This window comes from Artibeus jamaicensis, unplaced genomic scaffold (genome assembly GCF_021234435.1).
Source record: "Artibeus jamaicensis isolate MK-2021 breed Jamaican fruit bat unplaced genomic scaffold, CSHL_Jam_final contig_465, whole genome shotgun sequence".
NCBI lineage: Eukaryota > Metazoa > Chordata > Mammalia > Chiroptera > Phyllostomidae > Artibeus > Artibeus jamaicensis.
Window position 1 is genome coordinate 21,421,239 of NW_026521843.1, and position 125,544 is coordinate 21,546,782.

Here is a 125,544-nt window from a genome sequence, read left to right on the forward strand (position 1 = left end):
CTGGTGTTGCTTCCGGCAGGGCCGGGGGATATCCATCCCAAGGCTGTTACGGCCCTGGTGATCCTAGCTCCTCAAATTCTCACTCATTTCGTATGAGGGACCAGGAATTGTGGTCATCGAAAGTAGGGGCAGTTCGGGTGCTGTGTGCTCATGGCTGCAGGCCTGTGTGGTGAGCAGGCGGTGTGGGGCAGCCCCCCCGAAGCTGCCCACTAGCTGGCCCGTTGCCTGGCTGTCCCCTTGACAACAACTCCCCTCTGGCTTTGTTTGAGGTTCCCAGGGGCAGTTTCAGAGACAGTGATGTTGGTGTCTGGACGGTCTCCCAGGATTAAGGAAGCAGGAGCTTTGGAATCAGGAGGGGCAGACACGGCAGAGTGCTGTTTCTTCCCAGGAAATGCTTCCCATCAGGAAACGCCAGCAAGTCAAAAAGCAGTTCTGCAGAGGGATGAGTTTTCCTTCCAAAGATGAAATCACAAAAACTATGAGACAGTGTGTGCTCTGTTGAGAAAACCCAGATAAAACTGTTCTGTGGAATGCGTCTGTTTGGTGAGCTCTGCACCGTGTGAGTGTGTCCAGGAAGCAGGAATGACGGGCACAGTGGCAGATGCCAGGCCCAAAAGTGTCTTCTTCTCACTGACATTTCAGCCATGCTGTGAAGACCCACAAAGAACAGCAGCCGTTGGGGGGTCCCTGTGGTGTTTGCGGGGTTCCAGTCACTCCCCTGACTCTGGTAGAAAGGCATTTGGATGAGACTCTGTGACCGCAGGGCCTGAGGGCTGCGGGCCCAGCACTGATGGGAGAGGATGCCCCGCCTGCCCTGCCCGGGGTGTGTGTTTCTTTGTGTGGCTGGACCTGGCTGGGAAGAGGCCCCAGGCCCTCAGTTGTCCCCATGGCTGAGCAGTTCTTCAGCACTGAGCTCAACCCAGAGTAGTGCCCAGGGCCACCTTCAGACATTGTTATTGTCCAGAAGTCAGTCGGCCTTTGTTTTAAATTAATCACTTCCCCACAGCAGCCCAGGGACTGGGCCCTGTTCCCTCCCCCAGGCTGGTAACAGTAGACACTGATTTCCTGCCCAAAGCCTATTACTGCAGTGAAACGAAGTTGTATCTGTAGGAAAATAATATTTTAATCTCACTCAAACCCACCTCCAGCAGGATCAAGCGTTTTATGTTTCTGGTCCTCTTGACAGCTGGAACAACTTTCTACTTCCTCTCTGCCTGTTCCTGTGCCACCACGCCTGTAAGCCAGGTTGTGATGGTCACGAGCCCTGTCCGTGTATGACCTGCACAGCCTCCCTTCATATGAACCACTTCTTCATTAGGAAGAGACAACAGTAGTAACATGGGTGTGTGGGCAGCAGCCCATTTTGCAGATGAATGGTTACAATAAATTTACATAATTCAGCTCTGCTGGGGTCTTTCGATAGCAGTGGAAGAGACAGGAGGGAACCTCAGGCTTTTTTGTCCAAATTCTTTTGACACAAGGACACACAACTGTCCCCTCTCCCTCATTCTGCTGTCCCCTAGAATTGACACCATGTGCAGCTGGAGCCTTGCCTGTCTTGTGCCATGGGACAGCGCCAGCCCTCCTAGTCCCAGGCCCTCCATGGTCCTTGCTGAGAGGAAGGCATGAAGCAATGACTTTGTCATCCATCCACACTGCCTCGGCCCCGATGGTCCCTAGTCTACAGGGGGGTCCTGATAGAGGACGGAGAGAAGAGTCACGTTTGGGTGGGGGACAGGTCCAGAGCAGGGGTGCAGGTAGGGAGGCGGGGGGAGAAGATGCGGTCATCACGGGAGACTGGGGACGGTGACGGTGCTGGACTCTGGGACATGGGCTCCTATGCACTGCCACCATGATGGGGGGCTGGGGCCTCCTCTCCGCGGCCCTCTGACTCCTGGGCATGGAGCCCAATGTGCATGGGACAGAGAAAGCTTGGAGAGGAACATACGATTTTTATGAATTCTACCTCAGTTGTCAGCTGGGTGACCAGTTATCCATCTCCCCGATGGCCTTCCTTAGCTGGCTGCACTCACACGGGTGCCTGTGGAAACCTGTGGTTAGGAAGATGAATCAAGCGTGAGGCACAGAAAAACAGAAGCAGCAACTCCCCAGTATATAAAGGTTTCTCAACAGACCCACAGGCCCTCAGAGGCAGAGACTTCGGTGGCTTGGCGCAGGGTAGTAGCGTGGAGGTGGAGAGAAGACCACACATCTGGGAACAATGGTGGTGGTGGAACCAGAACAGAATGGTTGAATATTGGGGTGAGACGGAAGAGGTTGGAGGGGACACCAGGTTCCTGCTTCAGTGACTCCGTGGGAGGTGGCGACATTGTTAAACTGGGTTGGAAGAGGAACACATGACAGTGCCTCTGAGACATCCAAGTGGAGATTCGGAGGTGACACCTGGGTCAGGGCGTGACTTGGGCATTGTTGGCATGTGTGTGGGGTAAAGGAGGGGTCGTGAGAGAGTTGGCTGCAAGGATGCCTGAACTGAGGGAAAATACAGAAAGTACAGGTGTGCTTTTCTCAGACTTTTGGAGGCCAGAGGAAAGAAGGACCCTGTGGCCCTCAGAGAGGTATTGAGAGAGGACATCGTGCTCCAGGATGCTGTGTCAGAGCAGAATTATGTGGGAGATAGGATCATACGTCCTGGACAAGCAGGCTGCAGTCCTAAGAAAGGCATGCGAGTGTTCAGGAGGAAGTGGAACGCTGGGGCAGCCGGGGAGGGTGTGGCAGATGAGGAGAGCACAGGGCAGCTACACACTCGCCCATTTCCCAGCCTGGGGCAGTTGGTTCATGGGTTACACTTTTTCGAAAAGTGCAATTTTAATGCATGTTGCAAAAATTCTTGGACCCTTTATGCCTGGTTCTCCATTAGGGCCAGAGGGTCCTATGTCAGCAGAATCCCCTTTTTAACCTGAAGAAGAAAAGCAAAGTCAAAGTCACCAAGCAGAGACGGGACATGTTTCCTGAGTTCAAAACTGTCCAGAGTAACATGTTATGTGTGCAGGGTGTAATGCCCTGGGGATTCCCAGACTGAATTAGGGGTTGAACTAATCGTCCAAAGAGATGATGGTGAAAAGTACCCAGCAACTTCGATTCTGTAGATACTGGGAAGCATGGGGAAAGCCTGCTTTTTATTCTTACCAACCTATTCTGTGAGATGCTGAAAATTCAGCTGGCATGAGAACAAAATAGATCAGTTTACTTTTTTTTCCAGTAAACTCTCACAGAGCCCTCTCTGCTATTTTTATGATTTTATGCATATGCTTTGATATTTTTCTATTTCTTTTCCCCATTTTCTCTCAAGAGCTTACTCTTAACTGGGAAGTGTGATGATAGGAAACATACATTTGTTCAAGATAGCATTGAGAAGCGGTTTACATTTTTGCTTCATTTTGCCCAAAGGGGAGTTTTTCTCCCTTTTAAGGTGTTTCCAACTACAATATTAGGGAAAGAGCGAGGCAGACCACCCACAGAGAATTTGAACTCTGGTTGGCTTGAGTTTTCACTTTTAAATTTAGAGCCAGAAAGCCTGAAACCAAAACAAACTGCGATGCATTTGGCTATGTGTGGCAGGAAATGAGCTTTCCAATGCTGAAATCATAAAATAATTTATCATAAGAAATCTTCTTTAATAATTAATAGCCTTTTAAACTCATAAATTCTACTTTATTTTTTCCCCAACACAGATCCTATTTTCCTAACTAGGCAGAATAGCCATTGTCACGGAAAAGGGGCCGCACTCCAAGTGAGGACCACCTGCCCTGACCCTGGCATCAGAAGTCTAGCACTTGGGGTTAGGTCTATCCAGCAAAGTTTTCATTTAGAATGGAAGGACAGATAAAGTGCTTCTCAGATAAGGCCAAATTCAAGGAGTTCATCATCACCAAGCCCTTATTATATGAAATGTTAAAGGGATTTACCTAAGAAAAAGAAGATAAAAAAAGTTGAACAGTGAAAGGACAGCAAACTCACAGTTATCAACAACCACACCTAAAACAAAAGCAAATTAAGAGGACAGCTAGATCAGGAGCAGAACCATAGAAATGAAGATCACATGGAGGGTTAGCAACAGGGGAGTGGGAGAAGGAGAAGGGGGGAGAAGGTACAGAAAATAAGTAGCATAGACAGTAGATAGAAAATAGAGAGGGGGAGGGTAAGACTAGTAGGGGAAATACAGAATCTAAAGAATTTGAGACACGTGTTCATGAACTAAAGGGGGAAATGGTGGGGGAGGGGCATGCAGGGCGGAGGGGAATGGAGGGGGGAATAGAACAACTGTAATGGCATAATCAATAAAAAAGTTAAAAAAAAAAAGAAGTCTAGCACTTGGGGTTAGGGACCCTCACATGCAGAATAGAGGTTACTGGCACATAGAGAAGGGAAAACCCTGAGAACCTAGGAGGGGAGTGATATAGAGAAAAGAGCCTAGGGCTGAATGTTGGAGACACCAACAAATACAGGAAAAGCAAAGGAGGAAGTTCCAGCAAAGAAAATGGAGAGAAGGAGTCAGGGAGGCGGATAAATCCAAGAGGGTGCTGCAGCGCTGAAGGGCTACGATCTGCCCTTGAATATCACATACCTGTGAACCTGTTTGCCAAGTCGACTGACTTCACAGTTCCATCTTGATCTAAGAATTCCAAAAGGACACATTCATACTGTTGCCATTAATGAAAGAGAAGAACTCTACAAAACTGAAATTGTTTTTGAATCTTCAGAATGATTAAACACAAGCCATGGAATTAACTTCAGTATCAGAACAACATGTAGACTGCTGATCAGTTCAGCGAGAGGCAGCCACTCAACGTTCTAAAGAGAAGGAATTCTATTTCGGCATCTTAGAGTTAGTACAGTTGCACATTGAAATGTAAAAGCAGATTCTTTCTATAAACCAGTAGTTTACTGAGATCTTTGAGCTGTTACTGTCAGAGTGAGACAGAGTGCTCAGCAATTGTCTAGTGAATTTTTGAGAAGTTAAACTGTTACCAGAAAATAAATTTCTCTTATTTTTAATAGCAGCTTTGCTTTTTAATTTTTTTACAACAGTCTGATATTTAGTAACCTCAGTTACTACACAAGTGCTCAGACAAAAATATTCACATTATTTATGACTTTGTAAGCTACTAACAGGAATATCAATAATATTATATTTCTATTTCTAAGCATATAATTACTTAACAAACATTGTCAAGTTCTGCCTGTATTCCAGGTTCTGCGCAAGGCCCAGAGGATAGTGAGGAGCAAAACTTAGCTTCTTCAAGTTCACAGATATTCACAAATAATTATAGCAAGTGACTCTTACTCTAAATTGCCTTCAAGGTGCTATGGAAACTCAAAATGGAGAGGATATATATGTAGAGAAAAATGAGCAGGAGCGTGCTGGGTGGAGTCCAGGAGAAAGGACATTCCTGGTTGAAGCGCTGCACCTGCAAAGACAGGAAGGAGTCATACCACACGGCACAAACAAAGCAGACGGCCCCTTCCGGCTGTGCCAGGGCAGGAGGAGAGAGGTGGGAAAGGGGCTGGGTAAGTCAGTGGATGTACCATGGAACAGGTTGCCATGCCCAGGAGTTGAGACTTCCTCCTGCAAGGACTGGGGAGCTACCAAAAGATTATAAACAGGATGTAATCAGATGTCTGCTTACAGATTCCTCTGGAAGCAGCACGGAGAAAGGACTGGAGGTGCTAAGACAAAGAAATTAAAAATGTGCACAACTGTCTAGTCAAAAAATGATGAGCATGGTAGAATATTATTTAACCCTAAAAAGAATTCAAGTACTGGTATATGCTACAACATGATGAACCTCAAAAACACTATGCTAAGTGACAGGAGCCAGTCACACAAGGCCACATATTGCATGTTCCATTCATGTGAAATGTCCAGAACCGGCAAATCTATAGACATAGAAAGTAGATTAGTGGTTGCTGGAGCTGGGAGGAGGAGGGGTTGAGAGAACGGCCAAGGGGTGCTCCTTGTGGGGTCGTGAAAATGTCCTAGAATTGATTGTGATAAAAGATGCACAACTCTGAATATACTAAAAGCCATTGAACTGTATACTTTAAATGGGTGAAATTTATATGTGAATTACATCTCAATAGAATATTTTTTAAAGAAAAACAATGAGACTGGAACAAGAGTAGGGACCATTCTCTGTTTCTGACAGAATCACAACTGAGTGAAGTCAACCCAAATCAGGACAGGAAATTCAGAAAGATGACAAGCCCCGTTCTAAACATTTTTGGACATTTGGTTTGTGACATCTGTGAAGTATCAAGATGATGAGGAATAATAGCTAGAGGAACTCATGAGAGTCCAGAGATAAGGATTCGAAAGAATTCAGCAAATATATTGTATTTAAATCTATGGAAGTGAATTCAACAAACTCAAAGGGCACCTCTAAGGATAGTCATTTTTAAGAAACAGAAAGAAGAGGTGCCCTCCAAGGAAGGTGAAAAGAAGCTGTCAGAAAGCAAAGAGGTAAATAAATACCCTAATCCACTTGCCAAGTTCAGTCAGGTCACTAACTGTCTCACTGTCTCAAAATACTGGTTTGGCCAAAAGTTCATTTAGTTGTTTTCATGCAATGGCTCTAGTAGTGCTCACTTGTCTTTACCTTCATTTGAAGCAATTTTGTTAGATTGTATTGGGACAGCTATCACATCACCATGCATTTAAGAAAACTTATCGAAATTGGTGATTTATTGTGCAGCCATTTTAATATTGAAGATGGAAGAAAATACACATTTTCAGCATACTATGCTGTATTATTTCAAGAATGGTAAAAATGCAACTGAAACACAAAAATATTTATGTAGTGTATGGAGAAGGTGCTGTGACTGATCAAACATGTCAAAAGTTGTTTGCAAAGTTTCTTGGTACTATTGACATTTTGGCCAAATGATTCTTTGCTGTGGGGCTGTCTTACGCATTGGAAGATGTTTAGCAGCACCCCTGGCCTCTACCCACTAGAAGCCAATAGTGGGAGACAGCTGACATACTCAGAATACCCAAATCAATACAATTATAGGTGAAAATAAAAGATGTGCCTTTTATTTTACAGAAAAAAACTAAATGGAGTTTTGGGCCAACCCAGTACTAGGGAGCATCTCTAAATACAGCTGTGCTAGGTTAGGGAACCTGGTGGTCAAGTTTGCTCCTCCTGGACTCTGTAAGATGGCCCTGCCCCATGACTCAGCCCAGCAGCTGATCACTGACCACTAGACTTCGGCACTTTCATGATGCAGAGTGTACATGCCCTTGCTCACCTGGCACCTGCTTGGGAACTTCGTACTCTCCTAACTGTGCTGTTCTCATTTTCCTGTTCTGTTAATGAAGTGGGTATGTTCAGCTGTCATCATAATTAGCATTCATTTAATTCAAGTGTTTTATCATTAATCTTTTATGCTAATTAGTCTCTTTATATGTTAATATATCACAAAATATGTGAAAGCAAACCATTTTCTTATTAGAAAATTAAAAGCCTCTTCAACATAAAAGCAGGGTGGAAGGAAATCTAGCTAGACAGATCAGTCCAATGAAAACTTCCCTTTGCTGGAAAACTGACTCTCCAGTCTGCATGAAACTTTGCATTCAGCAAACTGGAAAAATAACTCACCCAGACCAAATTTTTTCCCATTTTCTTCTCAGTTAGCAAGGCATCCCTTCTCAACTAACTAGTGGTTTCAAATAAAGATTTTTCAGTGCTCATTTTCACAGCTAGGTGGGATTTCTTCATCAGATTTTCAAATGCAGAATTATCAGCAAAGGCAGCCAAGACAGCTACTCCCGATTATGTCACCTTTCCAGCGACAAAGAGGCCTTCAGTGTAAGTCCTAAATTATCATTTTAAGCAGTCTCTTTCATATATTTTTTCTGTCCCGATCCTCACAGCAGCCTCGGGTGGAGACAGCACAGTCAGGTGAGAGACCACTTGGGTTTAAACCCTGGCTCCATTTCTTAGCTATGTGGCCCCAATGGATAACATTCTTATCTGTTGCTTTCTCATTTCTAGAATGAATGATGCTCATTGGGTTGCCTGAAGATTCAATAAATTCATATGTGCAAAGTGCTTAGAACTGTGCCTGATATACAGTAAATGCTCAATAAATATTACTAATACAACATGCCCCCTTTTCCCCCTGGGGATACTTTCCCAGGCACCCAATGGATGACCCTACAGATAGTATCAAACCCTATATGCGCTATGTTTTTTCCTATACATGCATACCTATGAAAAAGTTTAATTGATAAATTAGGTACATTAAGAAATTAACAATAGTAATAAAATAGAACAATTATAACAACGTACTGTAATAGAAGCTATGTGAATGTAGTCTCTCAGCAAACTAATGCAAATTTGTTTTTCTTCTTCACAATTTCATGGATACAAGATTCATTTTTATTGTTAGCAACCTCAGCATATGATACTTTTCTTACTGTGCAGAGAACTTGCACCTTCTCGTTGGAAGGAAGCACTTTACAGCTTGTCCCTGGCATATCCGAATTGCCAGCATCACTGCCCTTGTGCTTTGGGGCCATTACTGAGTGAAACAGGGTTAGCCAAACATGAGCACTGGGATACGTGATGGTAGGTCTGGTAGCTGAGGTGACTATTAAGTGACTAACGGTCCCGGAACACATGTAGCACAGAGACGTTGGACAAAAGCATGATTTTTATGCTGAGGGCACTGCCTCACGAGATTTCATCACACTACTCAGAATGGCACGCAATTTAAACCTCATGAATTGTTTCCTTCTGGAATTTTCCATTTACTATTCTCAGACCATGGTTGACCACGGGTAACTGAAACTGCAGAAAGCTAAACCATGGATAAAGGGGAACTTTTGTAGTATAACAGATACCATTATTAATATTTCCCAAGACCAGAGGCATAGAGAGGCAAAGCCACTCAACACAGCAGAACTTGAACTCCAGGCCCCACCTGTTAGGATTTTGGACACTTTCTCCTCAACCACTATGCTAATAACAACCCAGGCTTTGGGGCACAGCCCTGTGCCTTGGTGAACACCCCAGGAGTACACTGGGTGGTGCTAAATCGTGGAGGGACTCTGAGACCAGAGTGCTGGAAAGACCCCACCCACACCCCTTTTCCCGTGGGAGCCAACTAGCCAGCGGTGTTGCATAAACTATCTGCTTGCAGTCAGACCTCTGTACTAGGAGGTTCCATATCTGCTGATTCAAGCAACAGTTGGTAAAAAAAAATTTTTTAAAGACACATTACACTGTTGCTGCCGTGTATAGTGGGCCAAAGATAGTTGTGTCTCTGCTGAATGTGTAGACTTTTTTTTTCTCATCATCATTCCCTCAACAATACAACAAATAGTCACATGCCATTTACATTGTATTAGGTATTCTCAGTAACCTGGGGATAATCTGGAGTCTATGGGATGATGTGTGCAAGGTTATGTGCAAATTCTATGCCATTTCACACAAGGAACTTGAGCATCTGTGGATTTTTCTAGCCATGGGGGATCTGGAACCAGCTAAAGGATGACATCATTTGTCTTGTGTCTGGGTACAACCAAATGCATCTCTGGTTTTTCTCTGTAGGATACATTTCCAGAAGGCAAGTTATTAGGTCAAAGATTACAAACTGTTTTTGCCAAATCGTTTTCCAAAATTTCACAACAAATTTGTTTGCATCAACTTCTACTGCTCCCTATATATAAGTAGTACCTGAAAATGCTGCTCTCCGTCCTTACTAATGTTAAGTATTTTCTTGAACAAATCTGTGTCAGGTCAACATACTGAAAATAGCATTTCAGTGTCACTTTGATTTGCATTTTTCAAATGTCCAGACAGGTAAATGGTTCTTCCCACACATTTATGCCCATTTGCTGTGTGTGCACATTTGTTTCTATCATTGGTCCGATTTTTCCACCGGTTGGAATTATTTTTTTAGGTTTTCTTATTGACTTTAAGTATTCATATTTTACAAATCTTAAACATTTGTCATATTTATTACAAATACATTATCCCATTTGATCATTTGTCTTTTAATTCCTTCACAATGTATGTATGGATTTAAAAACAAAAACAAAACCATGTCATAGGTTTATTGGTAATAATCCTGTTAAACCTATTGATCTTTTCTTTTGTGATTTTTCCCATGGCTTTTATACCACTTTACTTGGGGCCCATCTCAGACTTTTCCCTGTCAAACAGAAACTCTGTTCTTCATACTTCTGACGGGAACTCACAGGACCACCTTCCTGCAGCGAAACTCCCACCACGCGGCCACCTCCACCCAGAGGCGATCACCTGCACATGCTTTTCCAAATGGTAATCTGCTGTCCTTCTCTACACGAAGACCCAAACATTTTGACAAACACGCTGATCTGTGACCTGGGCTTTGTGCAGGCATCCGTGGGGTCCCTTCCACAGAGAGAGCCAGGCCCCTTTGTTGTGTCATGTAAAGGGCACTCTGAGCACTTCCTTTATGCCCGTGGTGGGAATTGGGTTTATCTCCAGGGGCATCGCCTGGATTGCTCCCTGTCAATGCCCGGCTTCAGCTTCTCATTCACATAGATTTCACGAGCCACCACAGTTGGGTACCATGGAAAAACTGTAAAACTTGCTGTATCCTTCTCCTCCAGAGCAGCTATACAAAGTAAGGAAAGGATCTGATTCCTGAATACTCTGATCTTATCCAGAACAAGGTTATATAATAAGAATCATTAATAATAATTTGTTTAGCAGTTTACAGATAACAGGGTGGTTTATTTGATCAACTTTACTTCATTCAATAGTCAAAATGGTCAGGCAAATTATTTTTCTCATTTTACAAATGAAGCGTCTGAGTGTTCAAATGACTTGTTCCCGACTGAAGAGTCAAAGATATGAAGATAGGTCGCCTGACACAAATATAATGTTATTTGTACTAAAACTTACCTATTTCTAATCCAGTTTTCTATTCACTACATCATTTGCCTTTTTTAAATTTATTTTTTATATTGAAGTGACTTCAGATTTACAAAAAATGCTGTAAAAATAGTATGAAAAAGTTCTGTATACTTTTCACCCAGCTTCCCCAAATACTTACATTTTACATAACTACAACTCATTATCAAGATCGGGAAGTTAACATTGATTCAACATCATTATCTAATCTTTAGACTGCATTTAAATTTCACCAGTGTTCTCATCAACACCTTTTTTTCTGGGCCAAGACTGAACGTAAGCACATATTGCCTTAATGGGAATATCTAGGCTCCTTTAATCTGTTAACAGTTCCTCCGTCTTTGCCTTTCATGACCTTGGCACTTTTGAAAACTATTAGCCTACTACATCTGCAGACTGCTCCTGTTTGGGTTTGTCTGCTGTGCCCTCATAATTACAGTCAGGTGTGAGTTGTTTTAGCGAGGATGCCTCAGAAGTAATACTGTGTTTTTCTCAGTACATCATGTCGGGAGGCACATGATAACAGTTTGTCTAATTACTAATAATGTACGTGGCGATCACTAGACAAAGTGGTATCTTCCAGGTTTCTCCACTGTCCAGATATTATTTCCCCTTATTCCAGGAATAAGTGGCTCCAGGGTAGACACTTTGAGATTACAAAACTAGCCTGTTTTCATCATCTTTTCACTCACTACTGTGTTATTTGCGCAACAGTAATTTTCTATTTCATCATTCTTTTATCATTTGTTAAAATTCTTTTGTAAAGAAAAGCTTTTCCTCTCCCCATTCAGTTATTCAATTATATATTTATATCAGTACAAACCCCAAATTGTATTTTATTATGTTTTAATTGTTAATATCATCATCTGGTTTGTTTGAATTGTCCCAGATTTGGTCACTGAGAGCGCCTTTAAGTTAGCTACTACTGCATCCTCTTCACACCATCATTCTTCTCACTCACTGGCTCCAGATGTTCCAGGCACATAGTCTACTTTCCCATGCCCAACCCTAGAGTCAGGTATTTTTTTAGGATATGCAATTCTATTCACTGAAGAATAACATTTAGAAATCAAGTTTTTGTTCTACATATGCTCACCAAGAGTGGAGTTTCATTGTATCTAGTCATTCCCAGCAAACAAACCTAAGAGATAAATGTATGTACACACACCTATATCAATTTCTCTTTCGGTAAATGGGGATAGCGCTACCTGCTTTTTACTAATTATCTTTTCTTCAATAGATTCCTCAAGTTGAATTGCATCAGCTAACGTCTCCACTGCAATGTGAATGGTAATAGAGACAGTAGGTATCTTTCTGAGTTTCTGCCTCTAGAGTTTCCCCACTAAGATGATAGATATTAGGACAAAGACATGTTTATTTTATTATGATAAAGTATCTATCAATTCTCATTCTCTTGAATACGGTTACCAGCAAGAAGAAACCTGAATTCAGACAGCAGACATGGGGAGAAAGCCATAATGGCAAACATAGACACTGATAAAATATGCCAGATTATGAACCATAAAAACCTTCACTCCTCTTCACTCACACCCTTGCCAGAGCCTCCCTGTGGGTGGAGTCTCATTCCCTGCCCCTGGACTTTGGGCTTAGTCCTAAAACTTGTTTTGGCCAACGGAATGGGCCAGAAAAGACAGCGTGCCAGTCCTAAGACAAAGACTGAAGAGTCCTTAGATGTCTCCTGTTGCCCTGTTGTGACTTTGTCATTGTCCTGAGAAGCTTTTTCCCAGTACAGCTGTTCTCCTGCAGCACAGGCACCAACTAAACACAGGTAGGGTAGACGTTCCTTGGCCAGCCACAGCTCTGCGGCAGTGAGAAGCAGGAGTGCGCAGCTCAGCACAAGTCTCACACCAGCAGAGCCCTGGCTGCCCAGTGTCCAGTGAACCAGTCCTTTATTTTAGACTCCATTTGCTTACCTGGCATAAAAGGGAGACACATAAGGCCTATAATCTCCTGCCAAATACTTTAAGCCCTTGTTTTGAATAAGGTACTTTTGTATTATTCTAATCTGCCAGACCAGCAGCCTTTTTTATTGCTAGGATCTATGTTATAACCTCTAGTTCCCAATATCATCCTCTTGGTCTTTCTATCTTTTTTATGCTATCGCAATCACAGTGATTTATTTGTACTTACTGTTCTGTCAGTTTGGCCTAGAATATCATAGGTGTTGTCTAACATTTGATGAGGTCTGTCTAGAAAGTATCCAGCCATGTAATGTGAAAAATAGAGATATTTATTGAAGGTACAAGATACAAGAAACATTGTACATAGGACAATGAAACCTCAGTCCCCTTCAAAGTAAGCACCTTGGGATCTCACACAGTTCTCCCAGCATCTCTTCCACTGTTCAAAACACTCTGCAAAATCCTTTGCTGGAATCGCCATCAGCTGCTCTGTCGTATTTTCCTGAATCTCATTGACAATATGAAATCTCTTTCTTTCAAAGGTGATTTTAGTTTTGGGAAAAGCCAGAAGTCTAAAGGCACCAAATTTGGGTTGTAGGGGGGCTGAATCACCTGTGGGGTGATTTGATGCTTCACCAAAAGACTCTGCATGAGACATGATGCATGAGCGGGCCTGTTGTCATGGTGAAGCTGCCGGTCACCACTGACCCATCACTGTGGCTGTTTTTATCATATCATATCTCTCAACTGACAAAGAACACTGAGGTAGTACTCATTAACTGTTTGGCCCGGAGGGGCATACTTGTGGTGGACAACAACTTCACAATCAAAAATGGTCTTGATCTTGCTATGACTTGGCTGCGCCTTCTTCAGGCACGGAGAACCAGGCAAGTTCAATTGGGACACCTTCCTCTCCAGATCATAGGCCCATGATTCATCTCTGGGTATGTCCTTCTTCAGAAAATCTAGTTCACTGGTAGTAGTTTGAATAGAGTCATTAGCAACTGCAGCACGATGTTCCTTCTGCTCTGGTAGCAGAAGCTGTGAAACGAATTTTGCCATGACACATTTCAGGCCAAGATCCTGTGGCAAAATCTCAGACTCAGTAGTTTTTGGAATTCCCAGATCAGCTTCTAGTTCTCACACTGTCAGTCGCCAATCTTTGTTTATTGTAGTTCTCACACTGTCAGTCGCCAATCTTTGTTGATTGTAGCCCATACACATTCAACATTCTCAGGTGTTGTGCTTGTTGCAGGCCTTTCAGAATGTGGATCACTTTCAACAGATTCCCAACCATCTTTGAAGCATTTATGCCACACTTTTATTTGTGCTGCACTCATTGCAAAATCCTGAAAGCCTTCTGAATCATCAGAATAATTTCTGCAGAGGAATGTTCAAGCTTCATTGAAAATTTGATGCAGATTCATTGCTCTACTTGCTGGTCATTTTGAATGCAATGGCCACACAGTACACATGCTCGCTCAACAGCATCTACTGCCCCCACTGACTAGTACAGTGAAGTCGTCACTGTTCATGCACGCACATTCCAGTCCACTCTCCTTGGCTGCCAGGTTTCACTGATATCACACAAACTGTTCTCGTTACATTAACACTGTCTGGACTGCTTCCAGACAGACCTCATACAGTGGTTCTATCTCATTTCTTTCAGGGAAGCATTTGGAAATAGTAATATTCCCAATATATATATTTCTTTAATTTTATTTATTTATCTTTAGAGGGGAAGGGAAGGAGAGAGGGAGAGAAACATCAATGTATGGTTGCCTTTTGTGCATCCCCTGCTGGGAAGTGGCCTGCAGGGAACCGGCCTGCAACCCAGGCATGTGCCCTGACTGGGAATCGAACCTCGATTGTCTGGTTCGCAGGCCCGTGCTCAATCCACTGAGCTACACCAGCCAGGGTATTCCAAATATTTTTAATAGCCTGAGGAAAAAGGTGAATTCTATTGGTCCACTATCTCCTTTGTACCACTAAATTTACCTGTCGTAACAACACCTATCAAATTTCTAACTAACTTTTCCCTCTGATATATATTCAAGAAATCTTCTTTATAGCTTTGGAGGCTCTTTTATATTCCTTTGCAGAGTCTCTTTTGGCCCCTATAGTCTACCTACCTGTTTGTAAGCCATTGGTGTGCTCCGTTTGGCTCCATCAAGTTGTTGAAAGATACCCTTTTCTCCCAATAACCTCTTTGCTTCACACAGATAGTGCTAACATAAACTGAACAAAAGTCAATTATGTCAGCAGATTTTTCATTCACCTTGACACTACACAGAAGGTGCATTTTCAGCAGTAACATTCAATGGTGGCCGGGGAACTGCAATGCCACCTGCTTAGTGCAGGAAGCTTCTCCCAAAGTGCGTGGAGAAAAAAGCCTCCAGAGTGTTGTAGAGGAGTTCAAAGCAAATCATATTTCTGTGCAAAAACTGATGTAGCACCAAATACAATATCGCCTCAACATTTCAGTGAGCTTGTGTCATAAAAGGTGTAGCTCTTGTGTTTTAAACCAGCACAAAGTGAATGCATCAGGGGTGTCTGAAAAGGCTACCTCATTATTTAGCCTCTTAAATTGCCATCTTGAATTTTTTAAAAGTCACAGAAAAGAATGGGTTTGTGATATGAAGAGCACATTTACTTCCCTGAGTTCCATCTCTAGAGTCAAAAAAAAAAGATGAGGCACTATTTTAAAGAGCCACCAAGTTCAATGTTTATGAAAATAACAAAAACCTTTAATAGAGAGTATTCTAAAAGAGATTTGAACTTTTGTACTAAACACAGTACAAGACGGTCACACTAAGTTTATATAGTGACAAACAGCTGTTTCAGAAAGAACTGATGTTTTTGAGCAGCCATAAGTGATTTACAAACAAAACAGAACCTCAAGTAGTAATGTAGGAAAACTGAACATCACAGTTTCTCTTCTCCATTAGAAATAATCTAGAAGTTCAGTTCATGCCATGTGACAAGTTCAAGGTCACTTACCAGGAAGCCGTGATTTTGTGTTAGATAAAGAAGTTAGATTTCCCCAAGGCTACCAACTGGACTGTTTTATAGGTAAAATGTTGCTGCCACCGACTTAGGGTATGGAGGGATGAATCAGTTCTCAGCATGACTATCACTGATAGACTCCAGGACTTTTGCTTTAATGTTTTTTATTCTATTTCATCCCAATTCTCTTTCCCCATAGGCAAGTATTCTAATGTACTTGTGATCATTCATTAAGTTAATATTTTTATATGTGCCTATTAGGTGTCTGTTTTGAGGGCCAAGGACACATCAGTGACCAAAACAAATTTTTAAAATCCTTCCTTCCAGGAGTCTACATTCTAGTAGGAATGCATAATAAAAAAAATTAAGTAGCAAATATTATTAAAGGGTAGTAGGTACTATGAGGCAAATAACACGGATAAGAGGGAGAGAAAAATGCTAGGGGGTGTAGGTGCCATTTTAAACAGGGCAGCCAAGAAACGCCCTACTCAGGAGGTGACACATGAGCAAAGGCATGCAGAAGGTGAGCGTGTAAGCCAGGAAGGTGTCTGAGAGAAGCCCTAGAACAGCAAGTGCAGGCTCTGAAGCATGTGGGGTTCATGAGCACTCATTCACTTATGTGTTCCTGCAAAACATACTGTTTTATGTTCATATATTTTTTATAATTGTATTTATAACTATGTGGGTTCTCCAGAGAATCAAAACCAATAGGAGACTAGATAGATGAATGGATGCATAGACAGACAGATTTACTATGAGGAATGACTAGTGTGATGATGGAAGCCTAGAAGTCCAAGGTCTACAGTCAGCAAGCTGGAGCCTCCAGAGGGCTAGTGGTGTGGTTCCCATCCAGAAGCAGGAGAAGAACAATGTCCCAACTGGAAGGGAGGCAGAGAGAATTCTTTCTTCCTCAGGCTTTCATTCTATTCGGGCCTTCAGTGGACTGAGTGAGTCCCACCCACACTGGGGAGGGCAATCTGCTTTACTCTGTCCCCAGATTCCAATGCTAGCCTCATCCAGAAGCACCCTCACAGACGCAGCCAGAAACTGTGTTTATCTAAATACCTAGGTCCTGGTGATATAGCGAAGTTGACACATAAAATTAACCATCCCGATGCTGTACTGTGTTTCTCATCCTGTTTTTTACTTTCCTCCAGAGTAATGTTTTTAAGATCAGTAGTTGTGGTAGGCAGAACTGTAAGCCAACATACATGTTCTTCACCCCTAGGGCAGGATGATGTCATGTTATAGGTCAAAGCAACAATGAGGATGTAATTATAGTTACTAATCAGTTGACACTGAAATAAGATTATCCCATTGGCCTAAGTAATCCCAAGAGCCCTTGCAAAGCAGCATCTCTGGGTTGTTGAAAGAGGAAGTCAGGGAGAATCCAAGCTTGACTAAGAGGCACTATGGGTAGCTGAAAGATGGAGGGAGCCACGTGGCAAGGAGTGGGGTTCCCTCTAGGAGCTGAGAGCCGCCTTTGGCTGGTAGGCAGCAAGAAAATAGGGACCTTAGTTTTATAAAAGCAAGTAACTGAATTCTGCCAACTTAATGAACTTAAGGTAGATTCCTTTCCAGAGCTTCTGGATGGGAACCCAGTTCAACTGCCACTCTGTATTTGGCCCTATAAGACTCTGAGCAGAAACTCTGACCGACAGAATTAAGAGATAATAAATGGGTGCTGTTTTAAGACAGAAATTTTGGTAATTTGTTATGCAGCAAGAAAAAATGAATACAGTAGTATTGATGCACATTTTATTTTAAAAAATCACCTATTTAGCCTTGGTTTGTATAGCTCAGTGGATTGAGTGTGGGCTGTGAACAAAGGGTCACTGGTTCAATTCTCAGTCAGGGCATATGCCTGGGTTGCAGGCCAGGTCCCCAGTGGGGGTCACATGACAGTCAACCACACATTGATATCTCTCTCCCTCCTCTCCTCTCTCTCTAAAAATCAATAAATAAAATCTTATGAGGCAAGACTCTAAGAACTTTATAAGTATTAATTCATTTGTCATAACCTTATGATATACATTTTACTCTTTTTCTCATTTTACAGATGAAAAAAACTACAAAACAGAGATTAGGTTACTTGCCAAATGTCAGGTGTCAAAACCAACAGTCAGACTTAGGTGATCCAGCCTTGGGGTTGATGTTCAAACACCACATCTAGTCTTCTGCATTAGGCTGAGGCAAAATATGTCCTACTTGTATCTCCCTCACTTAACCCATTAATTTTCCAGGGAGGGGTTTCTCAGGGCACGAAGCTGACCAGAGGGTCCTGGGCACACACGGAATGGGACTGGGGACGTCTGGGTGAATCTCTAGAGCAGCCACACTGGTCCACAGCCCTTCTGGGCCACCGCACGTCTGTCAGGGGCACGTTCCAGCTTGTTAACTTTTGCCATTTGAATGAAAATAAAGACATTTCACCACTTCTTAAAAAAGGAATTTGTATTTTTAACTACTTTTTATTGTGGTGTGTGTATGTGTATATATATGTATATATGTGTGTATATATGCTTATGTATGTTTATATGTCTACATGTTTATATACATATATAAACATTTACCACTCTAACCATTTTAATTTATTAGCATTAATTACATTCAGAATGTTGCGCAACCACTGCTATTTATTTCTAAAATTTTACATCATTGCTTTTTCATTTTCATTTCTCTTTGAGCATCTCTTCATATGCTTTTCAATAATGTGCATCTGATTCTACCTTATTCAACATAAGAATACAAGTTAAACTAATAAAAGAAGTTCTAAGTCCTAAAATAGCACCTTGCTGTAAAATGAAATGGCAGTACTGAATCCTCTACATTTTTCTAAGTATTAAATGGGATGATACATGCAGAGGGCTTATCACCACGCCTAGCAAAAGTAGGTATTTGATAAATGGCATTCAGCATTATTATTAATATTGCTATTATATTAATTCTCGGATTGCCATTTCATCTGAACCTTCCCTAACTCAAACAGTGGGACAGGCCCCCTTCTACATGACAGCACCGTCCTTACCACCGAGGGACCTGAGCTCAGGATTTTATAGAAGAAGAAACAGGATAGAGAAATAATTTAAGTGCAGAACAAAATGAAGAAAAAACAAGATCAAATAACATTCGAACTGTAATCTTACAGAAGGAGTGATGGCAGGGCGGACAGATGAGCGTGGGAGGGCTGCCGGCGGGGAGGCGCCAGGGCTGCCGCACGGTGCTGGCTCCCCAGCAGGAGGAGGCCTGGCTCTGCGCTACTGCCCACCCTGCTGGAAGGAAGACGTTGTGACCCAAGGACACACACACTTGAATCTCCAGGAGCACCAGACATACGCTTTTTTCTGGTCGGTTGTTATAATGCTGTGACATGCAAATGCATATTTGGGGTCCGAATCCCTTCAACTTAGTTGGTGTCACTGATACATAAATTACAAAAATCAGCAGATTTCACCTCTGATGTGGGCTCTCCATCATCAGGTTTTCTGAAACATGCATGAGTCAGGTTTTGCTTCCTACTATCATTATCTTGTGTCCGGTCCCTGGCAGCAAAGACTACAGTAAGCTTGCCAAAATGCAGAGGGGACCGAAGCAAACTAAACCAAAACAGAGCTCTGACATGTAGGAAAAGTAAGCATTTTCGCTCCAAAAGTGAGAGGCCAGTAGACTCAGCGAGGTGGTGTTTGTAGTTGTCTTTCTGCAGTTCAATCCAGCTATTCACTAGCATTTGAAAAAGAAAGAAAATTGAATCGCCCTGCTGAAGTTGTCTTTATATTATATATTTTTTCATTTTATCTGGGTGCTTCTCTTCTACTTTTTAGAATTTCTAACTGTAGCATTTGCTTACTGAAAATGTTTGCTTTGGGCTAGAAAAGAATATTTAGAAATCCTTATCCCCCCACTAAAGAAAGCAAGTGGGAGTGGAAATTTGAAAGAGGACCGCCTAATTCAGCACTAAAACCCGTGTGAGAAACCGTGTGTGTGAGTGAGTGTGTGTGTGTGTGTGTGTGTGTGTGTGTGTGTGAGTGTGAAATGTGCTTTTCAAAGTGCTCAGAGGTGGATGGGAATGTTTGATGAGCTCCTCTGAGAAGAAAAGGTGCCTGGACCTCTTGTTGTTTCTTCTTTAGAGTAATTTGGATGGGATTTGTGATGCAGAAAAGCCTAAGGAAAACAGGATATCCATTCTGTGTGGTGGAAAATTCTTGAAAAAAATTGCTTTCTTCAAACAAGGTATGTCTGATGAATTATTAAGCTATGCAGCTAGTTTGCTTTCCATTCCTTATGATGAAACCATTAAAATGTATTTAGTGCTAAGAAACTATAATACATGCTTTGACCAAGTAACCAGCCTGTACAAATTTCAGTCTCAAGAGAACTGCGATGGGAGTGGGTGGTAGTTGACATCCTTTAAACAACTAATATTAGATATGTCAACTATAAATAAATTGTATGAGGTTTTCACTGTATCTTTAAGCCAACTTGATTATAATTAAAGTAGGTTGAAAAGTATGACACTGTGTAGAACTTTAAAGTATTTAAGGCTCTTTTATACCTTGCTTCCTATATGTAATATAACAGCACTGTAACAATTTGCTTATAACAATGTATCAAAAGCAGCATGAGAAATGGGCACATTGGTGCCAAATTAAAAGGGAAATTATTTAATGTGGCTCTCTATCCAGACAGATGTCAGTGGAATGTGGCTAGATGGGCAATTCTCTATCTTGTTTACGCTGGAATCTTAGGCTAAATGCTTTTTCACTGATAAGCCCGGGAAAGAGTTGGCATTGTTAAGTCTACTTTTGTGGCTCAGCTTTGCGCAGGAAAACAGGGTACAAAATCTCTCTTAAGCATGATTAGTGTCAAACCAGTATAAACATGAAATAAATGCCTCAAGTATAGATTAAACAGAGGGTATAAGATTGAATTATTAGACTTGGTGGTTTGCTTCTGAAAAACCCATGGCATCTTTGCCATCTCCAAATCGAGAGTGAATTCAAGATTTTCTTTGGGTTTATTATAAAAATAAAACAAGGCATTCTTGGCCATGGTGGTTATTAAAAAAAAATGCGAGCACTAAGAAAATAGCATTTTACCATTATGTTGTGTTGCAACAAATTCGGAAGTCTTGGTGGTAAAGTTCTAAGGCTGTTTTTCCCTCCGTCTCTTGAAAGATGAAAACACCCCGCAGCCAGGCGAGATCAAATGCGTTTGTTTGTGTATTTTCTCTGTTGTCTGTGTCAGCTGCAAGCGGTAGCTCTGCACTGGTAGGAAGGCTGGAAGTGCCTGGCTTTTGTTTATTGAATTAAAATACCCACTTTTGTAAAAGGGCTTTAGACAAAGAATTGCATGGTTACAAGAGCAGCATTTTAAATTGCAGGATGATGGTTTCCCAGACCAAGCTTCATTTAAATATATCTTACACCTCACCACTGAAAGGAAACATCTTAGGAACATTGCAAATGCTTAATTATCTATCCTGAAATAGTGTTTACTTTATGAATATAGTTTAGGAGATCTAATTATCCTTTTTTCCCAAGTTACTGATCACATGTAGAACAGTTTCTTTCAGAGAAAATACACTGGGTTTGAAAATGGTTTATGCACAGCATCAGAAGAACAGAAACGCTTGTGCTGTTCTCATCTGTAATTCCTGTGAGACATAGGAAAGCAATGTTGTCCAGTGCTCTGTCTCAAGCCAGGAGTCCTAAATTACAGGAACAGCTCCGCCAGTACCTAGCTGTGTTACCTTAGGAAGGTGTGTAACACTTCTTGACGTTTGTTTCCTCATATAGAAAAAAGAAATAGTAATGCCTGCACACACCCTCTCTCAGTGTGGTCGTGTGGCCCAATGATGATTCTTGGTTCCAAGAAGGTTTTGAAATGTGCAAATTCTATAGAAATGTAATCTTTTTCTGCACTTGTTTACAAAAAACATTGTACTGGAAGGAGCCATTGGCCTTCAAAGAGACACTTCCTGGACCCCACAATGCTCCTGTTACCCGTGCCTGCATGGGTGACTTCTCTCCTTGCTCACTGGGAAGTGTGAGCTCGGTATCAACAGCAGGAGGTGCAGGATAAAGCACACTGGCCTCCCTGTCTGTAGAAGGGCACTCTTTGCTGCGTGACCTTGGAGAGGGTACTCGGCATCTCCGTGTCTCCATTTCTTCACATATGAAATGAAGGTGGACAAGATAGTCTCTAAATTTCCCTTCTAATCCTGTGATTCTGTATATTAGGACCTCTCCAATGTGAAGACATGGACGGGCCAACTTCATTGTTGGGACTCTGTATGTTACAAAATGAAGAAATATCAAAATGGAGTTTTAGAACTATAGCATATTTAAAATGTTTATATGCTTACCTAACTAAAGACTTTACCATATACAAAATTGAAATGCGTGTGCCTGTGCATCTCCGTACCGTACTGAGGACAGTGTGGTCCAAATTTTGAGAGATTTCTTTCAGTTCTCTGTTGTACTTCTGTGACTGTCTATAACCCATCATAAGGAAGTAATACCAAATATCTAAATGTAAGGCCTGCCAGGCAAGGCCAAGGCCAAGTGGCCCTCCAGTGGTGCTATGAATCCCATGGGAGTTTGTCAGGCAGGAGGCTCTGCTACTTCTCAAGTGTATTAACTTTTGCAAGTTATTTAAACTTTCTGAGCCTCAGTTTTCTCATCTCTAAAAAGGGTCTATTATTAGTGTCTCTGTCATAGGATTGTGCAAAAAGCCTGGATCAGTGCTTAGCACACTGTCAGCATCCAAACATTACCAAGTCTTTTCTTTATTATAAGTGACTAGAATGGAGAAATCAGATCAGCTGTAAGGCAAAGCAATAATTCTCTTCAAAACTTTAAAATGTTAAGTCTTTGATAAGGGAAGCAAATTGACTTGTGGAATTATGTGATATCAATAGTTATTATAAATGTGTAGCAATATCTTTATTTAGCAGATCTCAGCTAATCCATCAATCAGCAAATGATAAGCAAGAGGCAACTTCTGTGATGTCTATAAAAAGAGAAATCCCAGGGGTCCCCCTCTGGTGGTCTAAAAATGTGTCTCTCTGTGGTTTGAAGAAGGTGGTGGAATTCTTGGCCCCATGAACAGACACAGTGTGGCCAGAGAAAAGTGCGAAGGAAACCTGCTACTCTTTGCAAGTATGAAAGGTCCTCCTTCAAGTGGCAGTGAGCAGCTTCTGTTAGTGCAGAGAACGGGGCAAAAAGGAACAATAGGCTAGGCATCGGCAATGCCTTTTTGATAACTCAGACTGTCAAATTCTAATCAAGCTGCAGCAGTACACCCCAACGGCTGAGGCTTCCACAGCCACTGTTGGCCTGTCTGCGGCTCTGACTCCTGTCACTAGCCTGTACCACGGGCATCACCTGCAGCTAGCCATTCCAGCTGTGCACCTGCACCCCGCTGGCCCAACTCCCAACACATTTCGGAGCTATGCACAGCCTGAGGTGAGACCCTGAAGCCACAGGAGCACACGCTGACAGTTAAGGGCACTGAAGCTGTGAGGGCCCCTGCAGTTAGCCCCGGCCCTCGCTGCTGCTCCTGGCTCTTGCTGCTATATGTGTGTCTGCAATTGGCCCCTGCCACTACAGGACACAGGCATCTACAACTGGCCTCTGCCTCCAAGTGTGTGCATACCATCAGCTCTGGTCCTCACCCCTGCCTGCTCTGGTCCTTACCTACTGAACCCTGAAGCATCACTGAGGACCCCAACAACCCTTCCAGCCACTGCAGACCCTCCACAGTGCTCATCAAGTGCTACGCAGTTGGTGATATGAACCCCAGCAGCCTGAGCTGTCTAGATGGCATGGCTTTCTGGACCTACGGCCACCACAGCCCCCGTATTTGGTGCCCTGCACCACCAAATCCAGGGTCCCAGCACACCCCAGCATGCCTCCACCCACAAGTGAAGGTCTTTCCTACCTGAAGTCAGTCCACAACATCTAGAAGAGGCTACAGGGATCATGAAGAACCGGGGGAAACATGACGCATTGAAGGAGCCCAGTGAGCCTCCAGTACCTGACCCCCAGGAAACAGATGCATGAACCACTGGACAAAGGATTAAAAAAAAAACTGCTCTGAATATGCACAGAGAGCTACAAGAGAACACAGATGAACAACTTAATGAAATTGGGAAAACAATTCAAGAAAAAAAAATGAGTTCAACAAAGAGACAACATAAAGTAGGACCAAATGGAAATCTTGGAACTGAGGAACAAAATTTTAATTAAAAAATACACACACACACACACACAGAAACACAAAGTTTAAGTCAGTCTGAGATTTTCTAAGTGAGTTCCTGTTTACAGTCCAGGAGGTGAAAGACCAAAATCTGAGGAGGTTCCAAGAGCCCAGCGTTCACGATGGAGCAAAGGCTATTTCAGTTCTGTTGACTGCATTTTCCTCCGGTTACCTCATTTATAAAACAAACAGTTGTGGATGCTGGATTCAGAATTTGTTTCTAATCAACTAGAAAACTTTTCTGCTTCAACAGACTGCAAACCTTAAAGAAATCCTTGGAGACTGCCTAACAGAACTGCTAGGGGCTGCAGGGGGAAGTGCACAGAGCAGGCACCAGGGAATGCTGGGAGTTGAGACTTAGGAAAGCTGCATGTCATGTGGCAACCTGCAAAAGGCCAGTCACAGCAGCTGTGCCTCGGCTGAAGTCCATTGCCACATTTCAGGGCTTGTATCCTGGGGGAGAAAGGTGAATTGAGACAATGATGCCAAAATCCTTTCTTGAGTCAAGTCCACAAGCCACGGTCTTGGAACAAAACAAATACATATTAGTTTGGCTTTGATTCAGTTTAGAAAATATTTCGGTGTTTGTATTTTTATTCTGGCTTACAATTTAAAAAATGTTGAGCCCATTTCTGCTTCATATTACTTCACTACATGTTTTTTTTAATTATTATTTTAAAGAATGCTGGATGTCACTTTTCAGCCATTTGATTGGGCCAGTTGTCCTAGAACCATAGAAGATTTTCATGGCAATGGGCCAAAGATCCTTACAAACCTTGGAGCAGAAGGGGAAGGAATAAAACTGTAGAACTGCTGTCTTGCTGGGGTCCTAGAAGAATTTAACCAAGTGGCAGTCACAAACCTGTGTGGTTCCTTCATCAAATAGTCTGAAAATCAAGCATGGCTAACCCTGAGCAGCATCTTGTACAGAGAGATTCCACTGGTGGCTTTACCTCTGTGAAGTCCTCAACTAGAATCTAAATGTCGATGTTTTGCAAAGGATGGTGATGAGAATGATGATGGTGATCGTGATTAATCACCACCCCAACAATAAAAACAGCTAACACACACCTATTCTTATGTGCCAAGCACTGTTCTAAGCCCCTTCCACATATTAATTCACCTAGAATTAAGCAACCATGTGGGGAAGGTTGTTACTGTCCCCAATGTTCAGATGAGAAAACTGAGGCCCTGAGAAATTAAGGAAATGTTCTGAGGTCACACAGCTAGTAAGTGATGGAGCTCAACTTCAAACCCCAGCAGAGTTCCAGAGCTCACACTCTTAACCTATCAGGCAATAACTACACCAGCCTGGTTTTTCCCTCACTGCCCCAAATTAATCTTTGCCATCCTTGAAAACATTGTTTTCAAGCCAAGTCGAATTTCTAAGAAAACTGTTCTTTCTCACAACTATAGACACAGCACTAGTAATGATGGAAAGGACTGAAGGCAAGGAACTCCAGGAGAAGGGCCGCTGGGAAGAGGAGGGGGTAGTTCTGGCATTGTTGGACAGTCTCCCGATTTAAGAATTGCTTCTCAGGTGTGTTGAGAAGACATGATTTTCAGGATGAAAGCCAAGGAGTAGGCATCATGATCAAGGCCTTCGAGTAGCCAGTCTCAGAAAGGCACCCCTCACTGTCCCTCTAGGGTGAAGTTCTCAGCAAGTCACAGAAAGAATCTGACTTCCCTATGACTCAGATTACTTTAAAAGAATCACTTTTTCCTGATAAGGCTCTCTACATTGACAAGACTCCCATAGAAATTTCTCAAATTCTTTCCCTCAATGAGAGAAAGGCAAAAGTTTTGTGTGGACATGTGGTAAAAATTCATGAAAATCACCCTTCAGGCTATAGTGAGATGAAACTCTGTTTCTGCATTCCTTCGTCTCGAAAAGAAAAAAATCGATTCCTTCAGGGAAAACTAATGTACAGTTTCCAAGGGAAGAGGTCGCTGACATCTCAGCACTGGGTGAATTCCCCCCTCTGGGTTCCTTCGTGTCCCAGACAGAGGAAACATGCTTTGGATACAAAGGTGCAAGTCAACTTGCCCAGACTAGCTGCCTTGTATAATTTGGTCAGTAAATCTGTACTCCTAAAGCTAAAAAAAATTTAGGGAAGCAGGGGCAACATTCAATGGCAGCAGCAACAAATATTAAAGGGGCTGCCACCATGTTTCATTCATAATTCTATGTGTTTGGGAAGATGAGTGAACAAAATAAGTTTCCATGCTTTCGGAGCTGGCAATCTGTGGGCACACAATAAATAAATTCACACCCGAGGTCTGGCAGTGATCTGGGCTATGACAAGCTTAACGCAGTAGGATAAGGGGGCTAGACAGAGCAGAGAGGTGTGGGTGATGAATTACACTGCATGGCCAGATAAGTGTCTGCCGAAGGTGTGTGGGAACAGAGAGAGAGATGAAGGAAGCCAGGGAGCAAGCCCTGTGGCTTCTTGGGGAAGAGCATTCCAGGCAGAGGGAAGAGTGGATGCAAAGGTCCTGAGGTTAGACCACACTTGCCAGCATTTCTGGAGCAGGCTGAGAGCAGAGGAAAGGAAGGGAGACCCGGGGAGCACTTTGGACAAGCAGACAGAGTGTGCCTTCTTAATGCTCTTCGATTTCCCCCAGCCACCCGCTCAGTATCTGTGGGCAGTTCTTGCCTCTACCCAGGGTGAAATCTGAGTAGGTCCCTTAACATACAGATCAGAGTTCTTTTTTAAGACCTCGTTCTTATTATATCTCCAAACAATCTTAGTTGTCATTAACATAGATATAATACTTAGGTAATACTTAAAAACTTTAAAATGGCCTTCCCAGTTTAAAGCATCATCCTCCACCTCCAGGCTTGCTTTCTGCAGTGGGAAGGGACGTAGCTGGATTCTCTCCTTCTCTGCCTGTGCCTTTACCCCACGTCTCCTTGGCTGCTGCTGGTCATCACTTCATGTCCAGAGTGGAAGTGGGGGCAGAGAGGAAAAGCCTTCCGAGTTACTACTGTTTTTGGCTGGCTCTCACAGCCATTTCTTGTTCCTACGGGGCACTTCCCACTTGGTGGGGGACCCCTCATCCACATTCTCTGGGTGCTGATACATGAGAGTCTGTTCTGGCTGGGTGTTTGTCCTTCCTCCATCTGCCCCTGAGCAAGGGGTGATCGAACTCCAGCTTCTTTCTGCTGTGGGCTCCTCTGCCCTTCACACACAACTGGTTTAGGAGAGACCTAAAGCAGCTCCAGGCTGACTCTCAGACAAGTCATCTCATCTGCCACAAGCTACTCTGTCTCCTGTAGATGTCTTAATCCTGAGTCAGACACCAGGGCACTATGCCCCAATCCCAAGGAACACCACCACTCAGCAATTTCAAATGGGATGATTGGGCATCCAAGCTGGGCTTCTGAAGGAGGTAACCAAGAACCGTGACCTTCAGCTGACTGCCAGACTCGCCAGAGGTTATAGAAGCCAAGAGGATGGCTGAGAAGACTGGAAAGCAAGAACAGCTTTGGGAAGAGCTGCTGGCATCTCCCCTCCTGCCCCTCCCCACACTCCCACCCACTCCAGGCAAGAGCGAGAAGAGCCTCGGGACCACTCTGGAACGTGGAAGCAGTTGGCACTTCATCCAGCTGAAGCTAAGACAAAGGTTCGTCCCATTTTAACATCCACGACACAGTCAATTACAATACACTCACATGTCTATTTAGATGGGTGTGTTATGCCTGGTTAAGCTTAAAAATATGCCTGATGCATCACTTTACCCTAAATAACATTTGTGTGTGAGAGCGAGAGAGCTGTGAGTTCAGGCCCAGATATAACTCAAGACAATCTCTTGACCTTAGAATTAAGACAACTTTACTATACAATATATATACTTTACAGTGTATGTCTTAACTATGGTCAACAGTGTATTTCAAAAAGCCTAAGATACATGTGTCAAGCAAAAAAAGAAGTGAAACCATCAGCAGGGTGGTCAGGTGGGTTTACCGAGAGGGGTTCAATGTTTGAGGCCTGGGATGGAATTCTGGTTCTTCTACATACTCACTCTATAACCTCAGAGAGCTTACTAAGCTTCTCTAAGCCTCAATTCCTACTCTGAAAAATGGGCATAAGAAGACTTACCTGATAGGATCGCCAAGATAATTAAATGAAGTCACATATGTACAGTGTGTAACATATGGTAAGCATTCAGTAAATGATATTATTGTTGGGGTGGATCTAAACTCCTGAAACTTTCCATGAAGAAGAACAAAGGCACCAATTCCATCCTGTGTAACAGCCCACTAGACAGCTGGGCCAATAAACTGGCCAGAGAGACATGAAAGAGGGTTCAAAGGCTCTGTCCGAGCTGGGCATGGTCCAGAGAGGGCCTCCAGAGCACAAGGCCGTGTGGTTTCCTTCGGAGAGAGAGAAATGACTTTCTGCTGGTCCCTACCAACTTCTGGGACTGTGGTCTGTGGACTAAATGGACTATACCCTCCATTTTCCCAGCAGTTGCTGGGGTTCAAGAATGCAGTTTGACCCACAGCCCCACGCCTGCCTCTCAGCAGCTTGGGGAACAGTTTGAACCTTGTGCTGTCCTGACACAAACCCACTCTTTACCAAGAGGCGGACAGGAAGATACTATGGATTTTACAGACACACCCTCATCCTCCTTCCTACCTCAGCTGGAAGGCTTTGTCGGATGCGAAAAATGTTTTTCTGTGCCTCAGAATTGAAGGCAGACAGAAAAGAACAGAATGTTCAGGCCAGTCAAGCCTCTGGGGACCACAGTTGGACTGAACCAAAGACCCAGCTCCAAATTCACAGCGGACGGCTCCTTGGCAACCACAAACCTCACTGCCCAAGGGAACGAACTCACTGGGAGGAGGCAGGACTACTCCAGTGTCAAACACATTAGGTAAAGGAGCTTGAGATGAGAGAGACTCATCTTCCAAAGCTCCATGAGAAGCTTTGAAACCATGCAGTTTCCAGAGTAACTAAGAGGGGCAGTCATGGCCCACCTCATCTTTTATGAGGCCCTCCCCTTCCCCCAGATTTACTGCTCCTCCTGCCCTCTTCCATTACAGAGGGTAAATAACTCTTGGAAGGAGTTCTTTAGAGCTCATTTGGGGGCATGCCTGCAAACTAGTATTTTTTTCCCACTGGCAATATAAGATCTAAACTACCACTTCAGAAACGTAATTACTGTTTGCAGCCTCACTAGAAATCACTATGGGTTGAAGCCTTGGTGGATGTGGTAAGCATTACCATATGTCAGATTCTTAACGAAGTAAAAATGATGGTCTGAAACACATGCACCAAAACAGGCTTTCCCTTCTTGGCTTGCTGACATGTAGAAACATGCCACATGGATCAGTGAACCTGATGGCATAGGCATATATCTGCCATTGAACACATGTAAGCTCTTTAACCTGCCCGACGGCGGAGGAGTGAATATCTTTGCTTTAGGATATATATATATATATATGGCTATGTATATAGGGCAATTAAAAGTGATCCTAGATAAAGGGATTCTGAGTAGTTCACATTTTAGAGATCAAAAAATCACCTATAATGTTTCTGGAAATTTTGGGACATCAATAAACATAACACTCTTATATACATATATGGTGTACCCCCCAAAACCAGAGTTATCTTCTGTAGGATGGGACCCTTGTAGTACAGGCTTCCCTACTAGGTGAGTGTTCTAGAAACCCACCTGTATCAGTGTACCAGCTGGTGTTGTGTAAGAGGCTGTTTTCAGCTTCAGTGAATTTTTTTTGAAGATTCTTTTGATGAGTTTGCCCATTATGGTTGATTTATAAGTGCACCTGCCCACACCATGCTGAGTGTTCAGCAGTTTTTGACTAAAAATGGCATCACCCTGTGCCCCACCCTCTCTATTCACCTGATTTTGCCCCAAGTGACTTTTTTCTTTGCTTCCTGGATGAAAAAAGTCCTCAAAGGGAAATGTTTTGCCCATGTGGAAAAAGTGAAACAAAAAACGGCAGAAGCACTAAAAGGCATCAAAATCTCCGAGTTCAAAAACTGTTTTGAGCAGGAGAAAAAAATATCTCAATAGGTGTATTGCATCAAATGGAGAGCATTTTGAAGGTGACAGAAGTTTAAACATGTAAGAAAAAAAACACAATTTCTTATAAATAAATTCCAGTTTTTTGGGTCCCACCGTATATATGCCGTGCCAGGTAATTCTTGGTTGTGTGGCCTGTGCTGTTCATTACAGGATATTTAGCAGCATCTCTGGCCTCTGACCACTACACTCCAAGGGCATTGCCCCCAATTTTGACGACCAAAACTGTCTTCAACATTGCCCTTCTGCAGAGAGGGATGGGGAGGCAAAAATCACAGCTGGTAACGAACCCTGACGCCACAGTGACATTCTTACAGCATAGTTTCAAGTTCACACACTCCCCCTTTCCTCCCAGAGCGCCCCAGGTATGCAGGCTGTATTTCTCCTTCTTGGTGGCTGCCGCAGCAGAGTCTTCTCTGCCTGCACTCCGGCCCCAGAGCTGCACACAATTCCTCCAATCCCTGTCTTAATCCTAACCAAAAACCAAGTATCTGTGCCCCTTTCATTTGAAGTGTTTTCATCTTCCTACTAATGGTTTCGGGGAAACAGGAGACAAATACAACAACAAAGATGAAAAGGTTTTAATCAAAGCCTCAAGGAACAGAAACTAACTCAAACTGGCTGGAGTAAGAGGGCCAGAAACATCTATGACATGCATAGGAGACCAAGTCCAGCTGGACTTCCTTCAGCCTGGAAATGGAACCTGGGAAGCGGCCAGAAAATGAGGCATCTGCTCTCTCCGATTTTCCCAGGGACACAAGCTTTCTCTTCTCCATCTCGCTCTGCCCTCATCTTCTACATCTTATTCAGGGCCCCACAGGGCCTTCAGCTTGGCTCCCAAGTTTTCAAGGCTTTCAGTGTTCCTATTCCAAAATCCCGGAGAGAGCTTGATTCACCCAAGTTATCTTTTTTTGCCAGACCATTAAGTGACCAGCTTAGTGACTTAATCTCAGCAAGTGTTATCTCTGCATCTGAGCATAATATTTGAGACCCTTCAGGGGTCTTGTGAGGTTAAAGTTATATGTGTAACCAGGCTTTCAAAAGTGGAAATACTAGCCCTGGCTGGTGTGGCTCCGTGGGATGAGTGCTGGGCTGAGAACCGGAAGGTTGCCGGTTCAAGTCTGGGCTGTTTGACCTTAGGCAAGTGACTTCACTGCTCAGAATAATAGGAATGAAAATGTCCATTCTTCTTCAAGAGGTTTGTAGGTGGTCCAGATAAGAGAACCATTGAGAAGATACTCTGCAGGCTCTGATATAAACCTATCTGCTCTGTAATGACAGGCACTATAAGTTAGTGAGCAGTCAGGAGTCACCTTTCAGCTGCAAGTCCAACTGAAAGGGAAATTGATCATCTCATTTAACAGAGGTAGGCCCAACCTCTAGGCATGAAACAGTCAGAGCTCCAGCTCCATTTATCATGTGGCTCACTTAGTTGCCTGCCTGCTTTTTGTGTTGGCTTTTCCTCACATCGACCTGTCTCATGGTTACAAGATGGCTGCCAGCAGACCTAGAACAATCCTCCCCTTTGTTCATGTCCAACAAAACAAGTAACCTCTCCCTGAAAAACATGGGAGTAAAGTCTCCCCATTCAGTCTGATACAATTCAGGACATGCCCACCCTGAACTAGTCACAGGCTCTTGGAGAAAACCCCGGGCTGAAGTCCTAAAAAAACCATCAGCAAGGAGGAATATGTGTATCTATAATTACCCTACCCTTGGCTCAGCCTTGAATGGACCTGCTTCCTCTGAGTCCTTTGGCTGCATTTATTACCTTTACCAAATCGGGGTTGTGTTAGCAAGGAGGAAGCAGAGAAGTAAGTGCTCTGCTTAGGCAACCCACAGTGTCCAGTCCATACTGCTTAGCTTAACATGCCTCTTCAAGTAGCCCGGTGCATCCTTAGGAGCCAACATTTTGAGGAAAGGCAAAATTTCCCTTGTCTTTCCTGCCTATTCAGCTTGCACTTTGCACTTGGCATTTCTTTAAGATAAAAGAAGAAAGGAACTAGAAAGAGAAGAAAAATAAGGAAAGAAAGAAAACCTACTGTCATCCCTAACTCACACTCCCCTTCACAGAATCCCAGGGGATTATAATAGTGACTTCTGGTATCATAGCAACTGGAAATGCAGTGTTTCAGACCCAGCCCAGAGCAAAATGATTTACGTAAAGGTTTCTATGGAGATTGAGGCCACCTCCACATTGTAAGGCCCCTCTTATCGCCTCTTGGCCCTTTGGCTAAGATCAAGTATAAAGGCCCCTCTTAGTACCAGCCTTCCTTGTTTCATTTTCACCAGATAAACTCACACCCACTGACAAGCAGCTGAGGCTTTACATCAGGCCAAGATGAGGAAAGCAAGACTGCAGATGTGGCCTCTCCCTGTTCAGAGATGTCTGTCCTCAAGGGATTTTTGGCATTTTGGAAATACAATGCAAGCTTCTCATAACTATTAAATGTTTCCAGATGGATAATGGCTCTCTTGGCCTCATGGACAAAGAGTATTGTTAGGTGTTCCCCCACATAGCATCATGGATCAGACAAACACCAGCATTGTATAAACCCTACACGTCCACTAGGACACATTTTCTGCAACTGAGTGGCTCAAGTAAGTCTCTAGGGGGCTTATTAAAAATGATGAACGAGAAAATAATTTTTAGGCCCCCTCTGTCTTCCTATGGCCTAAAGGATCAACTCTACATTCTTTAGGAATGACATTCAAGGCTGACGTGGCCCCTTCTTTGCTCTCTAACAGTCTGGTTCCTCTCCCAGCCTGGCCAAGCAGATCCCAGTTCTTGAAGTTGCTCCGTTCCCCATACCCACATGTCCCTTCTTCACAAATCACTGTTTTCTAACCCGCCAGTTAAATTAATCCAAGCCTCTTGCAACCCCCATGCTCCAGGCCTCTTTGACCATCTACCCTTTTCACCATCTCTGTATACTCTACAGTAGAGGTTCTAATTCTGGCAGCACAGTGGAGTCACTTGGGAGGTTTAAAGCAATATTAGTACCAACTCATACAAATTAAATCAGAATGTAGATGATGGGAGTATCTTGCTTATTATAACACAGTTATGGCAAGTGGTAGAATGCAAACACAGAGCCTCTGGATGCAGGATTCCTGGTCTAAATTCCAGCTTCTCTTCTCTCCAGCCTTGTAGGTAACCTTGGGCAATTTACCTAACCTCTCCATGTCTCCAATTCCTTACCTCTAAAATTAAGGCAAGAAAACCACCTACCTGATCAGGTTGTTGTGAAGATTACAGGAGTTGATATACTCCTGACACTTAGTATGTGCTCAATTGATGTTATTTATGATGAGTGTTCATCAGTCTCCCTCTAAAAGACTCAAAGCAACTTGATGATAGAACCTGCATCTTGTTCCTGTCTGCCTCGCACAGAGAACATGCAAAAATTTTTTTCTGAATGATTAAATAGATATATGAATGAAGATGAATTTTGACTTGAAAAGATCAGGAAGATTTACATAGAAAAGATGGCCTATTAGCTCAACCTTGAAAGATGGATAGGCTATGAGAGGCAGATGGGGAGTGGTAAGGTATTCCAGCTAGAACAATAATAAGAGGATAAGCCAAGGCACTGATTTGCAGGGGGTAGAGAAAAGACCAAAATCTTGGAGTGTGCCGAGGTCAGAGGAAAGGTTTACAAAAGAGAATTACAGTGAGATGACTTGAAAGATACGTTGGACCATTTTGTGAAGAATTTTTAATGCCTCGCTAAGGAATTTGAGTTTTATTCTGAACAGAATGAAGGGACTGTGAGAAAGAATTCTGAGAGGGTAAATGCATGATCAGAAATGTACTTTAGGAAGCTGATTCTTTCCAGCTGGAGAGAAGGGTGACCTGGAGCAAGGAGAGCAAGGAACATGGAGTGGTTTAAGAGATTACTATGGCTCCTCATTTGATATCAATTGTCTGTGTATGGTTAATCTTCCCAAGGGATCATCTTATTAATTTCTGATTTATTAACATATGTGCAGAGAGCAAAGATTTAAATAAAACAAACCTGTAAGACACACTCCCGTCTCTGATCACCACTTACCCAGTTCTCTTTCCCTGAAGCAACAACTGTTACTGAATTAAAAATAATTATAAGAGAGTACTATGAACAATTTTACACCAACACACTGGATAATCTAGATGAAATTAACAAATTCCTAGAAACACAAAACCTACAAAAACTAATTTGTGAAGAAATAAAAAAATCTTCATGGACCCATGCATAATAAGAAGATTGAATTAGTAATCAAAAATCTCCAGAGAAAAGCCCTAGACCTGCTGGCTTCACTGATGAATTCTGTCAAACATTTAAAGAAGAACTGACATCAGCCCTTTTCAAACTTTTCCAAAAATACTAAAGATGGGAACCTTCTTGATTAATCCTGTGAGGCCAGTGTTTCCCAGATACCAAATCAGACAGAGACCCTATGCCAAAACTACCATTTTCCTTATTGATATCATCTCCCTTATGAACACTGATGCGAAAACCCTCAACACAATATTAATAAACTAAATCTAACAGAATATTAAAATAATTATACACCATGACAAAGTGGGATTTATTCCTGGAATGCAAGGATAGTTGAACATATAAAAATCAATTAATGTACTATGCCATGTTAATAGAATGAAAGAGAAAAAATACATACTCATCTTGATGCAAAAAAAGCATTTGTCAAAAGTCAACACTCTCTCATGATAAATAAAAACACCCAACAAACTAGGAATAGAAAGAGACTACCTCAACATAATAAAAGCCATAGTGAAAAACTCACAGCAAACATGATTCTCAATGGTGAAAGGCTGAAAGTTTTTTCTCTGAGGTCAGGAACAAGGTAAAGATGCATACCTGTTTTTACCAGTTGTATTCAACATTGTACTGGAAGTTCTAGCCAGAGAAATTAGGCAAGAAAAAGAAATAAAAGGCAATCAAACTGGAAAGGGAGAACTAAAATTACCCTGTTTAAAAATGATATGATCTTATATACAGAAAATCTTGGGGATTCCATAACAAAATTGTTGGAACTAATAAATAAATTCAGCAATATAGTAGAATATGAGGTTAACAGACAGAGTTCAGTTGCCTTTCTGTACGAATGATTCAAAAAAGAAGTTAAGAAAGAATTCCATTTACATCAAAAAGAATAAAATGCTTAGGAATTAACCTAACCAAGGAGGTACAAGTCTTGTACAATGAAAAATACAAAACATTGCTGAAAGAAGCTAAAGGACACCTAAATAAATGGAAACATATACCATGTTTACAAAGTTGGAAGATGTAATATTGTCAAGATATCAACAGCATTCAAAGCAATCTACAAATTCAGTGCAACACTATCAAAATTCCAATGATGTTTTTTGAAGACATAGAAAAACCCATCCAAATATTTATATGGAATCTCAAAGGACCCCAATAGTCAAAACAACCCTGAAGAAGAGGAGAGCTGAAAGACTGCTCCTGATTTAAAAAACAGACTGCAAAACTGCAGTAATCATAACAGTGTGGTACTGGCATTAAGATACACATATAAACCAATGGAACAGAATAGAGAATCAAGAAACTGACCCTCATGTACATGGTCAAGTAATTTTTGGCAAGGTGCCAAGACCATTCAGTGGGCAAAGGCAGTCTCTTCAACAAATGGTGCTGGGGGAGTGGATATCCACATGGAAAAGAAAAAAGGTGGACCCTTGCCTAACATCATATACAAAAATTAACTCAAATAAATCAAAGATCTAAAAATGAGGCAAAAGAACTATAAAATTCTTAGAAGAAAACACAGGACAAAAGCTTCACAACATTGGATTTGGCACTGATTTCTTGGATATCACACACAAACCAAAGATACACAAAAAATAAATAAATTGGACTTCATGGAAATTTAAAAATTTTTTGGCATCAAAAGATACTATCAACAGAGTGAAAAGACAAGCCATAGAATGGGGAAAACATTTACAAATCATATATTTGATAAGGGATTAATACCCAGAATGTATACATAACAAAAATTCAACAACAAAACAAGATTAAAAACTGGGCAAAGTGCCTGAATTGATGTTTCTCCAGAGAAGATATACAAATGGCCAAGAAGTACATGAAAAGATGCTCAACATCACTAGTCATTAGGGAAACACAAATGAAAACTACACCCATTAGAATGACTACTATCAAAAGAAACAGAAAGTAACGAGTGTTGACGAGAATGTGGAGACGCTGGATCTCTCGTGCAATGTCACCGGGAACATAAAACTGTACAGCCACACTAGAAAACACCATACGGTCTAGCAATTCTCTCTGGGTAAGCACACAAAAGAAAGCGGGGTCTCAAAGAGATATTTGCACGCCCAAGTTCATAGAGCATTATTCACTGTAATTAAAACCTGGGAGAAACTTGAGTGTCCATTGACTGATGAATGATCAACCAATGAATGAATAAAAAAAGGGGGGTTATATACATGCAATGGAATATTATTTAGGAAAGAAATTCTGACCTGTATTACAACATGGGTGAACCCTGAGAATATTATGCTATTAGAAATAGTCAAGTCACAAAAATAAAAATACTTTATCATTCCACTTAAATGAGGTACTTAGAGTAGTTAAAATTGTAGTGACAGAAAACAGACTGTGGTTGCCAGGGCTTGGGGGAACAAGAGAATAGGGAGCTAGTGTTTAATGGCATAGAGCTTGAGTTTTTATAAGACAAAAAGAGTTCTAGAGACGGATAGTGGTAATGATAGCACATTATGAATGTGTTAAATACCACTGACGTGCATGCTTAAAAATGGTTTTTAGACAGTAAATTTTATGTTTGTGTGTTTTACCACAATAAAAAAAAATTAAAAGAAAAATACTGTGAAAAACCACATAAACATAAGGCCATTTTATTGTTTACTACCAACTTGTCCTTTTCTAGCTCTGGGCAACAAGAGATCTAATTAAATTGGCTGGCTACTCTACTTACATTAATATATGTTTTTACTTCACAATCAGGCTTCATTTGCCTCACCAGGACTTCCTGTTCAGCACTCTTTACATTACATCTCACGGCACAATCCATAAATTTATGAATCAGTGACATGTTTCTGGGAAACCCCTGTTGTCCTGTTTCTGTCAGAGCCCTGGTGAGCACAGAGGAACTGAGGCTCCAACGTTACCACTCTGTACCCCACAGCCTTGTGACACGGGTCCACCCATGGGAACCGCATAACAGTGCTGGTGGCTGTCCTCATCCCCAGCCTCTTGAATAGTTGAGAGAGGGCTGGAATTTTTTTCCACACATTTCAAAAGGCACGTTTACATTTTAAGTGTATGAGCAAATGGACTAAGCAAGGAGAGAAACTGGTGCTGTAAGGAGAAAGACTCAAAACACTCTAATTCCAAGAGACCAGAGTGGTTCTGCTCGGGGTCCGTTACCAATGAGTCAGATACCACTGGGGTGGTATCTCCTCCAGGCACATGGTGTGCTTCCTGGAATTCTACTCTTTTTATTCATCCACCAAGGTCAGGTCTATCGTGTCTTCTAAAGCTGTGGGATGGATCTGAGAGCACTGCTCTCTGCAATTTGTCTTCCCTCTTGATTTGTTTGTTGACTATTAATAAATAATACTTACGGAAATGTAACTTACATACCACTAAATACACCTTAGAGAATGTACAATTCAGCAGTTTTCAGTGTATTGACAAGATTGTCTTCCCTTTGTTTTGCTTCCTTTTTTATTTCCTAGGGAAAGGACAGAGTCCTTAGTCATTGACTCAACACGTATTTGATGAGCACATAAAAAATGAAATAAAAATCCCTGACCTCGTGGAGCTTGCATCCCTCACGGAAAACAAAAACAATAAACAAATAGAATAAGCAAACTATGGAGTATGTCAGAGATGACACAGCAGAAAAAATGTCACAGTAACATGGGGGAAAATGGCAGGAAAGGGATACTGGCAGGAGAGGGGTTACCATTTTAAGTTGGGTGGTTAGGGAAAGTCTCAAAAGAAGACAATTAAGTGAAGGTCTGAAAGAACTGAGTAAATTGTGTTTTTATCTGGGGGCAGGCGGTCTAGGCAGAGTATGAACAGTAAGTGCAGAAACCATGAGGTGAAAGGTGTGTTCCAGAAACAGCCAGGAGGTTTGTGTGCCTGGAGCTTAATGAGTGATAGGGGAGAACAGTGGGAAGGAAATAAAGTTTGGGCTGGGGGGTGGGCAGTGACCAAACCATATGGGGTCTTGAGCCACTTGTGAAGACTCTGGCTTTTATTCTGAGTAAAACGGGAACCACTGTGGAGTGTTGACCAGAGGAATACCATGCACTGATTTTCTCTGAACAGGATCATGCTGGCTGCTGTGTAGACTGTAGAGACAGACTAGTAGGAGACTGATTATGATAGTCAAGGAGAGAACAGGAATGGCCTGGACCAGGTGGCAATGGAAAAGATGATGAGAACAGGTCAGATCCTGGATATATTAAGAACATGGGGCCAACAGGCTTGGCTAATGGAAAGAAGTGGGGTGTGGAAGACGGAGAGGTGGAGACTGACCCAGATGAGAGCTGCACTGCTGAAGGGTGACAGCCAGTTGGTGGGGCTGGTTAGGCGGGTCTGGAAGGGCAGCTGGACAAGCTGCATTTTCCCCAAAGGAAAGTTAAATGTTTAGGCCTGAAAACATGTGAGTCATCATTCTAGAGCATCTCATATTAGTAAGGAAAAAAAATTATATTTGTATCACACTATTTTCAAAATATGACCTAGAACTTTAAGCATCAAACTTCCAAACAGATTATGTGTATAATATTTTCTACTTTGAGGTGAAAGACCATTATTTGCCCATTGCTTAACCAGAGGTCAGCTTCCTTAACTGGGAAATTTAACACGTCGCAGCTATTGCTGGAAATTGGCAAAGGATTGGTTCCATTTGGGATTCCTCTTCCTGCCTAATTTAACTGTAATAAAACCTTTCATATATGAAATAGATTAATTTAAGTTAACCACATCGAGTACTTGTATTACTACCGCAACTACCATCTAACAGTTTCTTTTTGTTAAGAAACTCTGCATGGCGCTGTATCTAAATATTGGATATAAGCTTGCACTGAACCCAGCTAGTACCAGGTTGTGTTTCTTTCCTTCCAAACCTCTATTCAGTGACATCACATTGGTGGCTTCGAAAATCAGCCACGGTAGGAGGATTCACACCACAGAAATAGCCAAACACTGCAAGTCAGGGCTCCCACTGCCCCCCTCCCCCTTCTCCAGCAGGTTTACCAGCATGCCACAGAGTTTGGTAGGGTATAGATTGTGAATGCCAGCTTTAGGCCACATGGTGGTGGCACTGGGGGAAGGGAAATGAAAGCCATTTGTCCCAGGAGGGAGGAATTCTTTATCATTGATATTTAGAATTGCTCGTTTGTAAGGATCACCAAAATCAGATTGGCTTTAAGTCTTTAAATTCTCTGGGGGGACAATGCTTATCTTTATTGCCTGGGCGCAGGGCACACCCTTCCCAACCACTCCCACCTCCATTCTTTCTAATCCTCCTCACTGCCTGGTCATCATAGGTATGACATTTTACCTTACAGAGCCTTAGTTTCCTTATCTATTCAATGGGGATCATAAAATCTACTGCCCTGGCTTACTGTGAGGATTTGAGACAACATAGAGTCCATAGTATATGTTCAATTAAAGGTAGTATGAACGAACCTGGGCTGGCTTCCTTATAGCCCTAAGAGAAGGGGGAACCCTTTATTGCTCATCAGCATCTCCATATCCACTGAGCCTCACACTCTCTGAGCATCTGTTGATGCTGTTGCCCCACTTGGGCCACTGCCCTCCCAACCCGTTTCTGTATATTCACACTCTGCTCATCTCTCAAAGTTGACCCAATTGCTACCACCTCTATGAGGCTTTTTCTTATTCCCCTGGCTGACATATCTCCCCTTCCTCTAAAATTCCTTGGCCTCTTGGGGGAATCTCTGGCACTACCCCAGATCCACCAGATTAGAATCTGCATTTTAACTAGATTCCTGTGATTGGTACACACATTAAGGTTTTGTAAGCCTTACTCTACACCACTGGTTCTCAAACTCAGCTGCACATTGCAATAACCTGGGGAGTTTTTTAAAATGCTTAATGCCTGGACTCCATATGCAAGAATTCTGATTCAGTTGGTCTGGGGTGCAGCCTGGGCATCAGAACGCTTTAACACTCCTAGATGATGCTAATACGCAGCAGAGTTTGAGGACCACTGCTGTATAAATTCCCCCTATCATCCTTACAGGGCCGGCACACTCTAATGTGATGATGTTAGATGACTTGTTACCATGTGTGTTTTTCCACTTCTATTAAATTATGTCTTTTAAGAGCAAGAATTCTTTTTAATAGCATTTCTATAATCTCCTACCTAACAATACCTAGCCAAATAACAGGAATTTAATAAATATTTATTAAATGAATAATGAACAACTTATTTATAAACTAAAAATGTTCTCTCAATACCATCAGTGTGACTTTTGTCCTGATTTGGAGACTGGTTGAACATATTCTTGAAATTATCAGGTGATTTCCTCTTTAATTCCAAGACCAAATCTCTGAAGAACAGAAGGCTTGTGGCTAGAATGGGTTTATGTAACATTTTTTAAAACTTGTTCTTATTGATTTGAGAGAGAGAGACATCTATTTGTTGAGTCACTTATTTATGCGTTCATTGGTTGATTCTTGTACGTGGCCTGACCTGGGATCAAACCCACAACCTTGGTGTATCAGGACAATGCTGTAACCAACTGAGCTACCCAGCCAGAGCTAGAATGGGTTTTCTAAATAAGAACAGACTCTCTGGGTACCAGCACACTGGCCACTCCCATCCACATGAGCTCTTATAGGAAGTTGCAGCTTAAATCCTAAGACTCCAGAGGGCCCCGCAACATGAAGCAGCCCCGCCCACATGCCACGCATCCAATCCAGAATTCTTGGCTGCAATATGATGATGTTATTGTTTCTTCCTCTCCAGGGTGCCATTCTGATATTTATGGGGATTATTGTCCTCACTATGAAGGCATCTGTTATTGAAATGTTCCTTGGTAAGTACTGTTATACGTGTGTCTGGATACACTGCTAACATTCTCCTAAGGTCCAAAGAATCCTGCCAAGAAAAGGTTTAAACAGAGTATATAAACAGCACAGAGTATCTTTTGATAATAAACCTTTTGGAGAGACGTTGAAGTGAGAATGTCAAGTACAGATAAAATTCAGGGTATATGCGTATATATATTTTTATATATAGCAGGTACACTCATTACATTGGAGTGTGTGCACATATCACACACACACATATCTGTGTGTATATTCTTTAGCAATTAACAAGTAGTCCAGATAGAACATATTTACAGATTTTGAATTTAGAGATCTGCTTATCTCCTAATCTCTCAAAAATTGTATCACTGACAATGGCTTCATTTGTACCACTGGTAACTCATATCTTCAGAGATGAAACCCTTTACATTTATCCATTATCACCACAGAAAGCAATTCCAGGTAGGCCCTGAAGAATCAGCAGGTCAGCCAGAAGAGGGAAAAGCACTGATGGGTTTAGCAGGAAGCTCGAGGGTAATCTTTTGTTAATCTTGACCCCATTGTGCTGAGGATTTCTCAGGTCAGACTGTTGCCAGGAAAGACGTTCAGACAGACTCTGTACTAGAGTCATAGGGTGGCAATAACACCCAAACTGGGGAGCAGGGGCCTAGAACAAGGGAATTTTATTCTCTCACGACCCTGCAGACCAGAGTACAAAATCAGGGTGTTAGTAAGGCCGGTTTTTTCAGAGGGTAAAGTCTGTTCCATGCCTCTCTTCTAGCTTCTGGTGTTTGCCAGCAATCTTTGGTGCTCCTTGGCATCGGCCCGCCTCTGCCAGCATTTTCACATGGCATTCTTCACCTGTGTGTGTGTTTGTATCTGTGTGTGTGCCCACACTTCCCTCCCCTTTTTATAATGACACCAGTCAGTCATATTGGATTGGGGACCCAACCTACTTCAGTATGACTCTGTCCTAACGTTACTAATTACGTCTGTGATGACTATTCCCAAGTGAGGTCACATTCTGAGGTATTGGGGTATAGGGCTTCAACACATGAATGGGGGGCACAAGTCAACCCATAATACAGTCAGAATGTTCAAGGTCTGTGCAGAGGGAGTATGCAGGGCTGAGTTGGGGATGAGAAAAGAAGAAGGTGACACAGGCTCTGGCATGTGGCATCTGGACTGGGAGTCAGAGGGAGCATGTGGGTCTGGTCCTGTCTCCACCACCCGCTTGCTAAGGAATATCCACCTCGGAAGCACAGGGTCCTGCATTTCTACCTGGCCCTTCTGAGAGGCTGTCTCCCCTCCATGCTGACCTACAGGTTCACAGGTTTTAAGCATAGGGCAGGATAAGGGAGTTGGGAACAGAAAGGATTCAGCTACTACAAACCAAACCACAGAAAGCCTGAGGCTATTTCACAAGCTGCTACGTCCAGGCATCGCAGAACCGGGAAAGGAGCCTTGACTGTCCCTTCTGGTGCCAGCCTCTCCCAGCCTGCCGTTCTGCAAAACTCTTTTCCCCCCAGGGCTGTTCCTTCAGAAAGCAAGAGATCAAAGTAGGAAAGGGAACTCCTATCACAAATTCCCTTCCAACATCTTCACATCTGCCTCCCAGTCATCTCTCACATTTGTCTGCTTGTTCCCACCCCAGGGCCACTCCCTTAAGTTCCCCATCACCTCTCCTTAGCACTGTGACAGCCTTCCTGCCCCTCTAAATTGCTCTCTACTACACTCTGATTAATCTCCCTAAAACCCACTTCTGATCTCTTGCCTTAAATTCCTCAGTGTTTTCCCTTTGTCTTTACAATGAAACCTACATCTAGCTCTCCCTGGTATGGCTGTTACTATCCTCCTGCTCCCTGCCTACCACATGCCCCCCCCTGACTTCTGGGGTTTGGGAAGTACTGATCTTCTCATTCCCCCGAGGGTCACATCATACCTCACCTCCTAGCCTTTGATTCTGCTGTTCCCTTTCCTGGAATGCTTTTCCTCTTACTACCAAGCCCCACAAACTCTGCTGGTCCATGGGAAGTTTCCCTCTTCCCCACACTCTATCAGGCCACCATCCTATGTGATTCTTTGGCACCTGAATTGAACCTCATCATAGCCGTGTGGCATTCACTTCGCCATTGTTCTGGCTCCCCACAAAAGCTCTGTCTTGCTCATTGTTGCATTTGCAGTGCTCAGCACATCACATAGGCATTCACGCAGTGCCTTAAATAAAGAAACTATTTTCCTTAGGAATGCTAGATGTTTAAGGTAACAGAGCCCAGTTCTGCCCCTGTTTTGTTTTGGGTGACAAATTATGATCAGAGACTGAGTTTGTCTTTGCCGGGAATGCACTGAACACAGGTTCACTGCAGGAATTTCACAAGCCAGCCACGTGCAGGATAATGTCTTTCAATGAGCCAATAAAGAAATAGCGTACTCAAAATAATGATGAATTAATTACACTCTCTTGCCAGGCAAGGAGAGAAGAAGTCCAAATTTAGATGAGGTGTATCTTTTTACTGGGTTGGCCAAAAAGTCCACATGTTTTTTTCCCCCATAAAATAAAAGACACATTTTTCATTTCCACTGATAATGTTATTGATTTGGATATTTTGAGCATGTCAGCTTATCATCTGTGTCAAATAACATTGATTGTTCTCAATTAATGTCTCGGTTTGATCACTATCAACTTCAACTGGTTTACCTGCTTTGGAGCATCATACAGAGAGAAATCTCCACCATAAAACTTTGCAAACCACTTTTGACACATTTAATTAGTTATGGCACTTTCTCCACACACTGCACAAATCCTTTTTTGTGTCTTTTGTTGGCATTTTTATCTTTCTTGAAATAATAAAGCATAATATGCTAAAAATGCTGCACATTTTCTTCCATCTTTGATATTAAGATGGATACACGAGACTTCACAAATTTTGATAAGTTTTTTAAAATGCACGTTAATATGACAGTTGTCACAATACAATCTAACAAAATGGTTTCTCATGAAGTTAAAGACAACTAAGTGCTACTAGAGCCATCTTACAGAACAAAACAAACAGACCTTTTGGCCAGCCCAACGTGTGAGTAGGCACTCAAGAGAGTCGGCTTAACCAGCTGGCAGCTGCCCTACAGCTGGGAACGAAAGAACAAAAGTCACTTGTAGTCACAGTGCTTTTCTAGGGAACGACGGCACTGGTGCTGCCAGGCAGCGTGGTCCTCACCAGGTAGACGTGTGGCATTCACCACTGTCTTGGAGAAGTCCTCTTGCCATGACAAGAGCTAATGTCCCACCAGTTTTCCAAGAGTTGTTTAGGTCAGCAAAGTGCCTCCTTGCCCTGGCTGAAAGTCTTGAACAGTCCTCGCAAACCCTCAGTATTTATAGTTTAAATGTCTTCTTGTCACAGTTGTTGCTCCACATGTTCTTGTGGATAAGCCTCGGCAGGGCCTCTCAGAATCTGGGTTGCTAACTGGGTATCAACAACAACAAATGAGATGATGACATCCTGACACACCTGACTTAATTCTCACATCAAAGCAATTTTACTACTAACCAACTTTTTTTGTCTTTCCCATAAACAAATGGGTTAAAACAACTTAAGTCATAAACCAGTGGATTTGAAATCCTGTCAGGTCAATCAATACACAACAGCACCCAATTTCATCGTGGGTTTCTTTTCCCCACACCAAGCGATGCCCCAACACCAGCTGAGTGTCCTACAATTTATCTCAATTCTGACACTACCTACCTGGAAACAGAACCAGGATGCAGGTTAAGGGCTCAGTGCCACTAGATTGGCATCTGCCTTCAAATGCCACTCATAAGTCCAGGTTATTACCCATGCTTCCCCAACCCTTTTTGGATTCAGTTAATTTGCTAGAGTGGCTCACAGAACTCAGGAAATGCATCCACTCACTAGATTACTGATTTATTACAAATAACATTAACAGATGTGATTCCACAGCCAAATGAAGAGATGCTGGGTGAGGTCTAGGGGGAGCTTCAGTCCTCATGGAGTTTAGGGCCTGGCTCGGTAGCACACAGAAACATTCTGGTTTCCTAACCTAGACACTCCCAAACCCCATCTTTTTTTTTTTTTTTTTAATATGAAGACTTCATTAGATAGACATGATTGATTAACTCATTGATCATGGTGACTGATTCAACCTCCAGCCCTTCTCTCCTCTAGGGAAATCAATCAAGGGAAAGTTCCAACCCACTATTCATGCTTGGTTCCCCTGGCAACCAGCTCCTTCATCTTTAGGGGATTCCCAAAAGTCATCTCATTAACATAAACTCCGATGTAGTTGAAAGGGACTTGTTATGAATAACACAACACCCATTTCACCTTTATGACTCTGAAGCAATTGCAGGGACTAAGGACAAGATACCAAATACTATTTTTTTTAAAAGATGCTCCCATTGCTCCTATTGCTCAAGAAATTCTGATGTTATTCGGAGCTATGAGCTAGATTGTGACCGAAACTGTGGCCAGAAGTACAAAATATATATTCATTACACATCACACAATCACACAGTGTCATCCAATGATCCCCCAAAGCCCTCTAAGTTGATTAATCTGTGTCAGAGTCAGCACGTTGGTTCGGACAGGTTTAGATTTATGATGTAGCAGAGTTTTACGCTGCCTGTTGTCACTGGAACACCATGTGTAATCAACGGCTGCTCTTAGAGGAGCAAGTGGAAGCCTCTGCAAAGGCTGTGGCCAGCAGACTTGCATTCAGGTTCCAACTTCACCCCCAAAGAACTACACCTTTAGCCAACATGTACGCCCTGACCTTGGTTTCTTCTCTGTAAAATAAAGAGATGACGTCCAAAGCTCCTCCCAGGTTTAACATTCTATTATTTAAAGCACAGTTTTGTGATTCATATGATTGTAGAGAATGGTGTCCAGCCTTTGCTACAAAGCTCTGATTTACATGATGCTAGATGTTTCATTGAGTACGTAATCCTGAATTGAAGCATGGGGGGAATTTGAACTTTTTAAAAATGATCTGCTTTTTAAACCAGTTTTCAGGAAAATATTGTGGACACTGTTAAAGAGAACCAGAGCTGGACAGTAGTAAAAACAGACTTGAACCAGACACTATTGCAAATGGGGAAAGGAGACCTCAGTATGGAATTGGGCTCAGTTGCAAAGACAATGATGGAAGTGGGGCTGTGCAGCCAAGGGGAGGTTGCAGGGCTCAGGGGATGGAAATTTCTAAGAAGAGACATCAAAGGAAGGGGGATTCTTGCTGAAGCAACTTGGGAGAATTCTTGCTAAAGGCAGACCAGGGTGATCAGACCTCATGGGGGAGGGCTCCCTCTGACCAGGATTCTTGCTAAAACTGGGCAGTGCAGTGCAACAAGGATGGACATTGCAGCCCAAGGTCCAAGCATAGGTGAGGAGAGGGCTTAGAGGAGCCTGACTACAGTTAGGTCAACACCACTTGAGTTATCTTTAGGTCCTAAACAGATCTAACAAGAAGTTTATGGGCTAGAATGAGGCATTTCTTTAAAAGTTCCAGACATATAATAAGTGTGTCATAAGTACTTACTGATTTGATCATTGATTATATGTTCTGGCACTTCATGTCTTTTCTTGAAAGTAAATGGATTCAAATTATAGTTCATTAATGACAGGAAAACCAGAACACAAGTTCCTATGAACTGTGTCAATGATTTTAGAAAGCACTTTTTTAATTATAAGTCCATATGATTTCAATATGGACAATTGTTAAAAAACAGTAATATTGGCTTTTTCTAATTGTAAAAGAAATATATTCTGAATAAAATATAGAATATATATGAGAAATATACTACAAAGTGGGAAAACACAGAAATGTAAACTAGAAATTAGAAATTATAATTTCCTCATTAGCATGCGTTGTGTTTGTTGTTTCTCCCTACATATATTCTTATTTTGTCATAATCATTTAAAAATTGTTATTTTTCAATTACAGTTGTCCCCATTTTTCCCCCATTACTCTTCCCTGCCCTACCCACTCCCACCTCCCACATTCAGTCCTCCTCCCCATCATTTTGTCCATGGGTCTTTTATTAAACATGCTCCTTGACTTGACCCTTCTTCTTTTCCTCCCCCCCACCCCCGTTATCAGCCTTCACTCTCCCCTCTGGTTACTGTCATCTTATTCTTTATTTGCATGTCTCTGGTTCTATTTTGCTCTCTGTTTCATTTTGTTGATTAGGCTCCACTTATAGGTGAGATAATATGGTATTTATCTTTTACTGCCTGGTTTAGTTTACTTAGCATAATGCTCTCCAGCTCCATCCATGTTGTCAGGAAGGGTAGGAGTTCTTGTCAGGACCATTCTTAAGGTTAGAGCTCAGCACGTCCCAGGTCATTTAATCTTCTACGGATCATGTGTAATAAATGCTTAGAAGTCCCATATTGTTGGAACATTTGCAATATTTCATTATTTCCAGATTGCCACTAGAAATGATGCTGTAATGAACATCTTTTACATAAATCTTTGTCTACAGCCTTGATTATAACTTGAGCTATATTCCTAGGGGTATTTATATCTTTTTTCTAATTCTAGGAATTAGAAATATTTTAAGGTCATTGATATGTATTAACAAAGGTTTTCCAGAATGACTACCTTTTTAGACTCTAGCAATAGAATGCCCTGACCCCCAACCCAATCCAATCCAATCCTTAAACACAGGATTAAGTCTAATCTTGTGTTTAATCAACATTTACTGATGTGCTGTGGGGAACCATCTACTCACTTTATTTTAGTTTGCATTTTTAATCATTAATGAGACTGTGTGTAGTTTCAAGCTAATTCATTTGTATTTTCTTGATCTATAAATGATTTAATCGAATTTGAAAACAATCATACCTCAGCTATGATAACTGTACTGATAGCCACACTAGAGAGGAAGAGACAGGAGTGGGGAGAAGTATTTTATTGGGAAAACAATGTCAATATTTCATTTATTTTGAAATGTCTAGTGCTACTAAGAAAGGTAAGAACTTTTCATGCTATTCTAAACCAAAACACTTAATTCTGAAAAACTGAAAGGACTGCTACAGAGTAGGCAAATCATGATTGCCTTGGAACTCTGGCGTCTAGACACAATTTCCTCCAGGCTTCTAGACACTAAGGGCCTCAGTGGCCAGATGACAGCCTACTCCTCCAGGAGGGACTGGCTTTAGCACCTGTGTTTGCTTTGTACTTTGACGTGAGCATCGCCATCTCAGCACTCTGACTGGTTTCCTAAGAAAAGGAACACAAGATGGATTTTTCCCTCATCCAAATTCAACACACAATTCATCATTTGCAATGTGGCAAAAGAAGTCCTGCTGAGGAATAAGGACCTGCTGCAGGGCACAAGCACTTTTGCAGCCATACTGACGAGGCCTCACCTTGAGGAGTAACTTCTGGGGAGCTTTAATTGACAAGTACCAAAGACAAGGGGATGCCTGTGTGCCACTGAAAATTGGGACTTTACTAAGCACAGCTATAATGTAAAACCGAACCCAGCTACACACGTTTTCAGCCTGGCAGGTCTTGGCTGAGCAAATGCGAGTGATGGGTGGTCTTGCTGGAATATTTGCAGTCCTAGCGACACCAAGGCTTATAAACCACTTGCCACAGACACACAGGCTCAGCACAGGACTTGGTTTTTCCACAAAAATGAATACCCAAATTTACCACTACTTTATTTGCTCCATCTACTTACCTTGTGCCATTTTCTTTCTGTATAATATTTAGCACTTGTTTTTTAAAAATATTCAAGGATAATATTTATTTATTTTTGTCTACAAAATGAAAATGTGGTCTTTGCAATGTTAAATGACACAGAGGCTACTATAAAAATGAGACCTCCTAAACCCTCACACAGGTCCAAACCCCAGAAGTAAATAACACCTCAAAGCGTCTGCCTTCATTCTACGGGCTAGACTGCAGGTTCTCGCCAAGTGCTCTTTCTCGTTTCTGTTCTTACAGGACGTGGTATGTCAGCTGTCTCAGCCTCGGCTGATGCTAGCAGTCAAAACCGGGCATAATTCAGAGCCTACACCATGGCACAGATGAGCTAGAGAATCACAAGACAAACAGAAAGTTTTTATACAAACATTTGGTGACACTGCCACTTTTTATTTTAAAGATCGCTGGCAATTCAAGAATTTCTAAGTCCATTTATGCCTAAATCAAGCCTCTGTGTTCTGTTAAAAAAACAAACACATAAACTAAGAAGTAAAATGTCTATTTTGATTATTTATTGCCCCATGTTCACGACCAGAGTCCCAACCCTATGCAGAAAGTAGGTTTCTCAGACAAGTGGCTAACATAGAAGTAAGTGAGGGCAGTACCACCTTTGGGTGGGTAAGGACAAAGGATGCCTGGAGAGGGAAGAAGAAGAATAGAGAATTGACTGGACTAGCCTTTTGAAAGGAAAAACATTGCCTTTCGATCTACTGGTAGAATTAGTATAGGTACAGAGAAGTGAGCATTTTGCCAATAAAAAAACTTCACAATATAAATCAAAATTTAAATGGGCATAGCTTTCAGACAAGAAGTCATATTTAGGGATTTATTTTAAGGAAATGATCATGGATCAGTGCAAAGATGGAGCTATTTACATTAAATTGGAAATTGGCCAAATTATAATATACGCATATAGTGTACATATTTACAGGCAATTAAAATTACAGTAAGAGTAACATTTAATGACAAAAAAGTCTGTGTATATCCTTACATAGAACTAAGTTCTAAAACATTGTAAACAGTATGAGCATGATTATTTGCTTAAAAGTACCCACATGAATACACACATATAGAAAAAATTGAAAATATGCTTTTGTGTTCATCCATATTTTGTGTACTGCTTTTTGTGTTTTTTATATTTTTCTACAAGGAACATACATTATTTTGTTAATAAGAAATATCATTGTTACTTTTTAAAACACAAGACTTGAACTGGTAATGTGACATTGAATTAAAAAGAATAAAGAGGTCCCCTTCTTCCCCTATTGTTCCACTTTCTGCAGAGGAAGCTCAACTACCTGCAGCTGGCCTTTTTTGGGGGGTGGAGGGTGCAGAACCTGGTGCCGCTGAGTGGACCACCTGAGGATGTTCAGGTCACACTTCTGGGGCTTTTTACATGTCCCCTCCCTCTGTCACACTCACATGCACACAACACACATGCACATGCCATTTTCTGGCCATTTGGAAACTCAGTGTGACACAGAAGAAAGTCCACAAGAAAGGCCTGGGTGCTCATCCACCTCTATTGTTCACTCCCAGGACCAAGCAAATCACATTCCCTCTTTTGTAAAACAGAGATGATAGGATTGGTGTGTTGAAATTTAAAGATAGAAAAACAAATGATAGGCATTGAAAGGTATTTCTGAAGAACCTTTCTCAACAGAGGCTAAGTATACAAAAGATATATCTTTTTTCCTAACCCTAATATAAGGGGGAATTAGTTTCACCATGAGAATACTTCAATATGTGATCAACACAAATATCAGGGTCAAAAGAGAGAAAGTGTATAAGTGAAATAACATTGATTAGTTATTTTGTATTTTCTTCATGTAGTTTTGCTGGTGACTGGAATACATTCAAATAAAGAAATGACAAAGAAGATTAAAAGGCCTAAATTCAGTAAGTAAAACTGTAATTCCTCACTGTCATAAGGCTTGTGTCTCCCATGAGGAGAGCTGTTACACTTGTTTTAGATAATTTGGAAGGTTGTTTTGGTTTTTGTTTTTTTCCTTATCTCAATCACTCTGCACTTAGACTAAATAGTTATGACTCTTAGTTATCACCCACTCCATTCCAAAGAGCAACTGAGATAGGAGGCCTGAGTTTGGGGTACAGGTATGCAGCTCCACTACCCTAGGAAGACTCAAAATACACACACAAAGGGCAACACTACGTCCCTGTGGCTAAGCTGTAGCAGGCAGTATTTTCCTGCCAGTGAGATGATGTCTCCAGTCCCCATATGAGAAAGTTCAGTCTGGCTAATGCAAAGGTCGAGCAAACCTGCCCACCTGCCAGCCCGGCCTGGAGTCAGGAGGTAAATTTCCCAGAAAATCCCATGAGGTTTCACATGCAACCCATGGAAAGAGGAGAAATCGGTTTCATTTTGGGGGGTATATCAGTTAAGATTAGATAACAGAAAATCTAACTGTTCTGATTAAGATAGAAGTTTCTTTCTCCTTTAACATAGTCAGTCTGAGTTTCTCAGGAAGCTTCACAATCTTCAAGGACCCAGGCTCCTTTGCCTCGTCGTTGCACTTTTCCCCACATGGCTCCCGACTCATTGGCTGTGATGGCTACCCCAGCTCCATCCATCAGGTTCACATTTTAGTTGGCAGGAAGGGATGAAAAGGGGCACATACCCACTCCCTTTTTTTTTTTTACTAATTTTTTAAAATATATATTTTATTGATTATGCCATTACAGTTCTATTTCCCCCTTCATTCCCCTCCACCTTGCACACACTTCCCCTACCATTCCCCCCCTTTAGTTTATGACCACCTGTCTCAAGTTCTTTAGATTCTATATTTCCCACACTATTCTTGCCCTCCCCCTACCTATTTTCTACCTACCATCTATGCTACTTATTTTCTGTACCTTCTCCCCCCTTCTCCTTCTCCCACTCCCCTGTTGCTAACCCTCCATGTGAGCTTCATCTCTATGGTTCTTCTCCTGATCTAGCTGCCCTCTTAGTTTGCTTTTGTTTTAGGTGTGGTTCTTAATAACTGCTGTCCTTTCACTGTTCATCTTTTTTATCTTCTTTTTCTTAGGTAAGTCCCTTTAACATTTCATATAATAAGGGCTTGGTGATGATGAACTCCTTGAATTTGATCTTATCTGAGAAGCACTTTATCTGCCCTTCCATTCTAAATGAAAGTTTTGCTGGATAGATCAATCTTGGATGTAGGTCTTTGGATTTCATGACTTGGAATACCTCTTTCCAGCCCCCTCTTGCCTGCCGGGTCTCTTTTGAGAAATCCGCTGACAGTCTGATGGGAACTCCTTTGTAGGTGACTGTCCCCTTATCTTTTGCTGCTTCTAGGATTCTCTCCTTCATTTTAATCTTGGCTAATATAATTACGATGTGCCTTGGTGTGTTCCTTCTTGGGTCCAACTTCTTTGGGACTCTGAGCTTCCTGGATTTCCTGGAAGTCTATTTCCTTTGCCAGATTGGGGAAATTCTCCTTTATTATTTGTTCAAATAAGTTTTGCTCTTCCCCTGCTGGTACCCCTATAATTCGGATGTTGGAACATTTAAAGATGTCCTTGAGGTTCCTAAGATTCTCCTCATTTTTTTGAATTCTTGTTTCTTCATCCTTTTCTGTTTGGTCATTTTTTTCCTCTTTCTGGTCCACTCCTTTGATTTGAATCCCAGTTTCCTTTCCATTACTATTGGTTTCCTGTGCATTTCTATTCATTTCAATTAGTTTAGCCTTCATATGTTTCTCTAATTTGTGACTATAATCAACCAGTTCTGTGAGCATCCTGATCACCAGTGTTTTGAACAGTGCATCTGAAAGTTTGGCTATTTCTTCATCGCTTAGATTTATTGGCTCTGGGGCTCTGAGTTGTTCTGGAGCCATGTTTTGATCTGTTCCTGCCTGTTACCTACAAAGAGATGTTCACAGGGCGGGACCACCCAGGTCGCTGGTTTGTGATGCTATATGTGGGGGTGGGTCAGAGAGAGGCCATCCAGGTCGCTGGTTTGTGATGCTGTGTGTGGGGGCGGGGTCAGAGAGGGACAATGGCAGTCCCCTCTGCCACTTTCCCCCACTGGGGCCTGCATGGTCAGTCTCACCGCTTTGATCCTTCACTGGTTTATCTGTGCTTGAATGTGTGACTGTGGTTAGCCATCAATGAGTCCACCACCTGGCGCCCTCAGTGGATCCGCCCACTACTCCATACCTGGGATCCACCTACGGCTGCCGGTGGGCCTGGGTTGCGTGCCCAGGTAAGTCCCGTGGATCTTTTCTGCCTGACCCTGCTCCGCTGCTGGCTCTGCCCCTCTTACCGGTTTGGCTGAAGGGTTTGTTATTGTCAGACTTCCATGTACTTCAATTTTCTGTGGTTTGGCTGCATTTTTGTTGTTAAAACTTTGTTGTTTTTAAACTTGGTTGTGTGAGAAGGCGCAATGCTTCCACCTACCCTCACTCCCTTTAAGAAAAGAGTTTGTTTGTATCTCTCAGAGCAGCTGCAACCTCCGTGGGGTTAAAGAGGAGTTCGGGCAGTCGAATACATGCCATTGGCCCTTGTTGAGGAAGGTGGGAAATGTCTTGATTTCAAGCCTCCACATGGCCAGGACAGAAGGGAGAAGGAATGCCGGGAAATAACCAGCAGGACGGGACGTGGACAGGAAATTGCACACTCAAATGCAGTGAGCACGCTGAGATATCTGAGTCCAGATTTGTAGGCTTGCTGGAGGCTTGTGTAAAGGCATGTGGAGAAAGGACCATAAAAGAGAGGCTTTAGATATAATCAGTGTCCTGTGCTCTCCTGTGTCTTCATAGGCATGGAATCATTTAGGTGTCTTGACATCACCAAATTAATAAGTTGAAATAGAAGAGATTTGCTTCACACACCATTCTCTTTTTTTCCCTGCTCTTTTAAACCCTCCCCATGGGATTTCTTGTTGAAATGAGACCAGAAGGGCAGCCTTCCACAGCCTCCTAGCCTGAAACGCTAAAAAGGAATCAGTTGTTCGTTTATTCCTGTCAGGACTGAGAGCCAAGAGAATAGGCCCAAGGGCAGATGTGTGTTCAAAACAATGATTGGGTTAATATGGAGACAAATGCACACCCAAGTATAAATTCCTTTGAGTTGTTTCCAGTATCTTCATTAGCTCATGTACAGAAATCATGAAAGGTGCCATGACAACAGCTTCAGTGACTGTGAAAATCTGCGCCGAGTGACCCCAGGGCAAACCTCTTTGAGAGATCGCAAATAGATTGAATTTCTGATATGCTAAACTCCACTCTTATTCTTGAAATCTCCCTAGCACATTTGAATCAATAAGTGCATGAGGCCTTTTTCTCTAATTAGAAACTGGCACGATCATTAAACAAAGGGGGAAAAAAGATACAATGAAGGTAATAGGATATTCCCAAAGCATGGCTGATATCTGATTCTTTACCTCAGGAGTATTTCCAAATTATAGTCTATAGCTTGAGGCCAAAGAGATTTTCATTTTTTCTACTCAGTGTGATGAATCTGCCACAGGGGTAAGTGACTGATGGCAAGGGAGCCACATCATTCATTCATTTGACAAGCATTTATTAGGGGCCAGCCAAATGCCAGGTACCATATTTAGATGCCAGATACAATGGCAATGCAGACACAATCTTTGCCCTAGTAGAACTCAAAATCCAGGGAGGAAGAAAGACAAGTCAGCAGGCAATTATAATGTATATACATGTAAGTGCTTGGACTCAGGAGCTAAAGTGACTCCGAGAATATGGAGAAGAAGCTGTGTATCTGGGAGGGCTTCCTGGAAAAAGCAATGCACACACACTGACATCTGAAGGCCAAATAGGAATTGGCCAAGCAATACAGAGAAAAGAGTATTATGAACAGAGAGAAAATATCACACCCAATTCCTAAAGAGTAGAAAGAACTTTTTAAAAGTAGCTAAGTATGGATGAAATATAGAGTAGGAGGTCAGCGTGTTGAGATAAGAGATGGAGGGGTAAGCAGGTGCCAGATCCTGCATATCTTGTTACCATGTCCAGGCATCTGGACTTCATCATGAAGGCAATGGGGAGTTTCTCAGTGCAGGTTATTTTGGATGCAACTAGCAGAAATCCAAAGCCAATTTGCTTAAGCAATAAAGAGGATTACAGCAGGATGTGGGGTAGCTTGCAGAACCCAAGGCAGGGATGACAGCTAGAATTCATTTGGACTGTCCCCCTGTTATAAACACCTCAGGAATCAGCACCTCTGCTTCCCTGTGTGTCTGCCTCACTGTCTCCCGCTCTCTCCGTGCAGACCATATCTCTCATCCAGATGCCAAATTCCTGGCAGGGGATAATCTGCTTGCATCAGCCTGTGCTGTGACAGCGGTTCAGAGAATAGTAAAGTGGATAGAGCTGTGTTAGGGAAATAAAACAATCCTGGCAACAACAACAACAATAAAAAAATCCCTTTGTACCAACATATAAAGACAGAAGAACGAGAACACAACTTATTAATGAATAAGCATTACAGATTTATACCCAAGTACAGATGGGATAAAAGTGTCTACCAAGAATTTCACAATAGTTCTACTCAGAATTTACCATGCAAATTTACAGTGAAGCAGAAAACAGAATAGTTACAACTTCTCTTATCTCCCTAAGAGATGAATGCACACATCTCACAGTTGTCTCTAGTATACCTAGACATCTCTGACTCCTCTGGGGTGTTTATGGATCCTTTTACTCTTAGAGTTGACACCTCAAAATATATCTTCCAAGGAGCTACTGAGGATGTTAAGCAGAAAAGCAAAATCATAAAAGCAGGGCTTTAAACAAATCACTGGCTTCAGTCAGTGGTTCTCAGAGGCTATGCCTAGACCAGCACCATCAGCCCGTCCTGGAATCTTCTGCCCACCCACCCCAGACCCCTAAGTCCAGACCTCCAGGGGGAAGGAGAGGGCAGCAGTTCGTGTCTTAACAAGCTAAGTGATTCCAATGTCCAGTAAAATTCGAAACTGGTGGGCTAGAGAGAGAACCAAAATCAGGGCAGCTTAAGGATAGGAGTGTGAACGTTAGTGTGGGCAGGTCCTCTTCAGTGTCCATTGACCTCTCTTCCAGCCAGCCCGCAATTGCTCCAGGGGCTAAAAAAAGTCAAATTCCATCATTACAGAAAATTTCTCCTTCCCTGTCCCAGTTCCCAGATGCCTCATGCAATCTAGAACATTCAAGGAGGTCCCCTGAGAACATGAAAGCCTGGTTACTTTCTCAGAATACTAATGGGGAAAATACAATAGGAATAAACATAAATTAATGTCTTCATAAATTAACCTGTTGAATAGTCTGTGGAAAAGTTTACCTCACTGCACAAAATGACAGTTTTATCAAGTTTATTTTTACTGGTAACTTTTTCCAGGCTCTTGTTTTCCTGATACATTTTGCAACCATTGACTGGACCTCACCCAGTGGTATCTCAGTGGCAGACTTGCTCAGCACAAACCCACTCAAGCAGTTTCTAACAAATGACCAAAATAGGGCTGCATTTCTCTTGAGTGTTGAAGGCTACAAATAACCCGGGAAGGTTTTAGGTGTGTTCATAACACTCTACTCCTAAAGCAGTCATGACACCTTATGAATTTTAAGAATTAACTTCATTTATGTATAGATTACACGTTCAGAAAATGTCCTACTCCAAGTCAGAAGCCTCTCAGCACATAATGTAATAAACCCCATCAAATGTTTCCACATAAATTATGTCATCCAAGGACTCTAGAAAACCCCCTGCCTGGCAAAGTATCTGTGCTAGAGAAGGAAAAACTGTTAAACTGTAAAATCTCCTCAACAGCTTTTCTACATGTAAGGAAGTCTTGGACAAGGCTCAGAAGCACTGGCCTTAGTCCAAAGCGGGTTCAGATGAGCTGGCATTACACAGGTGAGAGCCGTAATGATTAACTCCGACACGTTACTGTCAGTCCATCCTGAAAGTCTCTGACTTCAGCGAGCATCCAGTCTTGCATAAGATATAATAAATGCACGCGAAGGAAAGTCTTCCTGGACCCAGCTCTCACGGCCAACACACACAATCACACACATAAAACTAGTTTAGTGTGCCACACTTCCTCTAATACACACTTACCATGCATTATTATAATACTGTTTTCTGTACAGCCTATCTTCCCAGCCAAACCAGAAGCAACATGAAGTTATGTTTAGTGCTCATTAGGTATTTGTTGGATGGATGGACAAAGAACAACAACTAACTATTACAAACTACAATGGGATTCATACTGGTTTCGTGAAAAAGCATCCAAAGAAGAACATGAAAAACCAGTAGAATTTTACAGGCATAGGCATGAGGGAGGGCTCCCTAGGTGGACTAAGCCCAGATATCACAGGTAGAAGGTGACCTCAGGAGACAGTGAGTGGTGCTCGTTTTGTTTGAGTGTCGGGAGTCTTGGGAGATGCAGCTGGAAGATGGGTTCAGACCAGATAATGCCAATCTGAGAAGCTTTGTTCTCCATACTTTAGAGGGCGGGGACTCAGAGTTTTCTGAACAAAAAATCTAGATAATGAAGACAACAATCAGCAAGATTTAAAAAAGCAAGATACTCTCCAAAGGCAATGAAGCTGCATTCTGAAATATTTTCATTATATTGAAGTCTGTTGAAACAGTCTTAACCTGGCATGAAATATACAACATTAATTCACATAGTTCTCCCAAACAAGTTAACCTTAATACTTTGTATGGCATGGGAAGACTTTTGCAATCAGCCTTGAAAGAGGATGATTCCCAGAAGTACTGAGGTAGAGGTCATTGTTCTGGACTTATTTTGTGCATTGCACACTGATGAAGAGACATACAGCTCTGTGGTGGTAGAATTTTGGTTTAGCACGCACATGGCTCCCTGAGCAGGTTCACATGTGGCTGGCTGTAGCAACTTGTAAGTAACCCCAAGTGTTGCCTGCTTCTTAGACAACTGGTACCAATACCAGTATGTTCTCCATACAGAGTGGGGTGTGTGCCCCACCCCAGACCATGGGAACAGAAGGAGGATAACTTTCTAGCCTTCTTCTGATGTGCGGATGAGAACAGAGGTGGACTCTCTCAGTGCTGGAGATTTTTAGTTAAGTAAATTCTACCATGGCCATGCTTAGAGATAACAGGAAAACAATGTAAGGAGAATTACACCAGAAGAGTTGCCTTGCAGGTATTCGGTATGAATGCACAGATACACACACACACACTCATACACACAACCTATTTATAAGACATATCTTTCATTCACCCACAGGTGACCTTCGAGTTCAGAAAAGCCTTTGGCATTAGAGTAGGGAAGCAGCAATTTAAGTCCTTCTCTTCAGTTTTGGAAGAGGCAGCCAGGTAGAGCTAGCGAAACTTTGGGTTTAGAGTCAGAGGATGTGAGTTCAGATCCTGCACCTGCCACTTAACTGGCACCTGAGCTGGAGCTCAGGAAAGGCTTCCAGGCCTTTACTGGCTGACATTTAGCTCTCTGGAAAATGAGGACGGTATGCCTCTCAGGATTCTCTAAGGGTCAAGTGAAAAAATGTGTATTTCAGTGTTTTATAAACCAAAAATAAGTTATTTTTAGAGTCACAAACTTCTGAAGCTGTCCAAAAGCTATGATGTTACCGAAAAGTTAACCACAGTTATCCAATAACGCTTCCATGGAGCGTGGATATTTTCTGAAACTGGGAAAAAACATTGCTTAGAAGGACCAATCTTTACAGAATTTCTGAAATGCTTAAAGCTTGAGCTTGGAGTTATCCGCTGAAGCAAATGCCCTTTGCCAGGTTTGTCTTTTTCAGTGATTTCCATCACATCTCTTATGGTTTCCCCAACTCTCTGTATATATATCCTTCTTGAGAAATCTTTAATTACCAAAGGAAAGTATTTCTGTAACCCCACAATGCAGCACATCTTCTTGGCAAAGGCTTGTTGGCTCAGGTGAGAATGCAATGTAGTGTTAGAATCAGATATATAAGGGTTCAAATCCAGCCCCACCATCCACCAAAGCTATAGCTTTATCATCTGATGTCATCTCAAGCTTAGCTTGGCCACCATGGCTCCTCAGATATCAGATTACATCTGTGAAAATACCAATTTTGTAACCTTTCCAAAAGTCTGGAGCTCTCCCCATGATTGCGGGAGAATCTGAAACATTCCTCAGTTTTATCTACCAAGTCTCTCTTCTGTTCCCATGACTTTCCTGTCCTGCTTTGCCCTGTGACTCAGCCACTTTACAAACTCCTCAAAGAAACTTCCTCTCCTTGAACATTTTATCATATCTTGGAGCCTCTACTAGAGATTTGCAAGGATCAAAAGGAGGAGTCAACTCATGGAACACAAAATCTTCCACCAGCACCTCATTCCACGGCCCCTCTCTTCTTTACCATTTCATGCCCAACCCTCTCTCTCCCATATAACAAGCTCATGCAGGCCCTTGGAAGCTCAGCTTCCATCCGAGTAGGCTTATCAAGAAATTCCTACTGGAAAGAATATCATGCAGTCTTGAAAAGTTCTAGCAAAACCAATTGTCAACATTTTGGCCACAGTAGGATTATCAATTTATCTAGTCCCCATGTGATTTGATCCATGCTGACCTCCCAGACCTTACTGTGGACCTCCCTCTCTCACTCACTGTGCTCCACATACACTGGCATCCTTTGTGTTCACTAACCACCAAGCCCATTCCCAATCAGAGTTTTTGTCCTGGCTCTTCCTTCTGCTTGGAAGGCCTTTCTTCCAGGCCTTTGCTGGCTGACATCTTTTCATCATTCAAGTAACAGTATTAGATTAAGTAGAAAGGAATTTAGAGACCAAATCCTTGAAGGCCTCATAGACATCTTAAGGGCTTGGACATTACATTATCCTAAGAGTAATAGAAAGCCAATGAGGGGTTTCAAGCAGGAGAACAATAGAATCAGATTACATTGTTAAGACATCATACTGGCTGTTCAATGAAGAAAGGACTGGGGCAAAGGATGTGTAACATGAAAGGGAGAAGACAAGACAGGAGGTGACTGTGTTAATAGCTGAGAGAGAACATGTCGGTGACTTGGACCAAGGTGGAGGTAGAGAGAAATAGCAGATCTGGAAATAAAACCAACAGACTTGCTAATGGATTGGTTTCATTCATTTATTCAATCATTCAGCAGTTTGTTGAGCAACAAACAAAAATCTCTGCCCTCCTGAAATACATTTTCTAGTAGAAGGATGAAGAAATAAGTGGACCTGGGAGATTGAAAAAGTCGTAACGTTTAAACACATGAAGGGAGAAAGGGTTCCAGGTGTGAGAACGGATACAAACCAAGTCTGCGAGGTAACATTCATTTGAAAACTACCAGTGTTCAAACCCAGCAAGTTCCATGGAGGGGAACGTGGGAAGGCCTTATGGATTCTGGAATTCCTCATCAAGGCAGTAGAAAGCTAAGGATGGTTTTTGACCAAAGATTCAAATTTAATTGAGTCAAATGATCAGTGACTGCCTAAGAAAAATGGGAAAGAGTGCTTTGCAGAAGAAGTCCTTCAAAATCTTCCTACAAAGGAAGAATTAACATGATCTGGTTGCTGGGAGTTGGGATCAAGGAGAAGAAATCATTCATCTTCCAATTTTATTTAATGGTCATTTTTATTTGGTTTAGCTAACTTTTTTACGTAGTTCTCTTAAAATAGGATTTTACTCTAGTTGAATACCACAGTCCAACAAAACCATTTAACGGCAAAACTATTTATGCATAAGTGCTTTTGTGTTATAATTCCTCTTCACTAACGTACAGTAGGCAAACTTATAATGGCCTTCTCAAATTGATTAGGAAATTTGTTTTCCAGAAGCAGTGTGGCTTGCCTAGGATCATTGAAAAGATAAATGGCAAAATAAAAAGTGGAATACACAATTGCATTTGGCTTGCTGCATTAGTGGCTGACTGAACACGACATGCCCCAATCATTACTCTGTTGCTAGACCAGGCCAGAAACCCCATGCAGAACAGAAACACCTGTAGTTCTGCCTCTAAGATCCCAGTATTGCAAGAAAATAGTGGCTCAGACAGTCCCAGTTTTTCCCAGGAACCCTCTGAGATCAATACAACAGACTCATTACCTCAATGAGTAGCAACAGAAGGAAATCCTACAGTTCTAGCCATCTGAGAAGGAATCCTTGGCAAATTCTAGGATGCTCCAATGTGAGGTCTGTCATGAAAGTGACCATGACCTTGAGAAGTCAAGGTAACTTTAAAAGATCACATAAGGGAGAAGCAAAGCAAATGGCCAAAGAACAGGACTCTGTGCAAAGGCTCCAGTGAAGCAGTTCTGGGCTCCCCCAGGGTCTCTGACTTTATCTCAGGGTTCCCTCACTGCCACCAGCAACTGTCCACGAACAAAGAAATGGGAGAGTCTCTCTTCTTGTTTTCTCCAAACGTTGCTGTGAGTAAACCTTTTTATGGCTTCTGAGTAAGTTCTCACCTGGGGTTAGAAGTGCGGACACAGTATCCCCTCAGCACCCGACCCTCTGTTTTGTCATTTGCCAAATGTCTTCCTGGGAATGATACTTCTTGAGCTTCCTAAATTTTGGCCTGTCCTCTTAAAGAGGCTACTTTCTTCACTTTTAAGATAAAACCCAGAGAATGGGGAAGGGGGATACAAAAATGAGCCTAAGCAACAAAGGAGAAAGACAGAGGAAAGGAAAACCTAAGCTCTCAGATGGAAGAGCTTGAAAGTAATCAGAGGAAATGCAAAAATAAATCATGTTATTTGGGATTAAGGTGGATAAATGGAAGATTCTTGGAAGACTACAGGACAGCACACAATTTCACAAATCACTGTGAGGAGACATAAAGAAACCATGGCTTCCATACACTCGCAGACGAGCTGCCCAGAGGATGCAAGTGGCTGCCTCTTCCCAGCTGGGTTTAGACATTATAATTTCCAGTGATTTGGGCAGTAATTCTGAAATTTTTAATTAGCTCTCACTCTCCAGCTTGATATTCTGTACAAATTTAACAGGTATTTGACCTTCAGCTACACTTTGCCATTGCACCTTGTTTTTCCAAAGTGCACGAGCCTATGAGCTCGGTTATGTTTCCCCACCCCCCTGTGGGATGAGCTGATCCACCAGTTTTGCTATTCCAGTTGGGTGCAGATGAAGCAGATCTTATTTAAGATACTTCTCAGGCCTATATGCAAACAAGTCAAAACAATTATAAATAACAAATGCCCCTTAAAGGAAGGGGTGGGGGAAATTGATTAGCAGGAAGCAAAATATTCCCCTGTGAAATTTTTCCCCTTATCTTTTTTAACCAATTATTTCATGGAAAATCCCACTGCAAGCGCTATGTGCACAGTGAAGTCTTTCAATAAATTTAATTATCACATAAAACTCATACAGTAAGCTTCTAGATATGGCCTCAACTTCAGAAGATTTGGGTTGGTCTGCCAGGAAGTCCAAAATCTTAGGGAGCAGAAGTTACAACCCAGTTCAAGCCCAGTTCAAGAAGTTTGTCACTTCCTATTTCAAATAAATAAGAATGAAGGAAGAATACTTTGCTTTTCTTTCCATCTAAGGGAGTAGATGCATTTGAGAGTGGGAAAGTGATCTGCAGAAATGAGGAGACCTGAACACATTCAGTTACACCCAGGGATCAAACAACTAACTAATTTAAGGAGAGACTACACTGGCATCTTCAGCCCCCAAAATGCCTTTAAAAAAAATACTCTAACTCAAAATAGTAAATGCAGCCTTGAGTACTGGGGTTTAAGAGAATAAAAGATAAAACGAAAAGAACTTTGGAGAGAAGGCAACCTGTGGTGGGAAGAATGAAACCACAAAACTGTTTTAAGCACAGTGCTCTACTTCTTAATGTAAACCACAGATTGTTTGAGCCTGTGATCAAGCTCAGCCCTTGGGCTCCCAGGAGCAGGGCTTCCATGCTGGCCCAGCCCTGATTGGCAAAGATTGTCTGGGAGGGGTGTTTAAGAAAAGAGTAGGAGTTCTAGCTTCATTCTCTCTGGTCTGAATGAAATGCAACTCTGTTCCATTCAGGTGTGTAAGGGTTAAGAAAACGAGTGCACATTCTGGAAACAGCTGGAAGCCATTAACAGCTCTGAGACCATCTCAGTGACCCAGTTAGAGGGTGGGTGGCCTGGCAGAGATCCTGAATCCATGCACATATACGTAATCACAGACTCCTAGCACTGGGCGGGGCTTTATTTCTACCTCCCACCCAATGTGGAAATTGCCTCTCAACTGTACAGACTCTGCTTGCATACTTCTAGCCCATTCACTGCTCGTGGGGCAGCCCATTCCTACAAGGGCAAACTCTATTACCAGAAAAGTTCTTCTTGGCCAAAGTTGCCCCCATAGCAAGACTACCCTTTAGTGCTAACTCTGCCTCTGGTTTCACAACACAGAACAGTCCTACTTGTGAAGACAACTATCACTTGCTTCCAAGTTCTCTCCTTCTTAGGGCCAAATCACCCATTTCTGCCAGCCACTCCTCACATTTGGTAGTTTCCAAACCCCTGCTGAGCCTGCTCACTCTTTGAACGGTGCTCCTGTTTCAGAGTCCTTTCTGAAGAATAGGGCCCAAAACAGAAAACACTCCCAGCTCAAAGGGCACCAGTATAGTGTCATCTAGGAGTTTTTGCAGGAAGCATTTTTTTCAGGGAAGGTGCAGCTGTTCTTTGTAGGTCCTGCCATTAGAGCATCTACCCACCACACCCCCAGGCAAGCTTGCAGCTCCAGAAGACTTGCCTAATACACTGCGCAGGACTAGCCTGGCAATTGCTGTCACAGAGCCAAAAACGAGGGAGGAAAGAGGGAATGAAGATTCCTCTGGGTGCTCAGCATGGAGTTCCAGCTTTCCACCACATTGAGGCAGATAAGATCACCCCCATCTTGACCACAGGTCTAGGACCCATCCTCTAGTACCAAGACAAAAGATCACTTTCATTTTCTATCACCCCTGTCCAAAGACCTTGGTCCCACAGCCCACATAGAACACAAGCACTCAAGCCTCCTTCGCCTGGCCTGGCCCTACCGATCTCAGCCCTCCCACCAGGCTCCTACACACAGCCTCTGCTGCAGCAGGCCACCCTCGACGGAGCCAGTCCTGAGCCCTAGGCCCATGCTCCCCTGCTTGCCTTTCCTGGAATAGCTTTCCTTCCCCCTGTAAGGTTGTCTGAGAGTCTTCCCTTTCCCTGGGCTAGCTCCAGGGCACCTGAAAAACAAGGGCTCTCCAGCCATTGACTCCAGATAACATTTCTGGTCACTGGAAGTGGATCTCTTCTCAAAGTTCTCTTCAATTAATCGATTGTCTAGAATAATACAGGAATGAGCCTTTTGTTTTTGCTCTCAGCAGTTAAATTCAGTGGAAGGTCTTTGTCAGTTATTTGGTCTGAGGAGTATCCTAATTAATTACATCTTTGCTTTCATTATATGGAGGGTATCTAAGGTCAGCCCAGGCTCTGGCTTTCATAGATTACCTAAACGGACATTTATGACCTAACAGAGTCACCCCATACATATGTAAGCTGACACCATAAGGTGTAATTCTGACCTAATTTTATATCCTCAGCTGTGCCTCAGATCAACTGTGATGTCAAAGCTGGAAAGATAATCAATCCTGAGTTTGTTGTGAAATGTCCGGCAGGATGCCAAGACCCCAAATACCACGTTTATGGCACAGACGTCTACGCTTCCTACTCCAGCGTGTGTGCGGCTGCGGTTCACAGGTGGGCAGTTCCGAGCTACTTAACGACTAGCAATCAGGGTGTGGGCAGGGAGCCAGTGCCGGCTTGCCTGACTTAGCAAACAAAAATGTGCACATTTAGCTGAGCCTCCTGATTTTATCCAGCAACCCTATCCCATGGGATTCTGCAGGAGCCGTGTGTTGTCTCAGATGCCTTTCCCAGTGCTCTGTGGATGGGGCAACTGGCTTCTTTTTACACTTTAGTGAAGATGGGAGGAAGACTCATGTTTGTGACAAGAAAACCAAAGTTCTTGATGATGTAAAGCATTTTTTTCTACCTGTATGTGCTGAGCAAGGAAATACTAGAGATGAGACTAAGGAAGGCCCAGAAGCCTGGAGAAGAAATGTCCCAGCCATGGTGATGGCCTGAGACAAATGGAACTTGAAAAGTGAGAAGGGGACGGGAGGTGGCACTGTTCGGTCAGCTGTTGGTCTGAGGTCCAGGCCGGAGGACAGGAGGCAGGCCATGCTTCGGACTAAGTCACTGCCTAAATGAGGAGCAGCAAAAGTGACCACCACAGAAACCTCGAAACTTTTTTTTTTTAGGTTTAGAGTCAAAGCACAGGACATGTCTATTTATTTAATATTTTTGATAATAAGGTTAACGTGTGTGTGTCAAGCACATCACCTGTGATATCTTACTTAAACCTCACAATCCCCCTATGCAGAAGGTACTGCTATCATCTACACCTTAAGGATGAAGAGAAGCGGGGACTCGAACACAAGCCTGCACCCCTAACCATTGCCTGGCACTGCTTTGAGATGTAGCTCTGGAGTCAGGACTTGGATGATGGATACTAGGTGAAGTTTCTGAATTATTTAGGCTTCTGGTATCTTTTTCCTTTTTCTTATTTGTATACCAGTCATTTGATTGTTCAGTTGTATCTCTGCCAGAGAGAGGGGAGAAAATGTAAAATTCATTCCTCTCTAAGGTTTCTAGCCAGTAGCTTCTCTGAAATTTGGAAAAGCAGCAAGCAAAAAATCTACGTGTAAAATAAGAATGAAGAATTACTAGTAGATTTTTCTGGCCACAGACCTCTTTTCCCCCACAATGCAGACAGATGATGAGCTAACTGATTTTTTACCGTGGGCATGACTACAAAAGCTCTATCAAGGATGAGTAGTGGAATATTTTTTAAAAAAATACTAAATGCTGTTTCTTAACTCCAGACTATGGAATAAAAATATTTTGCATTCACTCTGAAGTCGATTTCATGCAAAAAGGAAAGAGGTATGTAAATCGACACCCACATGCATGGGCATGAACACACGTGTGTGCCTCCCACACATACTTGCACACGTGCATGCGCACACCATCCCTGAGCACACACGTGCATGCCCATGCAGCTCCGCCACATCCGCACTTTCCAGTCTGCAATTCAAGATGGTTGGCTCAGGCTCCCTCTGGCACTGCCTGGCATGTCTCCTAGACAGGACAGAGCCACATGAGTTAATCTGACCTCACCAAAGCTGTCATCATAATGGCACTGACCCCTTACACTGTGATTCTCTTTTTAGCATCATCTCAACCCTACAAGGGTTGAGCTGTTAGCATCCTCATTTCTCAGAAGAGAAACTAAGGTATAGGGAAGTTAATTAAATTGCTAGTGAGTTGCACATTCAGGGTTAGCACTCACATTCATGACTTCCAGCCCAGACCCGGGTATGCCTTTCCATAGGAACAGGGTGGCCCAGAACTGCTTAATGTACAAAGTGAGGGTGTGAGGGGGAGCTGGACCTTGGAGCACGAAGAGCTGGCAAAGGGTTTATGATGGATGGACTCCCCTCTAGAGAGAAAATGAAAAAGGCATTGACAGGGACCAGAACTCTGGAATTGCAGCATCTGAGTTAGAGTCTAGGAATTTGCTGGGAAGAACACAGATGAGGGCAGAGGAGCAGAGGGGAACAGCTTGAGTGTGTCAAAAACAGGATTTGCTCCTTGAGCAACTGAGTGTCACTGCAGATTCAGGGCTAGTGTCTCATAGAGTGGGAAATTCTATTTGGAAAGAAGTATCACTGCCCATGGGGCTGATGAACAGGGGTCTTCAGGAATAAAGATACATTGTTGTGGATGCAGCAGCAGGAGTCTGTTTTCCGAAGGCAGGACTTAAGACAGAAAACATAAGCAGAAAGTGCTCAAGGGGGCCCCTGCCATTGTCCTGCCAGAGCCCGCCTCCCATGTCTCTTGTGGTCGTCAAGGGTCTGGTGCAGTTGGCGCCTCCTGTAGGTTACAGACCACCGCACTCCCCAGGAAATGCCCTTCTCTAAGAGAATGTCTGGGAAGCATCCGCATCCTCGGTGAAGTCCACAAGATGAGGCTTCGCTCTCTTCTACGACGACTGGAACATCGCGTGGGAACACAACAGTCTACACCCTCACCTTTCCCAAAGTCTAGGTTTTCAGTCCCACATAACCTTCTCAAGGGAGAGCGGCAGCCAGGCTTGAGAGCCCCCTGGGCCCTCCACACGCCTTTCAAATAGGAAGTCCCCTCACTCGGAGCCGCGGCGACAGTGCGTGCTCTGACTTAAAACAAGAGTGAGGGTGTGCCCATGCACTTGCACAAGCACGCGCACACACACACGCTTCCTCAATACAATAGAATATAAAACCAAGAGCAGAATAGTTTCTCTGGGGGGAAATAAAAAGCTGAAAGTTATTTTTATTTTGCCCATTAGTCATAAGTAAAGGGACCATGGGGCAATTCTTTTCAATAATGAGAATTATCTGCCTATGCCAGTGGTATGCTGGTAAACGTGGCTGATTTACCAATTTTTGTGGTATAAATACTCCCGTCACGTCTGATTCCATGCTAGTGGTGTAAAATGAACCAGCTCCCACAATCCCGAAAGCTTAACAATTGGCTTTGGGAAGCAGAGGCTACACCCCACTGACAAGCCTTCTAATACAGAAGCATAAAACACGGTCCTTTCCACCAGAAAATTTCCAGTCTATTTGGGAGACAAAATTAACTCAATAAATTTTTAGGAAATAGCACAAGACCAAATAAAATCTCAGTTGTGAGACAGAATTTTAAGGTGTTGTTAGGAAGGGGCCTAGCAGAGTCCTGTCTGAATCTCTGTGGGGAGGGCGTTAGGGACCAAGTGGGCACAGAGACAGGTGAGTGAGTGAGAGTTGTGTGGCCTGTGGGGCAGCTGAGACCAAGCTGTCTGCAGCTGCGGGGGGGGGGGGGAGTGAGGTAAAGGCTTCTGAGAGCTTCTGAGAGAAAAGAGGGCAGGATTGCAAAGACGTCAGGAGTTAGCTTCTGGAGGGACCTGTGCTTTTGAACCCCGAGAGGCAACTGTGACCAAGTGGAACAGACCCAGGATTCCAGGTCAGCTAGACCTAGATTCCAATCCCCATTGTGCAATTTAGTAGTCACAACCTCTGGAGTCACCCAACCCATCCGAGCCTGGTCCTGGGAACTGGGAGTGACAGCGTCCACCTCATTCCACAGCTTGTGGGTTTGCCAAGGGGACCCAGAGACAGACCATGTGGGAATGATTTTAAAGCAATTCAGTGCTTTAAATGTCAAGTACTATTATTGCTTTCTTTTCTTCTAGACCATGGGGAAGCTGAGCACTGAAAGTTGTTGATTCACCGCAAAGTAGGAGAGCAGGAAATGGCAACTCTCATTCCTGAAGGGAAGGAAGGGTGTCGATAAAAACAAATCGAAGTACCTTTTTTTTTAGCTCCCTGTGCCATAGATTACAGATATCTCAAAAAGCCGCTTTAACCTCTGAGGCAAAGAAATGGCACCATGAACATGATATTCAAGAACCAGAACGGAGTCTCTGCCTCACACAGAAGGGAAGGGGTAGTTTCGCCACATCAGGATCTAAAATCCTAGAAATTAAATAAACAATTCCAGTCTTTGAGGACTCTTTTTGATGAGTTTAATTTAGTTCCTTCCCTGGCCTAAAATAAAAGCAATAATTTGCTTCTAAAAACGTCATTCCTCCAAAGGATCGCTGGTTTGATTCCCAGTGAAGGCACATGCCTGGGTTGCAGACCAGGTCCCCAGTGGGATGAGTGAGAGGTAACCACACACTGATGTTTCTCTCTCTCTCTTTCTCCTTCCCTTCTTCTCTCTCTAAAAAAATTAATAAATAAAATTTTTTTAAGTCTTCATTTAAAAAAAAAACATCATCCTGCACACACCCTGTGAAATAACTGGAGTCATTCTGTGATGTTGCTAAACCAAACTGGGAACTGTCGGGAAAGAAGTTTCACTTAAGAGAACAGTAGGAATGAGGAAACCACGGAGAAGAAACCTGAGGCATGGTGGCAAAGAGAAATCCCTGACGGACTGAACAGTCTGGTGCTGTGATGAGCAAAAGAAGGACGTCTGAGCTGGGAGGTGGGGGCTGGGCTGAGGCCTGGTTCTGGGCTGGGCTGCAGGGCGGCTGCAGGTCAAGGGAAACCTTTTCGTCACCTCACTGCTTTCCTATCACTCAGTAAAGATGGAGGCTGGTTTGATACCCTACTGATCAGCTCAAATAATATTTCTTCTGTTCCCCCTTCAAAAACACTTTGTTTCTCTCCACAGCGGTGTGCTCGGTAACTCAGGAGGGAAAATACTTGTTCGGAAAGTGGCTGGGCAGTCTGGCTATAAAGGGAGCCTTGCCAACGGTGTGCAGTCCTTATCGCTGCCGCGCTGGAGAGAATCCTTTGTCGTCTCAGGTACACGCACACCCCGGAGGTGCTGCCACACTCAGGGGCTAAGTGATCTCAAGGGACAAGATGTGCTCTTTTCAAGGTGCCGTTAGTTTTAATTTATGGCCCACCTCATTTCATGAAAATCTGAAGCATTAGTTCTTCTGATAATTAGGATCATGAAACAATGAATTATAATTACAGTGATAAATCACTGCGGAGTCTGGATGTTTTAAAAGGCTCCAATTACTCATTTGAAACACAACTGCAGCTATCTATCTGGAAGCCCAATCAAACTTTTTAATTAAGTGAATTTAACAACTTGGGTTTTTAACTGCTCCTTTTGTTAGGCCAAATCAGTCTCATATCTAGAACCTTATTCCCTGAGATTTCTGGTAAACAAACAGATAGGGACAGGGGCTCTTAGGGAACTGAGCAGGAGTTTTATTTGAGATTTATTTTTATTTAATAACTGTTTCACTAGTCAATCAGTTCTCACTGTGTAGCCTCATTGGATCTTTATCGATAATCATTCTCACTTTTTTCCCCCTTTTTCAAAGAGGTAATGTCAGTGAGCCAATAATGACTAGTGTGATTTCACAGTGAAAAGGTAACTAAGTATCTTCGTGTTGTTATGACCCCCCCTTTTTATATTTGGGAGTTTTCCCAACCTATATTTAATTTACAGAAACATTCAAAGATTATTAGAGTGAATACCTGTATTGCCTTCACTTAGATTCACTGGTTTTTAATGTGCTGCTACATTTGCTTTAACCACTTATCCCCTTATTATCTGCTCACATTTGTCTGAACCAAATATTTATCTTCAGCACACATTTCCTTTAAAAAAACCCACAATGCCAACACCACACCTAAAAAATTAACATTGATACAATATTATCTGATAAACAGTTCTTATCCAATTGTATCCAATTATGTTAAAATAGTCTTCAGAATAATATCTTATTTTTTTGGATCCGCAGTCCAATCAAAGATCATCCATCCATGGCATTTAGTTGTTATGTCTACTTAGTGTCCTTTAATCTACACCTATCTCATCACATCACCTTTTTAGTCATGAACAACAGTGACATTCTTGATTCTGTCCCATAACCTGGACCACAAACATGTCCAATCATATCCTCATTATTGGATTTGGATTAAATATTTTGGCAAGGATGCTACCCCACAATATGCCTGTTACATCACATCGCAATGACTGTATCGGGAGACACATAATGTCACCATGTCTGACTACCGGTGAGGCTAAATTTGATTATTTGAACATTTTACCTTATCTCTCCACAGTGAAGACACCTTGTAATTAGCAAGCAGTTTTTGGGTGATACTTCAAAACAGCATGAATAGCTTGTTTACCAGCGAATCACCCATGGTTTTGACATCTGATTGATGATCCTTGCCGTGGCAAGAACTACATTAGTAATTGCAAAATTGTAGTTGTTCTAATTCTATCACTTATTCCACATTCATTAGCTACTATTTTTGTATAAAGAAGAAACTACCCCCCGTCTGCACACTTAGGGTTCAAATTAGACTGGTTTCTAAGTCAGAGAGTGGAAAGTCATCAACCACAGTACAGGTTTGTCTTGGAACAAAGAATTTAGAATAGGGGGGTTGTGAAAATGCTAATGTCTAGAATACAAATTTGTTGAGCCTAGAGAGAAATATATCTCTGCATAGGTGTTTACCAAGTAGCTCCAGGCTAAATAAGAGTATTTTGATCTAAAGTACTTCACCTGCAATCCAAAAATCCCAACAGAGGCTTAAAAGAAAAATTAATTCCACGAGACTACCAATTTGCTGAAATTATTGCCTATAACTCTCGACTTCCACATTACCTCATTCCATGTACTGACATTTAACCAAAAACCTTTTTGCCAACAATAAACATTTGTGCTTCTGTAGCAGTGAGGAGTATCTTTCGCAGGGACAAGTTAGGAAGTGCCCTGAAACAGAGGAAGGGTGTCGGCCGACTGGGGACACGGCACTCCCCCCACAATCCATTGCTCAGAGTCTCAAGTTTTGCAGAATCATGTCAGAATCCTCAGATGGCCCAGATGCCTCCAAGGCCTTTCTCTGGGTTTTTATTTCTAATTGTCACATGCCCTTGCACTCCTTTACTTAATTTGCATTAGTCTGGGAGGGGGTTGGAAAGGGGAAGGTGCATTTTTGGTCAGCAAAATCTTTGGAAAGTCTAGGGATGAAGAGGTCAGGGGGGACCTCCTAAAACTGCCCATTTGTTTTTGATCCACGTTTCAGGAAATGGGGCTTGTGCTCCTTTCCCTTCTGAATAGACATGGAAAGGACCATGGGGGTTTTGGAAGGAGAGGAAATAGAGACCGTGTCTCGGCAGCACTCTGTTGCAGCCGGACCTCAGCCAGGGGCCCTCCCTGCATCTGAAACAACCTCCATTGTTGTCTGTTTAGATCAGGCCCTGACAAGGGCAGAGGACCTGGAGATGCCGAGCTCTGCTCCCAGGTGACGCTAATGACACGCAGTAACTCCTCTAAGCCCAAACATTTTGCTCCATCCCCACTTTGAGTGACATTTATTGGTAATACCAGATAAAATTTTTTTGCATTTCTACGGTGATATGTAGTTCCCAAACCTTTAACTCTGTTTCCATGAGACCCTACGACTCTGTGTAGTAAGCTGATTTACATCAGGGTGCCTATTTTCTAACGGAAAAAAACAGGAGTCTCAGAGGTTGAGGCAGTTAACCAATGGCAAAACAGAAAAAAAAAGTGTATATATTTCTTAATCATTCACATAATTTTTGATTATAGTTTACATTCAATATTATTTTGTATTAGTTTCAAGTAAAACTTAAACTTTCTTGCTCCCAGTCCCAAACTCTTCCTGACACCCCATTATTTTGTCTGCTTCATGACCCTATAACCCTTGGTGACAAAATCATGTACTAGATTCTGTTTACCCACCCCTGGGCTCGCCATTTAGCAACCCTCACCATCTTCTCCCTACCCCTACCTTATAAAAATATTCCCTCACACTGAGAATTACAATGTTTTCGTTATCAAATGGAAATATTAGATAATGGGTATTTGAATTTTAACAGAGATCTAAGCATTAAGATAGCCCTTCACTGAATAAATATTTACTGAGCTTCTACTATGGTCAGACACTGCCATAGGCACTGGGAATTCAACAGTGTGAGACAAATTATCTGCCTTGGGGAGACTCTATTACATTCCAGAGACACTTTCTGTTTCACGGTGAAGCTTCCGTCAAGACCTCATGGCGGGGGAAGGCTGCAGGTAACAGACAACCTTTCAGGCAATTGTCAGTCCTGTCCGGCTTGGTACTTGCTCACCCAGCCCCTATCCCTAGACTGCTCTTGCTTTTCATGCCTCCATTATTTCCCTGATACACATTAGCATTCCCTCCCCTGGAATGGCATCTATACTTCCTCTTTCTGGGTGGGCAACAAATGCGAATGTTCAAAGCTGATCCATATTTAACCACTTTCAGGTGTCCCAACAGATCCCACAGGGTCTGTGAAAGAGAGAGGTGGCCACTCAGGCACAGCCAGCCTGGGACCAGAGCCTTCTGGCATCTAAAGAGGAACATGGGGAATGTTTTCACATCCATCTCCTGACCTAATTAAACATTCAAAGCCATGTGTATGAAAAACTCAGCTTCCACGTCCCATCTTCATGGGCAAAATACCATTTGCTAATGCTAACTCTAAGTCATGGAGATTTTATTGCTTCCTTTTGAATACTAATAAAGCACAGGCTACCCCAGAAAACAAAATGCCATTTGACTTTTGTATTGTAATCAACAATTCGACATGGGGTAAACTGATCTTATTGAAATCGAGAAAGATCAACCGGAAGGAGGGAATCAGCTTATCAGAACAGAGCCATCTAAAACCTCTAACCCTAGAAATAAAATCTTTTCTTTTTCTCTTTTTGCAGAAGGTAAACCCCCAAAGGGCATAACCTATCCATTGGCTCTTACATATTCATCAGCTAAAAGCCCAGCTGCCGAAGCAGGCAAGTGTTCATGAGTGATTTCATCTAAATCTTCTGAGTCCGTAAACATGCATTTACTGTGTTTTAGGAGATAGTGTAGAAATTAACATCTTAACCAGTCAAGGCCCACTGACTGCAGGGATATTTTAACTGATGCCAGAAGAGGGGCCCAGAAATCAATGGGATCTGATGGCTGGGACTGAGGGGCAAGGCTTTATTTTTAGTTTTCTGTTTTTTGCAATTCCAAGATTGTCTCTGTGTCTGTGTCATTTTCATTCAGATTTCAAGACTGTTTGTTGCCTTGAATGTTATCGCATTGTTACTTTAGAAGATAACATTCTGCCTGGAAATATTCCCTGGCAGCTGAAAAGCAAAAGGCTATCTGTACTTAGGTATGAAATGAAGGGAAGCAAAGAGAATGATGTGGTTTATGAGATAACAGCACGCAGCTAATCTGCATAACCCAGGCCACAGGCATGCAGTCTCTGAGGTTGTGCCAGCCTAGCATCATGTGGACCACAAAGGTGGTGCGGGTACAGGTAGACCTCAGGCCAAGAAAATACCTTTTTCTAGGCTTCTTCGTTAAAGTGGAAAGAGGGCTATGCAGTGTCGTGTCTCCGGGAGCACTTTGATTTCCCACACAAAGGGAAGCTGTGAGTCGCATTATAATGAGATTTTGTATTGCTTCCAGAAATTTCATGGGCTAGCTGATTTTGTTCATGCACTTCAGGAGGACATGGTTTAAGAATAGCAATGGAAGCCAGCATTTATTGAGCGTTTGCTATGTGCCAGACACTGTTCCAAGAGCTGATTAATGCAGTACATCACCCCATCAGCACCATGGGTGTGTACTATTCTTAGCCCTAATTTTCAGTTTGAGGGAAACACAGCACAGAGAAGTTTAGTAACTTGCCCTTTGTCACACAGCTAGTAAGTAACAGAGCTTAGAATCAAACCCAGACATTCTGGCTCCAGAAACTTCTCTCTATACCATCAATCTGTATTTCTATGCTAATAACAGTGGATATAAAGAGTCCTGATTTGAGAAGCCTTGGCATTCAAATAGAAAATGTTTCTCATTTTTCCCCCTAGTTACTTCTCCAACTGTATCTTTAATGATGTCTTAATTATTCTGTAATGTAGACTTGTTTGGGTTGAAGTGAGAGGTACAGCTGCTCTCCACCCCTACCCCCAAGCCGGCAGCAGATGATGGTGGCTCAGGGACCATTCCTGAGATGCCTCCTTTCCTCTTGGTGTGGGCACAGAGAACAGGAATAGGTGACAGAGGTGCCCTAAGTGGCCCGTTGATGGAGGGAGAGTGTTCTGGCCTCTCTGTTGTCTCATGTAAGCCAGCAGTTCTCAGGGATTTCTGAGCAGGCAATAGGTGTGGGCATATCTGGAGCCAGGGGTCAGTGTTCAGATGCATCCTGGTCTCCTCTTGTTAGACCAGGGAGCCACGCCCCACCTCTTTCGCTGAGTTAGGTGTCTGTTCCTTAGCTCAGCAGCCTCTGGGCAACCCCTTTACACAGAGCCATGGAAATGGCTTCTTCCCCTCAGGGGTTAGAGGAGAACAAGAATGCTACTTATTTTCTGTACCTTTTCCCCCCTTTTCCTTCTCCCTCTCCCCTATTGCTAACCCTCCATGTGATCTTAAAATATATATTTTTAAAAATAAAAATAATAAAAATTCTATAGGAATCATTTTTAAAAATATAAACAAATTTTTTAAAAAAGAATGGGGTAAGGTGTCCTTTCTCTTCGCATCTCACTGCACCTTTGACTTCTGAGCCCTGCACCCCTCCCCACTTCAGAAAAAATCTCTATGTTCAGGTAAGCCCCCCAACTTCAGGGGTTATGTGTCAAGTACCCCCTATTTTTACACAAGAGAGAAAAATACTTCCAGACTCCAAAAATGCTCCCCCAAATTCAGCAAGCTCTGTTTCTGCACTGCACCAAGTGGGCCCTTGGGTGCTGTGGCTCAGAAAGATGGGGGGGGAGAGGCCTGTCTCCCCTCCCTGCAGGCCCCCGTGGTCTTAGTGAGTGAGTCCATTGAAGCCCCTTTTCTTGGCTTTTGGGGAAAATAAGGCTTGAACAAAAGGAGGAAAGATTCTTTCACCCTGAACACTGCCGTCCCCAAACGGTGGCTACTAACCCCTTCTTTTCTTCTGGTCCTTTCCCTCTGCTGCCTGGCCCTGGTGAGGTGGGGTCAGTAATCATGCGGGTTCTACTCAAATGGCCCTCAATGTGGGAAGTTCGGTGGCTCCCCTCCTCCTTTAGAACATGGTACTGGCACCTTCTGACTTCAGCTTGGGGCCTTAGCCAGAATCCAGACAACAGGGAGAATCGGGACAACCTCCTGCAACTGCAGCTCTCGATGGTCGATGGAGTTTTTTCTCCATGCCAGATGCCTGTACGTCACAGTGACCCTGAGGCAGAGTGCCAGCGGAACTCCACTTTCAGATAAGGAAGCTGACCCTCCGATATGCTGAATCCCTTGCCATATGAAGGGCACCACTCCGACTGGCCCACACAATATTCAAATGCTGATTGTGTCTCCTCAAAAGGCGGTAAAGTGTGGGGAGAGACGTTACAGCCAAAGAAGAGCTTCTATTATAAAATCCATTTGGTTTCTACATTCTCCACATCAGAGATCATTCCCCAAACTTCTCTATCCACCCCAGGCACCATGGCCCAGCTCACCGCCATCCACCCCCGGCAAGTACTTGTTCCATGTGCCTGCATCACTGACACCAAGAAGAGTGCGGGGACGCCGGGCAGGCTTTCCTGCACATAAATTTCAAATGAGCAAAAGCCATAGTTAGAACCTCAGATCAAGTATTGCTAGTGATGTCACTTGTCCCTCCACCAAACCATCTCGACCTTCAACAACACTCTTATTGGGCATTAACTATCCTACTAGGAGATCATATACAGTTGTCATAGTGGGAAAAATTAAGTTCACTCATTCCTTTATTTATCCATTTATTCAACAACCAGATATTGAGTCCCTTCTATGTACCAGGCACTGAGATAAACTACAAGAATTCCAACAAAAAAGGATACTTGGGATCTTGCTCAGCTTCAAAATACAGGGCCATCTCTATAAAGCGGTAGTCCCACCATGGGGTAAATTTCACCAACTCAGAAAATTCCAGTGTGAACTGTAAAAGGAGGGCCCCTGTGTTGCTGCTCTTTCTTAGGTGATAAATTCCTGTAGAAAGTGGGGGAAAGCAAGAGAGTTGGAAGCCAGCGGCCTCCCAGGTCTCAGCATGCCCCTATAACATGCTTCCTGATCCCTCCAGGAATGTGCATTAACAGGTAGATCAGGTAGGGATGACCCCACAAAGCATAACCACCTCCACAATAGAAAGTATCTTGATTTGCCCTGGGCAGCTCCTGCTGAGGACAGACATTCCTGAAATGTCAATGCTGTTCGCTCAGATGCAAGGGACCAGAGGTAGCCAGTTATTATTTAGCTGGAACCTCAAGCTACTCCGAGCTAAATAAAAATAGGCAAGTGTTTGATTGATAATCTGCAAGTAAGGTGTACTGTCAGTTTATTTACATATTTCTCTCCAAATTAATAAATAAACCCCATTTCATAAAATACATAAGTGATCCTATTAAATGGCTTTTCCCCATACAAATGAGGGAGGTTGAACTTGGGGCTTCATCTCCCTAAAGAGGCATTCATGCTGATAGCATTTACCAGAGGCTAAAACAGAAGAGGATTTCAGAGAAATCAGAAACTTCCCCGAGACTTGTTATGAAAACTCAAGTCCTTTAAAGTAATGGAAATGCCATAAATCACAGGTACGGCTTTGCCCAAGGACGGTGTGAAGACTGGCCAGACCCCTGAGGCTGCTGCCAGCTCTTCAGCAATTTGTCCGGCAGAGTCCACAGGCCAATTTTAAGGTGGAACAGGGTAAATGAGGGATCTGTGTCCTGCCTTGACAGGCCAGTGCCCACAGGAGCATCCCCATAGCAGGGTGCTGTTGACTGACCTGCTCCCCCAAGTCAATGCTTCGACTGCTGCAGAAGGTGAGGGTGTCAGGGTGAGGGAACAAACAGGTGCCAGTGCTGGGCAGTGGATCTGAGTACCCTGCCTACACATTTCTCTGCAAAGTTGGTCCAGGGCCACAGTAGACACAGTTTTCCCAGCATGCTGAACAGTGTGAAAGGGGAAGCTGGATGGCTCCCACAAAGGTGCAGCACCTTCTTATCGCAGGGGCTATCCTCTAGGCCTACTGGCCTGTGTACCAGAAATACACCCGCCAGAACCAAGTTAAGGCTGGAGCTGGGATGCTGTGGTAGGCTGAATCATAGCCCCCCTCACCCCTAAAACATCCATGTCATAATTCCTGGAACCTGTGAATGTTACTTTATATTGCAAAAATGGCCACTGCAGGTGTGACTAAGTTAGGGATCTTGAGAGGGGGAGATGATCCTGAATTACCTGGGTAGGCCCTAAATACCATCACAGGTATCCTTGTAACATGTGACAAACTTTAACACACACGCAGAATGGGTCAGCGGAAGATGGAGCAGAGAGAATTAAGGACACTGGCCTTTAAGATTGGAGTAGTATGGCCGCAAGCCACAGTGTGCCAGCAGCCACCAGAAACCACAACAGGCAGGAAACAAATTCTACCCAAGGGCCAACCAAGGAGTGCAGGCCCGCTGACACCTGCAGTTCAGCCAGGTGACACGGATATCCAACTCCTGGCCTCCAGAACTGTCAGAGGACACACTTCTGTTTGAAGCAACCAGATTTGTGGTAATTTGTCACGGCAGCCTAGGAAATGAATTCAGATGCTCAGATATGGAAGCTGGCAGAACCTGCCTCCATGGGGTCCAGCCGGCATTTGTGAGGGGCCGGTTGCCCTCCCGAGGCTGGGCTGCTCTTCCTTTGTGGGGCTGTTTTGTATCTCCTTCTGGCCCAAACCCACAGTCCTGAAGACAATCCCAATGCCCAGTGGGTAGCCACTTGTCCCCTTGTCCTAAACCTTCAGAGATACTCTCAGGGCACCCAGAGTAGTAACAAACTGAGACTCATCTACAATTTCAAAAGCAATCTAGATTGTTGAACATGGACAAAGGCACAGTTTGGAAGCAGAATCAACACGATCCTTACAAGCTAATTAGTTCTGTTACTTCATTTGACAGATGAGGAAACTGAGGCCCAGAGGACTTAGTTGACTAGTCATGAACCAGCCTACACTAGAAATCTAGAATGCATTCTCTAAAAGTAAAGTGAGTCATAGCAAAAGCCAAGAGTACCTTCTATCTGTGAGCCAATGCTAATTAAAACACCAAAAAGTTATGTTCATGACCCACTGCTTCTAGCATCTGGAAGATTAATTTGGCGATTAATCATGTTGCTGCCTTGTCTACACTTTTGAGGCTTGAACCATCTCTTAAGCACTCGATTGTTTGATCTTTGGTGTGTATCGGTTTATTGCTCCATCTAGATTGTGTATCCCTGCAGGGCAGGTGGGCTTTGTTCATAAGCTAGTGTTCAATAAGCACTTATCTTACTTCTGTCCTGAAGAGCCTCCTCGCTAATTTCACTTTCTTACAGGTGAGACCACAAAAGCCTATCAGAAGCCATCATCAGTTCCAGGGACAACCGCACAGCCAGTCACCCTGACGCAGGTACTGGGGACCACCCCAGAGGAAGGCACCCACACCACCTTGCCAAAGCCACCCCTCTCTGCAGACTCTACCACCAGCGGCCCCAGACCACAGCCCGTAGGCCACAGGAGCCAGGAGCCAGGTCAGTAGGTAGACCGTTTCCACACGCAAGAAAGTGGGAGGCTGGTTTCTAGATTAGCCCCTCTGCTGAATGCCTGTGTGTAGTGCCCTTCTCCCACCTTTAGAATTGAGTGAGGGGGGAGGATGCCTGAGACCTGGGCCAGGGATATATGGTTGTATTCCTCCAAATTTGAGGGGTAAACCTGAGCCCAATAATAATAGCTCGGGATCAAGCTAAGAGCGAAGTGAACCATGTAGAAGGGGCTTAAAATAGATTCAATAATAGGAACTTTGTTATCATACTTTTGAAGGTGAGATATCGCATGAAACTTTCCCATTACAAAATCCTCATTTTTCCCAATACTCAGTCAAAGGGACAGGAGGTTTCTATGCAAGTAGTCTTAAGTTCTGTTTTGTTTTAAGAGACAAATTATAGACTCCTGGAAGTTTTCAAGATTAGAAACAAACAAAACCAAAAGAATCCCTTTAGGAAAAGCCAACTAGCCAAAACTTTTCTTCCTTTTCTGATTACTTTTTGTCTGACTACTTGTATGCATTTCCTAAGTCATGTTTTAGGTTTTACCAAAGTCCAGTTTATGGAATCATTCTCAGTATTACCTCGAACAGAAGCTTAGGAGCTCATCGATAATCCAGTCTTCAGTCTCCGTGTAAGCCACCCTGGGCTAACGAGTGCCTCCCTCACTCCGGGCAAGGGAGTGGAAAATTCCACCCCTGAAGTGCCACTACTGTCTCGGCAATTTGCCCCAAACATCTCCCACCTGGTGCCACTGTTTCCTTCAAGGAGGAAGTGCTCAGAACTTGTTCTCTTCAGCCTCACCTCCATCTTCTAAATGTTACAGCCACACAGCAATGCCCCCCACGTTTGTGTCAGAGCTAGCTCTCATTCCATTGTTTTACTTAACAAACATGCATAGCATTCTTGATGTGTTATACACTCTCCTGTCTTACACATATTAGCCTATTAAATCCTCAGAAGGACCCTCTCAAGCAGATATATTACTTTCAGTTTGACTGATCTGTTGTAGCGACAAGGAAACCAAAGAGGAGGATGGTGAGGAAACTAGCCCCAAATCCCACAGCTGGGCAGAGGCTGGGATTTGAACCCCAGCATCCCGGCCTTCCTGTCACTCCCCTTGCAGGAGGCGTCCCTGCTGTAAACCAACACCTAGGCACTGATGAAGTGTCACAGATACAGGGCCTGACCCACCTCGACATGGAGGGGGTGGGTGGCAATATTAGAGGGTATTAGACCCCATCAACTCCCACCAGGACTAGGAATAAATAATGGACCGCAGATAGTCCATACTTTCTGTGTACCAGGCAACCTGCACACATTATTTTATTTACTCTTCCCACAAGCCTATGAAATAGAGATGATTATTAGTCTAGTCGATGAACAACTATAGAAGAAGCTATGATATGAAGTCCCCAAATGAAAATACCATAAAAATAATTTCAGAAATACAACAGACACTCTCCCACCATCCTGTTCTTGTTCATCTCAGGCCAATATGAACGCAGGCACTCCATGGCTAACAGCAAAAGAGAAGACACTTAGGAAGCATGCTGGGGGGCAGGGGTCCCATAGGCAGACATTTTCCTTTCTCTTAATTTTAGGCTGTAGACTTTAGGGCCCTTGATTCTTTCAAACACTTTTGAGTAGCTGAGTAAGTTTTTGTTTGCTCTTCATGCCTCCTTAGAGGACATCAATTTTTGCATAACACATATAATTAAACATGTGGCATATTTGCTTGGCTACACTGGAAGCTTGGAAATCCTGTTACAAGTTGGGCCTGTGCTTATGGAAAACCTCAAGCAACTTGAAGCAGTGGCTCCCAACCTGGCAAAGCTTCATTATTCCTGGCTTGGGAACAGGAGCCTTGGACGACAGCCTCCCCGCCCGTCAGCGTTCCTTCTTCATCCTTGTCCAGCGCCCACACCCCTCCTGCCCCACAGACTTCTGGGCAAGGACTCCCAGAGCAAGCATCCACGCAGCATACCCTGGAACTGCTAAGAAAGGAGCCAAACCAGGGAGGGTGCGGGGAGGAAGAGAGGACTTTTAGCAACTTGTATTGCCTACTCAAAGGACCTTCTGTAGGACTGAAGAAAAGTGAAAATTGATGCGTGAAGACCTACATCTTTTTATCATAGCAACTTTACTGAGGTACTTTTCACATACCATACAATTCACCCATTGAAAGTGTAGAATTCAATGGCATTCAGCATGTTCACGAAGTTGTGCAATCATTACTACAACCAATTTTAGAACATTTGATCACCCAAACAAGAAGCCCTGGACCCCATCACTAGGTCACCCTAATCTCTCCCCGCTCCAGCCCTAGTTTGCCACCAGTCTACTTTCATGTGCCTACCTTAACCTATGGCTATAGATGTTTGTTGTAATATTCTATGCCAACGATATGAAGTAATATTCAGTTTACAAATAACCCCTTTGTGTCTTCAAATGAGCTGGAAATATTCTGCCAGTTATAAGAGAATAACTCTACTGCTGATAGCAAGGAAGTTGCTATTATTGTATTTATTGAGAGTGTTTTTTTTCTCTTATTTTGACTGTAGTCAGAAGATTCCAGAAGTGACTTGGATGAGGGTGTTCTAATTCACTTATTTATTCAACCTATATTTATTGAGTGTCTGCTATGTGTCAGGCACTGTTCTAGGATCTCGGGCTACTTGGGTGAACACACCCCACCAAGATCCCTGCAGCAGGTCACTTCAGCCTAAGACATGGGAGAAGTGTGCAGCGGGAACAGGAGCCGCCTGCACTTGGGGTCCATGACTCATCTTTGCTCTACAATAAGACACAGAGCTGCCTCTCAAACAGGACACAGGAACTTGGAAGGATTCAGTAGAAAGGAGAAAGTGTAGCAGGAAAAAACAGGAGAAGAGGACTGAAGCAGTTGAAAGGACTCCAAGGAAGATAGGGCTGGACACCAAGGCCTCAGAGCCCCCTAACTGATCCGTGAATGTGCAAAGTTAACAAGATATTGAGAAAAAAACTCAAGGCTGAGGGTAAGGGATCCAAGAGCCAGAGTGACAGAGACCTCCTCTCCCAGGCAGGAGTTGGACTGTTCTTCAGGGAGAGGCTCTCTTGGCACCCACAGGAGCCAGGAGGCCACAGAGCTGTATCCCAGGGCCCCGAGTGGTGGGGAGAAAGGGGGGTGGAGGGCAGCCTAGAGAACCATATCTATACATACGCTGAGGAAGGAGCTCTGGAAAAGATGGCCTACCTACAGAGTCAGCTGAATTTACCACATGTCTACAAGGTAGAGTGGCTATTCCCAGAATTATTTTCCTGGTCAGGTTCATTTTAAAAATCTCCATTGTTGTCTCATCTGATCTAGCAATGCCTCCACCAGGAAGGGAAGACCAGGGAGGGAAGCAGAGAGCCACCTAGTGTCAAGGCATGGTGATAACTCTGATCGTTCACCTTTCTACTGTACCCTCTGTCAAAGATCAACTGGAGAGAAGGAAGTGGTGAAACCTGGGGCGGGCAGGGGACCAGCATCTGTAACTGCCCGTCCCTTCCTCATGCAATTTCCCTTTCCACCAACACTTATCTCACCTCTGAAAGTTTAATTTCCTTAAGGTGTCTGGGGAAGGTTTTTCTTACAATCCAGTCTTACAAATAGGAAGACAAACATTCCAAAAGAAAAATGGGTGAAGGTCATGACCAGGCAAGCCAGAGTGGAAGAACTATAAATGGCCAACAAATGTAACAGGAAATGGTCGACCTCACCAACAATAAGATAACTGCAAATTAAGCAATATGTCATTTTTCACCAATTCACATTGGAAATTGATAGTCCACAGTTACGGCAGACTGTGGAAAAATGACCCAGGATTTGCACTCACAAAAAACATATTCTAAGGTAATCACCAGCCACGGGTGAAAAGTAGCCTGAACACAGATGGTGTTCCTAACAGAAAACTAAATGGAAAAGAGCTCATTGTCCACCACCAGAGCAGTCAAAGAAGTTACTATGCAGCTATTAAAACTGTGACGATGACACGCACTTACTGACAGGAGAAGACTGGCCCGTGACAAATCGTGAGTTCAAAGAAGTGGGCTACCAAGCAGCGTGGGCACCAATCTCATGTTGTTGCTGTGTGCTGTGCGTGAGAACACTGCATAAAAGAGGGGATGCAACGCCATACACCAAACTGTACACCAGTAGAGACTGTGTACTCAACACAAGGGATTGCACTGCAGGTGATTTCTCACTCTCCTTAGCACGTACATTTACAGTGAGCATGTGTTGTCTTTATAATTAGATTAAAGCTATTTTGAGTCATGTCTAAATAACTGGAGCAAAGGCAAAGGGGATGGGAAATTGATGGCAAGTTGATTTGGTTGCAAGAGAAGCTGATGGTTTTCCATAACCTCTTATCTTTTCCCCTCCATGCAATTTGGTTCTTTCCCTCGGCTGGTTTTACCGGACCCTCTTTCTTCCAAAGGGATTTTGCATCTCTCTTTATAGAATCTCCCATCAACATTCTCCTTTTTTTTAAAACCTTGCTTCAGAGACATTGCCCAATGAATAATGAATGCTGAAGTGTATTTCATCCTCTCACAGAGTAATTAAGGATAACCCATTGTGTACCTTCAAAAATGACTGAACGCTAATGCTGTTTGCCTCAATGCCACGTTAACACCGTTTAAGCAAATTGCTAAATGTTAAGTGACATTTCTATTGAAGGATTACTTTAACCTCCTCAGAAGTGGCACAGTCAAGGAGAATTATTGTAAGAATGATGAAGTATAAAGAAATACAGCTTTTGTAAAGGATGTAAAATACAAGGGTTATTATTACCTGGAATTTTCATTCCATGGATTGAGTTAAATTCTTTTTTTCCCCGTTTCAATGCCTCCTCCGGGGCAGGTTCAGACCGCCCAAGGACAAGCTTTACCTTGGTTCTGGCCTCGGTAATGTCTTCTAGGTTAGATCATGTAAAGAATGAGAACAATTAGAGTAAAATTTATGCTCTGACCGGTCAAATGTTATTACAGATCTCGGGTCCACCACCATCTATGCAAACAGCAAAAACAGACCTTGTGCCAACCCAGGTAAGAACTTGAACTCACCTTTCTAGCTACTGATGAAAGTTAAGGTTGTTTACACAAGTGCAGTCTTTACAAATCCTTGCCATTTGACTTAAATTCGGACAGAGCATTAAACCAGTTATGCTAACAAAAGAGACGGCTCAAGGGCCCAACTTGTAAGGAAACTTGTAAGAAAAGTAAGGAAGCCTTAAAATAAGCAAAACTTTCACTCATCACCATTCCCAGGGGGCAATTTTGGGGAGTTGTGATAGAAATTCCTAAGGATTCAATAACTAGGTTCTTGTTAACCTGAAAAGCGATACTCTCTGGAGCTCACACTTCAGGAACTAGGGTAAAAGAAAGAGAAATTGTTATCATTTCCCAGGAAAGGGCAGAGCTAAGTTTGCTCGGGTACTTTTATGATATGGGGAATAAAATACATTCTCCTCCAGGATTTCTCCTATGAATCATGACACTCCCTGGCTTCCCCCTGCTCACTTCTGTGTGCCGCCCTGAAAGGTTTGTCCTAAGCACTGGAAATGCAAAGGGATGAAGCAAGTTCTTTTGAAGTTGTTGAAGCCTGCGGCAATTAGAAGGGAAAATCGAGTTTGCTTAGAGGCTTTCTGCTAACTCTGAGCCCTGAACACATAGACTTTATAGAAGTACAAAATTCCCTTTGCAGCCATGGGGCATTAGGATGGAGGCCAGATCTCCAAGGAAAAGAGACTAGTATTTCTTTTGCTGGGGGATACCTGCTTGTCCTCCACATGTTAAAAGATTCCTAGAAACTGTAGGTTTTGCTTTGATGCCAGATTGGAGCAGGGGCTCCCTGAGGTCCTCAGACGGTGCTAGCAGCTTCTGCAAGCTTCATGATTGTACCTTTGCTAATGTACCTGCTGTCATTCTGGACAAAGGGCTTAAGAATCAGAGCACTGGGCAGAGCCAGAACTCCAAGGCCATTTTAGGCCTTAATAGGCCCAGGGGACTGTTCAGGCATCCAAGCATGGGGCACTCCTTCCTTCCATCCCCTTGGCCAGGATCTCAGCCTCCTCTGCAACCCCCCAAAGTAGGGCCAACCACAGAGAGCTCAGCTGACTTCCAAGGAAAAATGTGAACGAAGGCATTTTCATCAGGGGGCAAAATAAGGGAAAGGAAGCAGGCTGCTGGCTGCACACAGATAGGCTGACCCTGTGTAATCCCCTCAGGCACCCCAGCGCAGGATTCTCCCAGAGCTGCTATCCAGGGACCTGCCAGAGCGGGGTCAGCCTGGTGAGGCTGCCCGCTGTTCCCCATCCCCGCTCTGCTTCATTTGCAATCACCTTCCTCCCCACCACACACTGCTGGCCCCAACTCCAGGCCACCAGAGTTTGCGGGCAGGCCAAGTTGTCTTAACCTCTAGAAAATGTCTCTTGGCTTTGTCTGTTCTGTGTGTTGAAGAGATGCTCAAAGAGATATGTGCCAGTCCAGATACCCAATGGCTTGGGTTTGCTGGAGAGGCCTCCCACCTGGGCACACTGTGCCCTCACCTTGCCCATCCCAGGACAAAGCACAAACACCCAGACACACCAGTGGGATCAGACACGACTAGGGGCATGGTTGGCAACAAGACGCAGTACTTATCTCCAGGTCCTACTTTTCACTGCCCAGAAACCCGAGATTATTTTCAGCACATGCCCACATTCTCTTCTCCTAACCACTGGCTCTCTACCATTGAATAAGTCTCTCACTGTTTTTTCTCCATTCTTTTCATGCTCCCATTAATTACGCCCTATTTCATTGACCTGTACAGAGGCTCCCAGCTCCCTTTTTACCACCAACTCCTTCCCACCGTTGCTCCCTCCACCATCCTTACTGCAACTTTGCTTCCCTTTTGCTTACCTGCAACCTCAGACCTTCCCACAAAGTCCCAGAGAGCCCTTGACTTGGAGCCTCTCTTAGTTCGGATGCCCCACCCTCAATAGGTCCTGCAGGTGGAGGGAAGCCTCCATTGCACACTGTGAATAAAGGCAGCCCCTTCTGCTGGATCCCGCCCTCCTACCAGACCTCTGGGCTGGGACTGCAGCCACCAATGCTAGCGCGGCTGTTCCTGCCATTTTCCCAGGAGGAAGTAGGAGTAGCATGCTCCCGAAGACTTCGGTTAAAACTAGGTGACTTTTCCCCAGAACCACCCTTTTGCCATCCGGTTTCATGGTACCATGAGCTACCTCTGTTTGGTCAAATAAGCTTCACTGGCCTGGAAACCTAACCATGGAGTTAATGTTATTTCCATGAAAAAAGGCTGCCAGGTCCCAAACAAACACACCACACCAAGCTCTTAAGGGTACATTTGTAAAGCTGGGCCTGTAGACTTCACTGCTGTGATGGCTCATGCCCAGGACCTCCGACTGTCCTCAGTGCTCCCATGGCCATGGCTCCCACACTGCAGCACCTGCTCTCTATGCGCTTCCTGGTTCACTGCAGCAAGAGGAAGTTCACAGGAAGTGGGCAGCCCTCAGGGCAGGAAGCCAGGACCCACAAGGGGAAGTGTGGAGAGTCTCCCAGCTGCCTCTCAGATGCCACCTCCTCCTAAAACTGTACCCCAGGGGAGTCACTGGGGATAAAACAGAGAGCGGAAGGGCCATCTGTGCTTCTGTTCCATAAATCTACAGGCCATGTGTTGCAGTTCCCACTTGGGTCCCTCGCTGGTGACTTGCAGATGTGCTGGGGACAGAAGGGGCTGTAACTAGTGCAAAAATGTCACCGGGGTCTTAGAATGGGGGTGGTTCCAGGCCCTCACATTACACACATTACAGGTGGTGTGCCAGGGAGTGAGCTCTTCAGCAGCCTGAGTGCACAGGGACTCTGGAGCAACAATGACTGGTCACGAGTGATAAACAGATCATGGTTAAGTGTGGGCTCGGAACCTGCCTGCTGGGCTTGAAGTTTACTCTGCCAGTCCCTGAGCAGGAGTTTCCTCACCTGTGAAATGGCATCATCGCTGTACCTATCTCCACGGGTCCTTGTGACCTAACCTTGTCAAGTGCATCGTCAGTGCCTGACACTAAGTATGCTCTCGGTAACAGTAAATGTTAATGGTTTCTTCATTTTTACCCTGAAAGTCATTCAGAACCAATACTTGTCTTAGACACTGACTGACTCTATGATATGGCCGAGCAAGGGTTGTCACCAAATTAATTCCCTGTTTTTGTAGGAGTGTCTCACACTGTTCAGAGTGAGTTTTTAAATACATTTACCACCAGGGGAGGCAGGGCAGGACAAGTCTGTGACTTCAGCTTCAACAAAGACGACTTAAGATCAGAAAGGGTAGGTGGGTCCCACAAGTCCCCAGCTAGTGTTTGGTAGACACTGAACAAGTCTTCCAAATCCTCTTTTCCACACCACCCTTATGCCCCAACACAAGACTACAGATTTCCTTCCTTCTCATTACAACTGAGTCCAAAAACACCAAATCTCAGCTGTCCAAATATTGTTCAGCCCTTGGCTTTTGGATAGAAGTGATTTGGTTCGACCTTGTCCCAAGTAAGTGGAAGTAGCACCAATAAGACCGGCCTCCAGCACAGGAGTGAGAGGCTTAGAGTCCCTGATGTTGGGGGACTCTCTGCTGCTGGAGCAACACGGCACCCAGCATTTTATTTTATTTTTTTAACATTTTTTTATTGATTATGCCATTACATTTGTTCTATTCCCCCCTCCTTTCCCCTCCACCCTGCACATCCCTCTCCCACCATCCCCCCCCTTTAGTTCATGACCACGTGTCTCAAGTTCTTTAGATTCTGTATTTCCCCTACTATTCTTACCCTCCCCCCTATCTATTTTCTACCTACTGTCTGGAACCCAGCATTTTAATTCTTCCTTCCATTCAAGGGTGCTAGACAGCACCTGAGATGTCACCAGCACCTTTTTTTTTTTTTTAGGGAAAGGGCAAAGTGCATATTTTTTTACCAGTAGGTGGCAACAGAGTTAAAAGGCTACAGCAGCAGAATGATAAACATATAAATCATAAACATTTTGAATGCGGCGATCCTCTCACCCAGTCTGCTAATGTTATTCACAAAGGCATTGAGGTTCCCAGAGGGCATGTGACTTGTTTAAGGTCACATGACTGGTTAACGGCGGAGCTAAACTACACTCAGCTCTCGCTGATGAACCAGAATGTGCAATGGCACAGAGTGACTTTTCAAAGAGCTTGGTATCTTAGTTGTGTGGAAAAAAATCACTTTTTTTGAGTTAATAATTCTAGCATGAAGTAACGCTGATGGTCTTTAAGAAATTGCACAGTTGATTGTGCCTCTGCTTTCGGCTTTCTGAGCTAGAGGTGGGTGAGGGGGTGAGGGGGTGAGGGAGGCAGAAAGGAGAGAGGGAAAGAAACTGCTGTTTTGGTGCCCTTTCGAGACTTCCTAACACATCTGTGCTGCCTTAGAGCCCCTCCCAGCTGTGATTTCCCCAAACAGGTCAGGGGCTGTCGGGTCCCTGAAGAATCTCCCCTTCCTGAGCACCCTTCCTACTTTATGAGCACCGGTGTGTGTGTGTGTGTGCGTGTGCATGTGTGTGTGGAGGGAGATGGGGAGCATGCAACATTTCACTGCAGATAGAATGCCAGGTGCCACTTCACTTTATTCTGCAGAGGCACACAGCGCACAGTGAGAAGCAGGGCCTTAGGAAATGAGTGCCTGGTCCCTGATGGGGCCACATTTCCACTGTATAATTTCATGGAAGAGAACACAAACAGGTGGGTGGGTGAGACAAATGTACCTAGGATGATGTGGGGTACACAGTGTGCTTAATTAGCATGGAGGGATGGATGAATGGATAAAGGTTTCAGATAGATACAATGAAAAAATGTTCTCAAAGTCTCAATACTCCAAAAAAGAATGCACTACTCTGGTTGTATGTATAATGAGTTCCCTGTCTCTGGAGGTATTCAAGCACTAGCCATCCACTTATTTGGTAAGAATGTTGTAGAAGCATGGTTAGGATTGGATGACCTTTTAGTTCCCCTTGAATCCCAGGATTCTCATTATTCCACGATTCTTGATGCACAGTGAAAGAAAGAACAGGGAAAAGATGTTTTTGTCTTTGGCTTCAAGACCTTTACATGAGAAAATCCCATGCATCCCAGGGTGCTTCACCCAAGAGGCTGGCCCCATGCCCCTTCACCAAACTCTATGCCATGACTGGAAACTGTGACCATCCTGGGAGTTCACTTGAGGGATTCTACTGATTTCATTTAAATAACAAGTTTGTTTCTTTTTTATTTTGAAAATCAGGGGATGCGGACTTGTGGAAACGCGGACTGGTGCTTTTGGATGCAGGTAATGGTACAGCCCAACCACCTCACCATGACTAGACTGAGGTGTGCAGGGCTAGAATAGGGAGTCTAACAACAGTGGGGGGCCCAGAGGCAGTTTCCACCTCCCAGACTGGGGCCTGACGGCCACACAGGGGGCATGTTGGGACACCCACAAGGAGGCCTGGGGTAAAGGGACAACAATGGATAACAAAGGAAAAGCAAACTGTAAAGACCACATGCCAGAAGGGAGTGAGTCACCTGCTCCCAAAGTGGATTTAGATCCTCGCTCCATCTGTAAAAGCTTTGCCTTCCTTCTATTCCCCTTTATTTATTTATTTATTTTTTTGCAATGGGTATTCAGGTTTTCCCTTCCCCTGAATGAATGCTGTTCACCATTTACTGCGTGAAGTGCTGGAAACTCCAATAAACACAGCCCTCCAGCTCTTGGTACAAGGGCAGATTTCACTGACGGGTGGGAAACAGAGGTGGAGCAGGGGACTCAGGCTTTGGACTCACATTTCTTCCCCTGCCTCCCACGTGAAGCCCTGGGCAGTTCCTCTGAGAGGCTGCTGGCTGAGAAATGCCAGTAGACACCCAAAGTGCATTTTTCAAATGATGTGAGGAAGTGGGATGAGCAAGCTGACCTTTAATAGGAAGATGAAATCATGTGCTTTGCAAATTGGAAAAACCAACAAGCCAGGAGAAAATTCACTGCAGCCAAGAGTGAGCAGAACCCCCAGCTCCTTCCTTCACTGCTGGAAACTGGGGGGGGGGGGGGGGGGGGTTGGGGGCAGGGGTTGAGCATCCTGAAAACAGGGAGACTCCCTTCAGGTGTGTTACTCTGCCTGTGAAGCTCATTGGCCTTACCAAGCCTAAAAGTGTTCTTATGTATTGTCTTTTAAGTCCTTAAACAATATATGTGTGATCTTGGCTCCCATATAAACAGCTTCCAAAAGAAAAAAAATCCCTGAGGCTGAAATGCAGCTCACACACACAGCTTCTCAAAGCACAAAATGCTTTTGCATCTTTACTTCGAATCTCAGAGGGGTTGCATTTGAGACCCTCTTGCTTATTTGATTTACTTGTATCTCCTCTGTTCCCCTCCAGTTTACACCCAACCTCATTAGATGGTCCTCCCTGTGTCTCACTCCTCTTTGTTTATTGACTCAGCCACCAAATGTTGGCTGAGGACCTACATGTGATGGGCACAGTGAAGGTTTATATGATGAGTGAGGCACATGCCCTGACCTCAAGACAGAGGGATAAATTATACTGGCAAAGCACTTAACGTTTCAGATAAGAAAATGAAACCTCAAACAGAATAAGTTAACAGGCATTAGGAAACAGGACTCAAGTCTTTTGACTTCAAGTCCCTGTGAGCACCAGCAGAGCACTGTGTCTTTAGTAGACTGCTAGTAAATAGTAATTTATTATTATCTCTTAAGATGGGGATAGCATTGAGAAGAGAACTGTTACCAATAAGCCAAGTCCCCCTGAGCTGGTGTGAATATCCACTATGCTCCATCCCCTGGGTAAGGCCAGATGCTTCCTGTTCTTTCCAGTCACCAAAAGTTTTACTTCCTTCTCCAGGGTTTGTTCCAAAGGAAGAATTAAGCACACAGTCATTGGACCCCATGTTCCGGGGAGATCCAAGTAAGTTAATTAACAGCGAGAAACCCAGAGTGGCTCTGATGTTTGATCTGCTCTCTCCTCTCTACCCACTCACTCCACCCAAACCCTAACCCTCCTACTGTGAATCCAGTATCTCCTCCCTTCTGTCTCTGTTCTAAGGGGAAAGGGAAATTCTGAAGGATTGACACTCTCTATGTGCATGTGGGAGGGAGGATCAGATGTTTAAAATATCACTATGGCAACAGCATAGATGGAATGGGGAGACCAGGGTAGATGAAGAGAGAAGACTTGCTGGCCAGCAGGGACGATGGTCTGATGGAGACAACAGTAGACAGAGCTCAGAATCAAAGAGATACAGGCAGACTCAATGGTTACAAAGAAGGCAGCATCTAGAGGGTTAGAAGAGGAGGTACAAGAGAGGGAGCAGTTAAAGGTGAGTTGAGCAACTGAGGTCGAGAGTACTGCCATGAGGACTACTGAGAACAGAGCAGGTGGGGGCAAGATCGCTTATGTCATCATCTGCAAGACTTTCAGGTTAGTAGAGAGTTCACTACCCAGACATGACATTAGAAGGACCAGCCCAGCCAGAAATTTAGAATTGGAAGATGAGCTATGGTTCAAAACCAAGGCTATGAGAACAGAAAATGGGACCTGGAGAGATGAGAAGAAGAAACAGAGGACTTAAACCTGAAGAACTTTAATGCTAAACAGGTGGAAGAGAAGCCACCTGAGGACACAAGAAAGGAGGGACCAAAAAAAAGGAGGAAAACCAGGAGGGAGTTGGGTGTGCAAGCCAAAAAGAGCCTCTGCAAATTCCCCCAGAAATTCACTACCCTTCAGCCACCATTGGGCTATGACAACCTCTCTGCATATGAGAATCACCTGAAGACATTTTTAAAAATTAAAGACGCCCAACTGCTGCCTCATACCTACTGAATCTGACTCTATCTAGATCTTGCTATTATTCAAAGTGTGGTCTGGGGACCAGAAGTATCGCCATTACCTGGGAGCTCGTTAGCAATGCAGAATACTGGACTCCACTCCATACTTGATGAATCAAGTAGTGCCTTTGCTCACTAACCCTTAAGAAGCACAGCCCAGAGTGATTTTCAGACGTTTTTATTTGTTGATGCTGCATAAGCAACTGATATTTATCAAGGGTTAAGAAATGCTGGCCTGATGTATTTATATGGTAAACACAAAGCATTAATCTACAAATTGTACTTTGTTGGAGAAAACCAAAGCAATTAAGAAAATTGGTAGACTGATTCCTGTAGACAATATATCTTACCTTTTCTTCCTAGTCCTTCAATGCCTACCATAACAAATCACTGACGCTAAACATTTTATAACCCAATCTACCCTTTGGCACTGACATCATCTCAATATGAGAAAGCCACTAGGTCTCAGTGAGGAGATAGAACCACTGTCATTAGAACATTCTGGGAAAGGGGGAGCAAAGGTGACCCCAATATCAGTCATCAGGCCAGTGAGTGAAGAGAACTAAGCAAATAGGAAAACACCTTGCTTTTTAAAAACCTGGTTACAAAAAGAACATGTCCATCCTGAACACAGTCCAAGACGTAAGAAATAAGGAGAAAAAATGGTCTATGAAGAACCAAAACGGAGGCTAAAAAATCCATGTATTCCACTTCATGCATTTAAAAAGAAAATCCCCTTTGGCCCTTACTCTAATGAATAGTTATTAAAAAACAGTGTTCATTTTGAAAGGCATATTGAACTACTCAGCTGACATCTGGAAGGCAAACCCTCTGCAGGAGTGCTTCTCCAACTTTAATGTGCACGTGAATCACCTGGAGATCTTGTTCAGATGCAGGTCCAACTCTATAATCTGGGTAGAACCTGGGAGTCACATTTCCAGCAAACCCTAGGGGGCCAGTGGGCAGCAAACCCTAAAGAACACCACTGCCACCTACCGGCAATAATTTGCATCGCAAGCCCAGACCTGGGAAAGGAGGAGCAATCCGTTTGGCGTACACTGGACAAGCCATAAACAGTTCTACTTCTCTTTTGCTTTATCCCAGGCTTTAGTGGCATCTTTAAACTCGACTTCCTGATTTGTTTCTTCCAATCCTCATCTCAAGGATCATGCTTAGGCATAGGCAGTTTGGGGGCAGCAAGGACAGGGGAAGCCAGCTTAACAGGAAGAGTCAGCAGGCACTGTCCGTGCAGAAAGGAAGTAGAAACTCACAAGATCTGCTGACAAGCCGAGTCACCAACTCCAGATGGAGCGAAACCAGCCCACAGAGGTCCCCATCACAGCCCACTTCTCTCATTTAGATTGCCATGAACCACTGCAAAAAAAAATAAAGCACATTCTCACATATAACTCTTCCTCTTAACCTGCCAATTCTGTAATAGCACCCTTTACTAAATATTTCTCATCAATTTTGCTTAAAACTGTGTAAATTCATGTCCATTTCTCACTTTCATTAAAAAAAAGAAAGATGGACTGTGGGAGCAGGGATGGGCGGGAGTGGAGGAGGGCAAAGAAGGAAAAATTGGGACACCCGTAATAGAATAAACAAGAATAAAAGAAAAAAGAAAGAAAAAACTCGCTGCCTACGGGGCTTCTCCTCCAGTCACATGGAACCAACGCAACATACAGTGGAAGGACCAGATGCCCAGAGCAGCCTCACGAGCTACTGTGCAGCTCCTTAAAGGGACCTGGGCTCATCTGGACACAGCACCGCCGACACACCCACAATACTCCAGCCCAGAAGTCCCTAACTTCACTGTCTCTCTTTTTCTTCTCCATCGAACTTGGTTTTGAAATATTTTGTCTCCCAAATTGCAGTTGTCAAATAATTCATTTATCATTTCTTATTAACCATAGGGCTAGATACCTCCCAATAAGAATTTTTGATCAGCACTGAAAAATCAGTTTCATTATCCTGAAATGACATCACTTCAGCCAAGAGCAAAGAAGACACTCACTTCTACCAGTTGTAAGCGGCTGTCCACAATCTCCTATAAGCATTGGAAAGATTGAAGTAGCTCACAGCCCCACCATCCTCTTCTCCTCCATCCTAACCTTCATATATTCGCAGAGGTCCAGAGGTACTGACTATAACTTTCCTAGTCATTATCACAACTAAAAGAAAGGAGAAAAATCTACCACAGCTACAAACAAGAACTGACATCTGTAGATATATGTGGGTAATTTCTATGGTTGCCTTGACCAGAGAAGTGAAGGAGAAGATTGGTAACAATTTCTCATCCTATAATTCCTGTCCCTCAGCACTGGCTTTGCAGAATTCTTCACACCTTTATAAAGACCCAATGCATAATTCTAAAAAGTCAGAATAAATGAGAAAGATTACAAGCTCCTGAGAATCAGTCCTAGTGAATTCCCATGTCTGGGGGTCTGCACTTATATGGTCTGAGCCCAGGAAACTTACTGAGGGTCTTCCCAAACTCGACTGGGAGGTCCCTGCTTCCGGAGTCTCAAATTATGGCTGATACAGAGAATTGTAAAGCAGTTACTGGAATAAGTACTGACTCATATATCTAGGACCTTGGTGCCCAGTGAAAATCTGTTATGGATATAAATGAATAAATATACTCTGCATCTTGCTACTTCTTTTACTTTCTTTTCTTTGGATCTCAGGGAGCTCTGTTGGAGAAAGGGGAGTGAGAGAATGCACAGGTAAATGCAGAGAGAAAATCAGAATAACAGGGCCTCTTTTCCTTCCTCAGACTGCAAGGTTGACTTGTCATTTTTAATTGATGGGAGCGCCAGCATTGGCAAACGTCGCTTCCGAATCCAGAAGCAGTTCCTGGCCGACATCGCCCAGGCTCTTGACATTGGCCCGGCGGGTCCACTGATGGGTGTTGTTCAGTATGGGTAAGTGCTATTCTGAATTCTGAAACCAAGTCAAGTCACATGCTTAATTTTGTGCCCCAAGTAATAGCAACACATCCTACAGCACAGATTCATTCGCTTCCATAATACTAATGTAAATGAAAGAAACCAAAGCAGTTCAGATGCCATCTGAGAGATCTGAGACTTCCAGAAGGAACAGATGAATAAACACTCGTAAGTAAATGGTAGTGGTGCTTGTGATTGGCGTAGGGTTTATGTGGGTGTTAGGAACTCTGGGTTCAAGGCTGAGCTCAGCTGTGCGGCCTTGGGCCAGGCCTTCATCTCTCTCATCACCAGTTTCCTCATCTGTAGAACAAGGTGGATGCCTTTGAACCCTGATTGTTAGAGCATTTGTTGGAGGGACTGCTCCCTGTGCTCCCACAAGTAAGTAAGACGCCTAGACAGCATGGTGCTTTAGGGTGAGCTCTCTCTTTCTCCAGATAACCTTAGGTATTTGCACTGCTGATGGGCAAGCTCCCCAGGCAATGCGGAGACTGGGTGGGAAGGGGAGTAGCCCCCATCACTCAGCTGAGCACCAGGTGTCTGTCCCCAGTCTGTTTTATTATTTTAGTTAGAATAGAAATTGAGGGTTCATTGAGTGACATCCAATCTCAACCTTTTCTTTTATTTGGGATAGCAAGTCAATTTTATTTCTGGCATAAACAAGTTTCTCCCTAAAACAGATATGCAGATATTGACAGATAACAAGCAGACAATGAAAAGGCCAGGCAAATACGAATTGCAAATAATAGGTCAACTTTTAACCAACAGACACTCAGGGCAGGATAATTATCTCCCTTTCCTCAAAGGATTATCGGACACAACATGACCCCTCCCTCCCCATAGATCTGCAGCTTTACCTTGAACTGGAAACTAACCTAGACCTTGGTGCCTCTTGCTCAGAAGCTACAACATAGCTGATTTGCTCCTCCTGAAAAGCAGCAACATTCCTACCTGACAACATCCAGGGGTCTCAAGGCCCTTCAGACCTGTCCTGAGGACTTCCCAGAGCAGCATTGGAACTGAGACTGTTATATTAAAGACACCAGAATCCTTATTTTTGACTTGTCAAAAGAAATAAGCAAAAATGCCTAATTTGCATAATAACTATCACAAGTATTTTTAGAATTCCAATAACCTATTTTGTACCATCTTCTATTCCTATGAAGAAAAATTAGTAGATGAGTTAAGAATCAAATACATGAAAAATAACCAGCTGCTGCAAATGCCAACTCTCAATGTCAAATGCTCTGTTCTGAGGATTTTATATAACTCGAAACAGGAAAATAAGTGGGGTTTTTTTGGTCATTGTTTTCTTGTTTTCAAAATGTCAACCTATTTCATTCCTGTGTCACTTTTCAAAGACAGAGAATGAGCAGCAAGCTTCTCCTGGGAGGAAATGGAAGTGTTTTAGTGCCAGATGTCCCCAGTCAACTTTATTGGGGGTTCAACGCTTGCTGTGTCATCTTGAATTAAAAATAGCTGCTTTCAGAGCTGTATATACCAAGGCTTACAGCATAATATGAAAATAAGGCGGTAAATATGTCAAGGAAAAGAAAAATGGCAGCAGAATAGCATTGTGTGCTGATGAGAAAGAACATGGATGCAAGAACAAATAGGGCAGAGAAGGCAAAATAGTTCAAGACTCTTTCCCCTCAACAAAAATTAAAAAACCACAAAGCCTTTTCCCCACGTTTTCCTAATTGATCACCATTTGCAGCTAGGAGTTTACCTCTGTGCTTTCCAATTCCTCCTTCTAAAAATGTCTTTGCTGTTTGTCTTTTTTCTTTTTTCCCTACCCAAGGGCCTTATTAATTTGGAGCACGGAAGGAAAATGTGTCTGTTTCCACTCCCTCTAGTGCTCATAAAAACTAATCGATCATCTTCACCCTCCCACAGCCACAGGGTGGCATGGGAAGCACAATGCACTGGTGACAGGCGGTCTTGAAATCTGGCCTGAGTCCTGCTGTGTGACCTTAAGCAAGTCACTTAACCTCTCCATGTAAGTGCTGCCATCTGTAAAGTTCCGGGGCAGAGCAGATGATTTATCGGGTCTCTGCCAGCCTTGGCATCCTGTGACTCAGGGGCTGGCTCTGTACTCAGAAGGTATCCAATAAATGAATATATTGGGCCGGCAGACTGGATGAGCCTCTTCTCCCCTCCAGCCTTGGGTTCCCAATAGGTGGGACGATCAATAATAGAATGATGGCAAGTACTGAGGTTATACATCCACCAGTGGGACGTGGGGAACAAAACAGTTTGGCATGCGGCATTAGAAGTGTGTGACAAGGCCAAAGGGTAAATCCATGCACCCAGCAAAAATTGCTTTTGATTGCCGCTGTCTGGTTTGCTTGCCTGGGGATTTCCCCTCTGACCCTTTCTTTACCAAATGGTCTCAGTGCACAGAGAGGAAGGCAGTGGGGCAGGAAAGGAGAAAGAGACAGAGGCAGATGCAAAAAATAGGGCCTGTGTTTCCGGAAAAGGAAAAGCAGGAAGAGCCAGTGCCCGGCACACCGGGAACTGAGTCCTCCCATTGCATTTGGGCTTCTCACTGGATTCCAATGCCCACTCTATGACCCCTGTGCACTGGGGACTTAGAAAGCTCCTGGTGCCACCTGCTCATGTTACAGTGAGAAAATGAGGCTCTAAAAGGCCACCCCCCTCAGGAACAAGTACTGGAAAGAGAGACAGGTTGGGCAAGAGCTGGTCGGGGAGGGAAGCCTCGGTACCTGGCATTTCCCCTCCTCTCAGGCTTCCCGCCTGTAGCTTCTCGTTACACTACTGAGGCCGCTGGTCCTCAAGGCCCCCCAGGAAGGTTCCTTTCCCGTGCTTTTCCTTAGGAAAGCCGAGTCAGGATTTAAATTTTCATGTCTAAATTTAGACTTTTAAATTTAGAATTGAAAATACACTGACTACTAAAGGGGAAAGAAAGGCAAGTAAGAAATAAAAATACAAGAAGTATAAATATGGTCTGATTTACTAAACGCAATATTCATTCCACATTCCCATCCCTAAGTAGCCTACACACCAATCTTTTGGGTGCGAGAAACAGAAAACCAGTCCTGGTAGCCCGGGGGAAGGGAGACTGATGTCACAGGACTGACAGGGCCTTAGTCATTCCCTCCCTCCTTCTTTCCTTGCCTCTCTCTCTCCTGGTCCACTCGGTCCTCCTCTCAGCAGACCGGCGTTGTGCTCTACCAGGCTCTTGGTTCCTGCTCCTTCTTCACTTCCCCTGGCACCCACGGCATTCCACCTCCGGCCCAGGCCAGGGCTGAGCCTCCACCAACGTGATACTAACGTACTTCCTCTGCCACGTGCCCCCTCTTTGCACGTGCAGGGGCTTGTAACCCCCAGTTACGTATACCTCTCAACAACCAAGAGTCCTTTCCACAATCATCACCTGCCTCCTGTGTGAGAAGTTTTCAAACACCTGCTGTGTTTGAAACTGACTCAGAGAGGCTGGGGCAATTTCCCAAGCACACATAGTTAAGTGCGTGACTGCTGGGGAGATGGCAGATAATAAATCTTGGGTTAATCTCTAAAATGTCAAACAAAATGGGCCTCAAAGCAGAGATTTTCTCACCTGCCCAGAAAGCTTCTGATAATGGAAGCTTTCCACCAGACTGAGGACCACAACACTGCACTTGAACAAAAGGCCAAGGATCGAGCCCTTGTTTTGCCCACACAATCTGCTTTAGAATCATGCAGCCAACAGCTCGCGACTGCACTTGATGCCAACAGGAACACTAAGAGGCTAAATGAAAGAACAGGCAGAGCGAGTAGGTCCTAGGTGAACTCGAGCAAACACTGACTGAACAAGACCCAGCAGCCTGCGCTGTAGCTGCAGCCCCGATCCACAGGGTCGATCCACAGGGTCAATACCCCCTAGACCCCCAGTGTGACCTCACGTTAGTCCCCAGGTCGGCATAAATGCACATGTTCTTTGGAACTTTGTCACCTACCCTGGGATATCAACATTAGACAACAATTTAGAACAAAGCAAAATGTTGGTGTTTCTTCATTTAAAAATGAAGTAGATTTTCTTCTTTTTTTTCACTTGTGATTCCGACAGTTTCCCTGTGTTTCAGGGAGTGGGCCTGAGTTGGGCCACATCTCCTTTCTCTCCTCTCAGTCCCAGACTGAACACCCTATGTCATACACTCACCTGAGCCTCCTTTCTTGCCCCCCAAAGCAGGAAGGATGCCCAGAGGCTGTTGTGGATCAGCTGAGCCACCAACTGTGCGACAATCAGAGTGGAGGGAAGAAGTGAAATGTCAGGTCTGGTGTGGGAGGCAGAATAACAGACTCCCTGCCCCCAGCTGGCCACATCCAAATCCCCAGAACCTGTGACGATGCTTGCCACCTCACTTGGCAAAAGAGACTTTGTAGGTATGATTCAAGTTAAGGATTCTGAGATGGGGGGAGACTATCCTGGATTCTCCGGGTGTCCCAATCTAATTATGCAACCACTTAAAAACAGAGAGCCTTTCCCAGTTATCGTCAGTCAGAAAGGGTGTGCCTGTGGGAGAATCATCAGAAATGTGACTTCAGGCTTTGAAGATGGGGAAGGGGCATGAGCAAGAGAATTTTGTAGCTTCTACCATGGCAGGTAGAAGCTACAAAAGACAAGGAAATGGTTCTCCCCAGAGCCTTCACAAAGGAACACAGCCTGGACACCTTTGTTTTAGCTCAGGGAGATCCAGGGTGGACCTCCGACCTTTGGAACTAATAAGTATGTTGTTTAAGCCACTGAGTTTACAATAGACAGCAAGTGCACCTGCAGGGAGGACCATTCTGTCACACTGTGTTAAGCCTGCACCGGGGCATGTGCAAGAGCCTGGGCAAAAACCCAGCAGCAGGAGAGGGGTCAGGACCCTAGGACCACAAAGCAAGGAGGGGCTGCCCACCCTGACTTCACGTTGGTACTTCCCAGGGAGCTTATAAAAGTGCAGAGGCCTGGCCCTCACCCAAACCTATAATATTAAACCAGAATCTGGCAGATACCCAGAAGCCAGTATTTTAACCTGTAATTACAATCTCTAGCCAAAGGTCGAGAGTCACCAACTCTCGAGAGGAGAAGGGACTGCTCAGCTTCCTAGGTACAGAGTAGCAGCGCCCACCCAGAGCACAGTCCTCACAACCCCCCTCCTGCAGGGCTGTTTTTGCCCCATCAGCCTCCTTCGCCTTCACAGCAACTAACAGATTCCAGAGCAGGTGCCGGTCTTCTGCCTGGAAGGCTCTCAGGGCCTAATGGCACCTGCAAAGACCTCACCGTGCCACTTCTCTCCTCTCTGAGACAGGCAGGCGAACCCTGAGCCACCTCCACAGGGACACAGTCTCAAGACTGAATGAGTTGTGGATACAGTTTGCGCAAAAATCTTACCCTTTTTCTACTCCCCACCATGCAGCTTTCCCAGAGGTACCAATGACAGGACTGCACTTGACTTCCCCCACTTTTTCTCAATGGCTCCCCCTGGGCTCCCACAGTGCCTACCCCAGGCCCCCGGAGACCACTCTCCCTAGATCTCTAGATCGGTAGAGAAGTGGATGGTCACTCCAATGCACATTAGAACCACTTGGGGAGCTTTTGAAAACTTCTAATGGGCATATCAAACCTCAGATCAATTAAATCAGAATTCCTGAGTGTGGCATCATTAATTTTTAGCACTCCCCAAGGGATTCCATTGTGCAAGCAGAATGTGAAGGCACAAATATCGTCTCAGGCCTGTGCTGTCTTCCAGTGAATCCTGGGCCCCTAGACCGGCCCCCGCCACCTCCCTTGGGTCACCAGTCTAGCAGGCCCCACGAGCACCATCCCCTCCCTCTTCTCAGCTCTCCTCTTCCTTGCTGTAGGCTTCTTATTCATTCCCCTCCCTTCCCCTTGTCACTGGCTGCTCTACTGCTGATGTTCTTGATTCTTACAGCATCCTCTGAGACACTGCTAAAGTACCATCAGGGAGGCTGTTAGAAAGGCAGGATCTCAGCCCTCACTCAGATCAACAGAATCAGAGCCTACATTTTAAAAAGATCCCCTAGGTGAGCGAGGATCAAATGAGTTCAGGAAGCTCTGATGCCAGGACCTTCCTGTCCCAGCACTGACCGAGGCCATGACGTGGCTACAGGCCAGACCGGCGAGCCTGCATCTCCTCCTGGGTCAGCAGGTTGCACATCCACCTTTCCTTGGGCGGGAAGAGGTATGCAGGCTCATTTTTTAATTTTTGGTGGATAGATGGAATTGTTGTTACTAATTATTTTTTTAAAAACACTCATCTAAAAACTAAATTCCCTTATAAGTCCCTGCTCTCCATCTCTGATCCTAAGAAATGTGGGAAAGGGCCAGTGTCTTTTCACAAGGGGCCACTGGGCTGCCCGTACTGCTCAGCCCTCTAAGAGTATGGGGCCGAACAATTTCCATTCCAGCCAGGTACAGAGCTCAAGGGTTGAGTCTGCCACCCGACCTGTAGCTGCCATCATGTCCAACCCTAGGACGTCTTCCTGATGTCATAGGCACAGTTCATCTCAGCAAAAAGTCCACCCATCACCACATTTTAGCCATTAAGAAAGTTAAAGAATAAATTAAATATTTAGGTTATTTTATTGTACCCTTAAGTTGACATCTTCTTGAAGGACACAATTTTGAAAGTTTCTTGCCATAGGCAATATGATTAGTTAATATGTCTCTACTAGCACAAAAATTCATTCAAGAAGCTCGTGTCGCGGAGCTGAAAGTGCTGCGGGGCAAACCAGCAGACTCTGGGACTTCAACCAGATGGGAGTATTCAGACTGGAAAGGGGCTGCAGAGGGCCTCTGGGATCCAGGGCTTCCCGAACCTTCCTAAGGGCCATCTTCAGCTGGATCCTTTGTATATTAAAAACTTCCCAGACCCCAATCCAGACCTACTGAACTGAGTTTCTCCCAGAAGGAGGCCTAGTGATCAGTGTAGTTTAATTAATGCCCCAGGCCAGTTTGATCATCAGGGAGGTCTGAAAACACTGATATCAGCCCCAATTCTCTACCCTCAGGCCCCCAAGCGTCCTGAGAAATCACCCATTTCCTACAGGTGATTCTTCAGAAGGTGTTCCTTCTTCTTGAACATTTTCTATTGCACAAATAATCCCTTTACATGCACAGCCAAATTCTAGATCTCCAGAATGTCTCTTCATTAGTCCTAATTCTTCTTCCAAACATAAAAACAACTTTATATTTTCTCTTTGAGCTATAAACTTCTTTATTTTTTCTTATTTTCAAAGGAAAGCTTTGATGGTGCTAAGAAAAAAAACTGTGTTTTCCTTTAACGAGACCTTGTAATGAAATGATAAATTGAAAGGTTATTTACATGAAAACGCGGTGGTGCACCTCTTTGAACATTTCAAAGTCTACACCTCTGAAGAGTAGCCAGGCCAGGCTGTCAGGCCCCCAGCCCGTATGTCCTGAGAAAGGGGCACACACACCACGTGCTGGGACCAAGAGCTGCCACAGCCTGCAGGTAAAAGACTTATCATTCATTCCTACGATTCCATTACAACTTCATAAAGATTTATTGAGTGTTTCCCATGCACCAAGCACCATGCCATTTGCAGGGGATAATGAGGTAAAATTAATCTAAGTGGTTTGAACACATCTGCCTGTAAGTCCCTTGGTGGATGACCTGTGGTTTTTGCCCCTAATCATAATTTTAGCAATTGGAAAGAGTTTCAGAGGTCCTCTCATCCAAACTTTCAATCCATTAAAAGTAAATAAATAAATGTGATAGAGATTCTGTTCTTCAGGATTTCACCATCGAGGATGGGAGGCAATATTTTTAAAAGAAATAACATTAAATGAAATTAAAAGCATCTATTCATTGGGTATATGAATAGCTCATGTGTCTGCCTCTGAAGATGGATTCATCTACCTCAGTGATGTCATAGAGGGAGAGCGTGATCCGTGTGGCGCTCAGAGACAGAGTGTCCGACTCCACCCGCGATGTTCCAAGACAGGAGAGGACATTTGAGCTTTCTTTCTTCACTTAGTTACACCACAATTATATCTGTTAGCCCTGTACCATTAGTACTAGGGACAGGAAATACTAAGACATAGTGCCTGCTCTCTAGTAGGTTATTGCTGACCTTCATAATTTACAGATTCCATACTTACAAAAACACCTACTCCCTAAAATTTATTTGTAACTCCAAAACCAACTCCTTGTGGCACTTTCAGTCATTTCTAGACACGCACAGAGGGGGGAAATTTTGAGTCCCTCAACACACACATTCCCGGAGGTCGAACAAGGCGATGCTCTACACTCTCCTTGCAGCTCTCATCCTGTAACCAAGTATTCTTTTCAAGGTCTGCTTAATGTCACTTTTGATTGCACTTTTACACTTTTCTGTTGGTGATTCACTATTGAAAATGGTCCCCCATGACATGGGTGAAGGTGGTCAAAGGCTGAAATTTCCAGCTGCAAAATGAATACATCCCAGGGAGGTAATGTGGAGCACAGTGACTACAGTTAACAATACTGTAATATATACTTACAAGTTGCTAAGAGACCTTAAAAGTTTTCATCACAAGAAAAAAATTGTAACTGTGTAGTGATGGATGTTAGCTACACTTATTCTGGTAATCATTTCACAATATATACATGAATCAAATCATTATGTTATGATATGTTAAAACTAATGCAATGCTATGTATCAATTATATCTCAATTATAAAAACTAAACAAATAAAATGGCCCCTAGAGTAGTGCTGAAATGCAGGCTAGGGTTCTCACTAGGAGAAGGTTGTGACATGCTTATGGGGAAAACACGAGTGTTAGAGAAGTTTCCTTTAAACATGAGTTAGAGGGTTGTTGGTCATGAGTTCAAAGTTAAGGAATCAGTGATTCGATACACTTAGAAAAAGAGGAAATTCACTGATCTGTGTGTGAGTCTGCTCTGGAAAGTGCTAAAGTAACATCTATAGTACATGTTGAGGTTATGAAAAAGTGGCTGAACTTATAATTTCATGAAGTGATAGCTGATTAAAAAGAAAGAAAACATAGTGGATAATACTGTGAGGCTGAAAGCCAAACATACTTATGTTAGCATTACCCAGCATCAGGAAAATGTTAAACACATTTCAGCTAGTGTTTTATTATACAGAAGTATTGCACATCATTAATTATTTGTAAGAAACACATATTAAATTAGGTTTCTTCAGACAGAAATATATATAAATCAAGTTTACGTATTGACCTACCGATGCAAATGTTGTAACCAGAGGCCCACAGGAACCTAACCCTGTATTTCTCCTAGGAGCAATGGCTCAGCACTTGCTAATTTGATGTTGCCAGTGACTTTATAGAACACAACTATCACACATAACAGAGACCCCATCATTTACGTAGTGTAGCAAACAGGCAAGCCATCAACAATTGCTCTACAAAGTGATCAACATTAAGGCAGTGCCCACACAGGGTCCTGGGGGGGACACCATGGCTGTGACAAGGATAACAGGTTCAACATTTAAATACCTTTTCTTTGTGAAAGAACTTGTTTTTTTAATTATTTTTTTGCTTTTTAAATTATTTATTTATGAGCAACACTTAATTTACGATTAGCTATGACTTCTTCACCATCAACAGACATACCTGGGAAATCTTAAAGTAAGGAAATCTAGACAACAAATAATTTTCAAATGTAATTAAAGTTTTATGAGTTAAAGTTTTTACAAGTAATGAAATATAGTGTTATTTGGTAGACAATTACATATATCTTATGGTAAATATCAATTTTGCCTTTTCTTATTTTGTAGCCAATATTATTTTTTTTTTCAATTTTTTTCTTTGGGGCTCTGAAAAAGTTCTTTTTTTTTTGTCACTAAGGAAAGATCCAGGCTTTATGGACCCTAAAACTTAGGCAATTTGGGGGTTTATTTAACAAAACATAAAATTACAAATACAAAGTTGGGCCCTTTAGAAGAGGTATCGGTATTATTCTGGTTAATCTGCCTCTGCTCAGCTTTGCTGGATAAAGCACCCTATGCAGAAGCCGCGCGGGGTACAGGCATACCAGGTAAGAACACTGTAACTGTAGTTCAGGAAAGAGTTAAGATGCAAGTTCAAACTTGAGAATAGAAAGGAGAGGAGAGATACAAGAGATATTCAAAAGGCCCATCTGACAGGACAGAGCCCTTGATGAAGATGTCAGAAAATGTCAAGAAGGCTCAGATGATTTAACGAGTCAGAAGAGGGAATCCAGAAGGGAACAAGGGTGGTTGGGTAGAGCACGTCTGGGAGGTGAATGACTTCAGTCTTGGAAATATCAAACCTGGGGTGCTTATGGACCACCCCCAGGTGCCACAGGGTGCATTCCAGATGGTAATGTATGGAAGTCATTGTATGTACATTTGGGGTTCGAGAGAAAGGACAGACCAATGTGCATGGGACAGCTGCTGGCAGATGAATGGTTGCTGAAGTTGATGGGATCTCCCAAGGAACAGATTAATTACAGAGGCATGCATGATGGAGACAGCACCCTGGGGAACACAAGCTTTTGAGGGGAGAGACAGATGGAAGAAGAAAGAAATATTCGTTTCTCCAAAACTTTGAAGTGTATCTGTAGGTGCCACATACTGTGCACACTGTCAAGGGCTAGAGAAAGCTGAATCAGGCACAGAAGTTGTCACCTGGGGATGGGGGTTGGGGCAACAGGTTGCTGCAGCTTAGAAGGTGGGTGATTGTGTTTTCCAGACTAAGGAACTGATGAACAAAAGCACAAAGCAAGAAAATCAGTGAAATAGTGAGTAGCTCATTTGAGTAGAATGTAGTAAGAGACAGAACAGAATACACATATAGGTGGGAATTAAGTTATGGGTGAGTTTAAAAGCTGAAATAATGAAGTTTAACAATAGGAGCCTCTGATAAGTTTCAAGCAGAGGAATTATATGGTCAGAGCTGAATGTGATGATGGGTTCTCTAGTAGATATGCACACAACTCGCATTGCAGAGATCAACACAGAGGCTCTTATAGAACCAGCAAGAAGTACAGGGACCGAGGGTCACCAGAGAAATACAGAGGAGGGAATAAAAGTCAGTGATCGGATATAGAGGAATTTACAGGACTTGACTGACAAGTACTGATAGGTTCCATGAGTAGGAAAGACGGAGTCCATGTTTTGATCCTCAAAGCCTGGGAGGCAAGTAAAGCTTTTACTGAAATTGATGTGCAGGGACGAAAACCTGAGAGCTTGGTGCCCAGAGGGAAAGAGACAAAGAGACATCACTGTGCTTCCTCCTCCCTATGACCTGCATGTGGGCTGTATTACAGCAGCCGCAGTTCACAAGGCTTCACACTGTGGGTCAATGGTGAATTCAAGTCAGTTACATGCCCATATTTATCCATTTTAGTTTTCTTTGCTATTGTTTTTTAATCTTAAACTAGAACTTGGTTTTCATCTGGTAGCATTTTACCAGATGAAAATGGTAAGTGGATGAAAAGTGGATTTTGCCCAACATCCACTTCAGTTGAGCTTGTTTTCAGCCTTCGTCTTCCCTGAAGGTGGCTGCTTTGGTTTTGTCTAAGAACCAGTCTGTCTTGCCGTATTTATTAATACAATGGAAGACCAAGGGGCATCTTTAGAATTCTCCTCTGACATAGATGACCTTGAGATAGCTAGGAAAGTCAGCAAATAGGGACAGCGCAAGGGAAGGAGGGAGGAAGGCAGAGAATGTCTCCTACCAGGTCCTTAGGACTGGATCCTTGGTGACCACACTGCCAGGTCCTCTGAAAGACTCGCCAGTTCCACTGTAGGCACCTTCGATGTCCAATCTGGAGCTGCCTAAAGCTGCTTCTTCCTGGATCCTGCACATCTGGATTTACTGCACATCTGCACTTCACCCTGGGTGTGGACACACACCTGGCAGCACCCCCATCCCACCCTGCATGCCTCCCACCTGCTCATAAAAGTTCCTTCCCGCCCACTGCTCCACGGCCCCCAGCCTGTTCCCACGGCCTCCCCAGGGGTTCTCCTTCCTCGAGGATCATCATTCTGTTTCTCCACTTAATTCACTCCAGCTGTTCTCCAGCTCATTTTCATCAGGCTTCAACAGAATAGATGTTGATCTTCTGGGTGAGATTTGAATATGCTCACCCAGTCACAGGAACTACAACATGGGAAAGTTGAAGGGATGTCTTTTGCTTGACATCGCAGTTACAATGCAGGGGTAGCCTGGGGTAACCCAGGGGTAACCCAGGGAGTGGCTAACGGCTGGGCTGAGGTTGTCTTTCTGGACAGAAGGGTTCAGAGCAGTCTGAGGACATCCTTACATCTGCAAAATCCCACCTGACAACAGTCCGGCTCTTTAGCCGTATGACTGTTATTACCTTTGTTTTTACCTAGATGAAGAAACTGAAGCACAGAGAAGTCAAATGACTACTCAAGGTCACACAGCTAAGAAATGACAGAAGTAGAACCCACCCCTTCTGAAGTCTGAAAAAGCTCACTTTCTTCTGTACACACTGGGGAGGAGCCCAGTCCCCCCTTCTCACCATTTCCTCTGTCCACAGTGGGGCATTTTTACTGAGGCAGCTTCCGTTCGACGTGTATATAGAAGAATCAACTATGATTTCTGCTTTTCTCCAAAGGTAATAACTGTCTACCTAATTTTTATTTCTTGTTCTGACTCTTCAGAGACAACCCTGCTACCCAATTTAACCTCAAAACTCACATGAATTCCCAAGATCTGAAGACAGCCATAGAGAAAATTACCCAGAGAGGAGGGCTGTCTAATGTAGGTATGTGACCTGGATTCATTCTATCTTGCTATCTCAGTTCTCATTCACCATGAATGTCTTCTAGCATTATAAATAAAAAGATGAAATAATAATAACAATTCTTCAAGGAATGATTCACACAGTATCTGTGCCTTTTCCCAAGCATTACCATGGATTTAGGGGCAAGAATTTGTATCACACACGTGTTGGAGTGTCCCAGTGTGCCTGGTTCTTCGGGACAAGCAGGACTGCTATTGGGACTGCTTCCTTACTGGATCATCAGGCACACGCTATTTACCATTAAACTTCATAACCAGTTCCACACAGGAAGCTAAAGTTGGGAATCTTGTTCTAATCTGTTTCTGTTCAGTGATGACTGTGCCAAGAGAGACCTGCTCCTTGTGTTCACCTGTGAATTCTGAGCCGTGGGAGAGGGGGAATACCAGGAGTCTAAGTTCTGGTTCTCAGCAGGGCAGGTCCAGAAACTCCATTTTATTAAGCTCACCCAGCGGTGGCTCAGTGTTAGGAAACCACTTCACACTAACCAAGCTTATGGGCTGCTAAAAAGCACATGCCAATGTGTTGATTTCTAAATGGTGGTCTCACTTTGGGGGCCCAGGGAGGGCTGATTGTCCACTTCCCGGGGAACGTGGTCTTACCATCAAAGTCCAAGGAAATGAAGAAGTGAGCCACAGTTACTTAGAATGGGAAGCGCACAGGGAAACGAACTCTAACTTCCAAAGATGGCTACTAAAAGCTTCCTGCAGACCTAGGGCTCCGAGGGCCTGCCTCTCCCGAGACCAGGAAATCACTTTCTCAATTCCGCCACCATGGTCTCTTCTAGAATCTGCTTCAACCAGGAAGCTTCTTCACATGAAGAAGCTTCTGAGACAGCTGCCAGCTCCAAAACCATGCCTTGCCTGCTCCATTCACACCCGCAAAACCAAAGTTCTGCCCCTTACCACATTAACACCTACAAAGCTAGGGGCCAAACATAGACACCTCCGCTAACACTGCCCCAGAGAAGTCAAATACTCTTCAGATCCTTGTCAGAAGAAATAGCACAATCAAAAGTATACTCTCTGCCTCAGTTTCACCTTCTAAATCTCACATAGGTACGTCAATTCTCGAAGCCAATACAAATCTGGAGCTGTGGCTGGAGTCTCTAAAAAATGCAGTTTTCAGATTTTGAGCCTCTGTTTTTGAGACATACTGGAAGGCGGATGAAATGTCTGTTGAGCACTCACTGACCATGGTCCCCAAATTTAAGATTGGGTAAGGTCAAGGTGATCTTCTTATGACTCCCTGTGCTCTGCCTACAAGCACCCAACACTAACCCAGAGGCCCTTGGGCTTTGAGGGAAATTATGCTTTAGTTATGAAAGCAGTTCTCAGCAACCAAGCTTTGCCCTTAGCAGCTGTGTTCTCTGCTATCAACTCACATGGAGTCTCCAAGACATTTCTCCAGCAACCAGTTGATCCCTTCATTTGACAGGTAAAAATATACTAGCCAGATGGGCCAGGATGCTGGCCAAAACCAAAGAGGCATTGTGTGTAATGACATCAATCCTAAAGCCTTAGGAAGGCAGTTCTTAGCTTTTGTTTGGATTGAGAACCCCTCTGAGAATCACCTGAAAGCTATGACTTTTTTGGGTCATTTTGGGTATGACTCTACCCAAATATGAAAGGGGACCCAAGAAAAACTGAAATTATCTTCTGGAGGGCAGGCCCCTTGTAGTACAGATTTCGCCCACTAGGTGAGTGTGCTAGGAACCCATCTGTGCACCAGCTGGTGTTGTGAGAGGCTGTGTTCAGCTTCAGTGAATATTTTTTGAAGACTCTTTCAAAGCATTTGCCCATTTCAAGGCGGGTGATTTACAAACGCACCTGACCATGCCAGGCTGAGTGTTCAGCAGTTTGACCAAAACCAGCATGCCCCCATGCTCCACCCTCCCTATTCACCCGATCTCACCCTGAGTGACATTTGTTATTTCCCTGGATGAAAATAATCCTCAAAGGGAAATGTTTTGCCAACGTGGAAGTGGTGAAACAAAAAAATGGCAGAAGCACTAAAAGGCATCGAAATTAATGAATTCAAAAACTGTTTTGAGCAGTGGAAAAACCATCTCCATAGGCATATTGCATCAAATGGAGAGCATGTTGAAGGCTACTGAAGTTTAAATACATAAGAATAAATATACAATTATTTTATAAATAAATTCTGTTTTTTAGGTCCCCCTTATAATACTTATACACAGAAAACACTGTATAATTCCCGGGGATTTCGGGATACACACCCCCACTGGCCCACCCTGGGGGTCCACAGAACCTCGTCTGAGGACCCTGCCTTGCTATATGCAGCTGTGCTGACTTCAGGATGACCGGCCATCCCAGTTTGCCCAGGAGCATATGGGCCTTTCAGTCCTGAAACTGGGAGAGTCCTGGCGAACTGGGACAGTTGGTTACCCTACTTGACTCCAAAAATTTCCTGAGGCTCTTTTTAAAAAATATTTCATTTATTTATTCTTAGAGAGAGGAGAAGGGAAGAGAGATCATTGATGTCAGAAATATTGATTGGCTGCCTCTTGTATGTGCCCTGAAAGGGGCCTCCCCACCTCAGACTAAACCCGCAACCCAGGCTCGTGCCCTGACCGGGAGTCAAACCTTTTTGGAGGCTTTCTTATACCTCAGGACAATCACTCTCTAATGGGGCAGTTCGTCGTCATGGAAATCTAGGTTCAGAGACAGGGAGTGACCTACTTAGGGCCACACAGCCAGTGGGTGACAAACAACCAGGGCAAAAACACAACCACCTCAGCTCTTAGTGGGTGTAGCACTTCCCTGACAAGCCACACTTGTGCCCCTGAAGTGGCACTGGACAAAAGGTACCCCTGACCCCGGAATACAGGCCTCCACACCCAGCAGTTCCTAGATGACCGGGCACACCCCAAGCTGCAGGAGGCCAAGCAGAGGCTCCTGTCACGCAGGTCAACACCCCCACCTCATGTTCTCAAAAAAAATATGGGGCCAGTTTAGGGGCTGGGTGGGGTTCCAGCACCTAGGCAAAGAAGGGACTTTTTTCTTCCCATGAAAGTCTTTCTTACCTGCCTACCGGTCCCTGATTTTTTTTTTAATATGAGACAATTAGAAATTAAAGACTTAAAGTGAAACCAGGAAGGCAAATGAATAGTGGTGGTGGTTGCACAACACTGGGATGTACATAAACCACTGAACTGTCCGCCTGAAAACAGTGAACGTGGTAAACAAAGCCACAAATAAGGGAGGGAATGAGAGTGTTAATACGGATCTCTTTATGCTGCTGCAGTCTATTCCTATAATTATAATCTGCATAATCACTCCAAGCATGAATTTTCTTTTTTTCCCAGGCCGGGCCATCTCCTTTGTGACCAAGAACTTCTTTTCCAAAGCCAATGGAAACAGAGGTGGTGCTCCCAACGTGGCCGTGGTGATGGTGGATGGCTGGCCCACAGACAAGGTAGAGGAGGCCTCGAGGCTTGCGAGAGAGTCAGGAATCAACATTTTCTTCATCACCATTGAAGGTGCCGTGGAAAATGAAAAACAATACGTGACGGAGCCCAACTTTGCAAACAAGGTATGTACCTGCCCAGAGACCCACCGGTTTTAAGGATTCCCTGCGAGGCTGGAACAGCCATCAAGGCTGGTTTTTGTTCCTTCAGATGGGTGTTCTGATCAACTTCTAGGCAGGAGGGCCTCCGGTGAGGGACTAGTACTTCTGGAACCTGGAATTACCCTCTCAAAGCAAAACCCCTCAGGCAAACTAGTCAACTAAGGCCACACTAGCGCCTTTGGAAGATCAGTGTCCCCTGGGTCTCACAAAGGCTTTCCCAGGCTCCTCCAGCAGTGTATGGGACCGACCAGGCAGCGCAGCAAACCTTTACACAAGCCTGCACACGGGCACCACACACTAGCTCGAGCAAGCGCGTGCATGCATGCACACTGCAAATTAACCAATTTGATAAACAAGCAGAGGGTGGTACTGAGCCGGGTCAGGGAGATCACGTTTTCGAACGCTGCCCTTGTCATCTGCCGCGACTGCCACACACAGGCCCTATCTGCAGCCACTGGCCTCCTGTCTGCGTCCAGCACCACCTCCCTCTCCTGCCAGGCCTCAACTCGGACTCGTGGGGGGAACCCCTCTCTCCCCCCATTACCTGGAATTCAGCTCGGACTCAACCCTCACCTCAAATGTCACCTAGTCCATGGAAAAGTTCTGGGAACTGCATTTAGGTTTTTATAAAACCAATTAAAAACATTTCCTAGGGCACTTTTAAGTCATTTCTTGTTTTAAAATAAATTTTTAATTATACGAGTTCATCTGGCGACATCGGGTCTGTGCTTCCTCTATGACCCTTGGAGAGGGAGCGGCAAGGAGAAGGCTCCACTTTGGGAACACCGGCCCGGTCACTTTCAGGAGCACACAACCGGGTGGCTTGATGCCGACTTGCAGCTGCGTTATGTTTTTTCTGGAACAAGCTTGGGCACAAGTAAATAGTTTTTTGCCTGGAGGCAGGGTTGTCGGGTAGACAGTGATGGGGTTTTAAAGGCAGAGAGACTTATGCTCCAGTCTCAGGGACTCAGGGATGTGGCTTCCCAGGTGGCCCTCCTCGGCTTGTCCCCTCCTTTCAGAGGGGTTATAATTCCAATTGGTAGGAGGGCGTGGGGGTGTCCCGAGAGAATCTCTCCAAGGGCACGGACTGCAATACCTGACACATAGGGGACCCTTCTCACAGGTGCAGGGCTGCTCTGGAGACATTTCTTGAGCTATTTCTCCCGTGTGTCTTGTTTTCCAAATCAGATCAAAAGCATGAGTTAATCCTCCCACGCACTGGTGGCCACCGGTGCCAATCTCATGGCTGGTTGCCAGCACAAACGAGCTGACACCTCTGCAGAGGCAGACACAGGAAGCTGAAACCAGAGTTCACACCTCCATTTGGTTTGCTTAACAGATGGCTGTCCTCTAAACAGAGAACTGGCTGGGGCGGTGGGAACGAATTCAGAGGTAACATGAGGGGTTTATGTCCCAGCAAGTGACAAACTGGGTGAACAGAGACAAAGAAAAAGCTTTAGGAGGACTAACTAGTATAGAAATAGAGCCTGTCTGCTTCTGGCCCTGCCCTGGTGGCCGAGGGTAATTGTGACTGACTGGGTATTTGAACCTGTGACCTGGCAGGTGTCCCTCTGCTCTGTCTTCCAGGCTGTGTGCAGAACAAATGGCTTCTACTCACTCAGTGTGCAGAGCTGGTTCAGTCTCCACAAGACAGTGCAGCCCCTGGTGAAGCGGGTCTGTGACACCGAGCGGCTGGCCTGCAGCAAGACCTGCTTCAACTCGGCCGACCTCGGCTTTGTCATTGACGGCTCCAGCAGCGTGGGGACGGGCAACTTCCGCACGGTTCTCCAGTTTGTGGCCAACCTCAGCAAAGAGTTTGAGATTTCAGAGACAGACACGCGCATCGGGGCCGTGCAGTACACCTACGAGCAGCGGCTTGAGTTTGGGTTTGACACGTACAGCACCAAGCCTGACGTCCTCAATGCCATCAAGACGATGGGCTACTGGAGTGGTGGCACCAGCACGGGAGCCGCCATCAACTTCGCCCTGGAACAACTCTTCAAGAAATCCAAGCCCAACAAGAGGAAGTTAATGATCCTCATCACTGATGGGAGGTCCTACGATGACATCCGAATACCAGCCATGGCTGCCCATCACAAGGGTAAGCTGGTCTCACTGACCAGTCTGGTGCGGAGCATCCCCTTGGTGGGCCAGTGGGATGAAGAAGGGGCTGTGTTTTTATGTGTTGCTTTTGTCTACCGCTTCATAGAATGTTCGAAACCCTAAGGAGAGTATGGGGGTGCAGTTAAACACCACTCGCCCCTCTGCACAATGAGGAAGGAGTAAGGCAGGGCACACAGAGGCAGCTCCGGAGCCATGGCAAACCCCAGGCATCACCCCCTCCTTTACATCCTATACCCCAAGTCACTGCACAGGAAGGTGTGACTCATGAAAAGGAATTTGGCTCGCTACTTTAACTGTTATTGAAGATACCAAATTGTGTCAGAATTTTGAAGAAAATGAATGTTTTAAAAGAAAAGTACTATTTTTGTAAGCAACTGCTAACCAGGTGTTGGGGGTTGAGGGGAGACCACAAAGAAATTTCCATTCAAAATATTCAAAGAGATATTTCCATATAAAAATTTGTATGAGGGCCACAGAAAGTTGAAAGCCATGAAAAATGAACTAAGTTATTTCCGTAAATGTTTAGAAAATTGGTCACATTTTAATGCCTCTTTCATAGAATCTATGTATAGTCACCATTTTGAAAAGGATCATAAAATGTCATAAAAGTACAAACAACCTAAAGAAAGCCAAAACACCAGTGACAGTAACAATGGTGCTGCTAATGCAGGTCCAGCTATAGCCTGACTCCAGGGGGTCGGTGAACAGCAAAGGCCCAGAGAGAAGGACTAGTAAACAGGGCTCACTCCTTGCAGAGGTTTCTTTCATTTACTTTCTTCTTCTTAATTTGTGTTTGTCTGCAGCATTTTCAGTCTTCTTTAAAGCTGCTTTTAATCTTTCCAGAAACAAGGAGGGGTAAAAACAAACAAGCCTTAAAGCTTCTGGAAACAGTTCTTACTTCTGGAAACCCAAGTAATCAGACACCAGGTCTGGGCAGAGTCCCCCCATGCTTGCCCCTACGGAGCGCACTCGGAATGGCAGGACTGTGGATTGCCCATGTGCCAGCAGTCACAGTGTCCCTTGGGCTCATGTCAGCAGAGTGAAGATAGTTTAAGGCTCAGAGACAACCCCTCCCAAAGTTCCAAAGTGAGCAGGCAGAGCGAAGGGGGCAGCTCCTGACTACACGTCCAGGGCTCTCCTGCGTTCTCCAAGCTCCTGTCCCCCTCATGCTCAGCTCCACTCTCACTTGGTTTTCTCCATGTGCCTCCCTTGGGCCTCATCCAGAGGGTGGCCTCGGCCATCCCCTGGTTGGAAGCGCACACTGAGGGAGATGTCCCAGGAGCTACGAGGGCTGTTGTGTTCTAGGCAGCTCTGAAGCACTAGGACCAATGGATACAACTGACAGGCAGGCAATGGACACTGTGTCTCTGGGGGCATCCAAGCCAAGGCTGTGTGAGCATCTCTCATTAGGTGCCAGTTCACAGCTCTCTACAACAAGGGTGGGCTCAAGGACCTGACCAGCTACATTTCTAATACTGTTTGTGTGTCTTTATTTGGGGGCAGGGCAGCCTTTTCTTCTTTGAGCAGAAGTGAGGGCTTCATCAGTCTAAGCCAGACCCATCCTGCAGCAAAGCTGGTCCTCTGCCACTTGCCAGCATTTTGAAGCCCAAAGCTGGATGTGCCAATGTAGACAATACTCAGACAAGACACTGGAGAAGTAAAAAAAGAGGCTGAGAGCTTAACTGCAGTTTAATGAGCCACAGTGGAAAAGAGCTTAGACCAAAACCACATGAGGTGTGGATGGCTCTTTAATCAGCTGAACAGGACACCCAGGAGACTCTGGAGATAGTGGCACTGTGGGCAGCTGGGGGAGCAAGGCCTGGGCAGAAAGGCTGTACCCAGGCTCTGCCCCCTCTTTCACGAGCATCTTGCTCACCCAAATCTGGCCAGCCTGGAGAAAAGGAACAAACGGCCTTCCCCCGAACAACCCTTCCCCCCCCCCCTTCCTACAAAAGAAAACAATCTTCTCTGACTCCGTGTTCTGCTCCAGCTCCAACCTGCCTCCTCCTTACAGCCACACTTCTGGAAGGATTAGTTATCTGTGCTGTCCCTGTAGTTTCATTCCTTTTCCACTCTCAACTCACAGCAGTTCATTTGGTTTCTTTGGCATCTACTCCCCTGAAACTACTCTCTCCAGGCGACCAATATCTTGTTTTCCTGTTGTCTAAATCCAATAAGCACGCTTCCGTTTCCACCCTACATGACCTCCCTGCAGCATTCAACACCGTTGGCCATTCCCTTATCTAGAAACCCTTCTTCTGGCAGTGATGGAGCAGATGCGATGTTCCTGCACTGGGAATGAGCTCGGAGTCTATGGCTTATAAAGTCACCCTCAAGCAAGCCTAGAGTGATTCAGTGCCATTTTAGTTAAAAAGATCTTGAACTGACTCTTTGATGCATTTAAGACTCTGAAATTTTGTTTGGCTCTACATGCATGTCAAGCAGGGTACCATGTGGTATGATCTGCATGGCATGAAAAGTTTCACCTGCCCCAAAATATCCCCTCTGTAACTCATGGACATGAAATTCTGATCTCATCTGTTTTGTGCCCTCAAAAGATTATAAACTCCTATGAGATAGCAACTATACCAACTGTGTTACTGTTGGCATCTAGCAGACGTTCGTGCTTTGGGGCACATGCTTTTTTCTTTTTAAAAATATTTTATTTATTTATTTTTACAGAGAGGGGAAAGGAGAGAGAAAGAAAGGAAGACACACATTAATGTGTGGTTCCCTCTCACGAGCCCCCCACTGGGGACCTGGTCTGCAACCCAGGCATGTGCCCTAACTGGGAATCAAACCAGCAACCCTTTGGTTTGCAGGCCAGTGCTCAATCCACTGAGCCATATTAGCCAGGGCTGGGGCACATTTCTGATTTCAGATTTGGTTACATTCAAATACAATAGCCAGCAGAGCAACGGGAAGGCAAGGATTCATTAGCAGTACTTTTTCTTGGGCCCATTTGCTTCATTGAAATTTTGTCCTCACAGGCGTGATCACCTATGCAATTGGCATTGCCTGGGCTGCACAGGACGAGCTAGAAGTCATCGCCACTCACCCTGCCAAGGACCACGCCTTCTTCGTGGATGAATTTGACAACCTGTACAAATTGGTCCCCACAGTCATCCAGAACATTTGCACAGAGTTCAACTCACGGCCTCGGAACTGAATTCTGAGCAGGCAAAGGCTGCTTTTCTGCTGACTCTGGGACAACCCCAGTGCTTCCCGGGCACACATGGGCCAGCAAGGCACGCAGGGCTTGAGAAACTGTGTTGTTATGGTTCTTCACCAGCGTGGGTTTTTCGTACTTCAAAACTTGGAGCTAGAGAGATGATCATACATTTGTAGAGTGAGCCAAAATGATGCATCCTTTTGAGGGTGCTGAGGGTTTCCATTTTGACAACTGTTTTCAAAATAACTATTCAGAATAGAGTACAGCACTTATGACAGGCTTAACTGAAGCTTTTGTGAGGTTTTTTAAAAAAAATTTACTACTCATGAGAACTCTGTAACCCTCCACAAGTTTCATGTTTGTCATGACAATACAGGAGCTGCTTAATTAAATGTGGACTCCACGTGATCATTCTGTGTCGTGGGTAGTGGTCACAGTATTTGTCCCAGGGCCACCCTCTGCTCTTCTCCTTCCCCAGAGAACTTGCTGTGCACTCACTCCTGGCACACAGTGCCGACTCACCCACAGGGTGCAGGGCCACTGAGTTCCCACAGCTTCTAGCTTTGGGACCCTTTGGGGAATAGCCCTGGAGAACCAAGCCGAATTGGCTTAAACGCAGTGCATTAAGCTGGTGTGGACACTCTCAGCCCACGCTGCATATGAGAATCACTTGGAGTCTAAAATGCTGGTTCCCGGTCCCCACCCAACACCAGTGAAATCTGACTCTCTGGGAATGGAGCCTGAACACTGGTGTGTTTGCCCTGCTCTCTGGTGAAGCCGAAATGCTGCCAGAACAGGGGACCACAGAGCCACCGCTGAGCAGTCAGTGTCACAGCTACTCCTGAGACAGCCCCTATTTGTGCCTGCTCTTCTTGGTTCCATTCAACTTAGCATTTGTCCTGGATTTTTTCATTTGTTAACTAGATATTATTATTAATGACAGCTAGATATTAGCTAGATGTTATTATTAATAACTAGAATTATTCTTAAAATAAGTTGGGATAGGTTCGGGTGAACTCTGTTTTGGTTGAACTCCTGTCCTGGGGTAGGACTGTTTGGCTTCCGGGTTCTGCCAAGCAAAATGATACATCCTTTTGATACATCCTGAACTCATGGGTCAGGATGTAAAATCTCGTGCAACCAGGAACCGAAGAACCACAAACAGAGATGACATCTGAGAAGTTATGTTTTGTAAAATGTGTGTGGAAAAATGCTAGTCTGAATGGAGGCAAAAAGAAAGTACCCATGTAAATACCTGTAATAAAAGAGTTACATAAAAAATTTTAAATTAAATTTATCATCCATTTAGTAGAATTTGCATAAAGCTTATCAAATATCTCAGTACCTGGAGAGCAGTATATTGTCAATTTACAATGGGGGTTACAGAGAAGAATCAATTAAAGGTGTCAGCAATTTCAAGTTTATTAACCACAAATTTAACTTTAAAGGTGATGGTAAACAAATATGTTCAAAAACTTCAGAATATAAAACTATTTTCAGAAAGGAAATTCTTTGTAAAGACACCAGTGACACACTACTAGTGACCAATTCAGCTAAGAAACTCATTAAGTACTTAGAGGAATTACTCTGCCTATATTTTTAAATGTGTAGATAATCAACATAAAGGAGTTTTTTCAATGTCACTTCAATGTACATACACAGGTAAGTTAATTTTTTTAAGAAAAAATTTCTTCTAGAAAATAGTTTGGAATATAATTATTTTATAGGGGCCTTAGTATAAAAACCATTTTGTCATCAGTAAGTAAATATTTCCAAAAATAATGTACTTTTAACTATTCTGGTATCCTCTTTCATTCACAAAACTGTCCCAGTTTGGGAAATAAATTATATAGTCACCCTTAGTTATAGAAACTATAAAATTTTGTTCTGGCTGGTGTGACTCAGTATATTGAGTGCCAGCCTGGAAACCAAAAGGTTGCCAGTTCGATTCCCAGTCAGGGCATGTACCTGGGTTGAGGGCTGGTTTCCCAATTGCGGGTATGTGACATGAGAGGCAACCAGCTGCACATTGATACTTCCCTCTTTTGTTTCCCCTCCCTTCCTTTCTCTTATAAATAAATAAATAAATTTAATAAGTAAATAAATTTTAAAAATCTTTTTTAAAAAAGAAATGATAATTCTGAAGATAAATGGAACCTCCTCAAATGGACCCATTCTCTCTATGTCATCAATAAATGTTTGCATGTGGAGGAAAGCAGCATCAGAAATGAGGTGGGCAGATGCTCAGAGGCTATGGTGTCATCGGAACTGTGTATAGAGATGTTCAAGTCCCCAAAGATGGTGACAGGAGTCAGGATAGAGAGAGAAATAGGGAGCCAAGCTCTGTACGCTCAGCGGAGGAGAGAAGGTGACCATGAGGCGGGGAGAGGGCTGCGACGACAGGGATGGATGACAGGGCTGAGGCTGGACCTTCGAGAGAGCGGGTGCTTTGAGGGAGGAAGAAAGGGCTCTGGGAAGAGCAATGGGGACAAAGAGCAGACCTGTCCCCATTCCAGGCCTGAAATCCGTGGGTGAGAGAGCACAAGCAGACTCTACCCAGGAAGTGGCAGAAGACAACCAGGCTTCAGGTAAGTTGGGGCAAGAAAGGGTTGAGGTTTCTGGGAGCTCGCTAACAACAGAGAGCAGCTCCCCACGACACGATGGGAAATCTGGGGTGGGAGTGGGGCTGGGTCAGGGCAGGGTTTGCACAGAGCGGTTTGGAGACAAAGGTCCTAGTGGTGATGGGTGACATGGGAGGGTTGGATATAAATGTCACCTTGCTCAACCTGTGTCCAACACTGCTGGGGAGGCACTGAAATCTTACACTAGAAATAGAAATTTAGAGACAATTTATGTCAAACCCTCCAATGGCAAAAAGGAAACCCAGGGCAGAAGTGGTTGTGCAGATATGAAGGGACAGAACTAGAATTCAGATCTGTCTTCCAACCTACTGACTCACCTGACTGCCTTACAAGGCACTTCCTACTCTCTCTCCCATCCCTATCCGACACACACACCTGGTTTGGCACACTCACGGCTCTGGGCCAGCCTTTGCAGAGCTCTCTGGGTCCTGCAGACTCGGAGCCAATCTCTTAAGGCAACTCTCATTCTGTGGTGTGAGCAGAAAAGCTCTTCCATGCCCTCTCCCCTCCGAGTCAACCCAAAGAAGCAGATAAGGAGCATCAGTCCAGCTTCTCTGGGTGCATATAATGCCTAAATTCTACTCAACTGTTTCATCTCTCAGGAGTTAGGGCTCTTTGAAAGAGGTTTCTTTGCTAAAAATTTTTGCAACAAGTCTCTGCTAAGAATTTTCAGCCATGATGACAAGGTTCAGGTATTTCTTGTTTCTTTGGTTTCTTTAAACCCCTTTGAACAGGACAAGAACTCCATGAAGCAGGTTTTCTTGGGGGACTGGCATGGGTTTCTAAAGAAAACAAGGCTTCTGAATCCAAGGGTTTTTCAGCCTCAAAGAGGAGTTTCCAAATAATAATGTTATTTTCCAGTCACAACCTTAAGAAAAGTTCTCCCCTTAGATTGCCAACACGTAAATGTGGTAAGCAGGAAATATACCTGTAAGCATGAATCCAGTTACTTTGGAAAGAGACATTTATTCACAGCTGTGAAGCCTTTGAGGGATTCACAGTTCAGTGGGAAACCACATACAAGAGAACAATTAAAACCGTATAATTAGTATTATGGGATTACGCACAAAGTGCATGGCTGGCGATTGCAAACCACCTCATGAGAAATCAAACCGTGACAGTGCCTAACGGCAAGCGCATTTGCTGCATGCTGAGCATTGTTCTATGCACTTCATGTGCATTAACTCATCTCTATGATTTGCTGAGGTACCATTATTATTTGCATTTCACAGATCATGCAGCTGAAGCCTGGAGATGTCAGGTAACTTGCCCAAGGTCAAAGAGCTGGGAGAGGCAGATCTGGGAATTAAACAGAGGCAATCTGACTCCAGAGTCGATATACTTAACCACTTCACTCCTTAAAATGGTGGCATATGTAGTAACCAAAGTGGCTGAAGAGGGGGTTCTCCAGTAAGTGTGACAACTTAAAATACATGTGTACTTCTGCAACATGTATTCTCAGGACCTATTAAATATACAGAGTCTATTAAATGTCCAGTGCAAAATGTACTTCCCCCATCACTTCTCTTGATCCCTTGGACAGCCATCCTTCCCTTACTTATGCTGAGTGATTTTAATGTATAGACTATAGTCACTGAACATATTGGGCTCTTCATCCTCTTGTTAAACTCTTACTCAGCCTTCAAGTCTCAATCCAAATGCCACTTCCTCTCCAGAGCCCTCCCTGACCTGCTCAGATAGACACAGGCTCTCTGGATACAGAATCTTGACCCACCTACTTTCCAGTGAACTTTTTAGTCTCTTCTCATTAGGGGACGCAATCTATACATGTCATCAAGGGCACAGCATACTAAGTCTAGTTCTGACAATGTCTAAGTCATCTGACAGTGCCAACCCCCTAATACAGTGGCACTGGTAGAATGGGAGGCAGAGATGATTCAAGAAGAGGGAAATGGAGTATGATGGCAAGAGAAAGAGAGGATCTCATTCCATCCAGACTGTACCACTCTTTCAAATGCCCTCCTAAGTTTCATAACGGTGTGTTACAATCACTGTTTTCGGAAGCAGAATCCTCTTCAAGTACCTAACCAAAGGGTAAAACTGTTCCTCACCTTCTCCCATTTTTCCTACAAAAATAACAATCCTGTTCTTTGTTGACCTTCATGAGTTCTATTGAACAAACAGGTTTTAAGCACTTATCATGTGCCAGGCACTGGGGCAAGCACTAGGGTACAAAGGTGAATAAGACCAGTCCCTGCCCAAGGAGCTCTAGAGGCTGGTATGGGAGAGACATGCACAAATCAGTAACATCTGACTATCTTGTGACAGGGCACAGGCAAGCTTGGGAAGCCTTCCTGGGCAGGCTTTTGTCTGTTTTAGCCAGATGAAGAAAATTGGAAAAGTCCCAGCAGAGGGGATGAAGGAAACAAAGGCAAAGAGGCACAGATACAGGGTGACACACAGACAGGATGACAGCTTGCAACTCAAGGCAGGGGAGTCAGGAAATGAAGCAGGAGAGGGGTAGGGGCCAGGCCATGGGATGCTGTGTTGGTTAAAGCTCTCTCGGTTGCAAGTAACAAAGTAAAGGGGAAATTGTTGGATGGAAACAGGAGCAACTCTTGAACTCCAAGGTCAGACACACAAGAGAATCAGCTAGCCCTCTCCTGCTACTCTCCACAATGATCTTCACCAGGAAATTGTTGAGGACCCCTGCAGAGGGAAGAGCGAGACCCCACCCAGTAAGGACTCACCGCACAGTGCAGCCTCCTTCCACAGGGCCATCAACAAACCATATGGTTCTATATGATCACCTTGCAATTAGTAACTTTCCAAAGTTCCTTGAAGCATCAAGTTGTCTTGAATGCTGACAGATGTACACCCACAAGTACCTGAGTATGGAAAACCAAATGCAGGCTTCAAATAATAGCCTTCTTCTGTTTTGCTTAGAAGCTTTACCCAAGAAAATCAATGGCTATCTCTCTCAGACTCCCTTTCAGTTCTCTTGGCCTCAATGGCTACAACATGTTACTTGTTTATAGGCCATTGAAAACTGTGAAGCCTGTCAGGGAGTCTTAGGTGCTAATTCTGGGACCCACTTCTGTTTTTAGTGCGAGGGACTGTCTGAGGATATATGTACTATTTTGATGACCATACACATAGAAAACAAATAAGGTTGAAATGCCACAATTTCAATGCAAACTTTGCTTTTCTTTCTTTCTTCCTTTTCTTCTTTTAAAAATATCCTGTAATTGAAAAATACTGAGCTTAACTTTATTCCTGCCATCCCCCTAACACAAACTGGGCCTTTAGCAAACAAGCTGCCCAAGTAAGCAAACGCTATGCTCGGCTTGGCAGCTGGGGCTTTCTTATAAAAAACACAATTCCAGCTGAATAGCTCCTTTCTGTGATTCCTCTAGTTTCACACTTCATTGAGGTGAGCAGGGTGTATTCAGGTTAATGGCAAATTGGAATCTGGGTTCTCAACAAAGAGCCTTTACATGACTGCCCAGGGCACAGAAACCAGGGGTGTCTGGGAGCCATGGAAACTATGTAAACACCAAAAGAAGACCCAAAATCATTTAAATTATTGTTGGTCTGACACCCCCAAGACATTGGTAAATCTGCATCTTGATATTAAGATATTGATTTTTTTCAATTATCTTAATACTCTACAAGTTCTCCATGCAATCGTAGTGAAAGGGAATTTCTTTCCAATCTCAACAGGGAAGTTGCGTGGCATTTTAAAGCCCAAGAGGGAATGAGGACAAGTCAAAGCGTACAAACCACTGTGGTAATAACTGCCTAAGATACACACCAAGCAAAATAAATGAGCAGATGAAGTTTTCTGAAAGTGTAATTTGGTTTTCTCCTAAGAGAATACTCTCTTTGAATTGGGACACAACTGCAGTGTGGAAACTCAGGGGATCTTTCCAGTTCCTATGACCTAAATGAAAGGCCTGGAACACCCACAGAGGGGGCATTCTCCTGAAATAGAAAAATCAACCCTTTCATGCTGGAGTAGTTCTAATCCTGGACAGTTAGCGAAGATCTCTGGAAACAAAATACTGGTGGAGCCATGGCACCCTCGGGTGGGGGGAATTGTCCACATGGGCAGCCAAAGTCTGTCCTTGCAGGACTGCAGGCTTGTCGGTGGGCAGATCTGGGACATCCCTCAGAGACCTCCACCCCAAAAACACTTGGACCTGCACTGTGCCAGTGAGGACAAGCCAACACCACTGCGTAACTAATTCTTGCTCCTATGACTTTGCTTGCACCCGCAGGCTGGGGAGGCCTAGAAAAATTGTGGAACAAGAGTAAAACCAATCGTAGACATCAGTTATGAAGTCCCAATGTGCCATGAACTGTGCTGCAGTTGTACCTTCACCGTGTCATTGAAGACATAGGAAATTTATGCTGTGAAATAAATGTGTCCTTCAAAACCATTCTTGCACACTTCATTGGAGAGAGATTGGTCTTGAATGACGATCATAATTGGGAGTGGGCTATGGAGTGAACACACTTGCACAGTTCACTACGTCCTCAATTAGTGTTCCACCTTTTAAATGAGGGCAGTGAGGCTCAGAGGTGAAGGAGTTGGCCAAGGTCACCTGCGTCTGCCGACTAAAGCTTTAGCGCCCTGCAGACTCCTTGCTGGTTTTCCCCTCTCTTTTCACCTGGGAGTCACCGGCTACTTCGCCCTCAGCTGCTTCCCTCTTCCTTCCTCCAGATCCCACATTTTCAGTGCCACACTTTGGGGGCCTATATTATTCTCTCTGTCTTCGACGCTGCAGCATGGAATCCAAGATCTTGGCAAGTTACTTAAGTGCCCAGTTGCCTTTCTGATCTCTTCAGGGGTGAAAGGGAAGGAGTTCCCATGTGGAACTCGCCCTAATCTTTCTATTTGAAAGAGAAGGTATTTGGTTAATGAATTGTTTTTGCTTTCAGGGGACTCTGAACATTCACAACAACTAAGTATTGTAGATACAAGTTGCTCTGGAATATTCGGGATAATTACCTTGAGTAAAAGCCAGTTCAGGCGCACTCTCCAACTCCCGGCTCCAAGGTAAAAACCTTTCTGGAACCTGCTTCTTCCCACAGAGCATAATGGGGTGGCTGCTGTGGGGAAATGGCTCGTCAACAACGGACCCCCAACTTAAAGGAAAAATAAGAGACTTGACTCAGGAAAAGTTTATGAGCCGAAGAGCAGCCTCCAGTGGACACCGGAAGTGCGCTCCACTGAGGTAAAGGGGAGGCAGCTTTTTATAAAGTCTGTGCCCTGGTTCCTGATTGGTTCGTTTTTATGTAAATGAGAATCTCTAATCGCACAATTCTGATTGGCCCAAATTACGAAGTTCCCACTAGTAATAATCGTGTACTCTGATTGGTCTTTCTGGAGCTGCTCTGATTGGCCAGGTGAGAAGGAGACAACAGCTAAACAGTTCTTAGAAGAAGGGGCAGGTCTCAGCCCATTGGTTAAAAACAGATGCCAGGAACTCCCTTCGAGGGTTTGACTGAGAAGGCGGGGACAGTCCCGGAGGCTGACAGCTCAGCCTGTGGCTTTCCCCTGAAATGTAGAGGGTGTGAGAGGCCTCTGTCAGCAATGGCTGCAGGACGCTGATTATGAATTTGAGCTCAGGTACCCATGAGGAGTCCTTCTTAGCAGATAACATTACTTCTGGAGTTTCACAGGCTTCACGGAGGCCACATGGACAAGGTTCAGGGGCAGTATGGCCAAAGTCTTGTTGGAATGCCCCCAAGAGCATCCAAAGGACAAAGCCACGTAAGTAGTTTCAGAGGAGCTGTCACAAGGCCACTTTCATTCATCTCTCCAACTCCTGCGAGGCACCCACGAAACATTCTTTTCGGCCTCCACAGTTTCAATGATGCCTAGGACTTTCCTTCTGGCCCTTCCTTTGGGTTCAGCTGCAGCCTATGATGTGAATTCACCATCCTTTAGAATTGTTGCCCCACCTCTCATGTTGCCTGACATCTCGCCCCGTTTGTTTGGCGTTGTCCTGTAGGACAAGGGAGCTAACTTAATCCACTTGGGTCTGTTTTGTCCTTATCTGCCAAACCTGCTGCACAGTGACTAGCCCCTCCAAGCACGGCAGTAACCCCTGTTGCATAGAGGATGCAAATAGATGTCCGGCCACTTGTCAGCAGCTGTTTGTTTTGGATGCCCTAGGAAGCCCTTCCTACCACAACAGTGTCCCCCAAGAGGTTTCTGAATGCCCCGATCCTGCACACTCACAAACATCCAAGTCTTA

The 125,544-nt window shown here is 43.9% G+C and overlaps 1 protein-coding gene and 1 long non-coding RNA gene across 5 annotated transcripts; one reads left to right on the plus strand and one right to left on the minus strand.

Moving 5' to 3' along the window:
• Positions 1-1,976: 1,976 nt before the first annotated feature.
• LOC128627724 (uncharacterized) lies at positions 1,977-5,418 on the minus strand. Its single transcript, XR_008392028.1, has 3 exons — positions 5,306-5,418; positions 4,586-4,633; positions 1,977-2,051 (listed from the first exon to the last, which is right to left on the minus strand). It is a non-coding gene; the product is annotated as an uncharacterized LOC128627724 (long non-coding RNA).
• A 14,043-nt stretch (positions 5,419-19,461) lies between these two features.
• VIT (vitrin) lies at positions 19,462-118,724 on the plus strand. Of its 4 annotated transcripts, none has more exons than XM_037165419.2 (16): positions 19,462-19,483; positions 19,981-20,083; positions 41,180-41,249; positions 50,803-50,868; positions 64,506-64,662; positions 69,226-69,359; positions 73,292-73,369; positions 78,930-79,124; positions 84,153-84,209; positions 89,453-89,497; positions 91,066-91,128; positions 94,828-94,975; positions 107,649-107,752; positions 111,117-111,343; positions 112,967-113,480; positions 116,494-118,724. In XM_037165419.2, the coding sequence occupies exons 3-16, from the start codon at positions 41,198-41,200 to the stop codon at positions 116,670-116,672; spliced, it is 2,019 nt and encodes a 672-aa protein (XP_037021314.2). In that variant the 5' UTR covers positions 19,462-19,483; positions 19,981-20,083; positions 41,180-41,197; the 3' UTR covers positions 116,673-118,724. The 4 variants fall into 4 exon arrangements, with proteins under 4 accessions (XP_037021314.2, XP_053523142.1, XP_053523143.1 ...); XM_053667167.1 differs by lacking the exon at positions 19,462-19,483 and adding an exon at positions 19,595-19,615; XM_053667168.1 differs by lacking the exons at positions 19,462-19,483; positions 84,153-84,209 and having other exon boundaries at positions 19,836-20,083.
• Positions 118,725-125,544: the final 6,820 nt, after the last annotated feature.

Excerpts from the sequence above, each read along its gene's own strand:
- VIT (XM_037165419.2), top strand. The coding sequence starts at position 41,198 with ATGGGGATTATTGTCCTCACTATGAAGGCATCTGTTATTGAAATGTTC. Across the intron at positions 69,360-73,291 it reads AGAATCCTTTGTCGTCTCAG|AAGGTAAACCCCCAAAGGGC; the intron begins GTACACGCACAC and ends CTCTTTTTGCAG. Across the intron at positions 73,370-78,929 it reads AAGCCCAGCTGCCGAAGCAG|GTGAGACCACAAAAGCCTAT; the intron begins GCAAGTGTTCAT and ends ACTTTCTTACAG.